Here is a 144,179-nt window from a genome sequence, read left to right on the forward strand (position 1 = left end):
GGCCAACCTCTGCTGCTTTCCCAGGAGGTAAGCAGGGAGTTGCATCAGAACTGCAGCAGCCAGAATTCGAATTGATATCCATATAGGAGCTGATGCCACAGGTGGAAACTTAACACTGGTTCCTGTTTTGCATTTTTGCATGTCTTTTTAAAAGACAGCTAGATGAGACAATGCAAGCTAGCTAAAGCCTTGACCACACCTTCAAGTGAGTGGCATGGGAATTGCCCAGCTATTTCCTAATTGGTTGAGAGACCCCCATAAGTTTTCACCCAGACTAGGACGAGTCAGGAAATGCTTAAGAACCCAAAACCCTTCTGAAAACCTTTGGAATCTCTCCCTCTCTCCTTTCAAGAGGCACCCGGTCTCCTGGATCCGTTGCAGGAGGTGTTTTCTCCTTCTTTCTTCTTTTCCCGTCTGTTCACATTGCAAATAAAACTCTTTCTACAACTGATTCCAGGCTTTTTTTTTTTCTATACTAAACTGAAGAGGGAAACCCACAGAGCTTTTCTGGTAACAAGCATCTCATATCTAACTCTACATTAAACCTATAAGAATATTTTGTTTGGGTTGAATATATATGTAAGCCAGCACTGGGGACATTAGCATCCCATATCTGAGCACCTGCCTGGAGGCCCAACCACACTCTGCATCCTGTTCACTCTCTGATATGTCTGTGAGACAGCAGATGATGGCCCAAGCATTTAGGTGTCTACCACCCAGGCAGAAAGGCTGCACAGTGCTCCAAGCTCTGGACTTGAGCCTGGCCTACTTCAGGCTATTGCAAGCATTTGAGGAGTGGACCAATGGGTGGAGAATTTGCTCCCCGTCTCTCTGCTTTTCAAATAAAAGAAATATCTTTTGAAAAATATATGATAGGACTTGTATTACATTTACAGATGAATTTGACAAAAGCTAGCCTTTTATATCATTAAAGCCTTTTCTAAAATCCACTTTTACCTGAGTACTTATAAATGTGATTAAAATTAAAATTTAGTGTTTACCTTCTAAAAAGGAAATAGGCCTGATAGAGATAAAGCAGATGCAAAAAGGACTATTTTGAGAGTATTTCAGATAACCATGGATGTTTTTCTTTGATAATTCACTAAAATTGTATAAGCATTAGTTTCTTAACTAATGCAATGAGAACTACAAATCTGTGTCAGCAAATTTTTTCACATTCAGCTATATTGAAATGTATTGATTTTGACTGCTGGGTGGTTCTTGGCTCATACATGATATTTTACTTTTGGGATTGGTAGCCAGAAAATATTGCCTCTCTGATTTATGCCAACCTTGTAAATGTTAGCACAATTCATCATGAATCATCAAAAATTGCAATTGTTGAAATTATCATTGAAGTCATCAGAAAACTGCTTAAGTATAGGGGACACTGCCAAGAGCATGCCAGCACATGTAAGTTTCCAAAAATTTTTCCTTTTGCTTGAACTCTATCATTGGTAATGAGAAGTATTTATAGTTTGGAAGCGACAGGTTTATTTAACTTATTTTCAAGAAAAATTCCTGTCAGATACTTTAGTACAAATAGCTATAGCTTGTCTGTCAATTAATCTTTCAAGTAAAACTAATGTTCTATGAAAAATGCTAGTAAATCATACATTAAGTATTTTTAATGTATTTTTATTTTTTAACACAGTTCAAAATAGGCATGTAGTAGTTAAAAATTTATAAAATGAACAACTTTCAGTGCTTCTACTGTCACCATTTTAAGTAGCAATTCTACAAAAGTTATGCGTAGCAGTGTGAATATAATGCCTGCTCATACAGCTTGGCATCATTACCTTGATTCAGGCTAAAGCAGCAGCAGTTTCACCTGCTCGTACGTCCGCATGACAACTGCAATTGTCGACATAGAGTGTGACAGCTATATGAGCTAACAGGTGGTCAGGGCCATCTCTCTATTGGAATGAGAAAAGGAACATCTCTTTAAAATTTATGAAATGATTGTTGCTGCCCAGAAGTTACTTTCAGGAAGATAAAATGCCTTCCCATCCTTTTGAGGAATGAAAGGAGCTACCAGTCACACCATTTGGATGGCTTTTTGAATTTCCCATCAGTTAAATTCTGCTTATCCCTTTAGGATTTCACTAGTTTCAGTTTCTCAGAGTTAAAACTTCTTGCCTAGCTTAACTATAATTTTTTTAAACTGTTATGCTTTAAATACTGGTTACTCCCATGGATTCATGGCAGTGTGCTCAATGCTAAAAATGAGGCTTCTTTCCAGGCTATTTTCATTATAACTGTAATCTCTTACTGACATTCAAGAGTAGATCAATCCAAGAATTGCTGCAGCTGGAGGATGTGGTACTGGGTCAGGTCCTGAATCATAGATGTGTATATTTGAGATTTGCAGTGGTGGCTAAAGCTTTTGCATGATGATCTGAGGCCTCACGGGACAATCTTCCCAAGCTTTTCTCTGTTTTCCTCAGGTCCTAAATTCTTCAGTTATTAGGATGGCTTTTGACATTGCAATGCAAATAAGACAAAAACATAACAGTCATTTCTGCATTTTCACTTTTGCTATAGAGCTGCAAAATAAAAAATATGGAAATGACAAGTGAGAAATCATGACCTATCTTGTCCATATTGACAACTGCAGGAAACAGCCCAATGGATCACCATTTTGCTGAATAAATCACTCTTTTTTCACGTTAGTACTTTGAGTACTTCATCTCTTAATAAATTTGTCCCTCTTTTCTTTTCAAGAAAATATAAAAACAGAATAGTGAACCCTCACAAGACGTTTAAAGCTAGATTTTCAACTAGGACATAAGCAAGTAAATCTGTGTAGAATGGCAATTAAATCTGTTTAGCAATGGCTTCTCTTAAACATAGTTTCATTGATGTTCTTTCCTTCATTAATTTCAGTAAAGGATGAAGAGGAGCATGTCTTAGCTAGCTCCATTTCCTTCAGGTGTCATTCAACACTTAACTTCTAAGGCTAAAAACCTCTGACTTCTTGCCAACAGGCACAGCAGCACTGAGCCTCTACAGAAAAATTCCCTTTCAATTAATAGAAGTTTACTGGAAATATTTGTATGTATCAGGTGTAACAGAAATTTGAAATTTCATATTTTTCTTATTTATATAGCAAAGGAAAAGCACAATTGTTCAAGAAAACATCCCATCAATGAAGTCATCTTTTAAAACATGTTTCTAGATTATATTGATTTCCTTTTCAATAGTCTCACCATCACAACAGTTTTTTTTTTTTTGATTCTTCCAAAGTAGCTAAAAAATCTTTTGTTTAGGTGCTGAATTTCTGCAGTCACAATTAGCCACAATCTGTAGCCGTATCCTACTTCTATCTCACGATCCTGGCTGTTTGTCTCATTGAGATACAACTCACACTCAAGAAGCTGTTACAGGATAACAGGTGTAATGAATTTGAGCAGATGAAGGAATTTTCTTAGAAGATTGCTTCTGTTTTTCTAGTAGCTTGTGCTGTACTGAACTATCTTCTAAAAATAAGGTTTGGCTTCCATTTAAAACACAAATCATAGATGACTTCATCTTCTAAGTCGGAGGACTGCCAACATTTGACTTCAAACTTACTATAAAGCTGCAGAAATCAACAGGATGGTGCTAGCAAAAGAAGAAACAAATAAAATCACGTTTTATAAATTACCATTTAGCAGCCTGTCTTCAACTGTAAACTCTTATCTTGGCTTCGTGTTCCTGCCTAGATTGAATTTAATATGCCTTTCTATTCATTCATTAGATTGTTCGTTTGTACAGTTGGATAAGGTACCACATATGACCTCTTTCTTAAGGTTCTATGCCAGGCACTGTGGCCTTAGGTAGCTTGTTCTCTCGAGTTTTTCCTTTCCCATTCCTTATTGCACCCAGCAATTTCAGAACCCATCACAGAACACTGGCATTGCTTGTTTGCTTCCCATTTTTAGTTGGATTTTTCTTGATGGGTGTCATTTCTCAAGACAGTACAGCACCAGGCACGGTAGGTGCTCAATAGATGTGTTATGTGTACATTTTTCTTTGACCTCTCCCTTGTCTCTATTTATAGACTTTTGTTTTTTTGTTCAGTGCAAGAATTTAATTATTCACTGTGTGTGTCAGTGCTGCCTGACCTTAATTGGGTAAGACATTGTCTATTTAATCAATCTTTTTCCATGTCCAGAACAGAATATTTCTTATGACCAAGCCACTAAACTCAAAATAAATTGTTCTGCAATTAAATTATTTTAAGCTCAAGGGCAGAAACTGTAGCGTTCCTTTCCTAATTTTCTAAGACCTTCTGATTTTCTCACAGAAACATATTCAATAAGTATTAAATTGTATAAAATGTGACTTCAAAGGAACATTGCCTAACTGTACCAGTTGGAGAGCTAATGGTCTGATAGCTTTAAAGAGGAATTCTAAAATACAAAAATGGCATTTAGGCAGGATTTGTCACCAGCTAAATCTGAATTTGAATACTGGTTCAGACACTGACTTTTTGGTGCCTGGTTTCAGTCTCTCTCTCTATATATATGCATATCAATTGCAGAACTATATGTATATGTATATTTATATATACACACATATACACATATATATTTATATGTATAAAGAGAGATGGAAAGATAAAGGGAGAGAGGAGAGAGAGAGAGCGCAATGGTTAATGAGCAATATTTGATAAGGTTAATATAATAAAATCTATTTCATTTGGTTCTAATGAAGGATAAATAGGATTTTATAAATTTTGGCCACATGGTACTATGGGTTACAACAGTTGTTTCAATATTTTTACTTCTGATCAGAGTATAGTCAATGTTAAGATAAAACTACACTGTACCTTCATTTTTTTTCTACACACACAAAAATATGTTTTTAATATGTGAAAGCCTCTGATTCTTTATAATTCTGGGACAATAGGAGTACATGCAGTATATAAAGGAACTTCTGGCTGCTGCTTCCAGACAGACAAGTTTAGAAGCAGACCCAGAGTGTCAGCATGATGCAGCTCTGCCTATTGTTTGCTTACAACTCGCTGAACATGAAGAAAATTATTTCCACAATAATTTGTTGGAAGTACTGTTTAAATTAAGGATGGTTGATCATTATAAACTAAAATTCTGGATATATGACTTTTAAAAAATATATTTTTATTGGAAAGGCATATTTACAAAGAGCAGGAGAGACAGAGCAAGATCTTGCAAATGACTGCAATGGCTAGAGCGGAGCGGAGCTGATCCAAAGCTAGGAGCCAGCAGCTTTTTCTGGGTCTTTCATGTGGGTACAAGCACCCAAGATTTTGGGCTTTTCTCCACTGCTTTGGCACAAGTAGAAAGCTGCATGGGAAGCAGAGCATCCAGCTCAAGAACTGGCACCCGTATGGGATACTGGTGCTTGCCTGGGGGAGGGTTAGCTTTGAGTCATCATGCCTTGCCCTGGATACAGCATTTTATTTTCTAGGAAATGATTACATGCTTCTCAAAGCACAATGCTTAAACTAGAGAATGAGGTCTTTTCATAGCTTAAAAAAAAAACAAAGATTATTTGAACAGCAGAGTAACACACAGATAGACATATCTTCCACTCACTGGTTCACTCTCCAAATGACCACAACGTTCCAACTTGGATGAAACCAGGAGCCAAGAGCTTCTTTCAGGTTTCTCACATAGGTGTAAGAACCCAAGCACTTGGGTCTCCCTTTGCTGTTTCCCCAAATACATCATCAGGGAGATGGAATAGAAATGAAACAGACAAGATTGGAACTGGCCCCATGTAGGATGCCTGCTTGTAGATGGTGGTTTAACTTGCTGTGCCACAGTGTCAGCCCTGAGAATAAGGTCTTTTATTTTTAAAAGCATGTTATTTGAAGTGAAGACTACAGTTTGAAATGAGTTACCACAAAATCTGGTTTTTGAACCAAATTCAAATTCAAAATAATTTAGCAAATTAAGGCTAATATTAGTGTTCAGGTTTCTATGACATTCTTTAATTTAGAGTTACTTTAAAAATGTAGGTGGAAGAATTGATAAAGTTGTCCTATTTTATTTCTTACATGATAACTACAAATTAAAAAATCATTGAATATTTGAAGCTGGGTTAACTTCTGAATGAAATTTGAAAATGAAAGCTAGAAAACTACACATATAAACATACACAGACACCTGCCTACCTATGTTGGGAAAGGACAGATTTATTCATCTCAATCAAATACACAATCTACAATCACAGTCTTCCGTGGGAGTCAAGGCAGCACACAGGGACAACTGCAACTGACAGACTGTCTAAATGTCTCTGTATGAGATAAGGCCTGGGATTTCATCTCAGAAAGCCAAAGCCAAGTGTTCATCATCACTTTTACTAATATTTGCTATCAGGAACTTTACTTCACCTCCTCTGGGAGGAGTAAGAAGGTGAACAGAGGCTAGAACTGTTCTTTCTTTTATTTTTTTAAAAGATTTATTTATTTATTATTGGAAAATCAGATATACAGAGAGAAAAAGAGACAGAAAGATCTTTCATCTGTTGATTTACTCCCCAAGTTGTGGCAAAGGTCAGAGCTGAGCCGATCCAAAGCCAGGAGCCAAGAGCTTCTTCTGGATCTCGCTCCTGGGTGCAGGGTCCCAAGATTTTGGACCATCCTCCACTGCTTTCTCAGGCCACAAGCAGGGAGCTGGATGGGAAGTGGGGCCATCAAGATACGAATTGGCACCCGTATGGGATCCTGGCGCATACAAAGGGAGGGCTTTAACCACTTAGCTGTCGTGCTGGGCCCAAGGCTAGAACTGTTCATTCTACACTTTCCCCCCTGAAAAAATGGAATTGGGTTAGAAATTTCCTCTGTGAAAACATAAGAGTGCATGCATGTGCTATGTGTGTGTGTGTGTGAGAGAGAGAGATATATTATTTTCTTTCTACATATATGTATATTTACTACATTAGCATATATATGTATATACAGGCAAACACACATGGATACCTTACAAGGTTCATGAAAAAAATCAAAAAATAAGTTTATTTTGGCATAGAACATTGATTTAGAGAGAGGGAGAAATACCTTTCACTCACTGATTAACTGTTTCAATGTTCGGCAGCAGGTACGGTTGGGCCATGTGGAAGCCAGGAGCCAGGCATTCCAACCAGGTTTCCTGGATAGGTGGAAGGGATCTACATACTTAAACCATCACCTGCTGCTTTCCATTCCACGCATTAGAAGGAAGCTAGATTAAAAAGCAAAGTATCCAGGACTTGAAGTGGAAACACCCAAATGGAACCTGGGCATTCCAGCAGCAATTCCCACTGCACCAAAAATTCACTCCCCTGTTAGTAACTTTAGAGTATAAATAATTCATGTGTACTACTAATGGTGTTTGAACTAAGCCCTTACTGAGTGATACCTACACTTATAACTGTTATATCATTTCCTCTTGGAGTATTTTTAAAGTAAGCTACAGTAACATAAAAATAGCTTACATGTAAGTTGCTGTTTTATTAACCTTATTAAACGTACAGTTACACACTTTTTCCCATTTGCATTCTCTGCTGACAAATACAGGTCACCATAGATTTTTCTAGACAAAGTAACTGTGATTTGAATTTAATAAGACTATTGAACAGACAAAAAAGTTATTTCTATTTCACCCAGTCAAATATAAGTATACTATTTAACATCATTGGCTGTTGTTTTCACTTTCAATCTCTTTTTAAATTCTAGCTAAATTAATTTTGCATTTTGTAATAAAAATAAGACTTTTGTGTAAAATATAAACTTGAACAAGTTGTTTATTTCTCTTTGTGTTTGAACCATTCTTAATTTTAATAAATTTGTTAGCTTGTGCTTTCCTTTCCGTAAACAATTGCAGTTATTTTATAAATACTATCCTTATGTGTTACTTTAGTTAAAAGTTAGAACAGTTTTGTTATAATGTTAATTCATTATTCTTATTGCTAAGGATGATTTTCTTTCATATGAAAAAAATGAATTATATTGAAGCAATAGCAGCTTTGTTTTCATTGGACCATAAAAGAAATACATGGCTTTTCTCAAAACAGCCCTTTGATCTTTTTCAATTTTATTTAAGCAAATAAATGAAAAAGAATGTCCTTATTGTCTCAAATGTTATTGTGTCGGGGTGTGTGTGTGTGTAGGGGTCTCTTTCATTTTTCCCTTTCAGTGCCCTAGGTCGTTGGAGCTCCTCATTGTGTTCCTGCTTGCTCCCAGCTCGCCCTGCTGTTTCTGTTCTGAGGAGGAGTGCCCCCACGTCTCCATGACAACAGTGCGTCCCCTGGGAAGCTGCTCACAGCTACAGACCTTCTGAGAGGCTGGTGGGGAGCCATTTCTAAGCAAATTCTCATCTCATTCCCTCTGCCATTGCGTTTTGCCAAATCGTGTCTCTGTTTAACTGTATTGCTACATAATGGTGCCACCCAAATGTCACACATCCAAAAATGATATTTAATAAACAAAAGGGTCATACCATGAGAATTTTTCTAGCAGTTGGCCTATGGTTTTGTATGGCTTACCCGTTTTATATGAACTTTTACTTTGTACTTCTGCAGTTACTTGAAATAATTAAAATATTCACGATCATTACAAGCCAGACACTCCCTTACATTTGTGATACAGTATTTGTAAGAAGAAAGTTTCCTCCTTGCTTGTGCCTAAACAAACTGACTAGTGAAATTTAAAAATTATGAAATTTAAAAATATTTTGATATTAGGCAACATAGATATGCACAATACATATAAAATCCCAAATTTACCAGGTTATAACTGCTACAAAAATCAGCATTTTTTTAAACACATGGTTGTTGTTTTTAAAACTCTATTCTTGATAGGCTTGTCAATACTCTTGAGGAACAGTGGTTTTTCTACTTACTACCTGATGAATTATTTATTTAGTGGAAGTTTGTGATTATATAGTAAATTGAAAGTATGTCATTGCAAAAATGAAAAGAAAGAGGGGAAGAGTGGGAATGATAGAGGGAAGAAGGGTGGATGCTTTAAAACAGCACATGTGACATACATGAAATTTGTTCCCTTTATGTAAGTAAAAGGAGTAATAGTAATAAAGGAATTTTCAGATGTGCTGTGACTGTTCCTGGGATAGACAGTGAGCAGCTGCAATTACCTTCTCGTACTTCTCTCTACTCTCCTGCAGGCTCCTCTAGCTTCGTGGCTTCAGCCAGCATCCTGAATCAGATGAATAACCATTTGCTTCAAGGATGTCTTGGGCCCTGCCTCAGCCTGGATGAAGACTTAACCAAGACTGAGTTTAGACAAGCTAATACTGCGTTTCCCAGAATTCTGTAACACTGGCTTGGGTTTGTCCAGCACACCTAATATGAATGGCAGCCATGTTGTTTAGTGTTTGCTTTCTGCACCAGGCTTGGGGCCCTAGACAATGTGCTAAGTTGCCCCAGCTGCTCTTTACCTTGTAGCACATGGTAGGGCTGGGGAACTTTCAGTTCTTTAACTCCTGCCATGGCTTCTGCTTCAAGTTCTGGGTCAAAGCAGTATTGTTGCAATCCTAGAAAATTGATGGCAATTTCTCTGTATGGATTTCAGTTCTTTGCATTGTGATATTAAATTAGGACTGACTGTCTTGGCATCAAAAAATGGAATAAATGTAAAATTTGATCCATTTGAAAATAAGGACAACGATGGTCCAAAACACATGCTTTTGTACACCACACATACTCACATGCAGTACATGTGAGGTGTCTCCTTCCCACCTCAGCTTGGTTAATTAAATGTAGACAATGAGTGATGGGAATTTAGATAAAGGTTGCTTTGTCTCACTGTTTTAAACATAGCTGTACTTGCATCTAGGTATACGTTGCTTAGCTTAGCCTCGTGTAACACAAGACATTGTCAATTTGCTTTGCCAAGGATGGCAGCCAAACTCACACTTGCCTGCAATGACACGCACTCCAAAATTGTTCTTGTTTTCAGCAAGTCCCCAACTATTCCATTATTGTAACTCAGCTAAAATTATTTTAGAGATAATCTACTGAAATAATAGGGAAGGTATTTTGTTTCATTTTCAAAGGCAAAGGAAAGCTTTGCTAGATATCACCCTGGCCAACAATTATTTTGCTTTTAGAGTCTGGAATATGTTGCTCCATTCTCTTCTAACCTGTAGCATTTCTAGTTCTAATTCTCTTTTTTAAATTAAATAAGTGAAATTTTCTTTTCATCTTACGAATACCAACATTGGAAATAAAAAATAATTGCAATTTCTGGAATGTTCAAACTAGGATACACAGCACATTATCTAATTTAATCCTATTAAAATATTGTTCTTGTTTTGTTGATGAGAAAATCAAATTTATAGAGTAGCTAGTTTAAGTAATCATGTTACTGGGAATTTGAAACCTTTATTTCTTTGAATCCGTATATTGTTTTTTCACTAACTCTTGTGGATTGTAAAACAAGTAAAGATATCAAATGGGACTGTGGTGCTTGTTGATCACTATAGTCAGTGGTGCATTAAGTTTGTGATTGTGGAGTGGATTGTATAAAAACTAATGAAAGAAAGGAAGATGATGGGGAAGGAGAGAAAAATGATTGTCATAATTACATTTACGGTTTGGGCCTTGGGGTTGGGGCAAATGCAGCTCCCTGCAGAATGGTGGAGTGGGGGGTGCCCCAGCCAGGCTGGAGCCAATGCTGGGGACAGGGCCAAAGCCACTGCCGAAAGACAGTGACTGAGTCTTAGGCTTTGGGCAGCCAATGCACCAAGTGGTGCCAAGCTCTGCCTGCTGGTGCCTGGCAGCAAACTCTGAGGTTTTTAGGATATGTAATTGATGCCTAGGGACACCCATGAATAAAGCCAGTGTTATTGTATGTGAGGGAGGAATTATCAGTGACTCCCAGTAACGGGGTCCCAGAACTTTCCGGCAAGCGTGGGGACTGAGACTTGATTGTTTAGAGGGGAGTGTCTATAAGATCTATTTGGGCCAGACTGATTCACCAGCCCAATTAAGAATCTTGAGATGGGCTCTTAGCATAGAGCATCACTGACTGCAACATACCAGTCCACACCAAAGCAATGGATGGGGGCCTGTCTGACAGGGCTAAGTACCAGTACCTGAATGGGTGGTAGAATAGTGGACTGGTCACACTTGGCAGGTTCAAGACACTAACCAGCATGTGAAAAAACTAGATCTGGGGGTACACTCTATGGGGAAAGTGTGGGCCCAACCCTGTGGAAAAACAAGTCCCATAGGTTAGCTCGCGTGTTGGGGTGGTGATGGACTGAGCTATGTGTGACGATGGAGCCTGCCATCACTTTTGGGTAAAGGAACTGATAGCAGTTTAGGCAGGTCAAGGCAGCAGCACCCGAAAGTGCATCCTAAAATAGAATGTGTGGTGGGCCATCTGCAACTGGAAGGGGGCAGATCGGGCAGGGCCAAGCAAACCTCAACTCACAAGAAAGAACAGAAATCAGGATGGAGCACATGTCATGCCGAACTAGGCTGTTACACCGACTGGTCTGCATGAGCCAGGGATACTAGGCCACAGCATCAAAGGCAAAGGCTGAGACAGGTGAGGGGCTAACCCAACTGGGTCAGAGCAACCACAGGCATATATGTAATCTAGGGCTGGCAATAGACTTGGTTGGGGAGCTGTGAGAGTACATCCTTGCTGGGTTGGGGTTTCCATGGGAGAGTGTGGGGGCCGGACAGGGGGCTGTGTTCTGGTCTGGATATGGCTGAAATCTCCCTTGGCACAAGTGTGGACTGGGGCTGGGTGCACCTAACCGGACTGAATGCCAGCACCATCTAGTGTTTTGGAGAACCTGGGTAGATGTAGGAAGGACTAGGCTGGGTCTCTGCCCCTACTGAGCCATGTGTGAGTAGTGTCTGGGTCTGGCACTAGGAGCTTGGGTGGGCTGAAACATCTTACAGTAAGAACTTGAATGAACTGAAGGTCAGCAATGAGGGCTGACCCATGGAACCACTAGTATGTGCAAGAACTTGCATAGGGAGAGGTTCTGATGGAGCAGCTTGGGAAACTCCTTTGTCGAGACACACTCCCTACAGGTGAGCACAAGAACCACAGCAAGGAACAACCCAGACCAGGCCAAAGAAAGATACCCACCAGCATACATATGGCATAGTTGTGACACAGACCAGTCTGAACCCATTCACATCACCCACTGGCGAATCTGAGCACCAGAATAGAGTGTGGGTCGGGCCAAGTTCAGTTGTGACACAAACCAGTGCACATTACAGAATGCTAAGGTGGGGTGAGCCATACCAGATGTAGCCACAGCACCCAAGCAGCACATGTCAGAATCAGGGAGGGAGGAAGCAAAGCCAGCAGGGGGAATGTGGGCTCCCCTGCTGGACAACCACTCCCCCTGCAGAGCGTGAATTGGAATGGGGTCAGACCAGACCAGGCAAGGATACAACACCTGTTGGCCTCATATGAGCTAGATCAGGGAAGGGCGAGGTTGGACTGACTGTTCTGACTGGTGCAAGCAAATATTAGAGTGGGTGAGGATTGATTGGGCTTTGTTGCAGCATCAGTTGGCAGGGGCTGGCACTAGGAGCTTGATCTGTCAAAGTAAACTCCAGAACCACCTGGAGAGTGTATAATCCGGCACTGGGAGTGGCCTAGTAGGGAAATGGTGGGCACCTCCCTCTTGGGTAACCACTCTCACTGGAGAGCACAAAAACCAAGACTAGGGCAGGGGTGGGTATGCAGAAAGGCACCCGCCAGTTTGTGTGTGGGCTGAATAGTAGGGTTGATTGGGTTGAGCTAGGCTTCAATGTCCATTGACATGTATGAGAGTTAAATGAGATGTGGGAGAGACTGAACAAGCCTGCAGTATATACTGGCAAGCATGGGAACCAGGGTAGGGGGCAGGCCTGGTGAGGGTTATGGGGAGTCGCCCCATATAGGCTGCAGCTCTGACTGGTTTACGTGAGGGCAGAGTATGAAGTGGACAGGAACAGGCTGGACTTCAACATCCGTTGGTTTGTGTGGAAGACAGGGCTGGAAACAGAACTGACCCAGCAATTGCAATGACCAGCATGTGCATAAGCTGATGGGGCTAAGGACTGTGCCAGACCCTGTACTGGTAAGCACACATAAGAATCAGGTCTGGGATCCCCTCAGACGAAGTTTCTTTGGAGATCCCTCCAACTGCAATGCTGACCTCTGAACTCCAACCATGAAGAGACTATGTCAGCCAGTGGATTCTGAAGAGGTTTCATTGTGCTTGGAATGGCGAGATTGGCAGCATTTCAGAACTGTTGAACTATCAAAACTGCTTGAGCAGGACCCTCTGAGCATACCTCACATCAGGGACCTGGGATGGGTGGGAGGCTGGGTGAGATTTCTCCCTTTATTTCTCCCCTGACTCCAGATACAGGGAAAAAATGATGATATTAGTGTGGAAACAATGGTATTACCCACTTAAAAAAAGAATTACGTTTATATGATATATTCTCTTTTTAATAGCAAACGGTAAATAAGAAAATTTCCTGGTCTACATAATTTCTCTGTATTTGCAATTAAATGACAGATGACCTCTATGTTTGGGACCATGGATAATATGGAATTAATCCTGTGTGTTTTCCATGTGGCTCTTTTAATCTCTCTCTTCTTTTTTTTAAGATTTATTTATTTTTATTGGAAAGGCAGATTTACAGATAGAAGAGATAGGGAGATAAAGATCTCTCATCCACTGTTCAATCCCCAAATGGCCACAGTGGTCAAAGCTGAGCTGATCCAAAGCCAGGAACCAGGAACTTCTTCTGGGTCTCCCACATGGGTGTCATGTTCTAGGACTTGGGTCATCCTTTTCAGTCTCCTGGGCCACAAGGAGGGGGTTAAATAGGAAGTGGAGCAGCAGGACAATGAACCAGCACCTGTAATGGATCCTGGATCATGCAAGGCAAGGATTTAGCCACTAGGCTACATCGACAGACCCCATCATTATTTCTATTTTAAGCTCTCTTTATTTATTTAATGGCATTAAACTTTCTTTAATTCTATATCATTTGTAGGTATATCTCCCCCTCTCCAGCTAATTTCATTCATTTTTAATTTTTAACTTTTATTTATTTATTGTTAATAACATTGTATTATGTGATACAGTTTTATAGGCACTGGGATTCCCCCCACCCCTCCCACAACCCTCCCCCCATGGTGAATTCCTCCACCTTGCTGCATAATCACAGTTGAAGTTCAGTTGGGATTCCTTCATTGCAAGCATATACAAACAAAATTTTATTTTGTTTTCTCATTTCCTTATCATTTTTCATAATATAAGTTCATACTTCTTGTACTTTGTGAAACTCTTGAGAGCTAGCTGGCTTGATGTGTGGGTTCTCAGCAAAAATATCTGTGTATTTCAAAGACCTCTAATCATTTACATCTAAGTGAAATTTTTGATTTGAAATGCTTTGTACTAAGCTGATAATAGGAATTTTGGCTTGAAATCAGGTGTGTGAGTGGTATCAGTATGAACTTTAAGCAAAGTTTTTCCACAAATCCCTCATAAAATTTTGTTGCTAGGTTTATTTTTTCTTACTTCTTAATTAAGGTGTAATCTTTTGCTCCTGAACTTCTGCAGCATCTTTAACCCATTCACAGGTTGGAACCTTTGTCCTCTTCCCCCTTGTGCAAACAAAGCAAGTCAGGTCACTGGAGTTAGCAGAAACCTAGGGAAAAACAGCCTCTGACTTCAGTGCTGGGTTACCTTTCCCCAACAGCCCCAGAAAATTCACTTGTATTCTTCTGAATTAAAATGACCTTTTAAAACATTTTTTCTCTTAGTTATTTTATGGTAGGATAGTTTTTGGCTGAAGGTTACATTGTCTGCTTAAGTTATAAGCAGGTTACTAGTGTAACTGAATTAAAATGTAGAATGTCTCCCCATTAAGACAGCGAAATGAAACCTGGCTGTGGAAAATATTTCTGATATTACACAACTGATTAGCCTATTTTTTCCCCGAGAGAAATAATGCAAGGTTTTTGATGTGATGTTTTTTGTTAGGTAATCCACATTACTTGTATACCACAGTGACAGGATATACAGTAATGATAAAGTTTTTTTTGGATCTTACTACCGATTTCTAAGACCAGTTATCTGGATATGGATGCTAATATAATTTATTGCACATTTCCAGTAGGAATAGAAAATTTTACTGGTATTTTAATTTCATGTGCAAATATTTTAGTGTGATTGTCCAAGAAGTAATAATAGTAGCATTGTATCTTAGTACTGAGAGTCACATTATCTTCTAGTCCTTGGTTATTCTGGCAGGAGGAGGAAGAGACTCAGGTCTGCAGCTTGGATGTTCTACAGCCTACCAGAAGAGATAAATGTGTGGAGGATTATTACAGCAATGTGATAATCATCATACATGAAGAAACCCATGAAGCATCTTGAGGGACCATGACATTGGAGTCAGTTTTAGGAAGGCGAGTTATTTTTTCTTCTTTTCAGATAAAAAGCAGAGCATCCCAAACACAGCTACCAAGTGCGAAAGGGGGAGAGCTATCTAAGCATTTGTGTAATCAGAGATTGTGTGAGTTGAGAAGTGGGAAGGTGTCAGTCATAAACTGATAATGATAGAAGATAGCAGTGGGTTTTATGAGGTGCAGATTTTCAGGCTACTTCTGATTCCATGATATGAAAGGGAAGTGAATTTTCTAGGCACAGGGCTGCTGGCATGTTTGGAAGCATTTAGGCTTGTGCCTTACTGTGTCAAACAACAGCATCCTGGAAGAAAAAAAATGTTTTGCAAAGAAGAGGCAAGACAAGAAGTAGCAAAAACAGAAGGAACTACCGGAGTCAGAAATTATACAAGGTTGAACATATCAAAGCATGAAATCCTTTATCTGAAATAGAATGCTCTAGGTATTATTATAAAAGCTTGAATTATTGCTGTTATTCATTAATAATAACAAAAACTGTACTCTAGACAATCTAAGATTTAAGTCCAAGTTCTTGAGACGTGGAAAATGATATTGAAAATGGAGTATACTTGTGATCTGAAACAACTTTACAAATGACTAGTGAATTATTGACTTTACTATATTCTATTATATATCAGATACTGTCTTTGAGGAATCTTTATTATTAGGGTTGGCATAGTGGTGTAAATCCTCTACCCGGAGCGCCAAGGTCCCGTATGGGTTCCAGTTCTGGTTTTGGCTGCACTACTTCCTATCCAGCTTCCTGCTTATGGCCTAGGAAAGCTGCCGAGGGTGGCCCTTTCACACACATGAGAAACAGGGAGAAGCTCCTGGCTTCCTGCTTCTGAAAACTTCAGATCAGGCTATTGCAGCCATTTAGGGAGTAAACCAGTGGATGGAAGTTTTCCTCTATCTGTGTAAAATCTGCCTTTCAAGTAAAAATCTTTTTTTTTTTAAATGTACCATTGTAAAGGAGAGATTATAACTACTTTTATTCAAAGCAATCCTTCCCATGTGATATAAAAGCTTTGAGCGTATTTTTTTCCTAATGAGACTGAAGATTGGCATTATGTTCTAACCTATTTAATGCTATCTGAGTACTTTTTAAAAGTATATTTACAATAGGCATACTGATCAATAAGTATTCCCCATGGATAGGAAACTATTTACTGTTAACAGGCAATTTGATTTTTGAAAGTAATATTTTGAAATTAAAGATATTCTTTACCTTTGAAACTCACATTCAGCATTTACTATCAGCAGAAGAGGAACTTGAGGGGCAAAATTTGATTTTCCTGAGTTGTGTGGCTAACGGGATGCCAAAATTGAAGCTAAAAGCCAAGTGTCAGAACTTTTGTTCCTTTTTAGCATTTTTTTCTTTGTACAAAAATGTTGAGTTTGACCTTTCTTATGATTATAACTGAATAGTTAGACATGAACAAATATGATTTTGCTCTTGTGAAATATCTTAGCTATTTGAAAATTAATAAAATGTATCCACACATATATTTAAAATACAGAATATTAATTTTATTTCCCCACAATGATTTTTCTTCATAAAAATAAACCATTTAATATCATTTATTAGTGAATTTTAGTTTCATTAATAACTTGTTCTTTTGTCTATCAATGTGACTGATTCTATCATTATATATATATATGTATGCACATACACACACATTTGTGGAAGTAGTTATTTTAAGAATCTTTTAAAGTACAAAATCAGGGCCCAGCACAATAGCCTAGCAGCTAAACTCTTGTCTTGCATCTGCCAGGATCCCATGTGGGTGCTGGTTTGTATCTTGGCAGCTCCATTTCTCACTCATTTCTCTGCTTGTGGCCTTGGGAAAGCAGCAGAGGATGGTCCAACACTGTGGGACCCTGCAACCATGTGGGAGACACAGATGCACCTGGCTCTTGGCTTTAGATTGGCTCAGTTCTGGCTGTCTGGCCACTTGGAGTGTGAAACAGCAGTTGAAAGATCTTTCTCTCTGTATTTCCTTCTCTCTGCATATTTGCTTATGCAATAAACAAATAAAATAAAATAAACTTTTAAAATTGCATAATCAACTGCTATTCTGAATAGTATTTTCTGAATATCCTATAGCTAGATAGCCATATTTTGAAAAGCATTTTCTCTTCAACTAAATACTCTTACAACTGTTTTGGTAGATTTTCATTTGGATCTATAATGGATACCAATTAATTAATTAACAATTTTACAATGGGATGTATATTCAAAAGCAATACTTCTCAATAGTATCAATGGAATCTTTTAATTGACGTGAGGCAAAAAAGTCACTGAATTCTGATTAGCCACCTTATATAATTTAGATCTAGGTTAACTTAAAATATTTATATTTATGACCAAGTTATATTTTATTATTTTTTTAAATTATTTTTTATTATTATTTTATGATACAGTTCCATAGGCTCTGGGATTTCCCATCCCTCTCCCCAAGTTCCACCCCCTCCACTGATTTTCCCTTTAGTATTATAATTGGTGGTCCTTCATGAGCAGTCATAAGTTCACCATGCTGCTCTATGTTATATTTTAAAATTTGCTTTATAATTTGGAGTTTTCACTGAGAAAAATGTATAAATTCAAGGCACTCTTAAGATAAAGTTAATTATAAATTTTCAATAATGGTACCATTAATAATTTATGTACAAATAAGGGTTCACAGGGTGAAATTAAGGGAAAAACATAACATTTGTTAGCTCTCAATAGTTCAGATGATGGCATCAGTTACATTGACGGTGATAACAGCTGGGCCTGGCACGGTGGCTCATGATTAAATCCTTGCCTTGCAACTGGCCAGGATCCCATGTGGGTGCCACTTCATGTCCTGGCTTCTCAACTTTCCATCTAGCTCCCTGCTTGTGGCCACAGAGAAAAGTAGAGGATGGCCCAAAGCTTTGGGACTCTGCACCATGTGGCTCCTGACTTGTGATCAGCTCTTGTCATTACAACCACTTGGGGACTGAACCAGCTGATGCAAGACCTTTCTCCTTGTCTCTCCTTCTCTCTCAAAATCTGCATTTCCAATGAAAAACACATCTTAAAATAATAAAACAAGAGCAATAATAGACAAAATAATTTGGATGACAGCCATTATAGGTACCTACCACTGTTACCTTCAAACCTGAAAACCATATTATATGGGCTTGATTTTTTGCACATGTGAAATTTCACAAAAACTACTTTTAATATACCTTATTGTATGGTACACTTGGTGGATCATGTAGTAAGTTGTCATAAAATTAGTGTGAACTTTTATGAATCAAAATCTCAGACCATGTACAGACTATATCTACACCTATATATATCTACAATAAAATATTACATATATTAAATTTCCAACACTAACAATAAAAAAACAGAGGCCAAGAGATGATATACAGTAAAAAATGAAATATTTATTCTTTTGGCTCAATAATGACGTAGCTTACCATTCTTGTTAATAGCAATTCCCTGCATGCAGCTCATCAGTACACTACAGTGATAGTTCTATTAAAGGAGTAACATGAAACTTTTGGTTTGTGCAAAAACCAAACATTTATATCATGTTAGGTAATTTGCACAACTTTGCCACTTTATTAATCTCTAAAAAGGACAGAGTCCATGTTATATCTGTAATAGCATTTGTGCCGTAGGAATTAAAAAAATAAGACTAGTCTGCATACAGAAATACTACAAAAGTTGAGTTAAAAAAGCAAACTTCTATGAATAAAGGGTTATAGTGAGACAACTGTAACCAGTAGAAAATGATCTACATTTTAATTTCTGACCAATGTATCTCCTATCGGAATGGTAGAAAATATATTATAACAAAGAAATCCACAAAACCCATTGTCTAACTTTTATTTTAGGAAATTATTCATTGAAACTTCTTATGGATTCAAACTTTTTGAATTGTGATTAAAAATAAAAAGCAAAAGCATAAAGTAAAATAAATTGCCATGTCATCAACTTGAAAATAATTTTCTTATGTACAAAATGCTGACAAATAAAATTGATTATATTTTTACATTATTTATATTTAAACAAGCACTGGAAATATTTGTAACAAGATATGAAGTATAAGTTTTAACAATAGGCAGAATGCAGTGTGTTTCCTTGTAATCAAGGAAGACACCTTATGACACTCAAGTTGAGTTAAAAATGCAAAATAAAGATTTTTAAAAATAACTTTAAATTATTCTGTTTGACATACAGAGAGACAGCTGATTGAAGTCTTTACATCACCAACCATTGACTTCCAATCAAGACTTGTGAAGAATGGATAGAGTAAAATAGAGCAGCATAGGCAATATTAACATGCATTAGTGATAGCTTTTAAACTCTTTAGGTTTAATGAATGGTACAGGATACATTCCTGTTAAAAGTTTGCAAACGACACATACACTGTGGTACATATTTGAATTTTAATAGAAGTTGTTTATCAGGCTATATATATGTGTATGTATATATATATATATATATATATTTGCCCAAACATGCACCACAGGAAAAAGTAACTATTTACAACAACAGAGGATATGTGATCGATATAAACCATCAGCTTTGATGAGAGCAGAAGGTGGCAAAACAATATTGCAGCCACAAAATGGAGCAACTCTTAAAGCAATATTAAATATACTTTTCTAGAACAGGTTTAATAGATTACATTTTTGGAACGCATTTAACAAAAATTAAATATAGAGCTCTGGAACTTAGAATAACATTTGCACTTGCTGAAACAGAATACTTTGCATAAAAATAATTCTTTAAATATTAGTGGAGAATTTACAGGCACATAACTCTTCAAATATTAAACAAACATAACAGATTAAAACACTTTGAAAATTAAAGCTGTCTAGAAAATGGAAGTATTTGAAACTGCTTATAAATTTGTTTTCTGATTTTGAAAAAGAATTTCATTTTCTAGGCAACATCTGATTATTTGAGACTCGTGGAGTGGGTTTCTTACATACTTTTCCTCAACATAAGCCTCATTTACAAAAATAGTGACATAGTATTATGAATAAACTATGAATTAGGAACCAGGGAAATCCGCTAGAACCTATTTTGTAAAAATATGGCAGATATGAGGTTAAAAATAGAGTAGATGCAACTACTGTACTAAAGGTGTTTGGTGTAATTATAATGATCACTCACACAACTATCCCTAAAGTCTAGGTTGCCAATGGGTTCTCCTCAGCAGTGTCAGCTGGTAAATGAAAACAGCAACCTCTCGTCAATGTTGATACCCTGTCGCACAGAGTTGCAGTGACAGAGAGGTCACTGTCTTGTATAGGCACTGACCTTGAATATTTGTTAAAACAGTCAGTTTGGCATGGACCTTCTCTGAGAGTCCAGTTGACACATGCACGTTACCTCATAGGCTGTAAACAATTGGTCACAAAGATGGAGGGTTCCCAATTTCTTTTTACTTTTGATTTTCCCTCACCTCTTTTCCTTTGCTTTCTTTTTCTGTTTTGTCTTTCTCAAACTTTTCTTTGTCTGGTTTTGTCACACTGTCATAGGAAGGAGGAGAGGTGGTTGAGGAACTCCCATCTGTTTTTTCTGGGGTGGTGTTGCCATTTAATTTGTCAATAATCATGTCTTCCTTCAGGGGTAGGTCAATCCTCCCTTTGATTGCTTCCTTGTTGTATTTGTTTGACATCCTTTTTAACCTTTGTTTTAAGAGATAGCATCTGTAATTTCGCTGAATTATAGCAGCAGACACCTCCTCCTGTTTGCGTTTCAAAGTGGTTGTGATGGGCTCATAAGAGACCTTGGAAGGATTTGAGGCCATGAACCGGTCCTCCATTTGTATTCTAAGGGCATCCATCTCTCCACTCTCACCTAAAACACGTTTTGTAAAAGCAAACAAAATGTCGAGGCAGTGGATCCGGTCGCCACTGACCATGGGCAGGTCCATGGCAATGAGCTGTACTTTGTTTGGTTTTGCTATGAGAAGAGGAGGGTCGAGGGCAGCGGCAAAATCAGAGAGCTTGGAGAACTCTATAAACTGGGTGGCATCTGGGTCAAACTTCTCCCAAACCTCATAGAACATCTCAAAGTCATCCTCACTCAGGGGCTCTGCACTTTCCTCGGTAGCAACACTGAAGTTCTCCAGGATGACAGCAATGTACATGTTCACCACCACCAGGAAGGATATGATGATGTAACTGACAAAAAAGAAAATCCCAACGGATGGGTTCCCGCAGTCTCCTTTAACAGAGCTTCCTGGATGAATTGTATCAGGGTCACAGTCGGGTGGTGCACTATTAAGGATAGGTGCTAGCAGTCCATCCCAGCCAGCAGAGGTGGTTATCTGGAACAGGCAGATCATGCTGTTGCCAAAAGTCTCAAAGTTGAACATGTCATCAATTCCAGCTTCCTTTTTAACATAGGCAAAGTTGGACATCCCGAAGATGGCATAGATGAACATGACCAGGAAGAGCAGGAGGCCGATGTTAAACAATGCAGGAAGGGACATCATCAAAGCAAAGAGCAGGGTACGGATCCCCTTTGCTCCTTTGATCAGACGTAGAATTCGGCCAATCCTGGCCAGTCGGATCACGCGGAACAGGGTAGGTGACACAAAATATTTTTCTATCAGCTCAGCGAGAAACATGCCTGTAGAAAAACACAAAACACAGCTGAAGCAGAATCTTTCAGTTGCATGGTCTATGAATATAATAGATACTGTATGTTAGCAAATCTGTGTGAGATATTTGGATCCACTCTAACATTAGCAACAAAGGCTATAAAGTTCTATTCAGTGATTCCATAATGCTATAAAATTTTCATAAAACCCAAGATAACCTCAGAAATTAACATGCATTTTGATATTATATATAATTAATTACTATGAGTAGTTATTTTCATAAACAAAATAGTAACAACTGCAAAGAAAGTTTATTTTTAAAATATTTGAATATGATTTGTACTTTGAATAATAACATAATATGGTTGGAGGAAAATGGAAGATATTTGATACAAAGATAATGTTGAAGTTTCTAAATCTGAAATTCCATCATAACTTATTTCTTTTCTCTGCTATTAAAACTTTTTTGTGTGCTATTAAATATTATTGCTTATTTCAAGATTTAACTCAGATCTTTGAAGCACAATTGATCAGCTCCTCTTCTGTGCCTCCTCCAGTACTAATGTTATTGGATGAAAACAAATTTTTAAAGCAGTCTACCTCATTCCTTAATCTGTGCTTTTGCTTATCACTGGGAGGTGTCTAATGATTTTTGTTTCCTGTTCTCATCATTTATTTCCCCAAATCCAGTATTACTAACCCAGTTTCTAATTCATTCACTTTGTAAATAAACCCAGAGCTGAATGTTTCATGTAAATATATGAGTGTTGAACTTTGGCCACACACTTAGAATTATTCCCATATCCAATTTCCATTGTAAACAGCTGGTAGGTATCAACGGATACATTTGCACACACATGCATATCTTTGGTAGAAGCATTCTTACCTACAATGGAAAGGATCACCACCACAAAATCAAAGATATTCCAGCCTATCGTGAAGTAGTAGTATCGCAGGGAGACGAGCTTCAGTACAAATTCCCCAGTGAACAGAACAATGAAGACAAGGTTGATTCGGGACAAAACCAGAGTCATGTATTTGCTCTGGTCGTCCGTTTCCACCATCATGGTGACCATGTTGAGGCAAATGAGGATCATGATGCTGATGTCAAAGACTTGTCTTGTGACAAAATCAAAGATCATCCCCTGAAATTTATTCTAGAAATGGAAAGAAAAGAGGTATTCATGATGTCATATAATGGTTCTGATCCAGAGCATTGCTCAATATTATTGTATGAAAATACAGCTTTGGAATATTCAAGATGAGTAGTTCTTACTGATGGCCGGGGAATGGGTTTCTGAGGTTTCTTGGAACCAAGTTTCTTCATTGCATTGTAATACTTTTTCTGTTCTTCTGTCATAAAGATGTCTTGGCCTCCAAAGTGAAAACATAGTATAAAACTGTTTACAATCCCAGCATGTGTTATGATAGCACTTTTAACAAAATGAGTCTTTAGGATTTTCTCAACTTTTAAATGTCATATAAACTTAATCTGCTTTTCCCACTTCTATGAAATTCTGAATACTTTAATATTATCCAAAATTCTTTAAGTATATAAAACTCTGGTTAGTGAAGAATCTGAATTTGTTTGTACTGTGTTTTTAATATATATTTTTTGAAGTAAAATATACCTTCTTAGCTCATTTAACTATTGACAGATTTAGTTCCTTCAATATTTCTGAGCATTTTCAATGTTACAGGTCATATTTATCATACATATGGTGCAGTGTCTTGCTGCTGACAGGGAAAGACACTGATAACACAGAAGGTATGTAATGATATGCTGGAATAAAATATGGGTTGCTGAAGCAACAATAAATTTAGACTTAGAGACAGGCTTTTCTCTAATGGTGCCTTTCAGCTAGGCATTAAAAAGTTCGTAAGCGTGTGTTAGGCAAAGCATACAGCAAAAGCAAATATCACATGTAAAGTTACTCAGATGTAAGCACAAAGCTTGTTCATCGAGGACAAAACGTTCATGCAGCTGAATGCCAGTGGCAATTTTTACAGGGTGAGTGGAGGTGGGGAAGCAGATATAGAGAATGGAAGTGGGTGAACATGCAGCTGGGAAATTGGTACTGAAAATTTCTGTAAGCCAGACTCAAATATTGAAGACATGGTGGGTGTTGTGATGCCATAGACATAGCTCAGGATCAGAAGGACATGACAGCATCTCTGCAGCGGATGAGCCTGGACAGAGCCACTAACTAGAGGCTGAAATCCACTGCAGCTGAACTGAGCACGAAGGCCAACTGAAGAGGACGGAAGCACAGTCTAAACCTGCTGTGCGTGACTGTCCTTTGGAACCTCAGAAGGCAGAAAGGTATAAGTTGAGGAATACTTATCTTCTTTTTCTGCTGATTGAAGTTATCTATGATGACACCAATGAATAGATTCAGAGTGAAGAATGACCCAAAGATGATAAAGATGACAAAGTATAAATACATATATAGATTTTCTTCATATGCAGGCTGAAGTTTAACCTAAGTAATATTAAATATCAATTTATTAACATTAAATATCATTCAAATATTTTAATTATTAAATAATAACTAATAATAAATAAAATTAGATGCCATTCCAAAACCACAATGAATATTTAAAATACATCAATAATATGGTGGGTACCATTATTTAAAATGGAACTAATTTGTCTTGCCTTAAAGTAGTTTTAACTACAAAGCAATTTTTTTCAAACTAGCATGCTCTAGTGTAATGAAGGTTTGCAACTAATATGACTGTTCTTGAATCTAGGTTCCTATGAGACTTACCTGTAATGTTTTATTTTGTGTAAATAATAATGACATAAACAGTTTTATTTGACCTTTTCTTAAAATTACTCTTCTTACAATTTTTTGTAATATTTTAAGTATGCTTTTGGAAACGATCTTAGAAATACATCTTCAACAGCATAACACTGACTTCTAAGTTCAGCATATACTGATGTATTCTACATAAAATATTTTAATTTCTATTTTCAAAACAATGTTTTCTTGAAACTCGTTTAGTTTTCTATATCATGACATACTTGCACATTGCTTTATGAACTCTGTTACCCACACTCCTCAGGGATGGGGAGACAAATCAATCCCCCACTGCCTACTTTTCTTACTCTGAATAGTCTCACTAACTGGACCAGTCTGATATCTCATGATTCATGCAGTTAGACTCATACTACATATTAGATATACATTAACCATTGCAACTAAAGCTTATTGGCGTGAAGATCGTCCCTATACGCAATGGCAAATGTTGTGATATCACCTAAAGAAAAAAATGTAATTTATAAATTTTTCAGTTATTATCAATGTTTTTCATCAAAAATTTAGTAGATATAAATATTAATTTAGTAATACTTACATCTCGGGAATCAACAGCTGCATACATAATATCCATCCAACCTTTAAAAGTGGCCTATAAACAACACAAATTTGAATTTTGCATAAAATCTACATCCAATAATATGGCATTACATTAACTTAAAATCTGACAGCATTATTATAAATAATTTTTGTACAAAATTATGAAATTTTCCATGAAGAGCCTGAAATAAAATTCATTAAAATTAAATTAAAATCAGGCCCGGCTCGGTGGCGCAAGTGGTTAAGTCCTAGCCATATGGGCGCCGGTTCTAATCCCAGCAGCCCCGCTTCCCTTCCAGCTCCCTGCCTGTGGCCCGGGAAAGCAGTCAAGGACAGCCCAAAGCTTTGGGAACCTGCACCCGCGTGGGAGACCCGGAAGAGGCTCCTGGCTTCGGATCGGCATAGTATCGACCCGTTGCGCTCACTTGGGGAGTGAATGATGGGACGGAAGATCTTCCTCTCTGTATCTCCTCTCTGTATATCCGCCTTTCCAATAAAAAATAATAAAAATAAATCTTTAAAATTAAATTAAAATAATCTATATTTACAGTTGAATTTTTTTTTCTTTCAGAAGATATTCTATTTTCTTTCTACACTAAAATTCAACAGGGGTCTTGAATCATGTAAATTTCACCTCAATCTGAAGTCCTTTTCATCCCAAACTGTAAACAGATGCAGTCCAATAGTGGTGTCCACACAAAAATATTAGAAGTGCTTTTTCAGTAGTTAATATAGTATCAAGCAAATGAAAATTACACTTCATACATTTTGAAATACATTTCCATAAGATTTGCATTTCTATACAGAATAGAATTATATTTCTTAGACTTTAGCACAAAGATTATCTAGCAAAGAATTCATATGTTAAATTCAGCACTGCAGTATAAACATTCTTAAGACTTCTTTGGCAACAACAGCCATGGTGAACTAAAAGTGATCATAGTGTTCAATAATATGACAAGAAAAAGGGAAAAGAAACATAAAACTACATTAAAACATGCTGAAGGCTTATCGCTGAAAAAATAAAAAAAATCACTGTCATCTCCTTTTCATATCAAGTCAAATTAAAACAGGTGTCATCAGTAACTAGCTTTTCTACTGTCAAACACTAATGATTCAAAGAACAGATAAATAATCTTACTGGAAACACTTTGAAAATGTAATCAAATCTGATACTCTAACCGCTTACCACTTGAAGCAACGCAAGATATCCAGCTCCAACATTATCAAAGTTGACTTTCACATTTTTCCAGCGAGCTTGACTGCCAAGAGCCTGACAATCACTCCAATTGTTGACTTCCCTAACACCAAACATTTTGCCCGTTGTCATGTTGACACAGTGATAGTACTTGCCGGCAAACAAATTCACACCCATGATACTAAAAATCAGCCAAAAGATGAGACAAACCAGGAGCACGTTCATGATAGAGGGGATTGCTCCCACCAGAGCGTTCACCACCACCTAGGAAAGGAATGAGGACCAGGCAGCTTAGGAATGTTTACCAGGGAAATCATTTCTTCATTGATTCATTAGGTATTTTTTTAAATTTTCATTTCATTTCATTTTATATCATAGTTTCATAGGCTCTGGGATTCTCCCAACCCCTCCCCATGCCATCACCCCATGGTGGATTCCTCCACCTAGTTGCAGTATTACAGTTCAAATCCAGTCATAAATCCTTCATTGCAAGCATGTACCATGCACAGAGTCCAGCATCTCATTGTCCAGATAAGTTGTACAGTTTCTTGGAGAGACCATATCTGGTTTGAAAGCAGAGCTGGCAGAATATCATCCCATCCAATGAAAAGCCACAACATAACATCAACAACAGTTTACAACATTATGGGTTTAATTGACATGGTATTGAGTGACCAATATGTTAGAAAATTCAAATTCTTAACCACATCCTGTGACTACTTAATTGACATTTCAATTTTAGTTTATATACAAAACCGGCTGCTATGTACCTTAAAATGGCTCTAGGGTACTATTCAGCTGTCTTGTGTCCATTTTCATTTTTATATTTAGTAGTTTATAGTATAGAAGCATAATTTTAACTGAACTTGGTGAATTTTAGGATATAAATGGGCTTATCACTCTAACAAGGCATATGTCCACAATTGAGGCACAGGACAGTTTTAGGATGGGTGTGCAGAGAAATCTTCACAACCTTAGTGAGGAAAAGGGAACCCTCCTCCACTGTTGGTGGAACACAGGCTGGTACAGCCTTTATGGAAATCAGTATAGAGAACACTCAAACAACTGAAAATCTGCATACCATATGATGCAGCAATTGCACTTCTAGGAATATATCCAAAACACCTGTTGTAGCAAAATCAATACTTGCAAAAACTTGGAAGCAACCGAAATGCCCATCAACAAAAGACTGGATAAGAAAGCTACTCCATGGAATACTACACAGCTATTAAAAAAAGGAAATGCAGTTTTTTTTTTTTCCAAATGGGCCCAATTGGAAACTATTATGCTAATGGAAATGAGTCAATCCCAAAAGGTTAGATACCACATGTTTGCTTTAATTTAAGATGAAATGATGTCAATCCAAAAAAAAGTACCTGTAAATTGTAATACTATTTCAACCTCAAACAGCCTGTATCACATACAATAAGACATTCTAATGTAACCAATGAACCAACAATCAATGTGAGTCAGACTGCTTATGATCTACATCAAAGAACTGTAAAACCTAATATACTTTAAATACCCTATGTTATTCCATAATGGGGTGGGAGAGCAGAAAAATCTTCTACCTCCTTAGAATGTGTATGGAAGACGTTAAGTGTAACCCATCAAGAATATAACAGGTGACTTATAGATAACAGACTCAAATCAGCATTAGAAATTAGCAAAACTATAAGACATACAGGGAGACTCCCGAATCCTCACCTAGGACTATCAGTATGGGCACCAAGGGATATATCCCAACTGCCAAGGAGACCACTGGGAATTGGACTGCCTTTGTGGGCCAAAAACTCTGAGGTCATCCACTCCCTTTCAGATGGAAAGATGCCCAGATCCTTCCTCACAGGATCTAAGGTCACAGGAACAACAGCCAGGAGTTCCTGAGTGGTTCGCAGAAACAGAACAGTAAACTTCCATCGGTACTCGGGAGGGGAGCTTTCTCTGGTCCTTACTTAGCTCCAGCTTTGGATCCCCACCCTCTCTTGCAATGACCATTTAGGTCGCTCCAAAACACCGCGCCCCCCTCAAATTATTAGATTAGATAGACAGAGATCAATAAGGAAAGCTTAGAACCAGACAGGAAATGGTCAGCTTGGACTCACATATATCTTACTAGGTAGGACACAAAGATTCATTAGGTATTAAAATGTATTTGAAAGAGCTAAATAAAAATCTAGATGAACTTCTAAGTTGTGTCTTCTAATGTTTTCTAGTATATATTTCATCAGAAAAAGAAAGAATAACACAACTAAAGATCCAGGGAGCTAAAAAAAAGAAAGCAAAATATAACAAGGTGTGAAAACAAACAAAACCTGATACAGTAAGATGAAGTCAGAAAATATTTGTGTTGCAGGAAAGATAAAAAAGAAGATGCATTGAAATCAAAAGAAGAATTAATCACCATTCACTATTACATACATTAAAAATATTTAACATTTATTTGAAAGATGAGTTATGAAGAGAGGAGACACACACAGAAAAATCTTCCATCTGCTGGTTTCCCCTCCAAATGGCTGAACATGACCTGACCAGCCACGCCAAGGCCAGGAACCAGGGACTTCCCCTGAATTTCGCATGAGGTGGCAGAAGTCCTAAAAATTGAGCTATTCTCTGCCATTAATGTGTCAGGCACATTAAGAGGAAACTGAGTTGGAAGTGGAGAATCCTGTACATGAACAGGGATTATCAGAGATGGTTGCTTAACCCCTCATGCCACAAACCTTGGAGAAGCAAAACATATTGGTTTTCAAGAGTGTTGACAAGTGGATCGTGACTTGAAAAGTGGGCAGGCCCTTTACCAATGTGTAGAGTATTAAAAATATCTTAAATCTACGGCCGCAGATAAAGTTAACATTTTGTGATGAATAAGAATATGATTAGGAATTCACAAAGACCCCTCCTTTTTTTTGTCCTAGATAGGGAAACTGCAATCTAACAAGGCAACATTCAATTAAGAAAAGAGGTGAGAATGATGTTTGAACATGAGAAGTTTGAGTAGAAGTGCATTGCTGTTACTGTGTTATCTTTTAAATGTTCACTTTGTGACACATGCTACTTTACAAAACAAGGCAATCCAATCTTGATGAACAACTTTAATCACCATTCATCTCATTAAATTCCAAAGATGTTGAGGTATTCTGAAATATCTAAGGATGTCAACAGTAATATTGAATCTAATCTACTTGACATTTGACTATTTTGTTGAACATTTATATTAAATAAAACTACTGAGTTATTTTTAAAAATACTTTCTACATTTGTTGAGAAAGCAAGAAGTTTTAAACTGAAATCAAACCTGAATTTCAAAATTACAAAAATTCTGTTATTGCATTCTATTTCCTTGAAATTATATACATCATGTTTACCAGTTTTGTCCCTACTAAAATGTGTGTAAAATGAACTCCATGCCTCCATGAATTATTTTATCCTCATATCAGATGACATAACACTTTTGTCATATTTCACAGCTGACATGTTAATTTTCTCATGTGACTGAATTGAAAATACTTAACAATATTTTTCAGATTGGAACAAATTTGTAAGTTTTAAGTTTTTATTTTTAAAAACTGCACTCTGAAGCAAGTGGTTCAGTGGTTCAATTGGCTAATCCTCCACCTCCAAGTGCTGGCATCCCACATAGGCACTTGTCCTCGCTGCTCCATTCCCATCCAGTTCCCTACTTGTGGCCTTGGAAGTAGCAGAGGATGGCCCAATGCCTTGGCTCTTTGCACCCACGTGGGAGTCCAGAAAGAAGCATCTGGCTCTTGGCTTTGGCTGAGCTCTGGCCATTGTAACCATTTGGCGTGCGGACTAGCAGATGGAAGATCTTTTTTTTTTTTTTTTTTTTTTTTGTCTCTTCTCTCTGTAAATCTGCCTTTCCAGTAAAAATAAATAAATCCTTAGAAAAAAATTGCTCTCTGCAGACAAAAAAACTGTTAATGTGAAAAAAAAAAATGTGAAGCCATGAAAACAGATGAGTGCAGCGCCCAGCAGTGTGGCCTAGCAGCTAAAATCTTTGTCTTGAAGGTGCCAGGATCCCATATGGGTGCCGCTTCTAATACCGGCAACTCCACTTCCCATCCAGCTCCCTGCTTGTGGCCTGGGAAAGCAGTCGAGGACAGCCCAATACTTTGGGATTCTGCACCTGTGTGGGAGACCTGGAGGAAACTCCTGGCTCCTGGCTCCGGATTGGTGCAGCATCGTCCTTTGCGCTCACTTGGGGAGTGAATCATTGGATGGAAGATCTTCCTCTCTGTTTCTCCTCCTTTTTGTATAACTGATTTTGTAATAAAAATAAATAATAAATCTTAAAAAAAAGAAAACAGGTGAATGCTGACTAGCATCCATCATGGTACAAGATTGGTTTGAAAAAAATAGTATTATTTGATAGTTTGTATAATTATCATCTTGGGTTATTACTATTGGCTGTGATTAAATGCAGTTACAACATAAAGACCAAGTAATTCTTAACTTACAATGTTTCTGGGAAAGCTGATGGATTCTTTCATTTTCACTGATGAGTCAATTTTGTAGCCAGTATTGAAGCTTATTGCCCCCAAATAAGTCACCTCTGATATAAAAGCCCCATGGAATAGACTAAATTCAATATCCATGTCCATTTTCAAGCCAGATTAAACAAAGCTGGGCATTGTGCTAAGCACTATTGAGAAGGGTGTGGAACTGGCTGTGTATCTATATAACTGTTACTTCATGTTTACACATATAATATAGTTACTACGTAAGAGCTCTGGAAAGGAAAATCTAAGTGCTATGAAAAATTCAACCTCAGAATATTCCTTTAAAAAGAGCTATAAAACAAACCCCAGGAGTGGCCCTAAATACATGGAAAATTATCCTAAGACTACTCCAGTTGCTTACAATGTACAGATGTTGTTAGATACTTCAGTTTAACACTGTTTTCCCAATAGGGAAACACACAAGAAGTGAAACGCCAAACAGTTGTGTGTACTAATTGAAGAAGTAAAGCACACAAACAACTGTGTGTTTTTATTCATTAATCAGTAGTTTTACACTAAATATATTTTTAATATTTAATTTGAGAGGAAGAGAGAAAGCACTTGCACACTCTGCTTCATTTCCCAAATCTGAAGCAGATTGGATTGGGCTGAGGCTGAAACTAGAAACAGGAAATCCAATCCAGGTTTCCATGGGGGTTTCAAGGACAGAATTACATGAACCATCACCACTGGCACCCAGATCCTGCATTAGCAGACAGCTGAAGACAGCAGTCAGAGCTAACTGTGGAACTGACACCATCTGATGTGACTTAACCCTGTCTTGATTAGAAGGCTAAATGCCTAACCTCTTTGAGGAATCAAACTATCTATAGAGAAGATGAAGAATTTCTTCCTGGGATGAATGTGAGAAGTTCATAGTCACTTCAAAGAGTGGCAAGAATGGAGAAAAACAAAACACGAGCCAGCCCATGGTTTTGTGGTTGTTGTGGCAACAATCCCACAGTGCGATCAGAACACCTGAATTCTAGTGGTAGCTCTGCTGTAATTTCTAAGGGCATTCTGAAACAAATTCCAACTTCTTCTGGAGGCCAGGCTTAGTAACATCCAAATGTCTGCTCTCAGATTCTATAATTCTATAAGACAGAAGAGTATAGCACTCCTCAATTTGTAAATCGTTCTCTGTAGGCAATTTTGGCATAAGTCATTACAGAGCTTCTATTCTTACCCTCATGCCTTCAAATCGGGATAAGGCTCTGAGAGGTCTTAAAGCTCTTAGCGTTCGTAGTGATTTGATGGCACCAAGTTCTGAATAGCCAAGAGCAGTGGCTACCAAACTCACCAATGAAACCTATAAAAGATTAAAAAAAAATCATTAGTGCAACAGGAAATAAGCTGTTGCTAAAGACAGGAAGTAGCATCTATTATTTAAAGTGAAATCAGTAAATGTTTGCAGATAGCTTGGCAACCTTTATCTTCCAACTAGTGGAATTGTTTTTTATTGTTAACTTCATTTCATATTCTTTCCTTACCAGTGAAACTGGAATGAATCCTACCTGTATCTATAAATTTGTAAACCCTTTCAAATATTTCACATCATGAACAACATTTCAACCTATGTCTATACTATGGTTCAAAAGACAGGTCTTCATCAATCTCTATTGAATACTATTGGTCAGAATTGATGTTTTATCCTGAATTCAGGTAGCATATTGGATATGCATTTTGGAGGTATTTACCCTTTAACAGAGCTAATTGGTTAGATATTTTTCCTTTCAAGCCAAAAAGACTTTTTTAACTGGTTGGGATGAAACATTCACTTCTTCACTTAACACTATCTGGGGATACTTCAGTCAAAACACATTGGTTAAAATAAATAAAGGAAAGATTTTATTTGGAAATATTCAAATTATTTAAGATTTATATTACAGTAACTTACATTCAGAGGGATTGTACATCATTCTGACATTTATATAAATGCTAAATTTACTGAATTATATGAAAGATGGCAGAACAGATCTTTTTGCAGAGGACAGACCTCATTTAATTTAGTTTTCTTTTAAAATTTATTTTTGATTATGTTTATATTGTTTATCATGATGGAAAAGAACAAGGGACAGGAAAAAGTGGGTGTGATTGTTGTTTCCAAATTTTCTGTTTCTTCTTCCGGTTTCTGGGGAAAGGAGAAGATAAGGGGAGAAGCCATACCCAGCCTCCCAGCCATCCCAGTAGCCGGGGATGGAGATCTGCCACCCAATATCAACCCAGGGTACTTCTGTGGCTCATGCTCCAAGTGTTCTGCCTAGGCAGTTTTGGTAGTAGTGAAATGTTGATCTCGATGATCCAAGAATGAAGAAACCATTCCAATGTCCATTGACGGACATAGTCGACTTAGAGTCTGCATTTGCCCAGATTTTGCTGTCATTGTTTGGCTGGAGCAGTTGTCTTCTGCTATGGTACTAGATGTCCTCTGTAGGCTCCAATGGGCTCCCATATCCTCCATGTGCATCACTGTCGGCCATCCACTGCTCAGTCTCTTCTACTGAGGAGGAACAGTTCTCATAGGTGGGCCAACGACCCGGACCTTAACTTTCTTTCAATACAATAACCTACCTATATATGTAAGTCCTGAGAAGCAGGAATTGTTAGTATTGAGTTGTTATTGATGAAAAAATTGAGTTCCTTTCTGTCTCTCTCTCTCTCACTCTCTCCTTCTCACACACATACACATGCAGACACGTGCACAGAGAGAATGGCTAACAAAAATGGAGCTATCCACATGAGCTCCAGTGATTTGATCTTAAAAAAGCAGTATCATAAGCTTTGCTTCCACTATAAATATTTTTTCCTTCATCTAAACTGAAGAAATGCCCTCCCAGTCAAGACTTGCAAGGAAGAAAATTAGTGCTTTCCCTAATGCATAGAATAAGATTTACTTATTATATCAATGGGATGGCTTATAAGCATTATAGATTAATTTTTTGTGTGTGAAAGAGGATTTGCAAGTGATTTGTTGAAAATGAATCCACCAAACAACTTCATGAAGTAAAATGAAATCATTGGTCTTCCCAAGAACATAAGGTTTCGAAGGTGACACCAAAATTGGAACCTAAGTTACAAAGTGAAATGGAGTTCTGCACCCTCATTGTTTAAATTAGGATGTTTCACAGAGTTGAATCAAATAATACATGACTTGAGAGTTGAAACTTGATTTCTGGCAGGATAATTTATGGAACTATTCGTTTCTGTCTTGGCTTTGCTGCTATAGAAGCCTGGAAAGATTGAAAATGTCATTAGAGAACACAGGCTTCCATCTTTCAGGCTCCTTTGCTTCAGGAGGCACTAAGCATTCCTTGATACTTCTGGAATTACTCTCTGAAGACTTTTCCTTTCTCATTGAAATCCTTAAAGTCTAAAGTCTCTTAAAGGCAAGTGGATGAAATTTCCCATGCCTCTTAAGAAAACTGTTTTGAAAGGACATGAAAGATAATATCTATAACCAGTGCTTGAAGGACAGAAAGCTGGGGGTTTCAAGGCTGAGAGATCTGATTGCATAAAACCACCCTTCACAGGGGTAAAAATGGGTTTTATAGAAAGGTTGACCAACAGTGAACCTGCACTACTCATGAGCTTCATGGCACAGAGACTCAAACGGCTGCTGTGTCCATGACAGGATCAAAGGCCTGCGTGTGCCTTGGATTTTCTTCAAGTTCTGAAGTAGAGTTGATCAAAAACTGCCTGACATTGTGATGATTGAAAAAGCTCAACTGGAAACTGCAAAATATTTGATTTGTTAGAAAAACAAAGATGTTTGGAATTTTGAGAGTAGTAATGACAGATTGTTTTTATCATATAAGTTCAAATGATTATTTTTTTCCATAAAACCACCATTCTAACCAATCATACAAATATGTGCCTAGTTTACATTTGACTTGAGTCAAAATATCATTTTGTATAGTATACAAATTCATTCCCCTGGGTTAATGAATCTGAAAAACTTAATTTGATCTTTAAGGTGATTAAAAAATGAATATCTGTTATGAAAAGGGTAGCTCCATGCAAGAAGCTTAACATTTTGTAGCATATTTAAAGTTTGAAGATAAACACTAAATTAAATCCCACATTAAATTCCACAATGTGATATTTAGCACATTGGAAAGAAGAAAAATCAAACTTAGTGTTTTCTAAATCAGAATATTTGGCAGAAAATATTGGAAACTTACCTCTTAAGCAAAATTACATTTCAGATAGCAAAGAAATTCAATATGAAAGAAAAAAATAAAAGATAAAGAGACATAACTCCCAAACGACAAAGCTGCAAAAAGACAACACACACACACACACACACACACACACACACACACACTCCTGTTTGAAAAGCAGTCAGACAAGACTGGCTCTCCTATCTGCTGGTTGACTCTCAAAGCTCCTGTGACAGCTAGGGCTGGGCTGGAGCTGAAGTTAGGGTCCAAGCTCCTCTATGGCAGGTAGGGACCAGTGACTTGGACCATCACCTGATGCCCCTTGAGTCTGCCTTAGCAGGAAGCCGGAGTCAGAAACAAGAGCTGGGAGTTGAACTAAGCACCATAAAATGGGAGGCAGACTTTTAAACTGTTAGACTAAATATCCATCTCCAAGAATTTTTTAAAATAATATTGAAGTAGGAGGGTCTTCATAGGCATGAGAAAACCAAGAATGAAGAAAACCAACTGATAAATCTGATGAAATGGGCATAAACAGCTTCTACATGTCAAAACAAACAAACAAACAAACAATCCTAAAGGCCTAAGAAATATATATTGTATCTCCTGTGACAAAATATTAGATTTTATTAATACAGAAAAAATTTTTACAAAACATTAGGTAGAAGAAAATTAACTAAGCAGCCCAATATACTAATTGTAAACAATTGAAATCTGTATATAGGAAACCTGGGAACTTTTTGAGTCCCTTCACTCATCCTTCTGCAATTTTGTAAAAGAGCTGAATAATATTCATATTCCCAGCTTATAGTTTACTTCACAGAGAAAAATCTGTATTGGCTACAGAGGGCAGAACTTAAAAACAAACAACCCATTTGTGGTTGGTGTTTCTGTCAGACCACAAAAGCCTCATCAATATATCAAGCAACTGAGGTTTTCCTATTAATGATACCAAAAGTTAAACAGCATGTGGATTAACAGTAGATGTTTGGGCAAAGATATCTGGAACACTGGATTTCTGGTTGAACAGCTCTCCACTATCACTTGACATTAGCTTTTCTTTTTCCTGTGTGGTAGGCAATGCCTAGAGAAGACACATACATGGAAGTCATGGCAGACGTGGCAAAAGATTGTTGCTGAAGAGGATTCTTGTATGGGGATACTTGAGCTTGAGGTGAAAGAATTTGGCACACAGGAGGAATGAAGTAAAGGATTCCAGCAGAAGTAATGAAGGGCTCCTAGGCAAAATCAGTCAGACATGAGGTTCATACTTTTAGAAGGGGATTTTGTAGCCCAGTTGGCCTCTTTGCCTTGGACATCTTTTTTTTTTTTCTTTTTAGGCTCTCAGTTTATCAATCTTAGACTTTGTGCGTATGATTTTAAAACACATGATGCTTATAATATATGTAAAAGCCAACATGTGGACACCGAGGTGTTGCTCATGCAAGTAAAAGATCCAGGAATTCACCTCTGGGAAATCTGGTGGGTGCCTCACCGGCCAGTATTGTATAGCCCATGAAATTCATGGGCCCCATTAGGAATTTCAATTAAACATTCCAAACACATTTTTAAAAATTAATTTGTTTTAAAATGAGGGCTTTGGGTCAGTTTGAGCTAAGTTTACCTCCTTTGGAATTAATTCAGAGGTTAATTCAAGATGAAGAAACACTATATATTATGTGTGCTCAAAAAGAAGCCACAGCATCTTTGTTAATGGATTCATCATCTTTAATCAAGCACACTCCTGAAAAAAGTATGTTAGGTACTGATTTGATTGATATTGAGCATGATTACTTCTGTTTATGGGTTTGGTAATTATGAGTATAGTTTCAGTTTTGATTTCTTTGAAATTAATATAATGAGTGCATATCATATTGTTACTTGACAGCTAAGTGATTATTCTATGCCTTGATTTCCTCATAGAAAATATTGAAATAATAATACTACATGCCTCACAGTTTGCAGTAGGTATTACATTGAATAAAACACATCGAAGTCCTAGAACAGTTTATAGCTTGATAGGGGATATATAACACATCAAATTCTAAAGCAGACTAAGGCTTGAAAAAAGATACGTGTTGTTGGTATCACAAATGATAACCCTGATTTGCCTATGTTTTCCCTTTTAGAATCCTGCTAGTAAGTTATGTTTCACTGGAAGGCTTTAAGAAAGGTTAGTGGCCACGCAGATGTTCTGATAGGAGCGTTTCAATGAGGTTATGACTGGACATAATTACTGGGTGCTGTGGTCATGAAAGGAAACAAATCAGACTTACAACTCATCTATTAGTTGGTAAGATGGAGAATTTGCTGACTGACTGGTTATAAGAAGAGAAAGAGGTTGAAGATGACATCAGTTTGGATTTATAGTTATGATCATCAGACTAAGAGTGGAATGAAAATGAGGGCATGTAAAATTAGAAACTAAGATTCCATGTGCCAAAAATCCATCTTTGAAAGAATGTTACACAGTAATAATTTACAGCAGAAATAGTTATAATATTTGTAAGCCTCATATGAGAAATTTCTTCTTCTTAATACTAAAAATGAGTTCAGTTCTTTAAAATTTTGAGCAGAATGAATTATTTCTGAAGGATGATATTTATGTAAGAATCTACAAGAACCTCTGAGGTTCTTGCTTTCATTAAAAATATTTATAGATTGTATATTATTGTAACAGCAGTACCTGCAATACAGTTTCAACACACAATAGTAATATTTTTTGTGTTGTATATGAAGGTGGTATCTTCTTGGCCTTCAGATAGGGAGGAAAGAATTATACAGAATCAGAAAAGGTAGTCCATTCAGTTTAGTATTCTGACAGGGCATAGGTTAAGCTATATTCCTTGATGTGAGCATAAACTGTTACCATTTGCTGTCTCCATTTCTTTATCGCCCTTCTAGCCTAAGTCTGTTCCATTAGCACTGGACCACCATCATCTCCATGAGACATCTCTTATGCACAACACCCATGACTTCTATTTTACCAAACCCAAGTGTTAATTTTCTGTGCTTATGTGTTTTGATCTTCCTGAAATCTTTGTCAAAATTCATTATTCATCATTTTGTTAAGAAACACCAATCTTATCTGTACTTCACTAATGCCATGTATTTTCTGTTTAACTCCCTTTTCCTTTTAACTACCACTTACTAGTTTAATGCACTTTCTCTCTTTTGCCCAACTTCCAAATATTGAAATATCCCCATATTTTTGTTCTGGATTCCACTGTGAATTCTCATTTTCTGTCTAGGTTAGCTAAAATATGTTCATAGCTTCAACTGCTATCTCTACCTTAATGGTCCAGCATCTCTACCTCTCCCTCAAGCTTTAACCATGTATAAAATTCAGTATCGCCACCTGAAGTCTAACAAGCATTGCAAATCTACTGCATTTCTCTTGTAACCAGCCTGTGCCTATCTTGCTATTGTCCAATACCACCGATTATTTTTTACTTTTAGAAACAAATTTGACCAAATAAAACTTTTTTTACAGATACATTTTTCAAGGAATTAATTTTTTCAAAATTTACATTTTAAAAGAATATGTCATTTTTATTTATTTATTTTTTTACATTTCAGTAGCTAATTAAGTTTTGTTACGGAAATACATTATATGGGTCTGAGATCCTTTAGAGTATATTCACTCATACTTTCAAAAATTGCTTTAACTTTATGTTTATCTGGTTTGGTAGATTAAGTGGTCTGAGAACAAGACGTTTCTAATATTATACTAATTCATGTGGTTTAGCTAGGAAATTGACCCATTGTAGATAAAATAACTTCCACAGAGGTAGACTGCTTTAAATAATCAGGTCCAATCTGCTAATTTTGGCTCATTCACTGGGAAAATTTTTGAGGTGCTACTCTTTTATTCATTTGCTTAAACATTATTCAATAGATACTTACATGTTTATGTTAGGTCTCTGAGGACACAAACATGAAAAGGCCTTTTACTCTTAAGAAATTTGTGCACATAATCATGTTTCCCATATGTGAAAATTATATGGAAATTCATGAGTTACAGTGTAGTAAATATATGTCAAAATATTCTTAATAAGATTTGTTACTTTTAAGTGTATTTCATACATGTTGAAGTGCTTTTGAACAAAAAAGACTTGTTGACTGCATTTGATGTGTCATAATTTCTGGAAAAATGGAGCTTTTAAGGCTTAATACAATGCCCTCCTATCTTCCAAGTATGTATATAAGAGAATATTTCAAAAGTGAGCAGAAAAGCAAAATTAGAAAATAAGTTCACTGGGATGGGCGTTGTGTACAGAGAGGTAAGCTGCTCTTTGCACCAACAGCATTCCTATAGAACAGCTGGCTCAGGTTCTGGCTCTGCTGTTTCTGATTCAGCTTGCAGCTGATAATCCTGGGAAAACAGCAGCATTCCTCGTGCTTGGATTCCTACTGCACTCGTGGGATGTTGAGTGGGGTTCGGGACTCCTGGTATAAGTCTGGCCTAACCCTTGCTGATGCAGCCATTTACAGAACGAATGAGCAGATGAAGACCTAACTCTCCATCTCTCCCTTTCTCTGTCTATCTTTCACATAAACAATGTTTTGAAAAAGATATTCTTCAGTACACAAAAGTTGTGAAATCCATGCATACATTTTCCTTGTGGTGTACATTTTCCATGTATGAACTTTCTGAAGATTTCATGAGCATCTGCATGTATGTAGAGGGTGGTGGTGGTTACGGTGGGGGATGGAATTCTATTGAATACACCCAGAAAATGGAATTTAAAAATAAGCTAATTTGTCTGTAAACCTTTTTTCCAAACCTATGTATCAGGGTTGCCTAGTATGCATTTTCTATGAACTTTTTTGAAGATCCTCATATATTTGCCCAATAAACCCAATTTATTGATACTGGATACTTTAGACAACTAATATATGCATGGGTGTAGCAGAACTGAATCGAGAATCAGAAAGTTTGAGCATTGGTGTAAGTTATAATTGACGATTTTTACCATCTCACAATACTGTTTTAAACTGGGTTTTCCATTTCCTAATGTCTAGAAGTACAATCTGGATACTGCCTATGACCCAATTCCACTGCAGAATGAAAGAAATTAAATTTCCTTTTGTGGGTAGTTTTTCAGGAGATAATTAAGAATCTTTCTATTACTCTGGGGAGGTCAGTCATGGAAACTGGAGGTCATTTATGATCCTTTAAAAGCAACTAGAAACAAATTTTTTAGCAACTCAAAGGGTTAAATATATTTTGGTTATCTAATTATAAACAAGTGCAGGGAGGAAGACAGGAGCAGAATTGGGAAAGATCCAAACTAGCCACAATGACTAAAAAAAAGAATGATTGCAGATATTGAAACATTATTGGTTTATATTGGCAAATGCGTGAGCTAAAAAAACATAGCACTTTATAGTTGGTAAGAAGCTGTTGAAGATAGTGCCTAAAGCACTTTGTTTCTTTTCTTTCTTTCTTTCTTTCTTCCTTCCTTCCTTCCTTCCTTCCTTCCTTTCTTTCTTTCTTTGCCTGTGAATCCTTGTGTAACAGACTCTCAAAGACTACAAAGAACCAGTTAACTGTCATGTTTTACCAATGCCTCTCCATCATTTATAATTTAAAAAGTATGACACCATTGAGTTTCATAATTCACAATATTCCCAGGACTACTCGACCTGACTAATCAAATTGAGACCTACAGCTTTACATGTAGGATATCAGATTAGCTACAGAATTATCTAACTTCTGATTTAACATGCTTTTTGTTATCTCTGTGAATATGTGGATGATGAATACAGCCATTAGGTTAAATTAACATTATCCAGTCATATGTACGCTATAAGAGCTTCAAATGTAATTTGCATAATTTGTAGTCCCAATTTTGTCTTGATTTATCTTTTGAAGTTTGCTTTAATTAACAGCTTATGAAATGATGTTTAGCTATTCCTTACTTTGAGATCCTTAGTTTTCAGAATAGCTTAGAAAAGCTCACACCCATGTCCACAGTTTTAGGTGACTTCTACTACTTTCCTTTGGTTTAAAATTTTTAATTAAGCTTTTGTTTTACTATTGTTGTTTATTCGAATGATAGAGAGATGAAGAGAGAAATCTTCCATCACTGGTTCATTCTCTAACTACAGGGCATTGCTGGACCTGGGGTAAGCCAAAGCTTAGAACATGGACTTCAGTTTGCCTTTCCTATATGATGGCAGGGATGCAAGGACTTCAGCCTTCAACCGCTACAATTTGGAGTGCACAGTAGCAGGAAGTTCAAATTTGAAGTAGAGCAAGGATGCAAAGCTAGGCACTCTCATGGATGTGGGCATCCTAAGCAGTGTCTTGTTTATTAAGGATTTATTTTATTTATTTGAAAGGCGGAGAAAGAGAAAGAGGGAGAGATAGGGACATTCTCCATCTGGTGGTTTACTCCCTAATAGCTGCAAAAGTCAGAGCTGCATCACACTGAAGCCATGAGCTAGGAGCTTTCCCTGCATATCCCAACAGGTTACAGGAGCCCAGGGACATTGGCCATCATCTGTGGCTTTCACCGTACATCAGTAGGGATTTGGATCAGAAGGGGGAGCATTTGGGACTCGAACCGTCACCCATATGGGATGCCAGGTTGCAGGCAGCAGTTCAACACAGTTGTGTCACAACACTGTCCCATAAGCAGTGTCAACTCCTGAGTTAAATGACCACCTTTATTGTATTTTTTTTAAAGAATAACTGCTTAATTATGTGAACATTAATAAAAGGTTTTAATTACAGAAGTCAAGGTTTTAATTACAGAAAATAGATGAAAGGTCAGTCTTGTCTCTTAAAAACAGTTTCTTAAAAATTATTGAAGATACTTACATCAACTATCAAGAAATCTAGCCAGCACCAGGCATTAGTGAAATATGTTTGAAATCCATAAGCCACCCATTTGAGAAGCATTTCCAAAATGAATATATAAGTGAAGACCTTGTCAGCATATTCTAGCATGGTTTTGATAGTTTTTCGCTGTTCAATGTATATATCTTCAAAAGCCTGTAAATCAAGAAAAATTGTTTTTACCGGAATGGCTTCTCTCCCTTGAACATTTGAAGAGATAGTACTGTAAAGGAAGTAAGTGACTTGGCAAATATTGGGTAATATCCACTAAGCATCAAACAACAGAAAATATCTAAACTGAAACAAACTGAAGGCATGCTGATGGGAAAATGGGAATGTCTTTATTGTTCAGTAAGTTCTGTCCTCTAATTCTCACTGCTAGTCTCTATCTCAATTACTGTTGCAAAGGCACAATTTTAGTAAAATATTATCAACTGAGAAAGTAATTAGACATTCACTGACTGAGGGAGAGAATTGGACTATTCTGTTATTACTTTGTATGACTTCCTGAATTGCTTGGCTTATTTAGAAAGAGTAGTTGATTATACATAAAAAAGGATACACTTTAAATCTATAAATATTGATATATTAGGGAACACTGGCTAATGTTTGACAGGAAAGGTAATGTAGTTACAGAACGTCTCTGGGTTTCTTAGCAAGGAAAACATCTGTTAGATAAACACCAAATGAGAGAACCCATCTGTCAGTCTCATGGTTCTGATTTGTTCTGAACAGGATTTTGCAAAGTTCATCCCTGGGTACAGGGATGCAGATATGCCTCCTGTTTTGATTTCCAAACTTGGCTTATGCTGTTGGGGCTTTTGTAGACTGAGATATTTCACTAGAAACTGGTTCTTGCTAACGCACATTCTACTCACCAAAGCACCACTACTGAGAAGGATCATGAAGACAATGAATGTCTCAAACCAGTTGTGTTCAACAATACTGTAGCAAGTTTTGCGAAGATTCCACCAGATCTTCCCCTTCCCTTCTTCTGTACTTACTTGACAGAATGGAAATTTTTTAATACATCCTAAAAGACAAGATTAAATATGAACAAGCAGAAAAAAAGATCTTTAAACAAGTGAAAGAAAAGTTAAACTTCCTTGCTCCCTCTTGTGTCCAGTCTTAGTTCATCACTTTATAGACTATTTCATTCTCTAGTTATCTTCAGCCTCCATCCTGTACAATGAACACTTCTGACTTATATATTCCTCAAGCTACTCAGAACTAAAGGAACTTTAGTTTAATCTGGTTTGCTTTGGTAAAAATGAATTCATTCTTCAATACCAATCAAGATCTCTTTGTCTCAAAAATCCTTACAGAAACAGGTTCCAAGCATCTCTCTTAGGTAGGAAACAAAATACTTGCTCCAAATTGCTTTTTTCATACTTTCATTTCATCCTTCAGTGTTTTGCTAAATTGTTTTCATGACAGAAAAATCCTGTTGTCTTTTCAGGTATCAGCCACTTTCAATTTTTCCAAGCTACTTTATTTAGAGTGTTGGTGTTCCTCTTACTCATAGAAATGACTCACTGGTCATTATCTCTTATTTCTTTGACCACCAAATCTTAACTTTCATATTATTTCTAACTTCAATCCACTCTTTCAATCACATTGAATCTATAAATCCTTCATGGTTTGTGGGCAAAACACTGCACTTGCTGATGTGAGAACAGTTTTTGCTTTCTCTGCCAAGGCTCTACAATGTGGCTACGTCTCAAATCAGCTCAGGCCACAGTGAAAAGTGTTAACAGTTGAAACTGTGTGGAATGGGATATATTGATTGCAGCACCTATAAATCATATCACACCATCAAAATGAAGAAATTTAGTTGTCAATGAATGTCATGAAATTCCAGAGGCTATTTATCTCACAGGATCAGATTTCTCACATTCTGGAGAGGGAGTGAAAAGGACACGGTACATTATATTATTCCTCCAGGCATAGTCAATGTTTCAGTATAATCCAGTAACATATATAAACTCTTTGGAATCAAAGCAGAAAAGCAAGGTAAATAAATATTCTTTTACCATTCCTTCTAACTTTCCTTCAAATGAGTTATGGGGGTACTTTAGCTATTTGTGAAAAAATGTATACAATGAAAAAATAACTGCATAGATTTCAACTTTTTCACAACAAAACAGAAGTATCTTTTCAATGTTTCTTCTCATGGACTTTCTGAAGTACCCTTGTACGTTCAGGTGTGAGAACAGTGAGTGCTGTGTTGAACCATATCTGAGCTAGTTTACCTTCAGTGAAACAAGCTTCTGGTTTAAGGTCTTCCTCAGGTTCCATTTCAGCTTGTTCACCTTCTCGGGGTGGAGCAACATCAACTGTGCTTCCTTCAGATGAGCTGGTTGCATTTAGTTTCTGAAAACAAAATCCCATTTCAAATATATAATTTTCCTTTCCTTTTATTCAATTAAGTGAAAACATTCTGTCATACTGTGAAAAAGTGATAGTGATTACATTTGACTCTATTGATGTTACTGATAATTAGGTACTATTAAGTTAATATAGTTAAAGTCCTGCTATTTACCACAATGTAATTGCTAATTCAATTTAGATAAAAAAGTTAGCATTTAAGATCGGTGATTTAGAAAGGATGGATTATACTGATTAACTGATGAAGTAATACTGATTAACTTGTAATACATATAAATATATGAAAATATTTAATATATTAAGATTTAAGCCAAACCAAAAAATAGTTTTGTAAGTTTGGTATGCTGACACCTCCTAATGATTAAATTAATTAAGATGCATAGAATCAATGTCATTTTCTCCTATCCAGATGGAAATTTTCAGAGGGCAAAGAACATAATTACCAGTTGTTTCTAAGTACTGTCCATGTTTCTGTAATTTTAGAAAGGAAGAGCAGCAAATTAACATTAGTCACAGTCACTATATTTCAACTTTGAGCTATATTTTTATCTGGCTTATGTAATTTTCTTCTGACTTTACTAAAAAAAATGATGGATCTCTTTCTCTTTCCTGAACTGCATAAATGAATTCAACACTTGCCAAAGAATTGTAAATGAAATGGAAATTTCTTCAAATGGCATTGTCCAGAATCTGATAGACTCTCGACGGAAACGCATTCTGAGTTCACCATGTGATCAGGCAGTGGATATGTTTCCCTTTAAATAAATCATTGCCACATGCCACGTGGCTAACTGAACTACTCTAAAGTTGCAAGAGCAAATATCTAGCAAGTTGTATGCAATTATTTGGGGAGACATTATGAATGTTCTATGTTTATGAAAACTAATGTGAAGACATAACATACAGCAAAACCTCAGTAACATAAAGCTTTTAAGATGAAAGAACAGTACATGGAAATGTTAATGGCTTCAGAGTCCCTATTATCTTTAATAGCTAAGTTTTAAGGCCACACTCTCCTAGCCTTTGAAAGAGTTAAACTATTATTAAAAGCAACTCATAAATGATTTAGTAACTGTAGATCACTTTTTGGGAAATTTGACTCAAGATTCCTAACTTACAGAAATCATAATGCAAATGTACTTTAATATTGTAGAATGTGAACATGGTCAAAGGTAGTATCCAGGTTGTGCTTTCTGTGGCAATATATGGAAGGGAACATTAGGCAGGTTCAACTAAATATGTCATTTAAAACTACTCTGATGAAAATAATCTTTATAATATAGTACTTCCTAGACTGCAGAATGCAAAAAAAAAAAAAAAAAAAAGAAAAAAGAAAAGAAAAGAAAAAGAAAAAGAGAGAGAGAACTAGGTTACCATTTTTGGAAGATGGTCCTTAGGATCATAATGATATGAGATCTTTTGTAATTAAAATTTGCTATATTTAGGAGAAGTAAAGATATATTCTGTTAACTAAAGATTTCCATTTTTGACAACCATAGAATTCTTATTCTAAGAAAGGCCAGGAAAGTTTTACTATGTAGATCTGTATTAGCCTTTGAAAATATTGATATGGCCATTGAGCCAACTGGTTAATATGCCTACATTCCACACGAGAGTACCTAAATTCCATTTCCAGTTCTGGCTCCTGATCAGCTTTCTCCTAATGCAGATCCTGGGTGGTAGCTGTAGTGGCTGAAGTAATTGTAAGAGAACTGGACCAAGCTTTCCTCTCTAGCTTTCTGGATTTTCTGGATTTTGGGGAGGGTTTCAATAAATGGGAATTCTCTGCATCTGTCCTTCCAAATTAATCAATTTGAGCAGAAATTGTGGTACAGCAAGCTGCTGCTCTGGCACTGGCATCAAATATTGTGATCTAGCTTCCTGCTAATGCTCCCAGGAAGGCAACTGAAAATGAGCATAGTTCTTGGGCCTCAGCAAATTCAGATGGAGTTCTGGTACCTTGTGTTAGATTGGCCCAACTATAGCTGCCATGGCAATTTGGGTAGGGAACCAGCATATGGATGAACTCTCTCTGTCTGTCTTCTTTATTCTGTCCATTTGCCTTTTTAAAAATTAAATGAATCTTTTGTGTTAAAAAAAAACTAGCTAGTTGAAGTACATGAAATCTGTTAATTTTATATTAATGCAAATATGAAGTATAAATAAAATTTAATTAACTTAGAGCCCTCTCTCCTTCCATTTTCTTTCAAAAATAATCTAAAAGGAAAAAAAATACAAAGCAATTGCTTTGTTTCCATGGTTAACACCTTCTTTCCAATTTCACTGTGGTTTATGGATTGAGCACCATGGTTTTTAATGAGTGACAGTGATAATATCCACTGAAGAAACAACATCTGTGAGAAACCAAATTATTTTTGAGATAAATTATAAACAGCTTAATGTCTCTTCTTTTTGGTTAATTAAGCTCAATAATTGTTTCTGCACCTGGTCATGATCCACCTTCCCCATGAAGTATTGTTCCTTGCTTCACTACTTAATGTTACATTTTACACAACATTCAATCAACTATACTTGCTTCCTTTGACCAAATATTCCCATAAATACATGTATTTATGTACATACATACACATATGTAGCAATTACACACAGAAACACACACACATATGTAGCAAAAGATCTAGTATATCACAAAGTATAGACTATACTGTAATTGTGATATTGGTTCATGAAAAATGAATACATGAATGTCTGCAGGTATACTTTTCTCATGTGGAGAATTATGTTTGGACAACTTCTCATCTTCATATTTATATAAAACAAAATCTTGGCCTTGAAAGTAGTCTATATAATTATTCTAGAAAATACATTTTCTAGTGAATAATGATGTAATGACAAAACATATCTAAAATGTTTCTCTAAAGTACTGTCAGATGTTTAATAATGACATAAGAGAAAAGTAAATAAGTACATTTGTCTAAGCACATATGCATATTTTGCTAATTTGAAAACTTCAGAAAATATACTCATCCTTTACTTCTTATTTTACCATTGTTAATATAATTGTGAAAAGTTTAATTTTTCTGTCTTATATTCTATAGGTGTCTTACATTATACAAATACTTATTTGAAACAACTCTTGACAGCACAATTACAGCTACTGATGAATTATAACTAGTAGTGAATGTCAGTTGAATCAACTGATTACCAAATAAAAATCTCTGGATGTTATATTTATCATTGGTGCTATACTCAGATTAAAAGCATTTTTGAATGCAGTTAGCATGCTCACATATTAATGATCTCAATATTTTAAGTAATCTCATAAATTATGCATTTATTCATCTTAAGATAGAGAGGAACAATGTTAGTGCACCTCTGTCTGACAGTATGAAACATAGCATATCTTAGGAAAGAAGACAGGAAAAACCCTGTCCCCATTATGCTTTTGTCCCAGAAGCAGAACCAACTGACATGAAGAATTGCTTTGGTTTTATCCAGGAATCTTTCTGAGGGTAGGGATGAGATTTTAATTTTGGCTCTGAAGAGCTCCTCAAAAAATGTTCTGAAGAGGACTGTGGGCATTGACTTCAAGCCCATGACCTTCACGAACCAAAGCTCAGATGGTGGTGGGCTAATGTTCATTCACTTTATTTCCCTTTCTGTGAAAGCTGACACAACATCAACTCTCCCAATTTAAATAATCAGGCCTAGTCATAGCTTATTCTTAATAGTATTGTCAATACATTATATAGTCAAATACACAGGCTCCATCTGTATCATATGAAAGCATAGTGCTCACTATATGTTATTCTGCAAAGCAAAGCATAATGTATCAACTTCACAAAATTTCAAAAGTTGTGACTTATCTACATTAGTAAATTAAAGCTTGAATTAAATTCTTAGTAATTTATATCAACTTACCAATTATGATATTTTGTGTGATACCCTTTAGTCACTGGATGCACAAGGAAGCACACTGCAGTATTTTTAAAAAATAATTTTCATGCTAGAAAACTAACCATATTAAATTCTATGCATTTATATAATGTGAAGTCAATGAAGCATTTTGTAACTAATTTCAGTACTTTGGTATTTCTTACTCAGGCAGAGCATAGTCTGTACTATATATTATCATAGCCATTTCAAAATGACGTACAAATTTATTGTAAAGCAAATAACTGATTGAAAAGCAAGTGATTGAGGAAAAATGCAAAGAGCAACTTACTTTATATTGCCATAGCTGTGATACTACAATGATATAAAAAAGAAATCTGGAATGAAATTTATCATATCAAGGAATTTAATGACCATACTAAATTAAGACCCATTAAATAATTAAAATTCTTACTTGTTCTGCAGTAACTCAAAAATACATTTGGAAATATAGATGCAACAATACAAAGCTTCCATATAAAGCCACATAACATAGTACAAGTTCAAGCTTGTTTTCTTGTACTAATGTCTCCCTACTTCTTTAACATGGCACTTAAAGTTTAGATTTCTCCATCCCTTGTAGAAAATATTCAGTCTACAAAAGGATGATGAGTTATGCTCTACAAATGCACGCTGGAAAGCAGGTTTTATGATGCAACATTCTCCAGGCCTATTTCAGCCACAGAAAACATGCCTGGCTGGAGCAGAAGCCCGGCGCAATGCTGTGGAAGCTGCACAGCCATCCAAGAACCATGTTTTAAGACATGGTCCCTGAACAAGGAGTTACCAAGAGGCATAGCTATAAAACCATTTAGCGGAATGGGTTGGTTCATATCAGAAACGACAAAATTCACACCGAAATTGGCCATGAGACCATTCCCCATCCCACAATATCATGACCTTATGGAGAAATTCCCCCTCATGATGAATATTGCTCTTGATTTTTATCAAAGTAAATAATGAAATTTAAGTTCCAAAGATAGAAGAGAATGTTAGCAACTGGCCTACTTCCACTGAAATGCGCTCACATTTCATGTGTTTTTAGTTAGCTGTCAAATGTTTGACTCTCACAAACTGCTGTATGATCAAAGAGGCAAAATAAAAGATTCAGCCATTACAGATTGCCTTCAAAATCTAACAATTTCTCTCATAAATTCTGGATTTTTGCCTTGTTGATAAAAAACATTTTTGATCAGCCATCCTATCAGGGCCTTAGTCTGATTTTTTGGATATGCATATTCATATCTTGACTCACAGTATTTCAGCTGCAGAACAGGCAGTCACACAGTGAGGCCGTTTGGTTATTTGTACAAGGCAGAGCGAGCGAGGCTAAAATCTGAAGCTCTCTTTTATTCTGACCATTTCTTAATCAAAAATATAAACAACCAATATTTGGTTGTGCCTTGACATATATTGAGTGTGAAACACTCCTAGTGATCCCCTAATTTTAAAATAACTTCAGTAAAAACATGATAGGTATGAGAAAACTTAATACATGGTAGTTGAAGAGTATCAAGAAGGGAAATACAAAGGCCATTTATAAGGGATGTAAAAATTTCCATTCTACGACATTTGAGGAATTTCCTATAACTCAGTTTTGCAACTTGGGAGCATCACAGAGAAATGGAAAGCCAGAGTGACTCTCCATTCCTCTCCAAATTCTAAAATGAGAGCACAGTGTTTTTCCTAGAAGGACACATGCTCAAGAAAGAATGAAGTCAAGTATCTACTTTTAAAGATTCCAGAAGGACTTTACTAAGCTACCTTGTGGTTAACATGATATGCGTAATTTGCCAGTACCAAGTAGTTCTATTCTGCTTGTGAAGACAAAAATAAATCAGGCTTTCTTCAATGAACAATATGTTTCATATTTCATCAGGGATTGTATTGTCCCATCTTTCATTAATAATCCTATTTTTAAAAGTTGATAAATTGTATATTTTACTATCAATTATATTTTTAAAAGAACAGAATAAAAACTAAACATACAGGCAAAACTAAATTCTATCTAGATATTCTTTTTTTTTTACCAATATCCTTAAAAACTGCTGATTTGTATGTACATTTTACTTTTTCATCATCCTTTCTCTTCCAGAACACAAGCATTAGCAGAAATATCAATAAACAATGACATCAACAGGAGGTAGTTGAGTCGAACAATAAAGACTCAGCTAATCTATAAACCTACAGTCAACTTGGGAGATAACTTTTCCTCTTCATAAAACTATAAGTAATAAATAACCAAAAGCGGTCCATTTCCCAAGTCTCTTGTCTGTTTAGCTATGGGTGGAACATTTAGGGAGCAACTAATGTTGATCAGGGAAACTCTAAACCAAAGGTGAATAAAGTGGACCAATTATTAGTGATCAACATGCAATGAACTTTTCATCCGTATCATGTACCCTCCCCCTTTTTAACTTTATAATCATCACTATGATTTTGCAAATCATTGCCTTAACAAGCTTCCTAAGCTATACAACTATACAAGATCACAAGATATGTGCAGCAAATGCATATGCAGACTATGGCCCTTCATCTCCAAAAACTGATAATCACCCTGCACTTTTTATTTTCTTTACAGAGCTCTTCCCTAGAAACATACAATCTTCTCCATCTAGAACACATGGATTAGAGATATGGTGATTATATTCAAGGATTCAAATATGACAATCTGAAAATGGCCATAATATCAGATAAAAAATCCTGTGAGGCTTATTTTGATAATATAATTTACTTATAAGGGCTGAATCATCAACAAGAAATTTGTGGTCTTATTTTGAATAAAACAAAAGCAGAGAAATAAGAAAAATGCATGCTCTCTTAATTCCTTGATTAAATTAATCTTAAAATCTATTATGTTTTAAAATACATATTATAAATCCTGTAGAGCATGCAGTTACTGTTTTTAAACACCTGAAAGACTAAAGTAGGAAACTCATTAGCAGAATTAAATATGTGGCACTGCCCATCTTGCCTGGCCATGCTGTGATGTGTCACGATTCAGCAGAGAGCAGCTGGGCCAGTCTAGCACTTCCTTGCCATGGCAGGGGAAGGATCAGAGCTGAATAGCATGCAGGCCAGTCAAAATTCATTTAGAAAGTGATTGCACATGTAAAACTTGCTTGGGTAACCTGGGTAAAAGTGGTGGCACAAGCTTCTGGCTGGGTAAAAAACACCAGAGCTGCGTTCTTGATGACTCCAGCTTGGTCTTACTCCTGTGAGAAGAATGGTAAGCAGTGAAGGTGGGTTATCGCTAGATTGTGTTTGGAATTCAGCTTCACATATGAATGTTAAAGCACTTACTTTATATCTTTCACTTGGAAAGAGACGTCGGTAATTGTTTAAATGATAAAAATCAATAGTTACACAAAAGTTTGAAGAAATCATGATTACAAGAACTTTAAAAGTATGAAAATAAAAGTACATTTGGAGTTTCCTAAATCCTCTCTATAACAACAGAACATGACACTTTCTGCTTTTGTTAAATCCTTTTTTTAAATCTGGTTTTGAGCATATATGGGGTTTCCTAGTACTAACTTTATCAACTCAGTCTTATAAAATATATCATCATGCTTAATATTATTGCAGAAGATAATCTGGAGGATAGAATAATTTTACATATCAAACAACAAGGTTGAATATTAGATGTAGAAGTTAAGACTCCTGCATCCTGTATGCGAGTGTCAAGGTTTAAATCCTGATTCTGCTTCTGAGTCCAGCTCCTTGCCAGCATGCACCGCGGAGGCAGTGGTGATGATTCCAGTTGTTGAGTATCTGACAATGACTTGAGAGACCTGGATTGAGTTTTTTCTCCCAGCTTTGACCTGGCCCAGCCTATATCTCATCAAGCCAAAATTATAACATTACAGCCATTGAAAAGATATGACAATTTTGTAGTATTCTTCTGAGCAGCCATTTGTGATACTTCTCTAAGTATTGTGGAAACAAATATTTTCACTGAAATAAAGTAAAGTAACTCTCTGTAAAACTAATGCTATTACTCTTACAAAGTTCTCTACTTCTCTGGCTTTTTCACCATTTCCAGATTTTAGTTATACATGCTATTTTGTCTCAAGACTTATTTTTATTTTATAATTACTTCAATATTGAGCTCTCCCCCTACCCCAAGGAATCAGGTATGCATTATCAAAGCCATTTTTAAAACCTTGACTTGTTATTCAGCTTCTGATTCCCAATATTGTCACTTATAATTCAGTATATTCCAATTAAACTATCCCCACATAAATCTGCTATTATTTTTGAATATATTATTTCAGACAGCAGCATTTTTTTTTCTGATTTCTCAGACACTTTACCAGGTTTATCATATTTTCCATTAGTCTCAGTTCCTATTACATAGTGCTTTGGCCCCAAATTTTACACATAATTGTTATCAAATGATAATTATCATAATTATCGCTGTGTTCTCTGTCTCTTCCCTGAAAATGTTTTGCTCTTTGATATTAAGTAAATGTCCCTAAAGCATCATGTTCATTGTTTTTCCCTGATTTAAGCACACACAATAGCTCCTTACGGACGATGCCATTAACTGCAAACTGACTGGTTCAATGTTTCAACCTTGTGGCAGGTGTTTAGCAAGGCTGTAAGAATGCTGCTTTCATATCAACATGCCGCATTTGAATATCATGGCTCCACTATCCACATTGATACACACTCTTGGAAGTAGTGATGACAGCTCAAGTTGTTGGATCCCTTCCATGAATATGAGACCCATGTTATGGTCCATGTTCCTGGCCTTGGATTGGCCTGGCCTCAACTGCTTTCAGGATTTGAGGAGTGAACCAATGGATGAAAGATCTTGGTCTGTCAGTCTCTCTGCTTTTAAAATAAATAAACTTTATAACCTGAAGCTATCATACACACCCAAATATATTCTCCATTATCTTTTAAACCATTATTCTCAATCTACTGATTGTTCCACTTCCTTGAATACTAACTTCACTTTCAATTCTGATTTTCCTTTATTAGTTTTCAGCTTTTGACTTTCGGTTCATCTGTATTACATCCAAATTTTGAGATGTATTTCAGCTTTATCTGGAAACTTTAGCAAACAATCTTCCTGATTTCAACAGCTACACATTTATCTGCTTTACTGTAGAATTAAGCTTTGGAAAGACATCAATGATGTCTTTCTCTAATGTGTGAGGTTTCCCTGAATTGTAGTCACTGTGCAGTGTTCTTTTGAATTCTGCTTTTCTGCTTGTATCCATCAGAGTTCTAATTCACTTAATAAGCTCAATAAAAGCTTGGTAGATAAGTAAATCACTGTCAAGCGATGGAAAATAGGACTGATTTCTCAGTTTATACAAATGAACAAAATGATAGAATTGAACTCACTATGCACCTTTAGAGTGGGAATCAGAATAAATGTTATCACTTCATTTGGTATAGCTCTTTACCTTCTTAAAATACTTTCAAATTTATTATTTGAGTATCTTTCAGCTGCTCAAATGTTCCTGAGAAAAATTAGGAAGATGAAAATTGTAGCATCGTCATCTACTTATTCTTAAAAGGCTTTCAGGTCAAATTCTGATGATAGATTCAACAACCACCACAACAACAAAACGGGCATAGGGTGTAAGACCATGCCAGCTACAATACCAGGATTCCATATGGGATGCAATTCAAGTGTCAGTTCCTTGGCTTCCATTCAGATCTCTAATATGTGCCTAGGAGGGCAGCAAAGGATGGCTCCTGCACCCATATGGGAGACTCAGAAGAAGGTACTGGTTCCTGGCTTTGGAACAACCCCACCCCGGTCATTATGATCATCTGGGAAGTGAACGAGCTGATAGATTTTCTCACTCTCCTTCTGCATCTGTAATTAACTTACAATGAATAAATAAATATAACTAAATAAATATAATTAACCTACAATTAAGTTTTTAAAGTACCAAAACTATGTTCACAAAATCAGACATAATTGGTCTGATTCCCAATGTGTCATTATTATAACCTGAAGTTAAAACATGTCTTTTCATAATCTCATCTCTGCTAGACCTATTTTCTGCTGGTGTATTAGAAGTCCATAAAAAAATAATAGTAAAATATTTTAACCTTATTCTCACAATACATAAATGAAGAATTAGTGTCATCAAGCTACTATCAAAGATACTATGAATTCTTATTAAATACGAATAATTTCCTTTCTTCCTATTACTTTAAAAAGTCACAATTTCTGAGAGTATAGATTTTGTATCTACAATTTAATCATGATAATTTTCAAAGTAGTTTTTCAAAATAGTTCTGAGTATTTCCAAGTTCATGTGGAAGATTCAAAAGATTTAGTCAGTTTTAATGGGAAAATTACAGTCAATCCTACTTGGGTCTTCCTAATATTAATAATACTTCCAAACATTAATTGTACAATCATAATGAATAAATTTGTTAAACATGAAAATATATACATAGTTTTCACATTAAGTCATTGCAAAATTTAATATAGAATAAGGAGACAATACTTCCTTAATTATCAAAATTGACTTCCATGATTTCTCTACAAAACATTATATGCTATAGAGTAAAATACATTTAATAATACCTCTTCTTTGGGAAACTAATTTTTAAATGATTACAAATGATAGGAAAACAAATATGCTGTTAAGGATGATTATTCCCTTTGGCCAGATGAAATTCTATAACTAGACCACCCAGTTTTTCAGGATTTTCCAACATTACTACATGGCTTATCAAATCACTTTATTAGAAAGCACATGAATGCAATAAAACACTATTAAGCCATAGTGTGTACTTCCTACAGGAAATGCAACAGAAACTTAAATTTGTCTTACCTCTTTGCTTTCTTCTAGTTCTGACTCACTGCTGAATTCTTCAGTGTTTAGGTTTTCAAAGTCAGATTCTCCAACAGCAATTGGCACTGTTACAGTGAGGCTGGGGTTGTTTATGAATGACATGTAATCATTTTCATCAATTACATATTTTTCAACACTACTTCCAGTACCTACACCACTAGTGGTTCCATTTCCATCTTTAAGATAATTAAGCTCTTTGCTTATTTCAATTCCAGTATTATTAGACATGCAGCTGTCTATTTTGTTGCCTTCGTGGACTTCGAGAACCTTTGACTTTCTAAAAAAGGCTTTTCGAAAACATTCCCGTATCTTATTTTTCACATAATCGATTCCCTTTTGCATTCTTCCTACTGCAATCTGGAGATTGTTCATTTCGTTATCATCATCTGTAGCAGCAAGGTTGTCTGAGCTAAATGAACTCAACAGTAAGGCCAGAAAGAGGTTCAAAACCTAAAAACAAGCAAATATATCAGTGTTGAAGTATCTATAAAAATAATAGCACACACACAGGCTTTGCAGATCTTAGCTAAACTTATTTCAACAAAGGCTCCTTGCATGGTGACTATATTATAAACATCATGTTTAAAGTACACACTGCTTAAAGAAGTAGATAATCTTTTAATTGTTTATTGTAGGACAAAAGAGCAAAAACAAGTAATTTTTATTTTTTATTGAAAATGTAAGTGGAAATTTATGTTTCTAAGAGTTAAATTGTGTCTATTCAGCCTTGTGAGGGAAGCCAAAACCCTCCCATTATGCGTTTTGCCACTTAGGGGAAAAAGGGTTATTTTCATCTTTCTTATGGTTCATCAACTAGTTTGTGTAGTGAATGTCTAATATCATGTATGTAAATAATGAATTTACTTACCTAAAAACCCACAGATAAGTGCAAAAGCAATTGCACTTGAAATACAAACTCTCCTGTGTAATAGTAGAAATTCCTAAATAGAAATTATGTAAGGCTTAACACATTTCCCATCAAATATACTTTGAATTTTATGTGTTCAAATAGCTCAACAGATGGAGCAAAATGTAAAATTATATCAAGGTTTAGACTAGATCAATATAATGTAAATTAAAATTTTTTTTGTGGAAAAACTGTGAGGTAATCTTAAATCTCAGTCTATCAGTGGAATACATGGAGAAATTATAAAGCAATGTAATACTAATCCACTATTTCTGGTGGAGAAATGAACCATATTCATAGAAATTATTTCAGCTTGAGATGTGGTGATTGAATTTCAGTTTAGCTACATGGAAGGAAGACAAATATAAAGCCAGGACCCAAATTTGTTCCTCATTTTTGTATTAGAGTTTGTTTAGCCTCTAGATTTCCATAATTTACTTTTCTGAGAAAATAATTACATGTTTACAGGACTTGCACAGCAGTCATTTGTGCAATTACTTTTAAAATGTTCTTTTGAGAGGGAAGGCCTGGTAAGATTGCACAGAGAACACTTGCCTATGCCTGATTGAGAACTTTATGCCTTAATACAAATAAATATACCAATCATGCTTTTACATTAATAATTTTATGTCATAGCTAAATCTCAGTTTTTTATATCTGGTTGATTGGTGATATCCTTATGAATAATGTACATTTTAATACTTTATTTGTTTTAGTAAAGCAAACAGAGAAGAGAATATTGTTTCCTTTTAGGATTCACATAATGTTAGTCCATGATTAATGGAATGCTCTGTTTCATTGAAACTTAGTTCCAAAATTGGACATGCCTGAGAAAGCAAACACTATTAACTACACACATGTAAAGGGTAATTTCAACCAATAGCTGTATTTTCAGAATCAATAGAGATCATTGCTTTATCAAATCAATGATAGGGTAAAATTAGTCTTGCTGATAAAATATATCTTCTTTGATGAAGAAGAAATACAAGAACTAGAGGAAAATCCATGCTCATGCTTTACAGGTTTTCATAGATATATCTTACATAAATCTTACAACATTCAATTACATACAATGTCAGCGAAGTCAGCAACTTGATCAAGCTCAGAGGCCAGTTAGATGATTTCACTCTGAGAAATTTACTACAAAATCAGATATGAAGTTCACTGCTGAGGAAATTTTTTTTCCTGTCTACTATTATTCTCATTTGTTAGCATTTAAAATGCATACATACCACCAGGTTTCCAATGACCATGACCAGCATAAAAACAATAAGGCACATGGTTTGACCGGCGACCTCCATGCAATCCCACATGGTCTCTATCCACTCTCCACACAGTACGCGGAACACGATCAGAAAGGAGTGAAAGAAGTCATGCATGTGCCAGCGGGGAAGTTCACAATCACTGGAGATCTTGCAGACACATTCTTTGTAGCTCTTACCAAAGAGCTGCATGCCGACCACGGCAAAAATGAAGACAATGATGGCCAACACCAGGGTGAGATTTCCCAGAGCCCCCACGGAATTGCCAATGATCTTAATCAGCATATTTAGTGTGGGCCAGGACTTTGCCAACTTGAAAACTCGAAGCTATAATCAAGTGAAAAGACATTCTTAGAACTGATCACAACATGATTTTGGAAGTTAGACATTGTTAGTACCCCATATTGTAAACCTACAGCTGATGTATGTGAAAAACCAAAACATACTAAACTACCTCAATTTCAAACCCAGAAATAGTGTTAATAACACTGGATTATTAAATTAAATCATAATATCCTTTAAATACAAAATTAAAAAATCAAACATGTCTATAAAGCAAGAAATAAAACATTTTGATGAATAAAAAGATACGGTCATGTAAACAAGTTAATATTCTCAGTGGAGGATTTTTTAAATTCGGGAACTGTGTCTTCAGACTATTTTAAAGACTAATGAAAATTATTAAAAGAATGAATTACAAATTGTAATGGGATATTATAAAATAAATGAATTTGACAAAAACACAAATGCTTTCCACCAATTTGAAAACATTTGCTTAGCTTCCACTGAAATTGTTTTTCAAAAAATGTTGTGTTGTATTTAAAACAGACATTTGTTATAATATTGTTTAAAATGCAAGTGGTATCGTTCACCAGCAAATTGCTATATAACAAGACCTATTAGTACAAGCAATGCCGCAACTAATTGGAACCTGTGTCTTTTATTTGCATTTACATGTAGGTAATAATGTAAAAACTTCAAGAGTTTAATCTACAATTTCAGAAAATGCTTGCATGTTTTGAAATATGCTCTTGGTATCTAATCATTATAAAATGCCAAAACTATTTTTCATTATTTTTAGAAAATATCTGTTTTCTTAGAATTGGATCACCAGCCGATGTAAATTTAAAATATTATCAAAGCTATTGTAAGTCCTAAACCTGCAAATTGGTTTCATTTTGAAATAGGATATAAACATAGTCTATGAAAATACCAGTCTGAAGGATCGCAGTACAGACAATCCATCCACATTTGCCAGACCAAGTTCCATTAAACTTAGACTGACAATGATTCCATCGAAGATATTCCAGCCCTCTTGAAAATAGTAATAGGGATCCATGGCAATGATCTTGAGAACCATTTCTGCTGTGAAAATCCCAGTGAAGACCTACAATAACAGAGAGATCTGCACTTCAGGAGCATGATGACTACAATGTTGCAAGAATTTACAAAGAGCAGTTTTAAGTAACATTTAAATCAATTCAAGACTGGCATGTTTCCCCAAGGGAATATTTTAAATGCATTTATCTTATTTAACCAACATTCAGGATTTCTAGGAAGAATACTGATTTTTAAAGCATTTTACAGCCTGCATTTTAAATCTAATATTGAATAACAAGGATTGTTTTATTGCCCTTCCACTACATCAGGGTTCTACCATAAGCAGAATCAAATGCATTTTGGATATATGATTTGATCCAGAATGAATCTCCCTGTTACTAGAAATTTATAAAACTTACTTATTTTGTTCTTGAATTTGTGAGTTTTCTGTTAAAGCATGTCAGTCACAAATATTCCTGAAACAAGAGTGCATCTGATGCTGCTTCTCAATAATGAAATTTGAACGAGCACTCAGATTTGTGGTTAATGCATTAATAAAACACGGAACTGTAAGCTTAATTGAAATCATCAGGAGAGTATTTTCAGCATGCACATACCCATAATTAATATTAATAAAGTATTTGAGTGGCAAACAATGAGACATACTCAAAATTCACTTTTCAACTTGAAACCATTTGCTAAGACATACAATAAATAGGAGAGTTTAAAAATTGTGTTAAAAAGGTCTTTTAAAACAGTTCATTTAGTTTTTAAAGGCAGTAGCTGCAGTTTGTGACTCTAAAGCCAAGCCTGTGATTTATCAAGTTTGTGGCCTTAATCTTGAAGAAACTCTGTCAAAATAATAGTTAAAAGTTAGTAGATTTTCTTTAATTAAAAGAAACCTGCATCCCCTTTATTAATGCATAAAATAAGATAATGTCTTATATTCCTAACCATTGAAATAACCCAGAAAAATTAGCTTGTTTTATTCATACATGAGGTAATATTGAATATATATTTTAAATAATCCTAGAAGATAAAAACCCAGAAATATGATAGCTTGCACACTGAAAAACATTTTTTAATCTGATAGAATAAGTCACCATAGGACTTTTTTTAACTAGTAAATTTCTCTGATGAGTGCAAAGTAAGTTGTAGCTTAGGCAAATTTAATTTGTTACATAAAACCTTCAGAGATTACTATTATTCGAAATAGGTACCCTGAGATAGAAAAATATTAGCAAAAGTAAGCTAGAAACATCCATGTAAATGATCTACAAATACCTCCTCCTACAGATAATCATAAGGTGATGTTTTCAAATCTTTTGAAAAGAATCAATCTCAAGTATTTAACAATCTAGGCCACCCAAATGGGAGACCTGGATTGCATTCCAGCTCCTAGGTTTGGTCCCAGTGATCACTGGTTGCTATGGGCATTTGGGGAGTGAATCCCAGTGAACAGGAAGACTCTGTCTTTCTCTCAAATAAATAAAATAATTCCATAAATCCGCAGAACATTTTAGAGAAACTCGCAGAAATCCAAAGACTCTTGACACATTTCATGAAACAAACCAATAGGAAATGTTGTAATTTTATATACTACAGAAGTAGAATACAAGAGATGAAAATTACACAGTATTTACATTATTTTGTGTCCACTTCAAACACATCCCCTGTAAATGAATATGTAATCATGAATGTATCAATTGACTAATCTGTAGAAATTCTGCTTATTTTATGGTTGATATGGATTTTCAATAGGATATGAAAGATTGCTTTGTAAGTGCTGCAATGCTTTACTAACACCATGCTGTTATTAATTATAATACGGAGTTTTCAGCCAATAGTTACAATTTAGGTATTCTATACCTATGGGTATGTTATCTGGGGTCTCCATCTTGATGAGCTGTGTTTCCTCCATGGTAACCTTAACCTAACTCTGGTTGCTATCAAAGTCATAGGTCTGAGAACTGTACCAGGTCTAGTAAAGTCATTGTTTATGTATTTGTTGAGCAAATACAATAAAGGATGTGAATGCCTTCTTCAGGAACAAATAGTTAACAGAACAATTTGGTGCTTATATCAAGTATTTTCCACTCAACATTTCCATAGTTTATTTAGGCTCTCACATCCTGTACTACCATTCTCAACTGCTTCAACACTGAAGTTTAAAAGACACAATTGCCTGCTGCATCCTGACAAATTTCCAAAATCTTCCTTCACCTGTTTAATTTCCCTAACCTCAATATCCTGGGAAAAATACAAGAGCTAGAGCAAAATATATCCCATCACTTTCAAAGAAAGGTGCAAGAGGTTAATTGCATATTATTAAAGGAGGGAAACCGTTTATTGAGAACAAACTAGATGCTGGCAAAGGGCCATGTGTTTTTGCATGATCTCATCTGACCTTCAAGACCATTCTGGGAGATGGGTATTACTACATCCACTAAAACAGCATAAAAACATTTGGATTGTTTGCTGCGTTTTCCCAGAAATCAGCATTATTAGTAAGTATTGACATCTAATGTCAAGCCTGGTTTGACTTGTGTGGAAAGCCCTTGTACTATCACAAAAACGTGCTACCCAAAGCAGCCCTTTGGCAGTGGAAGTAATCAGTGGTGATTTATTGAGCGACTACTATGAAAACAAAATTAGAGATGAAGCAGAAAAGTGAAGCACGTTCTCTGCTATCAAGGGTATTAAGATGAATTTAAAAAGTAAGACTCCTACAATAAGAAAACACTGAATATTCAACTATTATTCAAAGACACATTACGGAATTAAAACGACACTATTCAATACTGGCTGGGTTTCACATTGTAAGAGATGCAACCAGAGTTGCACTTGAAGAATATGAAGAACAATGATGAACATTCTAAGCCAGAACATTCCAGATGGAAATGAAAAGAGTAAGTAGATAGTTTTCTATACATAAATACACCAAAAACTCTGTGGTATGGTGACAAGACTGTTTTGAAATCGTTGATAATGATCAGTGAGGAAGTATTGGACAGTAAAATGGATAGGAGAAATGGGTAGGATGGGTTATCTTTAAAACTAGGTAAAGGAAATGGGTAGGATGAGTTATCTTTAAAACCAGGTGAAAGAGGAGTCACAAATGTAGACATTAAGTATTTTAGTCAACTGAAAACACACATGAGAGTAGGATGCAGGAAATATCATTTTAATAATAGTTTCAGATAGAAAAAAGGTACATTGAGAGAGTGAATAAAGCGTGTTCATACTTGAGAATAAGAGAAAGATAAATAAAAATGACTGTAATATAAATCGATAATATTTTCATCTTTGAATCCAGAAGGTTAGCGCAAAAGGCAACATAAAAGGATGAAGTGAGATTACTAGGTCCTTCCCTAAACCGGAAGAAAGATGAGCTCCCAGGTGTACAGTCTATACTTAAAATAATTTTTGAGCAATGATCTGTAACAGTTGCAGTTTCAGTGCTGGGACACAAACTGACAGCACTATAGTATAAATTTCCTAGAATTGTTGAGTATATGCTATTCAGTGAAAAAGCGACCTCAAAGAAATTCAAAGAGGCAGTCTATGGAAAACCAATCAGAGAGGGGGGAAAAAAAGCTAGCATAACAATTGTCAAAGCTGAAGGCTGTGTGGGATTGTTCCACTAAGTCGACTATTGCAGATAAGTTGAGGTCACTTATTTGGATACATATTTAAGCAACTCTCCTCCAAGCATTCCTCCTAACCAAACAATTTACTCTGACACCTACACAACATCTCAGTATCTTACTGTTTTCATATGATCCCTGTTCCTGGCAAGACTGACTGAGCCAGAGGTGAATATCTACTCACACTATGCCAGACCAAGTCCTATTGTTGAATCCGAATGAGACTCAGTAGATCTAACTTTCTGGCTCTTTGTTTTACTCTTCCTTCTTTTTTAATGTAAGTGCTATAATATTTAAAATCAGTGTCTGGTGACAAAGGTACCATGAATATTTGGTCTATGTCTAAGCCTGTGATTAAAACCTGTTTTTCAAGAACAGCTGTAGTACCACTCTTTTTTAACTTAAAAAAAATTAATAAGGTTGAAAACTATTAGGTAGAATCAAAAGGAAAGCAACTATCAGTACTATGTGTGAGGAATTTCATTCATAACTAGTAAGGTAGCTAATCCACTGATTAGAAAGAGGATTAAAGAAACTATATAACTCAGAGAAAGCTATACGGTTATTGAGAACTTTAGGACCTTGATCTTTTAGAGGTTTCCTCTTCGTAACCACAATTGAGAACACGAACTTGGGACGGTGAAGTCGGCATGTTTTCACATGTGTATGCCCTTGTCTCCTTATCTGTATGGCTCCAGTGTTACTGTTGTCATGGTAACCAATACCTCTCCACCCCATGCCCCTTTTGGTTCTGGGTCATATTATCTGTAAGGCCATATAAGCAGTTGGAGCGGGGTGAACAGGGGTGCATGGTTACAGGCAGATCCTGGTGGATGTGGCTCCTTGTGGTTGGAGTGTATGTTGGGTGAGTGGCTGTATGTGGCTTTGCGGATGAGTGTAGATGTCACTGTGTAAAGATGTCACTTTGTAGCCTGACTGTTGCCATGGATACAAAGACAGTGGTTGTTCCTGTGCAGTTCTCACTGCATCATGGTTAAGGAAGTAATAAACCCACAAATGGATCCGAGCTGTACTCTGAGCTGTACTCTGAGCTGTTGAATTCTGGATCTCCTTGTTGGAACCCTGAACTCTGGGCATACTAAACTGATATGAAAATAAGTTTCCTTATTTGACATAAGAAGTATATTTCTAAAAACAAATTTTATAATCACAACTTTAACAAATACCTGAGCCTAGAATTCCCGATGAAGATTTTAAAAAAAAGTTTTATTTATCTTTATTGGAAAGTCAGATATACAAAGAGGAGGAGAGACTGAGAGGAAGATTTTCCGTCCGATGATTCACTCCCCAAGTGGCCACAAGGGCTGGAGCTGAGCCAATCCAAAGCCAGGAGCCAGAATCCTCTGCCAGGCCTCTCACATGGGTGCAGGAAACCAAGGCTTTGGGCCATCCTTGACTGCTTCTCCAGGCCACAAGCAGAGAGAAGGATGGGCAGGGCTGCTAGGATTAGAACTGGCGCCCATATGGGACCCCGGTGTGTGCAAGACGAGGACTTCAGCCACTCAGCTATTGCGCCAGACCCATGGAATGCTGCTTTAAATATATATATATATATATTTTCTGTGACTAAAGAGGATATACGTTTTTAGTTTCACTCAGCAAACAAAGTTTTCTTTGGTCTATCTTTTCCCATCCCTGCCAAAGGAGATAATTGTCCAATGAACTTACCTGGTTGCCTACAGACAACACACTGCTGAACTGATCAGTCATGGGGTAATGTTCCATGGCCATGAAGAGGGTATTTAAGACGATGCATATAGTAATGGCAAGATCAATAAAGGGATCCATAACAACTAAATTCACAAGACGCTTTACTTTTAACCATGCCTCACAGCAGTCCCAGATCAAGAACACGTTGGCAAATCTATACCAGCATGGTGGACATTTTTGTCTGGATTCTTCAAGTTCTAATAGGACAACAAAATGAGAAAATAATAAATAATATCAAAAGGAATTACTGCTTATGGGTTGCATATTATTTGATAAAATTCATCCTTCATCCTGGGAAAAGAAATCTATATTTATTTAGCCTGATAAACTTGAGAAGAAAACTCCATTAAATATTTTCATAAAGTGCTCATTAAAATTAGGCAGATAAACCTTATCAAGTAGCTACAGAAAGACATTTTGAACTTAATATTTTGTTTCAAAATAACTAGGTAATATTTTAGTAAAATATTATATTCTCTTTATCAGAACGCTACATTTAAACATGATTTAAAAAAAATCTTAAGTTTATTGAACAGGAATTATTTTTAGATACCTTTGAGAGAATACTGTCTAAAGCTATAATGTTCATTGAAGTGTGACTCATATTTTCCTTTGATAGTCTCTACGTCAACATTGATCTGCAACACAATGAGAATGTGGCATGGCTTTCTTTTTATAAATTCGTACTTGTCTACTTCTGTTATCTACAAATTTTCCCTTGAATTTTAACCTCATATATAAATAATTTACTGTTAAATGTAATTGGTGAATCTTATTACAACCATTTTATGACTGTACATCTAATGCACCAGTAAGAAAATACAAGATGTAATGAATATTTTCTACAGAAGATGTCCTAGAATTTACTTTCTACTTGACTTGCATTATTACAGGACTGATGTAATATTCAACCTGCAATCAGGCAGGACTGGTCTATGATATGAACATAGTAATATAGTTGTTGCCTAGTCCTGTATGCTAGAATCAACAAACATTTGTGTCAGCCGTCCTTTGGAGGAATGTAATGGTAATTTTCTATGTCGAAGATGGGGCAGAGACCTTTTTCTTGGGTAGCTCCTGAAGTGATGTGCTGGTTTTGATTTGTCCGAATCACTCATTCATATTCCCTTCCAACCCCATCATTACCTCTTACCTGGAGAGCCAAATAAAACCCTTTGAAAAAGACACTTCCTTGAGTTTCCACAGAAGATGCTATTTTATTTACATAGTGGGAAAGATGCTACAATTTTTTTATGAATCCCTGGATGCTTTTAAATTTTGTGAAAATAGTGAAATACATGCTGTGTGCAAAAATTTATGAAGTCCATGTATTTGCGAGTGTTTTCAGAAAGTTTATGGGAAACGAGTATTATAAAAAAAGTAAAATTTTTGCACAATAATTAACATATTTTAATCCCATTTCCCTCATTTTATATAGGGTTCTTGTATGATAAGCAGGAAAATATTATTCAAGAGATATGATACAGACTCAAGTCAAAAGGGAATACTTGATATTAATTTCAGTAATGTGATTACAATGTACTTAAATGATCACTTATACTTATATGTTAATCATATAGTTTTGATTCTGATAGATGTAAAACACTCTACACAAAGAAGGAGCAGTTGTGCAGGGCAGGTAATCCATAGAATACTATGCTATAGCTTACACCTTACCTTCCATGGTGTTAGTCAGGATGCTGGCAATGCTCATGGCTCTTTGCCTTCCAGAGGAATCTTCTAGCATTTCCATTGAAATCTGATAAGAACTTAGCCTTCTTTTCCTTACATCAGTTTCAGTGGTGGTACCCTGCAAACCAAATACTGATGGCTCAAACCACCCTTTTCAAAGAATTATATAATATCACACATCACTTCTTTGGAAAAACCATGCTGCATGCAATTTTTCCGGGTAACAATTCACATGTGATAAAAAAGTATTTACTGTTGTTATAAACTTAAAGGAAATGATTATGGGTCTTACCCTGTAATACAAATGTACTGGTTGGATACAGTCATACAATGCATTTATGTTATAGAAATCTTTTAACTAAATTGTCAGAATTTTCAGGAAGGTTTTAGATGCATGCTAAAGTCATTTTATTAAATCAAATATAAATTACATTTTCAGCTTATATCCATGATTAATAATCAGAAAATCTTCCCCCCAAATAAATGCAATTATATAGTTTCAAGGATGAAGTATTTTCTTTGAAGCTATATTTACAACACTGACATATATGGGCCAATGTTTCCATGCACAAACACAGATGTACAATGAAATGTGTGTGCTTTCCTGATATATCTTCAATTATTCTTTTATTAATTCTACTAGAAATCAACACATTATATTCTTGAGTCATTTTATAATACTGACAACTGTAATAGAATCAACTATAATGCTGATAAGTGTTTGAAAATTGTCCATTATCAATATGATGGTCACTATGATAGTTGATTTTAAGAATATTAAATTCCAGACTACAAATAGATAACTACATACTTCTAAGTGAATATATCTATAACAAATATTTGGTTGTCAGAAGGCTCATGGTTTTGTTTGCACCTCTTGTGATTTTGCAGATATCTGTTTCATCCCAGACTCTCAAATTGGACCCTTTTAACTTGAAGCGTTTGAAAGCTTCTAGTGCCACAAAATTCGGTGGGGGAGGGGGGGTCCCAAGAATCTATTATTTATTATTTAGTTGGTCATGTCTTATTTTTAAGGACTTTTATATTAGGGAAGAAAAATAGTACAAGAGACTAAACTACCCAGGTTTTGATGAATTCAAATTGGTACAGAATGTCAGTGGTAGCTAGCTTATCTATTATCACCTCTGGCTGAAGTGGTCCAGTAGGTGACGTTAGAGTAGATGGTCCACCCACCAAGGAAACCACACCATTGCAATCCACAGTGCTGTGCATCTTCCCATTTGCTGGAAGCCCTGGCACCATCCTGGATGACATACTGGCCTGACTAACGTTACTGTTGCGTCGCTCTCCATGTCTGTGTGGCACAAACAGTGAGTCTCTCCTGCTCTCGCTGTCTTCAAAGGTGCTGTGCTCATCATCAGCAAAGTCATTCTCAGATCCCACATCCTTTGCTCGGCCTCTGAAGCTGAAAATGCTTGTTTTGCTGTTGCGTCTTGGGGAAAACAAGGACCCACGGATACTCAACAGCGACTGAGGAGAAAGCAAGGAAGAAAAGAACTGGGTGGAGGAGTGAAGGGGTGCACAATTATTTAATCAACTCTTAATATCACAGAAATGGTTTCCTTTGAGGTTAAGATCATCCGACTGGTAAATGTAGGTACTCAAGTTTTTAGAGAAAAAAATGTATCTTGACATTTTTATTCAAGACTGCAAGTTAAAGAGAATTCTGACAGTCTCCTGATACGCAATTTATTCAGTGTCTGAACACTTCATTTAATCTTGCGAAACAAGATCAACTTTCCTTTCAACCTGTTTGTCTCCATCAGTATAGAAATAAAAGTCATGAATCTTACCTTTGATTCCACCTTCCACATTTTCTAGCATTTTCTCAAGTGGCAACCAAAGATGCACTTTGAGACTACATATCACAGCAAACACAGGGGAGATTTCTAAACTATGCCATCAATTTCTATGCTTGTTTAAAATATGATGTAAGCTTATTCTACCTGTGGTGTAGCACTCAAAAGCATCCCTCTTCAGTCTATAGGATGTTGGTTTACTTCTTTGATCATTAACTGACTCATTAACAATACATTTGCCCTTGTTCCCTCTCCTTGGTCTTTCATTCACTTTCCTACCCCAAATGGCCAAAATAATAAAAACACGTGCAGACACGCTCACACGCACACACATGCACGCACGCACACACATACTCCTCCACCCTTTCTTTTTCTAAGTTTCAGTATAAGTTGACCAAGTAATTTTAGTGGAAAAACATGACAACATGGAACAGCAGACTCTTTCAAATTTATTGTTGATCCCTCGGCCTCATTAGGTTATAGTGACTTTCTCAGGCCCTCCCCCCGCCCACGTTTTTGCATTTTTAAAAATTTTGAGCTTTAGGGTACAATTCCATAGGGTCTGGGATTTTCCCACCCTCACCTAAATTCTCACCCCTCGACTGATTTTCCCCATATTATTACCATAGTTTAGTTCTTCATAAGCAGTCATAAGTCTGCCAGAATGTTACTTTTATGACTCTTTCCAGCATGGCACCAGAATAACAATTTTCATTACCCTCTGTCATGGTGACAGTTTTGAAGGATATTGCTCCCCAAATAGGGCAACAAGAGTATGCATTTGGGCAGAAGTCAAAAGGATGTTTTATTTATAACCATGTCCCATAGCAGAGTGCCTGGGTTTCATACTTCACTCTACCTCCTGATTCCAGCTTCTTGCTAAAGTTGATTATGGGAGGCAGTGGTTATGACTTAAGTAATTGGGTTCCTGATTTGCATATGGGAGCTTTGTTTGGATTCCAAATTCTATTTTCAATTTCAGATCACTCAAACCTGTATGTATGGTTCTGGGGAATGAATAAGTAGATAGAAGTGCTTTCTCTCTCTCTCTCGTACACACACACGGAGACACACACACACAAATAAATAAATATAGAATAAATAAAGAAAACCATTTAAAAAAGAAATAAAGACATGGGCCTGGCAGCGTGGCCTAGCGGCTAAACTTCTCACCTTGAACGACCGGGATCCCATATGGGTGTCGGTTCTAATCCCAGCAGCTTCACTTCCCATCCAGCTCCCTGCTTGTGGCCTGGGAAAGCAGTCGAGGATGGCCCAAAGCCTTCGGACCCTGCACCCATGTGGGAGACCTGGAAGAAGTTCCTGGTTCCTGGCTTCGGATCAGTACACACCTGGCCATTGCTCTCACTTGGGGAGTGAATCATTGGAGGGAAGATCTTCCTCTCTATCTCTCCCTCTCTGTACATCTGACTTTGTAATAAAAAATGAATAAATCTTAAAAAAAAAAAAAGAAATACAGACCATTCCTTTGGATTTCATCAGGCTCTCCAGAAGGACACTGGCTGTTCAGGCCAGGTTATCTGACCTGAAGCTGTGTCTATGATGACACCTGCAGTAGTTTGTCTATACTTTGTCTGTTACAGTGTTGTTTACCCGACAGTGTTTACACTGATTTTCCCAACAAAGTGATAAAAAGATTAGATCCTATGAAAATATTAATTTACTCTTTCTAAAAGTAATGCTAATGATTTTGACCTCTTCAAACTCCGTTTAAATTCTCATACAAAGTTTGTCACATTTAGAGCTTTTTTTCTAAAGAAAAATGATTCGCTTTTATGAGAAAGATTTACGGAAAGAAGGAGAGACAGAAAGATCTTCTGTCCACTGTTTTACTCTTGAAGTGGCCATAATGGCTGGAGCTGAGCCAATCTGAAGCCAGGAACCAGTAAATTCCTCTGGATCTCCCACACGGGTACAGGGTCCCAAGGCTTTGGACCATCCTCCATTGCTTTCCCAGGCCACAGGCAGAGAGCAGGATGGAAAGTGAAGCAGCCAGGACACGAACCAGCACCCTTATGTGATCCCAGTGCTTGCAGACAGGTTATTAGCCAATTGAACCATTGTGACGGAGCTAATATTTTGAAACTTCAGTGTTTTTCTATGAATCACTTTATGTGTTGAAGATACACATTTCAGTGGTTTCTTTTTTGAAAGTATGATTCAGCTGCTAGTTGTCATGTTTTGAATGTGTGTCCCAAACCTCTTGTGCTGGAACTTTAAATCCCCAAAGTGGCAGTGCAGGGATCTGAGGCCTTACTGGGAGCTGTTTGCCTCACAGTCAGGACTCTTGTGATTGGATCAATGTTTACCTTGTTGGAGTGGTTGAGCTTTTACTGAGGATGGGACCAGAACTCTCTGCTGCTTGCTCCCCCTTGGCCTTGAATGTTCTGCCACACAAGGCACTCACCAGAAGTCAAGCAGATGCCAGCATCATGCCCTTTCACTCCTCAATCTCCAGGCAAGGGTTTGGATATATTTTTCTGACAGACTCCAGAAGTCTTATGTTAACGACATTGAGAAGGTGGGAAAAAAAATCTGATTACTCTGTTTAGACATGAGGCCTTTGGGGAATGAATAGGTTGGATTAGGTCACTAAAGTGGAATGCCAATGACTGAATCTTGGTGGTTTTATCAGGGGAGAGATAGGGAAAGACATGCGTGTACTTTCTTTCTTGCCATGTGACGGATACTGCTGCTCCAGGGCACTAGCAGCAAGAAAATGATTACCATGAATCAAACAGAGAGGCATCTCCCATTGGAGATTGTGAATCTCCAGGGTTATGAACCAAAATAAATATCTTTGCTGAAAAAAGTCTCAGTTACTCTGGTAAGACAATAGAACACTAAGTCAGGGAAAGAAAGGATCCAGTAATCTGAATTGTCAATATATCTTTCAGGTGATTATGATGGACGTTGACCTCATTCCACACTCAGAGAGACTGAAACTTGTTTTTTTTTTATGACCATCCCTAGAATGGTTTGAGATAGTCATCTTATTGTGCCTATATTCTTGAACTATCTTTAGGAATAATAAATCACCCCGGGTGATATTGGTTGGAAGTATGATGTTTGGATTTGCATCCAGAAGGTATTTGGTATATGCCTTTAATTTTCATGTTTTTATGCCAAGGTATTGCACAGGCATTCCAGATCTTTGAGTTTGTTTGAAACTTCTATTCATTCTCTGGAAAATATAATAAAGAGTGTGAACACAGCTCTCAAAGCAACAGAGACCAAAAAAGAAGATAACAAAAATAGCATTCTGAGAAAATAAATCAAAAATAACACACTAGAAGATGCTGCAGAGGGAAGGGAATACCCACAGCAGTAGCTAGCCTGCTTTCAGGGAAAACAAAATTCTATGTTTTAAAACTGCAAGGTTTTATCTTTTTTTACTCCAATCATGCTAAAATATAAATCCCACTTTTTTGAGTAAAAAAGAAAATCCATTATAAGAAGAAACATATGGACTTTGTCTCCACTAATTATCAGTACTGAAAAGGGAAACCAGAAAAATATTATGTCTGGATGACACAGTTCTGCCTGTTGCTGGTCACAGACCCAGAGTGGGTAAGGAATGTCAAGATGGAAGAAGATACAGGGATATCATGTTGTCCCAGTACAAACAATAAAGTGAGTATTTGTTGGAGATGGGTGCTCCAATAGCATTTAAAGTTAGATATGTGTATATTCTCAACATCTCCTACAATTACACTTGGCCATAAATTTTTTTATTCAAAATAAATTGCTTCTATCCAAACAACCTAGACAAAATCTTAGGAGACATTCAATTTTCATTATAGACTTGCTCCTACTTTTCCATTTAGAACTATGAATGTGTATTATTTATTTAAATAATGAAAAATACAATAAAGAAACATTTAACATTTATGTTAGTAGAAAACAGTGTATCCATAATTTATGGCCTCTGTGCCTTGGCATTTTCAGAAAATGTTCTTGTTTGAGCTGTATGCCCTATCCATTCTATGCTTCCTATTCCCACCTTATCTAATTCATTTTCTCTTAAAGATAATTCTTTTCTGTTTCAGAACAAGAACTGGTGTATTTCCATTTATGGGCTGTTTTAATGTCCTCTGTGTATTATTATTAGGATATGTAAATTCAATGCTAATAATTTTTAAAACATGTTTTAAATGAGTGACCTTACCTGTATCTCACCTGTCTAGCTATCTCTCAATTTACAAATGAAAATAACAGAAAGCCTGTATTCTACACACACACACACACACACACACACACACACACACACATACATATGGATTCTGTGTTTAGTATTAAAGCTTTGGATGTCATCTGCCTTGCTCTGGTGCCTCTCTGGCTCTCCGAGCCCCAGCATCTCCCACTCCTGGTGCTACTTCAGTATTTCTTCCATGCAGCCACATCAGACCTGGCATTTTCCTTTCCTCAGTTGGAGTACTTTTCCCTAAAATAGCTTCTTCCTTTGTCTCCTGGGAATCTCTGCCCAAATTTCTAATAAACAGTTAGCTCTTTAACTGTTAATAATGTTACCTCTAATTATAACACTTGTCCCATTTTTTTTCTTTGTTTTTATCCAAAGAACTGATTGCCCAACATAGCCTATGCTAACTTCTTTTTGTTTAGTATCTGCTCCTTGTTTTCTCATGAAGTCGGTGAAGTGGGTCTTTTCTGTTCATTGGGAACTAGTAAGCATCTGTTGAAGGACTGAAGGATCTAACCTATGGGTTCTTATTTGAGAACAATGATGATAAATAGAAGAAATGATACTATTTTCGGTAAACATGCAAATATATTAATTAAATGTTTTTTATGCTTATGCATTTGTAAATTAACTGTTAAATATTTTGGTTTTTTTCATTTGGGTTTCATTCAACAATTTTCAGAGTTGTTTTGTGCATAGGTCTCTATATACGGCTTTTAAAAAATATTTATTTATTTTAATTGCAAAGTCAGATATACAGAGAGGAGGAGAAACAGAGAGGAGGATCTTCTGTCTGATGATTCATTCACCAAGTGGCCACAACAGTTGGAGCTGAGCCAATCCGAAGCTAGGAACCAGGATCCTCTTTTAGGTCTCCCACATGGGTACAGGTTCCCAAGGCTTTGGGCCATCCTCAACTGCTTCCCAGGCCACAAGCAGGGAGCTGGATGGGAAGTGGAGGTGCCGAGATTAGATCTGGCGCCCATATGGGATCCTGGCATTCAGGGCTAGGAGTTTAGCTGCTAGGCCACCGTGCCGGGGCCAATACCCCCAGATTTAAGTTAGGGTTATACTCTATTTATATTATGTGCAAATACAATTGCAGTATATAAGATAGTAGTAGTTCAATCTGTATATGTATATTTTGTTCTAATATGAGGATGCATTATATATTATTAATATGGTTCCTTAAAGATTCCTATTTTTATTCCTTCAATATAAATTATAAGGTACTACTTAGAGTATAGGAATATTAAGGTTAATAATATTAAGGTTGATTATATTAAGGAATATAATGATTAAGGTGCATCTTCCCTTTCCTCAGAACCAAGAGCTTAATGCTGTACTATGCCAAATTTTGTGTTCCTCAATGATGCTTTTTTAGAAAAAAAATTTTTTCTTCATAAAAAAAACATATTCCTTGGTTGATTTACAGTTTCTTAAAATTAATTCTACAAGGTATTCCTTGGAGCATTAATATTTAGGATAAAAATTTGGCTCAGATTAACATAATTAGAAGATTTTATGTATTTCAAAAGATATGGAATTATAAGGAAACCAAGTGAATGTTCAAAGCCAAAACTGCACTTACCAAATATTTTGCATCTATTTACTCGTTATGTTATACAACCAAAAACTTGATTAGCACAAAGACTTAAAACTATTCCAATCTGACTTGAAACTATGCCAAAAATCTAGATAACTGGCATTACATCAGACATAAAAATTGTTTTCAATATTGTCTTGTAAATAATATTTAACCCATGATTTCAATGACCCCTTGCCAACGTATTGGAGATTCACTCCAGTACATTTCTTATATCCCCTGTTAAAGGCAAAAATTCCAAAAGGCATATGTTATAACCCAACATCAGCCGAGAAAAGCAGAAGTTGCATCTATAGGCGTGCCTGAGGTCCCAAAATGTAACACTGTCCCATTGAAAATTTTGATAGGTGTTACCCTCAAATTTAAAAGTTATTGTTGTTTAATGAAAAATTCTTTTAAAGGTGATTGTGAAAGTTCAAAAAAAAAAAACTATACTAAATGTTTCCAGTTCCCTATATGATTATATATTATTAAAAAACACATCAGAACAAAAATTTAGTAATTAAAAAAAATAGCAATAACAAGAATGGCCGCAACTCTTAATATAAAGTCATACCTGATGGGGTGAGCAGAATTTCTTGTCACCAGTCAGCCGGTTCCCGTCCATGGAGAAAAGGAAGCTTCTTCTTTTGACACTATCTTCAGATTCAGATTTGGGAAACCTGTCGCCTTCTCCTTTGCTGTTCCCTTCCAAGTGATCCCTCTGTCTTCGTTTCTTCCTGCGGTTCCTCCACTCCTTAGCACTTTTGGAGCTTAACTTCGATGCTTCGGAGGAGCTTTCCAAGAGCTCTCCCAGCCCGCCGATTCCACTGAAATCTCTTGAAGCTGCAGAGGCCGCGGCTACTGCCTGTTTTAACAAAGCCAGTCACTCTTTTAACATACAACCTAGAAATCCATGACTACGCTGCATTGCTGCCATTTTAGACCATGGACTAAATGTAAAGACAATATCTTTTAGCCTCTTATTCTGTTTTATCACAACAGTTTACTTAATACATTTTAAATACTACGAAGTAACATATGAGGCTACGAATTCAAGCAAGGAAAGTCTGATTTAGTGTGTATCCTACATTCTTTCACTTCTGGGAAAAATACCAAAAAACTTTAGCTGGGCATAAACTTCAGTTCAAGAGACAACTGCTCTCACAATTGTTTTGTTCCTCCTGGGTACAATTGTGAATAACTGAGTTAAATAATTTTCCTCTAAATTCAGGACCAAAAATTTTGTTTCTCTCTTGCAAACTCCAAATATTTCAGGAAGCAGTGGAATGTGCTGACTGGTTTATTCTCCTTCACCTATCAAATGTATTACAGAGCACTTGTAGTTTGCAAATTTTTATGCTTATTAAGTAGTTAGAAATAACAGTTTATTTATGTAACAACGTAAGTAACTGAAATAATCACTCAAGGTAGTGTGAACTTATGATTTTCTTTATATGTTTCAGTGCTAATTATTTTTAAGCCTGCTGGATTTCTATACCTATTATTGAAAACAAGGCCAAGTAGAAATCTGGCAAATGTTTTCTATTTTCATATGGCTGGACAGCATTTTGGGGATGTAACTTATTTAGACATGTTTCATACGTTAACTAGGATGTGAAGCAACAATATGGTACATATCAAAGCCAAGTTTTCATTAAATATTTTCCTATTTTTAAATATGATAAAAGGGGAAACAGCTAAGTTACAATGTTATTAATTATATTTTTATTTATGTGATCACTAAATATAAACAACTTTGTTGTGTGCTGTTGGTTTTAATCTTTCTTACTGAATACAAGCTAGAAACATTTTTCAGTGTTTCCTTGTGCGTTGCCTAGGATGTCACTTGAAAGAAATAGGACACTGTAAATATTTGGTGAAGCAACACTTTAAAAGGACACCTTTCTGTCAGTTTTCTAAGACAGTAGAGAGGCAAGAACTACAACATGTAGCCCAACTTTCTAAAATCTCAGAAAAAAACTATGTGTCAGAATATTCTATGCAACATTTTAAGAGTGGATGAAAATAGGGCTTATTTAGGAAGCCATGAAAAAACTTTGTATTGTTTCTCACATTCTGAGAAGATGGAAATTCTTAGCAGATTCCATTTTTAAACCTCATCTCAATTAAAATAAAAATTTTCAAAAAATTTTAAACTAAATGTGCAGAGCTGGAAAATCTCTAGTATTAACATGGCCTCAGTAAGATACCTACAATCAAAACATAGTATTGGATTCACGTTAGTTAGGGAATGCAAAAAAACTATAATATTGATCTTTGAATTGGGCAATACATTTTTTACAGAAACACACAGGTAAGGTTTGGTACATGTGATGTAGCTTTAGAAATAGGCTTCCTTTTTCACTGTATTTATTCATTTCACATACTTGTGTATTATCTATATTTGATATTCATGAAGGAGGCTATGTATACTCTTTGTTGAATGAATGAATGTACAAGTACCCCATTTATGGAGATATAATCCTTAATTCTTATTTGAATATGCACAGACAGTATTGCAAAACACAGAGTGCAAATCACTGACTGACTTGTTTGTCTCTAGAAACAATGAAAGTGATGGTAATATTCTCTTTCCATAATTCCCAAACTCTTGTTCATTTAAATCACTTCCACAATTTGTTTTGCGTAAGACATGATTTCCCTATCCTGTGTAATAGTACAAGTAAGTCAGAAAAACAATCATTTCTGAAGCAATGAAGGGAACCTCTGACACACCACATTTTCTGTGTCACTCATCAACTCAAATCCGTCATTTGTTCCATTTCCAGTGATTTGCCACTACCCTCACAGGCAGATGTTTCCTGTCATATCTCAGGTCTGCATACCTGTTTATAACCAGCTCTGTGACACTGTCAATATCCTTGCTTACTTTGGGTAATAGAGCAATTTGCTGAATTCTGCTGGTAACCAACAACAATTTTGTACTTTATATTTGCACAATGAGTAACTTTCCATGTGGCAATACATTGACTATGGAACTCGCTATCTCTGTGATTTTAATAATATAATTCTTACAATTTATGTATTTGAGATATAAAAGCATTAATTATTTTTCTTTTCTTTCTCATAGGCAAAAGTTTATCTCACAGAATCTGAGATAGAATGGTAGTCATCACAAGCTTTAGAGAATTAGGAGGGAGGGAAGAATGGAGAAAGTTAGTCAATGGATATAGATCTACAATTTGAATGGAAAAATGGTGAGATTATTTGAGCTGTATATATGATTTTTCATACCTATCCAATGACTAGTACTAGGAGGACCTTAAAAAATAATAAATAAGGCATGGCATGATAACTCTGTGGCTGAAGTCCTTGCCTTGCATGTGCCAGGATCCCATATGGATGCTGATTAATACCCCAGGTGCTCTGCTTCCCATCCAGCTCCCTGCTTGTGGCCTGTTTAAGTAGTTGAGGGTGGCTCAAAACCTTGGGACCTTGCACCCATGTGGGAGACCTGGAGGAAGCTCCTGGCTCCTGATGTTGGAACAGCTCAACTCCAGCCATGATGGCCACTTGGTGAGTGAATGGAATATCTTTCTCTCCATCTCTCTATAATTATGACGTTCCAATAAAGAATAAACAAATCTTTAGAAAAAGAAAATAAATAAGAATGTAATGGATACTTAGTTTCATAAAAATCACTGGCTAGTTGGTAATTTTGAAATCACATGAAGTTGGAAAAACTAAAGTTATACTGTAACAAAGCAATATTACAGGTCTGTTATCTATCTATCTATCTATCTATCTATCTATCTATCTATCATCTATTATCATTTTCTCTCTGCCTTTCTCTGTTTCTCTTCCCATCTCTCTTTCTTCCCTTTTTGCTTCAATGTTGACTATATATCCGGTTGGCAACAGGCGAATAAAATCTGTTTGGTACCATACTCTCCCAATCAACAATATAAAGTATTTCCTTGGACAAATACTAATCTTTCACATATGAAGTTAATGCTGATCAAATCATGATAACTTATCCATGAATACTGACTAGAGCAGATGTTTTTTCTAGCTGACCTAATCATAGAGTAAATTATCAGATTTTAAAGTTTTTTTTAATTAGACACAGTAAACTTAATTTCAGAAAGCTTGTAATCTTTTAATTGCTGCCATGCCATTTTTTACTTTAGGGATTAGATGAAAATAAACCGAATCTTACACTATACTATCTGTTATGCAGCCTTACTTCATTAAATTCTAAAATAATACTTGAATAATCTGAAACTTTAAAATATAATTCAATTTGTAAATAGTATTTATACAGTATTTATTTAACACTTATAAGAATACCCTTTCATTATAAAATTTATCTTGCAAAAGTGCTTCAATTGTAGTGATATGAAATAAAACTCTGAAATAACAGAAATTAACCAGAACTTTCAGACAGAAACAAGGATCTGTTTATAAGACTTCCAAGCATCACAAGCATCACTAAAAATTTGTTTTTAGTTTTTCTGATAAAACCAACAAATCATAATATTACAACTTGACGTGCAATGGTAAGATGAGAAAAGCAAAGCCAGCATATTCAGCAAATTCTGTCTGTAGTTGAGCTTAGCAACTGTGTATCTTCCTACTATTAGCCTATTTTTCTTAAAAAAAAAAATCAGAATATTAAAGACTTAAGATCCAAACTTACAAATTCAGAATATATTACTTTTATTAAAATAGGCCAAAATGCTTTCAATAAAGTCAATATTGTTAAATATTTCAAAAAAACTCTTATACTTTTGTTTCTGGTCAAGGTACATTAGCAGGGATTAGTGCTTGCTTGCTTTCTTCTGAACAACTAAACAGAGAATTCATGAAACATTGCCATTTAAGGCATGGGGCATGTGGTCAGGAACTCTTCAGACACATGAATTAGACTAGAATGAAAGCAGGGTTCCTGGTTTTCTTAGTTTGAAGCCTTACAATTCCTAACTGAGTAACAGAGAAAGTATATTTCTATAGATTCCAATATCGGAAGAGGAGAAGCTAACAGAATAGGGAACTTCAAGTGGCAGAGCAGAGAGCTGATCCAGGATAATGCTGCAGATTCCCACTGAGATTCCCCATGGTGGGTGTTGGGGAACTACCAGGGGTGGAGGGCTGGAGGGCCTATCACCAAACACCCAGAATGTGACAGATGGTACTTCTTCCTCCCAGCTTTGTTAGCATGTGTTTTATTTTTAAATGAAGGTATTTGAGTAGAAGTTTTGGATGAATCCTTATTTTCTGAGTGGGGAAATCTAAACCCTACACTAAACGATACTCTGATCCTACCTACAAAGTCTTAAACATTTAGAAAAAGCAAAAGTATGAAACTGCTTCTAAATGAGGTAGCATTACTATGTGAATTTAAAAGCATCTAACATCCAACAAAGTGAAATTGAAAGTGTCTTGATTTCAACTTAAGGTTGTCAGGAAAGTAAAAATAATACATTATATGATCCATGATAAAGAGCAAAATTAGTAAAGATCACAAACTTGAACACATAGCAAAAATCACTCTAAGGTCAATAAACTTAGTTTATAATTTATATAAACTACAAATGATTTAGAATTGCCAAAATATCTGAGTAGAGAAGCGAAGTTGAAGAGCATCTACTTTCTGACTTCAAGAATGATAATAGGTCTTTAGTAATGAAGACACTTGTAGTATTGGCATAAAGAGACATGTTAAGCGAATAGAATTGAACTCAGGCACTGGATTTCTGAGAAAGGGTTGTAGGGAAAGGGTTAGTGCAGAAAAGATATTTTGCTCAACAAATAGTACCAGAATAATCAATACCTGTATTAAAAAACAATCTCTACACATAATATGCTTCTTACACAAAATTGCACTTTAAATGATCAATTGACCTCAATGTCACACATGAAGCTATAGCTCTTTTGAGCAGGGGAGCTGGGGGAGAAAGCAGAAATAAATACCTGGTGTTGGTTTGGCAAAAAAATTACTTAAATGTGACACCAAAATCACAACTTTTAAAAGCCCCAAATTACTTGATAAACTATAATTTACGAAAATTAAACATTTTTGCTTTCAGAACTATTCTCAGAGAAATGAAAAAACTAGTAATATACTGAGAGATATTTCCATAAACAGGATTTTTTTAAAAAAAATTCAACACCATGTCTATATTTCTGCCTCAAGACAGGAATGCCCCATTCACCTTATTCCCTATTCAGATACCCTGTTAATATTAACAAAAATCTAAATTTGGTATCTACTGTCAGACGCCTTTCTGCATTTTTCTCCCACAGAATAGTTAAGTGAAGATATGTATAAAGTTTTCTTCACATTTGAGCTTAACTAATTTCAGAATAAAATCTCAAAAGTCGAATTAAGGTGGAACACCAATAGTAGAAAATTAAAATTGCCATTCAAAATTAAACTAAAAATGAAATTCCTCCTAATTTTGCATTGTCTGATAATTCCATTTTCCCTGATTACCTGCAGCCTCTTCATGTACTGATGGAAGAGCTACTGGAATGTAGGCAGACTTGGTTTATAATGAACCTTCCTCTGTACAGTTAGTTATGTATCTCTACCTGTCAGTGTTTATGTATTTATGAAATTTAATTTCCATGAGGTCAGTACCTATTCACCTATTGCTAATGTCTTCTCTATGTGCTGGTTAATTTCCTCACAGTGTGCAATATGTCCTGAAAAGCCAGGTCATGGAAATAAATTAGATTAAAAAAATGATGCATGAACTTCAAACACTTTTGCACTAAAATAAACGTATCTTTTATTCTCATTCTCCCATGAACTTCAGAAACAATTTCAGGCTTGAGTAATTATTATATTCCTCATGGGAATTTCATATACAAAATGAGGTCCCAGGTGCAAGTTAAACTTTATGGTATGATAATATTCCTACTTAAGAAATAAAAATACAATCATAAAGCTGTGCTGCCTATTGCAGAGTACCTGAGCTTCCTCCTGTTGTTTTTTAAGCTGTTCGAGCATCTGCTGAAACTCAGCTTCTTTCTGTTCAGCCTCTTCCAGGGTGGCCTGATTCTGTTCCTCATAGGCCATGGCCACCACAGCCAGGATCAGATTAACCAAGTAAAAAGAGCCCAAGAAAATGACCAGCACAAAAAATATCATGTATGTTTTTCCAGCAGCACGTAAGGTCTAGGGAGAAAGTGGATAACTTCATTAGTATTTTGGCACAGTGTCCTCAAGTAAAGATCTATTACCATAGCCAGCAAACCATAAATTTTTTTAGTATTCAATTTTGACCAAAATCAATTTTGTGTTGATGTTAAAAATGCATAAGTACACAAGTAGGAACAAAATGATGTCATCTTAAGCTTTATTGTAATGTTATTTGATATAGAAATAATATTAGTGTTTACTGAATATAAACTTGTGGTCAATAAAGTGTTTTATTAGGGCTTATAAAGCAAGACAATATTACAAGCAATAAAATTATGTTGTTAGTGGGGCTTGCTTGTCTTTCATTTGAAATTAATTCTTTTTTTCTTTTCACATGTTGTTTATAATGTCTATAAGCAAACTGCAAAGTCCCTGAAGTTGTGAGCATTCCTTGAATCCTCCATAGGCCCTGGCACTTACATGTCTTTCATGTAAAAGATGCTCTCTTGTATGTGTATGTGCATACACATCAATAGGAGGCTTCAAGAAGATAATGGTAATTTTGCATTCTCTTATAATTCCACTTTTCCATAGTTATTTGAAGCCTCTTCATGTACTGATGAAATAAGCTACTGAAATTCAATACACAACTGCTTTATAATGAACCCTCCTCTATTCTACAGTGTTACAAGTATCTGTACTTGTCCCTGCATGTGTACTTATCAAATTTAGACCCTGTGCCTGTTAATTTGGACCTTACCAACTGATAAAGGTTTTCCCAGTAATCCTGAGTCATGAGTCGAAACAGAGACAAGAAAGCCCAGCTGAAGGTGTCAAAGCTTGTGTAGCCGTAGTTGGGGTTTTGACCAGCTTTCACGCAGATATATCCTTCTGGGCACTGGCTGGAAGAGATGGGAAAAAAGCTAGGGTCAACACAGAAGTTACAGAAATTTCCACTGGATTTTGACTTGTAGGAATGCTGAAACCCAAGTTTATAACAAATTTTCTTGTTTTCATTTTTGAAAACACTTTAAATGATTGCTCAGAGTGGAAATTAAATGCTATTTAGCGATGAGCAGAGAAGATTAGGATGCCAGTATCCTGCATCCTGGCTGTATCTCCTACACCCTGGCTGTATTCCCTGCATCCTGCACTGGGAATGTGTAGGTTCCACACCTGGCTCTGCCTGCTGACCACAGTGCAGACCCAGGAAACTTTGGTAAAGATCCAAGTCTCTGGGTTCCTGCTATACACTTCTGAAATCAGGAAAAATGTCCATTAATTTGCCTGGTGTTTATTTTCATCAACATTCTTACATTTCAATACCACACAAATTTTTAGAATGACTTAGAATATATTTAAGTTCTATAGCCAAAGACTCACTCTTGCTATACCATTGATTTAAAAAAAATTGTACCTCTCTTTTTTTTTATATAAATGACCATACCATTGGGATGACTAATATATTATATATTATATACTATATATCATATGCTATATATTATATACTATATGTTATATATATTATAAATTGCACTGAGGAATGTGATCAAAATGACTATGAACTAGACCTGGCCACACTCAGGCATGCCTCCTGTCTTGCTTGCACACAGGGATCTACGTTATTTTATGAACTTTACAAAGCAGTTCACCAGGTGGGCTTCCACTTGGAAGATGATGTTGTGAACTGGATCTTTTTTAGAAATAAGATACATCCCAGTTATAGTTTGAATATTTTCCAACCTCAATGAGTCCCATTCTGTCAGTACACACCAATACCAGTACAAATAAGACCATTTTGTTTCCTTCATTGTATTTCTACCACAGCTTTGATAGGTTAACAGAAAATGCAGATTATCGATTTTCACAATTTAGAGCATTAATTTAGATTATTTCTTACTTGATTGATTTCGGAGCAATGGAATGATTTATTCAAAGTGATAATTTTCTTGAATGAGTTTAGGGTCAGTTGCAATCTGGTAAGACTGATAAAGCATGGTCCCAGTTAGGCAACACCACTGTTTAATTTCAATGTGTAAAGCTACACTTACATATTTTGCACTACATATTTTTTTAACTTGCAAATTGTACTACATTTTTTTTCCAAAAATGTGTATCTTACCCAGCATCAGAGCCATTTCCACAGAGTAAAGGATCATTCTGTCCTTCCAAAACATAAAAGTGACCTGTTGATGTAAAAAGAGACTATTAAGCTTCATGTTAATCCAATTCACATTAGGTATGAGTAAGTTTGATCTCCAATGTTTTCCGAAGAAAAATCAGTAAACTGTATTTACGAAGTTGGCCTCACACCCAGACCCTCAACTATTTATAGCTGAAATCTCATTCAGAACACTAAGATCAACATAATACGCCAATAGTTCTTACTGTCATCTCCTATGTAATCCTTCCAGTCAAATGTGTTCATTGTTACATTAACAAATGTTCCATTTGAATCCATTGTGCTGTTCAAGTAGGAAGTGGTGTTGGTTTCAAAGGCAGAATTGCTTGGGGGCCACTGCAAACACTTGTTCCTCAGGTTGCCCATGAACAGCTGCAGCCCTATTAGAGCAAACACGCTCAGACAGAACACGGTCAGGATCATGACGTCAGAGAGCTTCTTCACCGACTGGATCAGGGCCCCCACTATGGTCTTTAATCCTGAGGAGAGAGAACTGTGGGTCAGTTGAGGAAGAGTGCCATAGCTTACGAGTCACACACAGTCTGAGGCTCCCCCAAATGCTCGCCTGACTCCAGAGATACTAAACGCGTTATAGTTGCTAGCTTTACAGATGGCCAGGCAGCCTGGGAAATACAGGGAGAAGAGATTAATATTTGAACCATGTGCTTCCTGTAGGTTCAACATGAAAGTTTAGTTAGTCAGGAAGTTTTGTTTTCATGGCTTATGTACTACCATGAACAGGTTCAGACAAATTTGCAGTTATTTTTTATCTCAGTTTTTGTTCACGAGGCTGCTTCTTTCCAACCTATTCTTTTCACTAGTCTCTAGGTCATAGTGACTTAGAGGAGAAAATTTTAATGTAATAAAAATGCCACACCAAATGCATGCTGGTCAACAATATTTTCTCCCTTAAAAGAAAGGGATTCATGTTTAAAAGCAGTCTAGGATAAATTCCAATAGCAAAGTCATGGCAACAAAGCTCTATCCGAAGATAAAATTGAAAAAAAAAAAAGCTTTTTTATGTCATAAATGCAATGGAAATGGAACAGAAAGAAACAGAACAGAACAGCACAACTAGTATTTCTCATAGGTGTTTCATGCAATTTTCTGTTAAACTCAAAGGCTGACTTTATAAATAAATGTAAGTTTTAGGTTTCAGGAACTGAACTGGCCCTGGACCATCATTTGACATTGTTGACTGTAATGAACACCAGTAACAAGCCACAAGGCCAATGCTTTCAGTCTCAACATCTCTGCAGTTCAAGTCTGTTGGAAGTCAGCCTCTGTGTTTAACCTAGCTCTCACCTGGAATGACTGAAATTGTTTTCAGTGCTCGGAGAACTCTGAATGTTCTCAACGCTGAGACATTGCCCAGGTCCACAAACTCTGTCACATATCTGTAATAGGGGATTCACACACAAACACAATAACACACAAGAAAAGTTGGAGAGAGAAGGGGCCTACCGCCTTACACCAATGTCTTCTTACCTGGGATTACAGAAATAGTTTTCAGAGCTCTCAAGACTCTGAAAGTTCGAAGAGCTGAAACATTGCCTAGGCTTACAAATTCTGTTACATACCTGCAGAATTAAATCAGAGTTACTGATAGCTTCCACAATGCTTTTAGTAAATAAAGAATTTATGCTGGATTTGGCACATAGAGCCCCTTGTGTTTCGCAAACGGATTGCTTTGGGTCTCAGGGCACCATATGCTGTCAGTTGCTTTTAACGAATACAAATTTGTTGCTTTCCTTTAGTGCAATTTACACTAAGATGTGCATACCTATTTGGAAAACTAATCAAAGAATACTATTTCCAATTTTAGTCAATAAGTGACTTCATTTTGATGATGAGAGAAAGGCTATCAGATAGGAAGGTAATCCCATTTCTTGGTCATTTATCGGACATGTTTATCTTGTATTTGTATTGTCAAAATGTGTGCAGCCTATGATTTGACTAACAACAGGAAACTTAATTTCTTCTGCATTTAAAACATGTCACAGTCATCTGGTTCATGCAAAGACTGTTCTCACTTCTTGAGTTTATCAAATTTTCAAAATTACTCACGCCATCACAATGACACTGAAATCCAGCCAGTTCCATGGATCACGAAGGAATGTAAAATCTTCTAAACAAAAACCTCTTGCTAAGATTTTTATAAGGGACTCAAAGGTGTAGATCCCAGTGAATGTGTACCTAGGAGAAGGATACATCCCAGAATCAATGAGTTCACTGACATTTGAAATGGGTATTTCCAAGCACAACAAACCCTATTCTTTTGTGTTTTTTTTAACACATTAACTATTTCTGCTTACTAGAAAGTTTATCAGCTAAGTTAGTCTTATAAATCCAAATTAATTAATGTGGAAATATATCCTTTAAGAATCTGATCTTGTTGAAGTACTACTAGTTTTTAAATAATTGTCTTCATCTACAAGATGCATGTATTTTATAGGTAATATTAGTTTCAAGAATCCCACAAAAATTATTCCAACCTTGATATTGTAGAATGTCAGTGTCTAATAGAAATATAATTTAAGCCAGGCCCAGCACGGTGGCCTGGTGGCTAAAGTCGACTTGCATGGGCCAGAATCCCACATGGCCACAGGTTCTAATCCCTGCGTGTCCACTTCCCATCCAGATCCCTGCTTATGGCCTGGGGAGGCCGTCAAGGATGGCCCAAAGGTTTGGGACCCTGCACCCATGTGGGAGACCTAAAAGAAGGTCCTGGCTTCAGACTGGCACAGTCCAGCCATTGTGGCCACTTGGGAAGTGAATCATTGGGTCAAAGATCTTCCTCTCTGTCTCTCCTCTCTGTTTATCTGACTTTCCAATAAAAAAATAAATATTTAAAATATGAAATATGAAAATACGAAAGGACAAGGGAACTTAATTTAAAACAATGTGTCAAGAACATTATCATTTCGACAATTAAAATGAACCAAAATTCACATTTCATAATACATTTGTGCATTGTAAGTCCTTCATTGTATCATGTGTTCTAAATGTAACAAAGCTTGAATTTATTTCTTTGTAATGAAATATTCACCCAAGTTTTTAACCACCAAATTTATTTAAAAGTTAATTTACATATTTAATGTAAAAACATACTGTATTTTTATTCTTAATATTCACTTATAGAGTTATAAAGCTAATTCTCTCCCTACTACTCTCTCCCTTTCTGTCTCTCCTCCATTTCTTTTTACTATCTCTAATACATGTTTTATTTCCCTTGTATTTTATGTGCTGGTTTACACAATTACTAAAATTGAAGGATAAATGAAATACCTGAATCATTTTTATAATTTATTCCCTATGCAATTGGACCACATTAGAAATTTGAAGGTTAACCTCCAAAATGGTTAGAAGGCGTTTTAATGTAGGATATTCCTACCCTATTTTCTTTGGATGTTGACAATATAACTTATTTCTATTTCTTCCAAAAATAGTTGAGAGTACTTGTTTTTAACACTGTGTTCTCTAAAAGTATCTATTTTTTGGAGTTCTTTACCCAAAGCACAAAAAGCTTATTTATTTTCCAGCCTACCAGTAGTTTATCTGTGAAAAATGTTAGGGTAGTTATTTTTGAACCACTTTGTATAAAAATTTATCTCATGTGAGACTGCCTCAAAGAAAACAGAGGAAATTTTCTTAGGTATTTTCTTTCTTGTTTTTCTATTCCAACAACTCAATTGATTTCATATGGAATAATAATAATCAGCATCTTATGAAGTAGCTATGTAATAGGAAGAGACATACTTTCCAATGCTAGGTTTAAGCTCATTGATGATTAAATTTGGATATTTTGCATTATACATTGTTGCCATAACATTTCCTTTCAAAGGCCTTAGAGCCACCTAACTGGTATGTTCTGTTCATTGTATCAGCAGTTAATGCCTTATGTTCTCTATGCCTAGAGAATTCTTTGCTTTCTCTAGAGTTACAGAAACAAGATTTGTGTCTTCTATTCCTGTTCTGGACAATCTGTGTAGGCTCTATCGGGAGTGTACAGAATTGTTGGTAGCTGTCCAGGGAGGAGAGGCCTAAAGCTTAACAGATTGGACAGGTCAATGGGAACTGGGCAGCTTAATCTTCCTTGGCTGTGTCCCATGAGGCTCCTGATTATGCTGTCACTTCTATCCATGTCACAGTTTTCTTCCTATAATTATGATGTCTGTGGAAGTGCATAGCCTTACATAATACTCCTGTTACAATATGATCTGTTACTCAGGGCATTCTATGCATATTGTATATTTGTACAGAGGTTTTTCTTTTGCTGCTGATAATGGCTTGTATTTTCATTTTTTTTAGCTGAATTTTTTTCTCTCTGTATAGGATTCCAGCTTTTTGGGCAGTATTCACTACTATTTTGCTGTTGTCTGGTTGTTTTGTCAAGTTACCAGAGAACATGGATCATGAAAACCTGTGCAGAAACCTCCAACTGGAAGATCCAGGTTGAAGACTTTTGTAAAGCTAAGGACATTTTCATAATGTGTTTCTTTCAAAAGAGAGACTTACATTTTCAATTACTCCCTTTGCCTATCTTTTAATTACTTTATGCAAATAAGCGAAAATCATACATGTCTAAGCACTTCAATTATTTATGCTAAGAAAAACTCATAAAAATAGTTTTATATAGGTTTGTCAATTTTGTTAACTTAAAAATTAAAAACAGAATCTGAGCATTCAGCAAAATGGCCTTCCTCAACATATAAATGCATTCCATGCTCCAAGAATTTCCAGGGAACATTTTTTAGCAACTGTTTTTTAAATTTTTAAATGTATTAAATCACTGAAAGGTTAGAATGTTGCAATATATTCTCCTTGGAATGTTCCAACATACAAATAATAAGTTGAAGTGTGTGTTTTAATATTTTCTACTTTTAAGAAAATACTAGATTTTTTAACTTCACCAACTATGTGACCCTAGTGTCATGTTCTACACAAATACAACTTAAATATCTTCTGATTCTTTACAAAGTATGTATATTTGACTCAACTGACTGACAAGTAAAAGAATAATGTTGTGATGGAGAAATTGTGTATTTTTCTTGAAAATTTTCCCAGATAATTTGGAATGAAGGGCATTTGTTTCTCACATTTAAGTTAAAACTCCAGCAACATAAAGGAAAAAAAAAAAGAGAGAGAGAGAAAGTTTCTTCTTTAAGTACAAATGTGGACTGTATTAATGCCCCCAAAAGTATGTTTGACGTTATTTCCTGTATTAAAATACTCAGTTATTTAGTCTGACACTGCTAGGGACACAATGGCTGTGATTTTGAAGTATAAATGGCACATGTGATTTAATTGAGCGGTTACAATTATTATTGGGATTGTTACCATTTGTTTTACTGTGCTGATAATAGAGTTCATGAATTTTGGATGTTCTGCCTTTAATCAAGTCTTCCTCTTAAGCAGTTTATTTATTTTTATTAAGAATTATTTATTTTTATTACAAAATTAGATATACAGAGAGGAGGACTGACAAAGAGAAAGATCTTCTGTCCAATGATTCATTCCTCAAGCTGCTGCAATGGCTAGAGCTGAGCCAATCCAAAGCCTGGAGCCCAGGAGCTTCTTCTGGGTCTCCCAAGCGGGTCTCACATGCGGGTGCAGATCCCAAGACTTTAGGCCATCCTTGACTGCTTTGCCAGGCCACAAGCAAGGAGCTGGATGGGAAGTGGGACCACCAGGATTAGAACAGGCGGACCCTGGTGCAAACAAAGCAAGGACTTTAGCCAGTAGGCTACTGTGCCAGGCCCAGCAGTTTATTTTTTAAGCATGGTTTTACAGAAGATGTCTTATTTTTTTTTCAGGACACATTTGTTATGGCTAAATTACCTACATGCATAAATATAACTTAGATATCTAAAACATATCTCATTTCAGTACCTAAATATAAAAATACACAATCAAGATGCCAACTAGAATAATATAGAGCTAAGCATCTAAATGCATTTTGCCAGAATGTGATAACAGCATACTAAAGTAGAAAAAGTTTAATTCATCAAATACTCAAATGATCATTATATTTTATATAAAATACTTATTTTTTATTACCTTATCTCTTAGAATAAATGATTAAGTTGCTTAATCATAAGTGATTAAGTAGCAAGTACATGGTTATAATCCAGTTTGAACAGATAGCATCATAAATTTGTTGGAACAAATACTTACCTCAGAGATAAAAATGCCAGTTCCCCAATTTCCTTAGTCTTTTTATGTGTAATGGAATGTACTTCTTAGAAAGAAGTATTTAGTCTGATTTTAAAATGAGGAAACCGTAAGTCATAATCAGAAGAAAATGACAGAGAATTCATCCTGAGCAGTTATTCCTACTTACTCTACATTCTTTGTCCAGTCGGGAGGGTTACTCAAAGTCATAAATACGCAGTTGGTCAAAATAGTGCACATGATAAGCATGCTGAATAAAGTAAATAAGAGTCAAGGAATAAATGTCGGTATGATTTTGTGGCCATTTGCAAATGAACCAATCATAAACTCAACCATAAGTTGACTGTAAAAATTAACCTTATTTATTCTAAAACAATGATAGTCATGGAAACTTACAAGCTTTTCGTACCGTTCTGGTGTACTCTTCTTTCATTTCAAAATATACACTCACAAAATCTAATGTAACAGCATGAGGTCTGCATTTGACGGGAATGGGAATTGTTCTGCATTCTAAGCAGCTGTGCAAAAATTTTAATAGAAGCAAACTCACCATGCTTTAACCATCTCATATGACACACATATGGACGATATATTTCAGATATAATTTAAAACATGACAGAAAAGGTTAGCAGATACAGCATAAACTATCTGAGATTGTTTAGCCCGTTGTACACAAAGACTACATTGGTTCAGATTGAGAAGTAGCTCATGCCTTTATAATTTACAACATAATGAAAGAAGACAGAATTTTCTTCTGACTAGATCATAATACTTTCTGACTTTTTATTTCACTTTAGGCAAATGAGCCTCCTGTATCTAGTACCCATCATGTCTGAACAGGTGAGAACCATTGTGAAGCCCTGCTGAGAGTTAGCTGCAATGATTTCTCTCAGCATTTCATCCAGATTTCATTATAAAAATAAATTCTGGTTATTTTGAGGTAGGAATTTTATTTTAAAATATGCATGGGGTGAACACTGTAGCACAGGTTACTAAGCTGCTACTTGTGACACTCATAATCCACCAGAGTGCCTGGTTTGAGCCGTGAGTACTCTGCTTCTGATTAAACTTCCTACTATTGCAGCAGATCATAGTTCAAGTACCAAGTACTAACTTTCTGCTATCCACGTGGGAGACTTAGATTCTCACTCCAGGTTTCAGCCTGGCCCAGCCCCAGCTGCTGAGTCCTTAGAGTAAATGAATTAGTGGATGGAGGGTCTCCTTCTGTTACTTTCCCATTCTCTCTCTCCTTATTTCTCATACCTACCCTCCCCCCTCCATCTTTTTCTCTGTAGCTCCAAGATTAACTTTCCATAACTTTACTTTTCAAATAAATCAATCCTGAAGAAAGCATGATTTCAAACTTCAAGCCACAGAATATGAGAATTAAAATGCACATCAAAATGTCAATTCAATTTACTCTATCTTTAGAATAACCCCTGTTTGGGTTAATAAATAAGACAGCTTTTGCCTGCTGATATAAAATGACCATCTCTGAGTCCTGGCCCACCTTTCTGTTATATTAATTCTTGAGAATTTTCTTGAAACCCATCTAATTGTGAATTTTCACATGAGCTTTTTGGTTATTTTTGCAAATAGTTTTATATTCAATGACTTTTGGATAAATAATGCCAGCCAGCTACATAGGCAGATAGAAGGAGTTTGATAAATATTTGATGAAGAAGAAAAGGTGAAGGAGGGAGAAGAATATAGAAAAAAAAGTAAAATATAAGCAAAGATAGGTTCAGCTGCTGACAATGCAGAACCAATGAAGGCAAAAGAAGCAGATCATTTGATCATTCAGATTATAATACTAATCACCAGAGATTGTCATCCTTCAGTGATGGTTATGCATGATCCTCTGGAGGTTAATGGGGATCAAATTGGTTCTTGTTCCTACTATAGAGTGTATTTCATTTACATATCATTACCATGGTTGTACATTTACTTTTAGAACAAAAAGTCATTGAGCATAATCTTGTCATAGATAGCAGAAAGCCAATGAGAACAAGCAAATTTAACACATAATGTTACTACTAAGCTAAATAAAATTTGGATATTAAGGATATTTTTCAGATAAAGATACAAGAAAAATACTTTTTAAAATTCCAGAAAGAAAAATTTTCAAATCAATCATTAAAGTAACATTTAGGTAATTCACATGAAAAGGATATGAATGTACCAAAATCTTAATAGCAATTTTCCTAACAGGATTTAGTGGAGTTAAAATATACAAGGCAGAGGTGGCACTGAATCGAAAAATTGCCTTTCCTTTATTCAATACTATAAAAGTCTGAAAAAGAAAATAAGATAAAGAAATTAGTAAATTGGATATGCAATTTATTTGAAGGTCTTGCATGCATAAACATTTTTTATTGATTTGTTTAAATGTATTTGTATTAACCGTTCATATGATTTGGCCCTGTGAAGCAACTATAAGGATATAATTTACTATTATCTCTTCTGTCTTTAAAGCTCCAACTTGCTCATATAATCAGGTAGTCCTACACAAAAATGTTTGACCAATTTACAAAATACAGATTAAAATTTTAATTTTACCACCCATCTCTTAATCTATATAACTTTTGAGATCACTCTGTATATATTTCTATTAAATAGTCTCCCATAAATATTTTTTGTATATCAAATCTTTCAATGCCAAAGTTTATGGTAGTGCCTTCAGAGCTCTACTGTAGTTTTCCCAAGGTAAAAATGTTGAAACGGGTTGAATTATCTAGTTTTGTTGATTCTTTGACTCTGCTGTGAAGGGCTCAGCTTCTGTTTATAGAAAAAAGGACAGTACCATTGAATTCTAGACTGGAATACTTGCAAGGCAATTCACACCTAAAATGATACGCTCTGAATTCTGTGATCTTGCAATCATTAACTTAGCATTTAAATTCTGCTACCCAGTGATTACCCACAAAGCTAAGGGTAACTTTTTTTATATTCTTAAGATTTTATAACTGATATATAAAATGTGTGCATGTTCAAGGGGTATTGTATGAGGTTTTGATACATGTCTACACGTGTAATGGTCAAATCAAGGTAAATATATCTTTCCTTTCAAATATTTTTCATTATAATAAATACATTAAAAAGCCTTCCTTCCAGTTTTTAAACGATATTCTCAAAATATTATGGCTGTTTTGTAGTCCCTCCTTGTGCAAACAGCCCTAGAAGTTCTCTTCCTTATAGAGCTATAGCAGAGTCCATTCATTGCAATGTCTCCATCACCCCTTCACACCACGCTCCTTTGTCTCTGATAATCACTACCTGTCTCTCATTTTTTCTGCCTCTCTTTAAAAAGAGAGAACCTAATAGCCCAGAAAAAAGTGAGATCATGTGCTAGTTTTTCTGTATCGGTCTTATTTTAATTTGCATAATTACTTCTGGTTTCATCCATGTATGCAAAGGAAATGAAATCATTCTGTTGAGGAGGCAGTTGTGTTCCCTCATTTATTACAGCACTATCCACAATAACCTAGAAATAGCAACAACGTGTCCATCAACTGACGAATGGATAAAGAAAATACAAGTACATAGCAGAATATTATTCACCTATAAAAGGAGTGGAATCCTGTTATTTGTGACAATACAAAACAAACAGAATTATGTTTTATTTTATCCCAGGAGAGCCATTTCTGTCCCTATGATTTCAAATCACTTGTCAGCTTCATTCAAATTTCCTCTCTGACTCTGGGAGTGAGTGTCATGGAATCCAAAAGACGAAGCATCTGAGAGGTCATCTGGTACAAATCCCCTCCCATTTGAAGAAAACAGCTCCATAAAACTCCTAATAAGGTCTTACAATGTTCATGCTATGGTATCAGACATCCCTACACTGGTCTGAGAAGTGGAATGCTTGGCAGGGGCGGGGGGGCAGGCATTTTAATTTTATTAAAACATACTGAGCATGCATTGCCTAGTTGTTTAAACTGCTGATAAATTAGTTCTCATAACAAGACAATGGAATCAGAATTTCTGGGATGTAGACACAAACTTGAATATATAGTTTCAAATATTCTCAGGTAATTCTAACATACAAAAACTGACAATGTTTATGCCCGGGCAATGTTCTGAGCTGTCAAAATACATTCTTGATCAGTTTTCCAGGTAAATCCCACAGCCTTCCAATCACTCCTTAATTGCTTCCCTTTACCAGTAAGTCTTGGTACCTTAATTTGTGCTATTTTACATTTTGTTTGTAATTACAGTCGTGTCGCAGTTTACACATAGCATTCATCCCAATGAGAACTAGGTTGGAAATTGTTCTAAACCATGGAGCATAAAGAGCCTGTAAATTGCCATTTCTCCATTTTTTCACAGTGTTTAATAGTGTGGTTTGCAAATAATACTTTGCTTTCATGAAATATGGGTTTACCTTTAAAGCACCATTTACCTTTGAAACACCTATTCTATGTACCCATTTACCTAATCGTATGTTTTCCCCCTTCAAATAAGGGCTATATCCCATACATTCATGTTCACTGACAATCAACTCTATTTAAATAGGCAAATATTTATATTGCGGGCATAAAAGACAGGGAAAACAATTCCTCTGTACTTGCCTCAATGTGTTTAAGACCATAAAACACATTATTACTTGACTAATCATTTTCTGTAAATGGTGCTGTATAAATTGGAATTATCTGCTTGGAACATTGGACCTTGGGAAGTCTGTCTTACCTACATAGAAACATTAAGAAATTGCCGTGAACTCACAGGACTAGATCATTTGGTATTATAATTAAGCAATCAAGATCCATGGGGGTATTTGACAATAGCAGGAACATGTCAAAGTTCAACATAATGTAAGGCGCATTTACTGATGCTTTTTGGAGAGAATTTTTCAGAAGAAACAATTTCTATTGGTGACATTAGGAGGGGATTTTATTTTGAAGAAAGCCCAAACAGAAGGAACAGGGATGAACAATCCCTTTTTAACACACAGGTACCCTTTGCTCCTCCTGCCAGGGCAGCTTTTGTACAGCTTGTGAAATTAAAGCTGACACATCAGGGCATCTTCCTTGAATTCAGTGGTACAGAGCAGGCTTTCAGAACACAATCCCAGGATATGTCTAGAGAACAACAGCTGACACAAAGAAAGCCTCTGAATTCTGAGAGCTGAAGAATAAAATACTAGTGTCCTATGTTTTGAAAGAATGACAAGGAAGATGTCTAAATATTATTTGAGAAAATGAACATATTTGGGAGGTATAAATAGTGCAAGTCTAAACTCAGTTTTTCAAGTAATTATATATTTGTTTCAATGTCCTCTTTCTATTATTTTGTTTCATCTCCACCTTTAAGGGTTTTTTTTTTAATTTTACTTCTTTTTACTATTATCATTATCATGATAGAGTTCCATAGGCCCTGGAATTTCCCTTATTCCCTCCCCTATTCCCTCCTTCAAGTAATTATAAAAAAATGAATAAACATGAATAAAAAAATAGCTGGAAGTATACCAAATTGGTTATTTTATTCCTTGGAATGTTCCTTGCGTTTATCTAGTAAATGCATATCTCACAAGTTCATTTCCATTTGAAGCAAAAATAAGTCTTATATCTCCATGATATTTAAAAGGGTCTAATTATAAAGGATCTAATCTAGTTTTGATCACTGTCTTTTATTACATGAATACATATTGAATAGTTTCACTTTGGTTAAAAGTTCTGATGCTAAATCTCATCGGTCTGGGCTCATATTCTGGATCTACTATTTGTGCAGCATACTATTACACAAATTGCTTGGGTCCTCTGCAGTTACCGCTCCCAATGGTTAACCACCTGAGGCCAAAAACAGTTTCTGCCTTATGATTCCACAAAATATTAAATTAAGGAGTAAAGCCCTCAAGCAGTGTCAGACACCAAAGGAGCACAACAATGCTAGCTATGACTGCCACTGTCATTATTCTTAATATATTGCCCCATCAGCTTAAACCCCATTAAAATGCATTGTGATCATGCTCATTTGATTAAATTAGATGTTTAAAATGCATCTTTACTTAATGGCAACAAAAAACTGCATAATGCTTTGTAGTTAAAATGCCTTCAATAAGTGTGCTGTAAGAAATAATTTTAAATTCTGGAATCTATTCCATTAACTTCTTCACTAATTCCTTGCATTCCAATAATTACACACTAGCTTTTTCCTTAATAGCTCCTCGATATTCATCTTCATAGATGATTTATAAAGGAAAGCAGTGCAGTCAATATTAAAAAGGCTGGCTGGTTCACAGACACTACAAATAAATCAGGGGCTAAGCCTGGCTTTCAGCCATGGAGACAATAAAAGCAGACTGTGTTGGCACACAGAGAACAATTCTGTTTCCTAGTGGCAAACTCACATTAACCAAACTCAAAAACATGGCACATAAAATCAAAATGCCACTCCATTTAGAGTGAGAAATATTACTTTCACGTGGACCAATATAATTACAATGGTTTAACAAGAACTTTTTTTTTCCTTTAAGCAGATCAATTGGAATACAAATCTTACTGATCATGAAGCCTAAACCTGCTGACTGAATCAAATGAAGCAGAAGGTTAAGTAAGAGCTGCTGGCCAGTCCAGTGTAGTTCTCTCACTTAGGAAGTAGCCTGACATTGGGAAGAGGATGCTTTCAGTGCTTACCCATGATATCTATCTTTCTTGGAAAATACTAATTTTTTTCCATCCTCCTTTTTGCTTCCTTAACCATAGCAAGCTCATCAGTTTCTTTCCACAGAAACATTTTTCTTCAAATATCCATTATTTCTTATGATATCAGAGTAAATAAGGCAACTATCTCTAGAATAGTTTTGCAATTATTTGAAAAATACTTCCAACTATTTAGAACAATAGTTTATAGAAGAGCATTCGTTGCCAATCTCTCAGGAGATGTCTCACTACCACCAATCTGTATAATAATATTGTAACTAAATTTAAATTTTTCTAATAGTAAAACATTCAAACAATTTTAGCAACATGTCAATATGTGCTAAGTGCCACTTTTCATGAAAGTGGTTAAAAAGAAAAAGAACCTGTTCAATGATTTCAATTTTGTTTGATTTCAAGTGAAACATTTTAGAGCTTTCTGTTCCGTGCCATTTATGAATTAGAGGGCTGGCTATCACCTGAAAGTTTGCAAAAGCACAGCATCTCTGCCACCAGACTATGGAGTCAGAACCTGCTTATGGGGAAGATCTTAGGAGACACTGCAGTACGCAGGAGAAGCTCTCTTACAGCAGCTGGTCTCCTCCCATCTGGATCACTGTGTTGTTCATTAGCATCATTGATCTGATAGAGTTGAACTGAAAACTGATCATCCCATATAGTTTCTTTGGCCTTTGCATCTATAAATGTAAGTTGCCGTTGTCCCATGTCAAGATATCAAATTAGTAAGAGTAGAGTGTACCATTCATTTTAAAAAATACATCTTATAAAATACTACCTCACTGGCATAACTATAGAAATGAGTTCTGACAAAACTATGGTGCTATTTTCACATAAGGAAGACAAAGATATAAATTGATTCAATTCAAGTACAGGTGGGGAAAAGATGACAGTTCCCCCAATCTGTGGCTTTCTAATCTTGACCTTTGTTTCCTCAGACTCAAGTGTTTTAAAAAGCAGCTGTTTCAGAATCTAACTTGTCATAAACTACGTAGTTAGGAGAAGTTTCTCATATTTTACGACAGTAGACAAGCAAACAAAAACATTTCTGAGTGACTATGCATCTCCAAATATCTTCTGCCTGAGGAGATTTGATTTTCCCCTTGGCAATATAAATTATTTTGAAGATATTTCAAGTAAAACAAGAGCTAAAAAATTAAGAAGTGTAACATCTGCCCCATAATTTATTTTAGGCATAGAAATAACTCTATTGTCTATTGGGTACTTAAATAAGTTGGCAATAAACAGGTACTCAGCTTTGCTGATCTCAAATTTAGTTCCGATAGTCTCGATTACTGTGAAATTGCAAAACTTGTTTATCTACTCAGAACCTCAATGCAGACAAAGTTTCATTTTTATATACCTATCCTTTATCTTAAAAGCAAGTAGACAGAATTTTTGACAGGAAGAAAAATGGGGCACAGTGGATGCATGAGTTGCAAAAGCATATATTAACTTCAAATTGTTATATAAAGAGTTATTAGCATTAGGAAATCAACACTCACTTTTTTATTAACGTAGTAGGAATCCAGGTCCTCCAGAGGCTCCGACACCATGTCTGGAGGAATGTCTCCATAGATAAATGGAAGGTTCTTTCCAGCTTCCAAGTCACTATTTGGCTTTGGTTTGTTCTCATCATCATTGTCTTGTTCTTTCCTGGGCTTCTTGGCTTTCTCTTCTGCAGCACGCTTTTCGATAGCAGCAAGAGATTCTCTTGTAAAAAGACGGAAGCTTTCAGGTCCTGGGGGTACCAGCAGTGCCTGCGCCATCTTTTCATCCTGCACATTTAATTACGTTTAGCTTCTTGCATAAGAATTGCCTACAAAAAAAATTTTTTTTAAATGAGAACTAGATAGAAAGGAATTAAGAAAATCAATTGTGCTGATACAGTGGCATACAAGCTAATCCTCCAACTGCATCACTGCTACCTCATCTGGGTGCTGGTCCACGTTCCTGATGCTGCACTTCTGATCCAGACCCCTGCTTGTGGCCTGGGAAAGCAGTAGATGGCTCAAAGCTTTGTGTCCCTGCACCTTGCATGGGAGACCTGGAATACATTTCTGCCTCCTGGGTTCAAATCAGCTCAGATTCAGTTTTTGGCAGCTTTGGGGAGTGAATCCATGAATGCATGACCTTTTCTCCCTATCTCTATCTTTTTTTCTATAAAATCTGACCTTCAGATAAAAAAATAAATCTTTAAAAAAAATACAAATTCAACCAAAATGTTATTTTTAACAGATATTTATTTATTTGAAACTCAGAGCTATAGAGAGGAACAGAGAAAGTTTTTCATCTGCTGGTTTTCTCCCCACATTGCAGCAACAGCAAGGCTGGTCCATGGAGAATTCAAGAGCCAGGAATTTCATCCAGGTATCCCATGTGAATGATAGACCCCCTGACAGTTAGGCCACCTTTTGCTGCTTTCCTCAGGTCATTTGTGAATACGAATGGAAAGTGGAGCAGTTAGGACTGAGCTGGTGCCCATACAGGATGCTAGATTTGCAGGTGTCACATTGCCGCACGGTGGCCCCCACAAAATATTATTTATCTTTTTAAAAATGATTTTTTTTTATTGGAAAGGCAGATTTTACAGCGAAGGAGAGACACACAGAGAGAGATCTTCCATTCACTAGCTCACTCCCCACATGGTCTCAGTGGACAAAGCTAAGCTAATCTGAAGCCAGAAGTAAGAGCTTCATTCGGGTCTCCAATATACATGTAGGGGCACAAGAACTTCCTCTGCTGCTTTCCCAGGCCACTAGCGGGGAGTCAGATCAGCATGGAGCAGCCTGAACTACAACCAGTGCCTATATGTGATGCCAACGCTCCTGGCAGAGAATTAGCCTGATATGCCACCATGCCGTGATTCCTTTCCTTTTTTTTTTTTTTTTTTTAGTTTTGCCAAGCAAAGCAACTTTCTTGGAGGTTTTGATCTTTGATCTTGGAGGTTTGGGCTTGGTCAGGCCCAACACATAGTATGGTTATTTCTTCTTTCTGTTTACTACTGCCCTTCAATTTTTGCAAGACAATTTTTGTCTTCTTTCTAAATCTTCCGGTTTCTGCAGTGATGAAAAGTCCTGCTTGAGGTATGACTTCCTGTATTTTAAACCCTGGCTCTGCCACTTATGGAGTATGTGATTGAGGAGAACATAAACCCTCAAATAGAATATAATCCCTGGTTGTTTCATTCTCATCTATGAGCTTCAGATAATGAAGGACTAACCTTCTCGTGTTGTGTAACAAGTAAGTGGGTTAATACGAAATGTCAAGAATAGCTTCTGGAAATAGTACAGATAACACCCATTATCATAACAGCTGCCTTCAGTCCCTTCAAGTTTCCTCCTCTGTTGCAGTCTCCAGCACTCTTAGAACTTCAACTCTATAGAAGGAGTTCAGGTGCTGGATTGGCTAGAACCACAACTGATCCCAGAGATCCAGGACAGCACAAGAGTGTGCACATCGACTCTCACCTGCCCGTAACCTGGCGGGAATAGAAAATGAGACAGGGTAGCATCATGAAGTGGCCTGACTCAATTTTCCAAAACGAATCTGTACGACACATGGAGACCATTTTTTAAAATACAGGAATTCAGCAACATGGATTTTTCAAATATAGCTAATAATGCTTTTATTTGTGCATTATGCCAAAATTTCCTCCCCATCACAACCACTTTCCCCCTGCCCCTGCACGGCCTTGTAATGCTTGGCAGTTTTGTATTGATATGCCGAGTTTAAAGGAGATGAAAAACTACTAATTTCCAAAATTTGCTTCAATGGAAAGATAGTGATTTTAGAAATAGGTCAGCCTTTGAATTTATATTTGTAATATAACTTTGTCATTATAATTTTTGCTACAATAAAGGTATATTCTCAATAAGTTTTAAATTATCTGGCCTATCAACACATTACATTATTTTTCTTCTTCTGAAAAAGATTTGTGGAGTTCTTTACCTCTAGAACATAATATTTGGAAATAATTCTCTTTCACTCAAAATTCACTTAACCATTTGTTTCATGTCTACTAAATTCATGGTAGGCAGTACATATTAGTACACATGTTCTTAACCAATTTATGCTCATTTTTTGGCCACATAAGCAGTCCAATTCTAACCTATGTGGAATAGTCATACCTTTCATGCTCTGAATTCAGGATACAGTTGAGAATTTTCTGCAAGTTTAAATATCCAGAGATGAGTCACTCCGTCATCTCACTTCGCCTATCATGAATTCAATGGCAATGTTTCTTCCCAAGTGCCAAGTGAAAATCAAACAGCCTGACAAACAGGTTTAAAGGAAATTCTGTGAAACATGGGTACTTGCTTAAAGAGAAGAGTTGCTTCTGTGGGGACCATTTAGTTGTACAGACTTATATTTCTTTATTCATGTTGAGATGATAGTGGTCTTGTATTAGAACTGAAGACCTAAGTTAGAACTGGGTCCACTCTGACAGTTTTCCTTGCTTTTTCATCTGCCTCAATCCTAGTTTCATCCAAATGCCTTGTCATATAGATGACAATACTTTGCCATGGAGAAATAATCAGTCATAAATAAAATCCAATTTTTAGGTTTACAAAATAAAATCAGAATATCTAACAGGGACCTACCTAAATAATCTATGTAGGTCATACTAATTTCTCTCTGAAATGAAATGGAACAAGGTGCTATGTCTAAATAATGAGCACTTATCTATAATTGTGGCTTATGTCCAGCTACTCCACTTCCAATCCAGCTCTGCGCTAATTACCTACGAAAAGCACCACGAAGTGGCCCGAGTGCTTGTGCCCCTAACAAATGTGAGACCAGATCAATCTCCTGGTTCCTGGCTTGTGCACGGCCCAGAGCTGGTGGCTACAGCCACCTGGGGAGTGAATCAGCAGATGGAAGATCTCCCTGTCTAACTCGCCTGCGCTCTCTCTCTCTTTCTGTCTTTCTCTTATTCTGAGTTTCAAAATAAATTGATGAATCTTTGAGAAAAACATCCCCACACTCTTGTTTAAATACCTAGATGGGTTGATTCCAGACTCTCAGTTTCCCACTGTGAGGATAATGAAGGCTTACCCAATAGTTGAATGGGCCAGAACACTGCAGAATGTAGTGAGTAGAGTCTCCTGCAACCTCAATAACTTGTTTGCAAACTTCTCAGAGATGGCTGATGGTTCTCTTTTCATTTTTCCACACTTTCTGATTCTTGGTGAGCTTATTATATAGAGCTCTTACATAATTTTATGTTCATATTAGAGCTGACTTTAATAATTAATTCTCACTGGTGCCTTGGTGTGGAATATATATTATTAATGGATATATGTGCATTAAAATTTATTGAAATACATCGAAGTTAGTTTGCCGAATTTTATCTAGACCTACCTTTGCAAGGGCAGAAAAGATAAGAAAAAATACCTCGGATTATCTCTTTGATTCAGCAACAAAGAGCTGATGTGTATGTATGGACATGAGCAGAAAAAGTGCATCCCATTGTCAATGAATTTTACAAAAAAATGTGTTTCAGTCTTCCTTATTGTAGGAAACGTGTCACTAATCTTGTGACTTGTAAGGGACCTCAGGATCATTGTGCAGGAAATATTGACTGCAGGATTTCTGTGTATGAACCAGCCAACCAGGCCCTGTCTTCAAGAAGTTGGCAATGTAATCACAAAGACATATATTTGCATAAGCCAGTGTAATGTAATTGTATAAAGTTGATTACTGTCTGAAGTTCATCAAGTGGAACAAGTTATTCTGCCTTGGACATGCAGGAGTGGTATGGTAGGAATATTTCCTCAAGCTGGAAATACTGGTATAGTTTGTGTAGAGTAGGTGTGATTTGAAAAGAGTTATTGACCACAATTGACCACAATTGTTGAGGCAAGACTATTAGGAATACCTACCAATAGAGACACATTTGTGTGTATGGACACCCAGGCAAGGAACAACATGAAGAGTTTGGGTGGAGTTGAACACAGTAAGCAGTTCATCATAGATACATATTAAGCTGAACGAAACAACAATGATTTGAGGTAACCCTGGGCAGTCAGGCACGATAGATCACCAATTGCCTGGTGATACTAAAGGACAAGCCAGGCATGAGGAGTGAGTTGATTCATTTGTAGGTTAGAAGGATGGTGGTAGTATGAATTGTGGCCAGACTGAAAATGACTCTAGAGGAATATTTTCAAACATCTTGGTTTCAGGATTCCTATATATTCTTAAATGACTGATAAACACAAAATGTATTTAATTATGAGGAATTTATCTATACATATTTAGCATATTGAAATTAAAATACAAAGTGTAAACATGTTTATTAACTATCACAGTAATACGCATATTTACATAAATACCACATCTTTTTAAAATGTGTTACTTAAAAGGACACTGCAAGGGCATCATATTAATTTCTCTATTCAGTCTTGTATTTTGTGTTCTTTATTTAATGTATATTCAATTATTTAAAAAGTAAAGGGACCCGAGATAGGTAGAAAAAAATCTCCCATCAATGGTTCACTCCCAAATTCACGCAGTACTAGGTGCTGGGCCAAGCCAAAGCCAGGGTCAGGGACCTGAATGTGAGTCTTGCATGTTGGTAAAAAGTACCCAAGTAATTTAGCCATCCATTGTCTGCTGCCTATCAGAGAACACATTAGTCAGAAACTGAAATTGGAAACAGAGCCAGGACTCAAACCCAGCCTTTGCGATATTGAACAGGTATCTCAAATGGCATCTTTCTCTGATATGTTCTTTTGATTAATATATATATGAAAAAATCATACATACATGTAGTTTGCAAACCTATCAGTTGGGTTTCTAGCTACTTTAAAATATTTTGCAAATGGGAGCCTTTCAGATTAATTTTGGTGTGGAATCTGAAACCATAGAAATGAATTTTTTAATTAATCTAGCCCTTTGATTGGATCTTTTAACCAATCATGTATAATTTTGACCCATCACACATGGAATATTTAGAAAATATCAATGTATTGTTTTACATATCTTCCAAATTTTGAGAAATTTTGTTATAAAACACATAAAAACCACATTTGCTAATATTACCAGTAGTGTCATGTAAAAAGTTATACTGTACTGGAAAACTGTCAAGCTCCCAGTGGCAGCTAGGAGTTTTCCAAAATTCCGATTTCCACTTGAAGGCACCAGCTTTAACTGTGACAACAAATGCTGTCATTTACTTTTTCCTGCAGTGACACTTTTTTCCTTTGTTCAAATTTGAAAAAGAAGGAAACTGCCAAATACCCACCTCAATAACAAGTTCCCTGTTACTTGTTTAAGTGAAAACGGTGTTTCATGGGAAAAACAAAGTGATTTATTTGGCTCCAACTACTTTTGCTTCATGATGTAGCACAATATCTCCTGTATTCTTTCCATTTCACTAGAGAGAATATTAAAAATGCCTGTTCTTTAGGGTTGCATTTAACACAAATAACTGTTTTTTTTTTTAAGATTTATTTATATTTATTGGAAAAGCAGATATACAAGAAAGGAGGAGAGGCAGAAAGGAAGATCTTCCATCTGTTGATTTATTCCCTAAGTGGCTACAATGGCCAGAGCTGAGCTGATCCAAAGCCAGGAGACAGGAGCCTCTTCCAGATCTCCCACGTGGGTGCAGGGTCCCAAGGCTTTGGGCTATCCTCAATTGTCTTCCCAAGCCACAAGCAGGGAGCTAGGTTGGAAGTGGGACCACTGAGGTTAGAACTGGAGCTCATATGGGATCCTGGCATGTGCAAGGTGAGGATTTTAGCCAATAGGCTACAGCACTGGGTCCCACACTGTTTTTCTTACAGAGAATGTGAAGAAAGGACAACCCTCCTTTTGAAGCTATGGCCTTGATTCCTACTGCAGCAGTAGTATTTTCATTGTCATGACTTTTTCACTATAGCAATTGACAAAACACACGAAGTATCTTAACCGCCTAACTTTCCTCTAAAATGTGTTAGATACTCCTTTTTATCGAAAATCTACACTTCAAGATGTGCTTGGAAGGAAGCAATGATTGAAAGGAGAAATCTGACTACATCCTAAAATGCATGAACTTGGCAGCTGGAATAGGATTCAAATTCTGGCTCTGTTGCATTCTAGCAGGGTTTTACTATTATTATTATTTTAATCCTTTATAATCTTCCAGTTTTGTATGGAAATAATCATAGTAATCACAGTAATGACAGTACAAAGTTCACAGAATTACTGACAAATTTAAATGAGGAAATGTACCTAAGCCGTCACACAGTACATGGAAGACAGCCGTAAAGCAAAACTATGGCCAGAAGCAAGCATGTAAGCCAGAAAGAGAAAATCAATAGGATCATATAACTGACTTGATGTTTCAGAGTTCTCGCTTCAGCCGCAAGTTGACAACTACATGCGTAAGTGGAAAAAAAAGTCCCATAATGAAGAAAAGTCCCATTGAATGTCCCATTGAGCTTTCCAGTATGAGATGTCATGGACACCTGGGCATGAGAGGCTGGTGTTTTGGTGTAGTGGATTAAGTCGCTGTCTCCACTGCCAGCTTCCCATTGTGTACCTGGGAAGACATTCAAAGATGAACCAAGTGCTTGGGACCCTGCTACCATGTGAGAGACCCAGAAGCAGCTTCTAACTTCAGGCTTTGGCTTAGTTTTGCCCCAGCTACTGTGGCCATTTGGGGAGTGAGCAGTGGATGGAAAATCTCTGTGTCTCTCCCTCTTTCTCTGTGTACCACCTCCTTTCAAATAAATTATGTCTACTCACACGCATACACAAACACGTGTTTGAAACCCAGAAAGGCTAAATGTAACAGGGAAATGTTCATGAAGAACTTGCTGGCTTAGGCTGAAGCTAGGAATATGCATGATATTTTCCGACTGGAGGCAATGGAAAACTGAAGCAGCAGGACTCATGTGACTACTGACTTCTCAGGCAGAGCATGGAAAATATTAAGCAGTAAGTCAAAAACGATTACCTCAATGCCCAAGGATGAATTTCCAAAAGCTAGTTAAAAGATGCATAGTGGATTTGACAATTAGTTCCACTCTTTGCGATAAAATAAAACTAGGAAAAGTGGCGCAGAAGCCAAGTAATCTCCACTGAGAAAGGTTGCTTGAGGGAAAGCATTTTCCACATACTCAGTGCTTCACTATTTTTACATATTACACTTGACATCTTTGGCTTGCATCTTACAATCTTAAAATTTTTGTTTAAGATTTGAGTTGTGTACAAATAACCAAGAAAACTAGATTTGTATGGTTCAATTCTTCTATCCAGGCTCCCATGTCATAAGTGTAAGATCATAGCTATTTAAGATGATGGAAGTGTATGAAGCCAACTGATACCATGACTTCCAAATTAATATTTATTAATAAATCAGAATCTCAGGAATTGTGTAGTTGACATTTTTAAGATGCCGTGACATTACCGTAGAAAATGTTCCCTTTAGTCTCATGACCCATGGATTCTAATCTTGCCTAATTCTAGAACAGCAGAGAGTTTGGCAACTTATGCTGATCTATAACCTGCTAATATTAATGTTCTCACATTATTCCATCACCTCTCTCCCTGCCCTGCTTAAGAAGTTTTATAATTATGTTGCAGATAAAATCGGTGTGTTCTCATCTGCTCCCATGGAACCAAATTACATCATAGGGTATAAATTTGCCACTTTTGAGGTTGGAAATGTTTTTGTGTCATACAACTTGAGATAATGGGAAAAAATTCACAATTCACTTCCATGTCCTTGATGATGAGAGTGAACTGCTCGGAAAGACTGGGCTCATTACCAAGGAGAAAACTGTTTTCTTAGCATCAACCAAAGAGAAAGTTACAGGAGGGAACAATCTGAAAGATAAGATGGACCAACTATTTTCCTGGTGGAAAGCACTATCTTTTTTCCAAAAACACTTTCATTTTACACTAATGACTGTTAGGTATTTATCATATTTTCTCAGTTGGCATATGTGATCAACAACATAATATTTTTCCAAAATCATACATATAACATTCAGTATATTATAATGAAAACCAAAACAGACATTCAACACACCCAAGAGCAGTGTCAAACATTCTTTTTCATATCTAAAAAACTTTTGAAATGATACCTGATTATTGTGCTTTGTTAATCAGTTTTTTTTGGATTAAATACTATTAGTAGATGAACTTTCACTTGATGATTACTATGTCTCAGATATCATCAAGTAATTCATGCATAGTTGCTCAGTTAATCATGACATCCCATGGGGCTGTTACCTATTATCACTCCTATTTTACTTTTCAGGAAACTTGTGTGGTAGGTTAGATAACTTGTATAAGTTGCAAAAGTAGTAAGCCATAGAGACAAGAATTAAATCTTGATATTCCAAGTGGAAAAATCGCCTTCATCCCTAAGCCCATGAAATCAGGAGATTCTTAGCTCGTGTTTGCTGTAGTAGTAGAAATAGGTAAGTCAGGTACTTTATTGGGAAGTTATACTGCATGAAGCCCTATCTTATAAATGTAGTGAAAGAATTCTCACCTTAGTTTTAATCTCAAAGATAAAGTAAGTGAACTAGTAACAAGCATAAAACTTAGACCTGATATGTATGTTTCTAAAGTCCTTTGAAATCATTTAAACATAAATTAAAGGCCTACTTAATGTATCACTTGCTCTCAGTGTGTGTCAACTAACTCAGCATTACTATTGGTCAAAAGAAACCTATCAAGACAGTAATTTATAGCAAACATATAATTTTATTCACTATTGATCCCTTTCCATTTGCTAACAAGATTGCCAAGACATGGATATTATTTAATGATTTTCATTTGTTGAAGAAGAATTTCTTTATCTCTTTTTCTACCTGGACTTACTCATGCCTTGGGGCAGGGACAGGGGCAGGGTTGGGGGGGTGTGGAGAAGCTGACTTAGAGAAAGTAAAAGCTCAGCTCTGTCTCCCAAATAGTTATCATGGAAATGATAATTAGCTTTAAGGGACTGATTATTTTCTGTAACTTTCTCCTTATTAGATAACTTGTAAGATCTAAGAAATAACTGCCAACTAATAACAACAATTAAGCCAATAGTGAACTAGGTAGAGCAGCATCGTTGGTTTTATTAACTCCTAAATTTGCTACATGTTTGCAAACTAAAGTAAATCATTTCAGACATGATCGAATCCTGGCCTGTGAAAGGTGAAGGAAAGTCTCTCAAGTACCTTTTGCAGTAGGTTTCTTTACTTCTTTGGAGGATACAAAGAGACATCATCTGTCCTCTGGACTCACCTACACTGGGAGATGCTTACAAGGCACCAATTCACCAACTCACAAACAGAATGGATGCATTTCTGAGTGTGAAAGTGACAGGCAGGGTAGTGGATCTCAAACTCGCATTTCCCCTGGGCCCTTGATGGATCGCTCAGCCTCTGGATTCACACAGCCTCTTCACTGTTTGTTATGTTCAATTAACATTCTTCTTGACCATTATGATTTTAGACAGTTTTTCTAGTTAGTTGCAGCTGATAAAACCAGATAAATAAGTACTCTGAATTCATTTCAAAACCTCGGCAAGTGCTGCAAGCCAGCTCACAACCAAATAATAATCACATATCAGAGTGCCCTTTACCCCTTTGAAATAGGTGAGCTATGCATCCAATTACCAGATAAATAAAATAAAATGCAAAGTAAATACAGTCCTGGGTAATTTACTAAATACACAGGATGAATGCGGATCCTTTTTTAAAAGGCGAGTTAATCCCTTTTTCTGACATAAATAGCTTTTGGCGCCATTCCACTCCCAGAGGTCATCTCTGCTGCCTGTCATTTATGTGTTTGCCTCTTTGGAGTAATAAACTGCCAAGAGGGGGAAGGGGCAGGACTAAACACCCAGCCTGCGTTTTTGTCCTGACACAGCTGTCCTTGTTAATAGAGATTTCAGTTTACTTTCCACAGACATGGATTTGTAACCCAAAAGCAGTTTATGTACCTTAGTCACAGCACCTTCTTCCGGAAAAGCGTCAGCCCCCTTCTTAAGAATTCTCTCATTAGTCTTTATAATAACCCTAGAAGAAGCGGGGTAGGTTCTTCTCAGTAAACCACTCTGATACAAATCCTTGATGGAACTCTCATGACTGAGCAGCTCTGCTGTGACTTGGCTTCAGCTCTCTGGTTCCATGATCTGTGCAAAAAGAAAAAAAAATAGCTAAAGTTGGCCCAATAACTTCTGATTCGGATTCAGTGGGAGCTTGGGCTCTCTCTATTCTGGGTTTTAGGACATTGTTTACTTGCAACCTTAGATCAAGAAATCAGAGTGAGTGTGAACAGGGCACTTAATCCTTGTAAGAACTATGCCCCGGTATGTGTAGCAAGGCTGGATCTCGGGTTCAGGAACCACTGCGGGGTCCCAGGGTAAAAATCGGGGCTACACTACCCTGTTTAGCAGCCTTGATTCTTTTACTTTCTGAAAACCTACTGGCACTCCAAAACAGACTAAAATTCTGGACCTCCGAGTTATTTACTGCCTCTCCCCTCCTTTATTCTTTCCCTTTGCTTCTATTCCTCAAATAACTCACAGACCAAAGGAAGTGGATCGGTGGAGAATGTGGTTTCTGTCACTGTGTGAGTCTTTATTCTAGTCCCGTTTCCACCGAAAGCCCAGATTGATGGGCTTATCAACAGAAAGAAAAATGCATCTTATTCAGTGGTTTCTAAGAGAACATATTAGACAAACTGAGGTGAAAAGTTAGCAAGATAAAGCAGAATATAATATTACCTACTACAACAATCTATAACAGCTATAAGAATAGTGATGGCTTAACATAATTCAGGCAAAATATTATTTTACCGTAAAGGATATAGAACTCTAAAATTAGTAATGGGTATTTAAATCACTTACTGAAGTCCAATGAAACAAAGCTTAGAAGCCAAACTGGTTGTTGCTTTCTACCAGTAAGTCTCCATTTTTTCATTTTTTTATGATAAAAACAATTAAGTCTGATTTTTTGTATTTTATTCATAATCTACTAAACCACATATTATTATGCCCTTATTCAAGTCTGTCAGTGGCTCTCAGTGACTTAGACTCACATTAGCAATGTCAGTATTTTCCTGATCTGCCTCCTTCTCTCTCTTAGTCCTTACACCTTGGTAACATATATGACTCTGGCATTCAGAAGCTGTTGACATTGAACATGGCATTTAAACAATCCATTTTTTGCTTCCTCTGTATTTTTAAATATATATTTATTTTTATTTGAAAGGTAGATTTACAGAGAAAAGGAGAAAGAAAGAGAGAAAGACATTGAATCCCATGGTCAGAGCTGGCCAGAGATGAACTATTCTGAAGCTAAGAGCCAGGAACTTTCTCTAGGTCCCATGTGAATGCAGGACCCATCCTCCACTGCTTTTCCAGGCCATAAACAGGGAGCTGGAATAGAAGTAGGGCAGCCAGGATATGAACTGGTGCCCATATGGGATGTTGGTGCTTGCTTACAGAGGATTAACCCACTGTGCCAGCATGCAAGCCCCTGTTTGTTTCCTATATACTAATGAAGATCACACCCAAAGCAATAAGGGGTTTTGGGAAATTAAATTGTATTTTACATATATGTATGTGTCCATGAATACATATACTTAAGACAATGCTTCAAAACGTTTCTGGAAATGTGAAATTAAAGATATTATTCACTGTGGTGCAAACAATTTTGAAACAAATGTTCAAGATTTCTGAAATCCCTAACATATATATGCTTTCAAAATTATTTGCACCAAAATAGATTTATGTTGGCCTTTACTTCCATGAGATTTTTAAAATGCTCTTGTATATACAAACATACGTCATGCTACTTATAGCATGTATAAAATAGTTTTTCCAGAAAAGTTTGATATTTGTAAAATGACCATTAATACTAACATTTATCAGACAGACCTGTGCATCAGAAGGTGAGGTGGAGAGGGTTGGATGAGGAAGAAAGGATAGGAAATAAAAGAGGGGGAGGAGGATAGAGTTTGAGAAAACATACCAGAAGTTCCTGATTTGCTGAGTTCTCGCTTTTCTCCCTGAACTTGTGATAAATCATTGATTTGCAATCAATCAAATGAGTCAAGTGAATGAGTTATCATTCTGTACTCAGAACTTATTGGAAATAGCAGTGATTTCTGTACACTGCCTTGAACTTCAATTAAAGCCTCTATGTCTTTGTTTGTTTGTTTTTCATTGTAAGAGATCCATCTCACTCATTTTTAAAAGCAGGTAAAGGCTTAGAGGGTAACATAATGTATAACTGAACTTTGAAAAAGCATGTTTGAACCACAGCACTTGGGCCATTTGTTGTGTTCAAGATGGAGGTTTCTGAATTCAGTTTCAGAACATCCTAAAAATCTGAGGTCTGGGGCAGTTCAGGAATCGACATTTTAACATGCTTCCCAGGCTGTTAAGTGCAGCTAGTCTAGGGAGTATAATTTGAGAAAGGATGCCCTGAAGGAGTGGAGCCCAGTTTGTTTTTTTTTTTTTAAGAGCACAATTGTAATGTGGGTGCTTTGGACCAGATCAGAACATAGCTCTCACATACCCAGAAGCTGAGGGGAAAATACAGGCACACGGCAATCATATGGCGTTTATTCTGTTGCAGGAAAAAAAAAAGAACCAAACATTTTTTAAAGACTGTGTGAAAAAGAAAAGCTTTCTCCAAAAACTAAACTGAAGGGAAGAAAGGTTGGTTAGAACACGGCAACCCAGAGAGCATTCCCAACAGATCTTTTAATGTCTTCTTTTAAAGACCATGCAAGATTGTAGCAGGTAATTTTTCCACCAATGGAAAAGATCAGTAAAACTCAACGAATTCCTTTAGAAGGTGATGGTATACAATGATATAGAAATGTTGATTTCAGATGACTTAACATAAGTACTGAATTTGGAGATTCTCAAAATATGTTTTCTTTGAAATTATCTATTAATTTCAGCATTTAGGGGGAAATTCTTTCACAAAGGAGGAAGTAGATGCTCAAACAGCATGGTAGTGGTTTTACCGCCATAAAAACAGTGTAGCTAAGAAAGTATAAACAAAGTTGCTTTCATTTTATTATTCTTAATTTAAAAAGAGAGATTTACTTATTTTTATTGGAAAGGCAGATTTACAGGAGGAGAGACAGAGAGATGGATCTTCCATCCGCTGGCTCACTCCCCAAGTGACCACAGTGGCCAGAGCTGAGCTGATCCAAAGCTAGGAGCCAGGAGCTTCCTCTAGGTCTACCGCAGAGGTGCAGGGTCCCAAGGCTTTGGACCATCTTCTTCTGCTTTCCTAGGCCACAGGCAGGGGGCTGGATGGGAAGTGGAGCAGCGAACTGGCACCCATAAAGGATCACCCATAAAGGATCACCCATAAAGTGAAAACTTAGCCACTGAGTCATTGTGCTGGGTCCTATTCTTAAAATTTACATTTATAATTAAAATTTATTAGTTTTATTTTTTCTTTACTACTAATATAATTTAATGACACTATAAAGGGGAACAATCAAACTTTACAGATGAAAGTTTACTTTTCATATTCTCTTTAATCTTGGGTTATCTTTTTTTTTTTTAATGTAAAAGGCAAAATGGCAGAGAAAGACAGAGTTTTTTTTTTTTTTATCTTTTAGTACACTTTCTAAATGTCTGCAACAGCTGGGGCTGGATCAGTCCAAAGCCTGAAGTCAATAACTCCATCAGGATTCTTTCAAGTGGGTTGCAGGTGCCAGGTGCTTCAGTCATCATCTGCCAACCTCTCAGGCACATTAGATGGATGCTGCATCAGAAGCAGAGGCCAGTCTTGAACCCGCTCTAATATGAGAAGAGGAACTTAACCTTCTGGACTGCAATGCTTGCCCCATCCTGAGAATCTATATATCTTTTAAGATTTTCTAGTTTCTGTTACATGTTTTCTACTATAGTTCTGTCCATTGTTTTACATTATCTTGCCTCCGTGCTTTAATTATTTGGGATCCTTTCAGCTATTTTCTCAACACTTTCATTTTATCTGTCTCTAGACTGACAACATGATATACTCTTTTCCAGAACCATTTTTATCATGCCTCCTACTTTGCAACTCTGCTGCTCAGGATGTTGGGCAAGGATGCAAGCAGACCTCAAGCTCCTCACACACAGAGGAAACTGCAGGCTTCTCCAATGTGTGCCTGGCAGTGCTCCCCTGAGGAAGGAGCAGCTGCCCTTTGCAGGCAAGCCTGCTTGGTTCCTCATTTGGTTTTAATACTTGAAGTCCTTGCCAGAAGGTAATTTTAAGTGGCTAAATTATCAAAGCTTCACACCATATATTAAGGAACTCTGTTCATAAAGCAGCCCTACATCCATGGGTTGAGGCACTCAGGATACATGACCATGCACTGTCCTGATTAATGCAAGTCTGAGATTTCTTTCTGTCTTTTGCTAAAACAGTTGAGCTCAGGAAGCTCAGACTAAATGCGCATTCTAAAAGAGAAGGGAGGATCAGCTATATTTTCTCCATTTTCTGTTTTCAACTTCATATTTACAGGGATTTATCAAAAATAATAAACCACTTTACACCACATTTTATAAACAGGTGGTGTCTAGTAAGTAAAAATCAAACTCCTCTAAGTACTTTGTTTAATGACTTATTCATACTGTGTTTCTAGTTTTTTGTTTGTTTTTTTTTCCATTTATTTTAAATTTTATGACACAATTTCATAGGCTCTGGGATTTTCCCTTCTCCCTCCCCAAATTCCCTTCTGCTAACTGATTTCCCCCTTATAATTACAATAGTATAGTCCTTCATAATCAGTCATAAGTCCATCATTCTATTATTTAAGTATATCCTGACATTGCCAGTACAGACAATGGCAGACAGCTCAGCATCCCATTGCCAGGATATATTTAACAGTTTCACAGAGAATCCATCTTTGATTTGCAAGTAAAGATGCACACTGTACAATATCTTCACATCTGAATAAGAAAGTCTCTATTATGCAGTTACTATACATTCCGTTAAATGAAAAGCCACTAAACAAAGTCAACAACAGGAATACAGTTTAAAAAACTTACAACATCATGAAATTAAATAACATGCTACCGAATAAACAATTTGTCAATGAAGAAATAAAACAGAAACAAAAACTTTCTTGCAGAAAATGGTGCTACAGTATGATTTATGAGTCAACGAAGAATTTAATAGGAGAAAAAAAAATATTTTGAGGAAATGAAGGTAAAAACAAAAATATCAAAAACCCATAGGTTGCAGCAAAAACAGTATTGAAATGCATCAATTTTCTTTAAGATTATGCTTAATTTTATAATGAAAATATGTGGCAGCAACTGCATTTTGAAGCACAGTTTTCTGATTTTACAGATAAGAAAGCATTAGGGTTCAGAAGGAATAATTATCTTGTCTGAAGACACATGGCTAGTAAATGTTCTGATTTAATGTAATGATTTGTTTCTTTGGGAAGAGCAACCAAGCATCATTTTACCCACCTACTTCTCCAGCTTTATCTTACATCCTCTGCATGTATGTTGTTCCCTAGTCAAACTAATTTGCCATTCCCTGAAAGTCTCCAGTCTCTGGCATCTGGCATTCAAGTATGTTTCCTAAGCCTGAAATAAAATTCAGTCTGAGTCAAGGCCTGTTAAAATCCTTGGTATGCTCCAAGGCTCATCATATTCCAATTCCAGGTTTGAAGTGCTTCTTCTGAACGCTGTAACACAGACATATTGTCTTTAAATTTCATATAATCATTATAATACCCTGACTTCTGTTGTTATCGAGGGTGCCTTATTGTATCTGCATTTATTATTAAGTTACTTGAGGCTAAGGACTTATTGACTGCATCTCACATTAAGCAAGAGATTGTTAAATATCTACTGAGTATAGTTACCTCCCCAAATGCTCTATTTAATGTGGTATCCACTGACAGATTAGCAACTGAACACTAGAAATGTGTTTATTTGCCCAATTTATGAATAGCATTTTGAACACACTAGCTTAAATCAAATGTCTTATTCATAAAAATAAACTTACTTTTTTTGATGCTGATATCTCAAAAAATTAAAAACTCATGCTTTCTTTTATGTTTCTATTGGATATTTTTTGTTTCTTATATGCATTTGCATATCTGTATTGCCTCTCTTCAAATGATCAAATCCATGAACAAATGCTTTAATTCTCTACTTTAAGAATCTCTAAAAAGGGGACCAGGTGTCTCTGCATCTATAGTCTTTATTTCAAGTAGTCAGATGGTTCCTTTTGCCCTTGACTAAAATAGGATTTGGAGCCAGGAAAGAGCACAGTGAAAAAGCTAATTTGTCCTTAAGCAAATATTGTGTATGTGCACACACAGTGGACCAAAGCCCACATTAAACCTGAGTCTCAGAGAATTACAGGACAGTTTCTATTTTAAAGTAAATTGGCACCCTGGCAAGCAGAAAGCAAACTGTATTCTTGCTAATTCTTGATCCTCATTCCCACCTTCACATCAGCCCCAACATAGAGCCCTGTGAGTTGCCCTTAGCCACATTTCTCCTCCTGCTGACTGATACTCCGTGCTTCAGGCAGTTTCTTTCCAGGCAAACACAGACTGTTTACTGAGTGTAATCAAAATGACAGCACACTGTTTTCACAACTAAGTGCTGAGAGTCGATTGCCTTTTTCACTTGGCAACCTGAGAGAAATTTAGAACTAGGATCTCGAGGTACAACTTGTATGACTTTAAGATGTCAGTGTTACCTACTCCCCATGTTAGCTGAACTCCTTTGAGGTTTAAAATGCCTAGCCTGTGGCAGAGGGGATTTAATCATTACCTTCAGATCAGGCACATGGTCCACTCCACTGGAACACAGGATGATTTAGGAGGTTCTGAATTTTGGCGGTCATGTGATTTTCACTACTCAAAACCTAGCAACATGAGAAAACCTTCCCTAACAGCCATACTTTGTGAATATGTTGTTATAGAGCCGTAGTCATGTCATCCACAGACACAGAGTATAAAAATACAAGCTTCTGCACTGTCTTGTTTAGAAACAAGCTCTAATGAGGGAGGAATTAAAAGAAATGGAAACAAGGGAAGGATCAAGATTTGTGATTCAGGCATCTTATATTCTAGATTACTCTGCAATCACTTCCTGTGATACAGTTGTCAAGATCTCATGTGTAGAGTGTTCACCTCTATTTACAGAAAGAAGGGAGAAGAGGGAAAACAACCAGATGACTTTGAGTGCATTTTTTCTAGTCTTTAAACAACAGAGGTGGGCATTTGGATTAGCAGTTCAGATACTAGTGAAAGCAATCATGCCCCACATTGCAAGGCTAGGTTCATTCCTGGTTCCCGCTCATGACTCTCGTCTTTCTGTCAGTGTAGCTTCTGGGAGGCAGCAGTGACAGCTTAAGTGACGAGTTTCCTGCCATGCACATGGGAAACATGGTTGAGATCCCAGTTTCTGGATCCAGTCAGGTCTCTTGCCAGTATGGGTATACTAAGAGCAAATGATCTCGTAAGAAGCTTCCATCTCTCTCTCTTTCTTTCCTCAAAAAATATAGTGGAAAAAATCTAGTTCAGACTTTAAGAGTCTGTAGTAGGTGAGCTTCAAATCTTCTCTCTTCTTAGGGTAAAACAATATCCTATACTTTGAACAATGGATGTCAAATCCTGCACTCATCATTTGGTTGAAGTAGATGGGTTATAACTATTGGAAGCTATCTTCAATTTTAGAAAGCTTTGGTACAGAAGTCCTCTTTAGCTCAATTTTATACTGTCCTTTGAATAAGTAATATGAATATCTGGGACGGGACATAAGTTGAAGTTTGGTTGTTGAAAGGAACTGTTCATGAAATTCTTTCTAACTCTGAATATTCAACTCTGTGCATTTCATTTCTTTAAAATAATAAAATAAAAATCTGCTTATCTAGAAACTATAGAAAAGTTGCAGATAAAGAAACCCTATAAGGCCCTGCAGCGTAGCCTAGCAGATAAAGTCCTCGCCTTGAACACGCCAGGATCCCATATGGGTGCCGGTTCTAAACCTGGCAGCTCCACTTCCCATCCAGCTCCCTGCTTGTGGCCTGAGAAAGCAGTCGAGGACAGCCCAAAGCCTTGGGACCCTGCACCATGTGGGAGACCCGGAAGAGGTTGCTGGCTCCTGCCTTCGGATCAGCATAGCATCAGCCATTGTGGTCACTTGGGGAGTGAATCATCGGATGGAAGATCTTCCTCTCTGTCTCTCCTCCTCTTTGTATATCTGACTTTCCAATAAATAAATAAAATCTTTAAAAAAAAACCCTATAAACATTTAAGCCTATTTTTTTGTGTGTGTGATTGTTGGAGGATGTTTAGTCTTTTGGTTAAATCCTACTCCCCTCCAAAACATGTCTTTTAAATAAATATAATATGGAAAAAATAACTTATTTTCTTGGGTCTGAATTCAAGACTCAGATAAATATGTGTTCTTCTCCTAGCCGCTGAGTTTATCACTGTCACCAAAATAGAGCAACCCTGCATTCACCGCCCTGGTTTAGGTGTGGATGATGCCACTGACTGCAGTGAGGAGCACAGAGCAGGAGGTGTGTCTACTGGAAAAGGCAGGAGGGATGCTGTGCACTGCTCAATTCCTTTGAGGTAGAAGACAGCCACAAGGGTACAGGTAAGAGAAATTTGCCTGAGATGCAAAATTTTATTTTAAACAAGGAGCACAGCCACTAAACTGCCATTGGGAGCCAAGAAGACTGGTGGAGCCAGCCTGTCTGTTTCTTTCCTAGAACAGAAACTGGCCAGGGTAAGGCAGCACAGGAGGGAAAATCTAGGCCAAAGGGGAAGGAAAGATGCCAGGGAAGACTGATGTCCCACCACGTGTGGGGTGTCTGCTTGAACTGGCTTTTCAAGGACACAGATGACTCAGGACCCTGGCAAAATTGGATTCTGAAGTCAATCATTCTTCAAGCTCCCTCCCTTTTGAAAAATTAATAGACATTTTTTAGAGACAGTCTCAGTGCATGAAAAATTAATTAGAAGGTACAAAAAGTTCCCATAAAAAGTTTTCCTCTTTTCATGTGTTAAATATTTAGTTTTCATGTTTTTTATTTAGAAATAAATTGAGAAAATTGATGGCAGAAACATTATTATCCATAAAACCTCTCTAATTTAACTTTTCAGAAGAATATGGCTTGCTTAAAAAGTCCATATTATTTCTTAACTAAGTTGCTGTCATAGAATGTTGTCACCACTCATAAGGCATTTTTTTTTAAAGTATCTTCCGATGATTCAGGAAAATTTTAAGTTACTAAGCCTAAGAGATCGCTCACAATTGCTGTTTTGCTGGTGTTTCCTCTTTTGTGTTAATTTGCATCAAGATCTGCATCATGATTTGGATATGCTCTGCCACTTTTCATTTACTCCCAAGCTTTACGTTTCCTTTTCAAAGCACATTAAATGATTTTGAATAAGAAGCCAGAATGCTTTCCACCAAATAGTCATTATTTATTACAGGTCTCATTATGTTGGCAGAGGGGATGTTATATCAGTAATCTATGCTTTATTCTCCAAACTGAGTAGTTTTTTTTTCTTCAAAAAGCTTTCCTTTCCTGCTTTAGGGTTTCATTATTATTGTAATCATCATCATCATCTTACTGTTTTATTATTACAGTTTTTATTATAGATTATTCAAACACTGTATGCAAAAAGGTGTGGCATAATATTTTAAAGTAAATAAGCACTCTGTAACAGTGTTCTTCATACACCTGAGCTCAAATGTGCTATTCCTTCTCAACCAAAGAGTTGCCGTCCAGCTGTGTGTGTGTGTGTGTGTGTGTGTGTGTTGACCAAGCTGACAAAAGTTAAGCAGTGGTGAAGAAAGAAATGTTAAACATGAATATTAAATGCTGAGCCTTTAGAGGAAAGAGCTCAGGATATAATCTGCTCTAAAGGACAGTAGAAACTGTCTTGTTAACAGCTACCACAGTTCCCTCCTAATTGTGAAACTAACATGGAAAAGCAGTCGGGATGATAACTCAGGAAGTCTCCTTAAAGAGCTGAAAAAGCTGATTCACCTCAGGAACAAAATTCCTGTTAAGAAATACAATTAATTATTCATTCCACTTAGTTATTAGATTAATTCACTCCTTTTTCAGAAATATCATGTATTTAAAAAAACATTTGAAGTTCCTTTTTGTTTTACAAATTTTGTTGATTTATAGAATCTACCTTTCTTCTTAATCTGTCCAAATTGCAGCTTCAAAAAATTGCAAATCAATGTATTTTGTTTCAAGCTGGATGACTTGGATATTCATTAGACCTGGGCATTTCAATAGGTCCTTTCTTATCTGATTACTTAAGGCTTGCTTCTCAAGACAAAAATTTCTAAGGTGCAGAATAAATAAAGGTGCATTTGTGGTTCTAAAAATGGAAGCTGACTGACACGGGGTTCCAAGTGCACACATTACCCCTATGTTTAACTTGCAATATAGACCATAACAGTCAACATTCAAAAACTGAAGGATAAGAAAACTATTTATTTAGAAAATTGCTTGAAACATCAATAAATATGCCAAATTGGTCAACCATGGGGAAAGGGGACATAAATGTCTCCAGCTATTTTCTGGAGTATTTGTCATCTCAGTATGTCTAATATGCCAATTCATTAGAAGTTGAAATTGTTTCGAAAGTTTTGCACTTGCCTAGGGAAGAGTTCATTAGCTTCTCTTATTTCTATCTGCTTTCCTCCACCCAAGTAGTTATAAACCTGGATCCATATTTGAAGTATTCTGCAGATATTTGAAAAATGTTGCTTTAAAAGGGTAGGCCCAGCCTCAGAGGTGACTGAGGGTTGAGCCCAGCACTGCTCTTTTTTAAGCTCCCCAGGTTCGCAGCTGTGGCTTCTGTGAATGAGCTCATGTTTCAGTTCTTGGTGTGTTCTCTGACTTTGTATCTTTCCTTTCAGCTGTCTTTTTTTTCTCCTGTGTTTTTATAAGTGAAGTTTTACAAATATATTTTTTGTTTTCATTTTGTCAGTTTGATTTTTCTTTCTGATTTTCTACTTACTGGCCAAGAAACTCTCATTAACTGATACATGTATTTGATTCATATTTTCATTCAACATCACTAAGATTTCAATGAGGAAGAAAACAATATACTTTGGACTGTGTACTTATATAAAGATTGATAGCAGAACCTTCTGCCATTGGATAAAGTCAGTATTTGTAGAGCGTGTTTCAACTGTAATCATTATTGGCAAAGTTTAAAGATATGAGAGTTTAGAACTTTGAGAGCGTAAGTAGAGCTCAAGGACAAGTGAACATTCTGTTCTTCAATTTCACAGCTAAAAGACACATTTATCCTCAATTTTAAACCTTAAAAAAAAGTTCCACAGTTGTAAAACAGATCAAAAGTGAGAATTTTACACACAGCCCCAACAAGATGTCAAACACAAGCGAAGTATGGACTACAGGAAGCAGGAGGAAAAGGATCCACCATACTAATTTAAGGTCTGTGGTACGACTATCACCAAGAAAAGCAGAAACCTGAGAGGGGAGATTAATAAGGTGCAGAAATGGTGGGTAGCAGGCTGAGCCCAATCATAGATATGAAATCCGAGGCCAAGCAATTCCCTCTGTACAAGGATTATATTTCACTAAGAGGCAGAAGTACTGGCTAGACTGGCAAAAGGAGGAATAACAAAAACAAAACAGAAATGAAGTCATACGTTGGCCAGATCATGCCTATAGTTGTGTTTTCATGGATCTTTCTTGTATTTTAGACAATTTTGAAATAATTTTAAAAGAGGGAGATTTGTAATAATTTAAGTTTTAAAAATTCTTGAAGGTACTATTTTAAAAAATTTTTTTCTTTTATTTTTCATGATGCAGTTTCATAGGCTCAGGGATTTCATCTTCCACCCTCCCTGGGCCTCCTCCTCCCACTGATTTCTCCTGTATTATTATAATGGTGTAGTCCTTCAGCAACAGTCATAAGTTCACCATTCTGCTATTTAAATATACAGACATTGTACACATGGACAATGGCAGAAAATCCAGAATCTTTTTGTCAAGTTATATTGAACAGTTTCATAGGGAGTCCATCTTTGATTTGGGAGTAGAGAAGCATACTGCATTGTATTTCATTTCTCAGTATACTGGGGTCTCTTATGCAGCTTGCAGGAACTATTTGATATGACAATCTGTAGCGTCTCAGTCCTGGACAGAATTGTTTAACTCTTTTCTCACACCTGTTTTACCCATGCAGGAATTTAGAGTTGTATCCCCCAGAATATATTCATTAGTGTCACTTCACACTAACATGAGTTCCATGAAAACACTGGAGGCATCACTGGGGAGGTAGAATAAAAACAACTTGAAAAGAGAGAGAGAAAAAAAAGAAGAATGTCATCAGCAGAAACAAAAGTAAATAGAGAACGAACGGTGATTAGTTCTCACATACAGGCTTGTAATCACAAAGTGTGTTCAATTAAACTTAATGCAATATTGGTCGAGCTCATGTCTAGAACTAAAGTGTCACTACTTTGTAATTAGACGTGATATTTCATGAATTATCCCAGATAAATTCTTGAGAAAGGACAAAATGTTCTCTATAACCCAAATAAGAATAAAGTATATTGTCAGTACCAGGAGATAAAATTCCCCAAAGGGAGCTTCTTGGCAGAAAATGGCCACATTACTTAAAGAGTAACTTCTCATCTTTTAATTCAGCCATTGAATAAAACAATGTTAAGCCACTGTTTAATAATTTAGGGGCCATCATTTCTCCTTCTTAACTCCAGCTCAGAACTTAACCAAGTGAACAGCTCCCTCTATGCAGGCTCCAGAAGGAAAAAGGCCATTTTGACTCTTGAAAAATAACTCTAGACTTTCTTTTGAAACATTCCTCTGAACTAAATCATTGAAATTCACCCTCTCACATATGTTTATATGTGCTGTATTTTAATACCGTAAATATGCTTGAAAGTTATTTTATAGTTGTTCCTTATTCATACTTTGTGGGCAAAAGCTTCTTTGAAACTATTTCATGTTCATATTATTTCATGTTCTGGAAAGAAAGTGTTAAGGACACAAGGCAAACTTATCAATAAATGGGTTCCATTAAATAAAACATCCATGAAATAGTTATCAAAATATCCATCAGTTAAACCCAGTCAGGTACAATTTACAGGCTTTTAAAATTTTTCTTGTGTGGCCAGGCATTTCCCTGGGTGTAGATTCAAGGTCCATAAACTAGTGCCACTCAGGTAGCTTACAATCAGGTATACCTTTCCTCAGCAGGACAACAAGGTTGCATTCTTTGTTGTATTATTTAGTAATTGATGGTAAACACTATTTTGTTCTGTTTATACCTGTTAGGATCCTATGGACATATATTCAAATAATTGAAAAAAAAATCAGGTAAAATTGAGTTACAAAAGTAGGTTTCTAGTCAAAGAATAATGTGTACATTTACCCATGACTGGTATTTTCACTTTCAAATTTTATGATGAACTCAAACAAAAAGCTGCCTCAAGAAGTAGTAGTAGTAGTAATAGTAGTTCAAATGTCAGGTTGCACAATGAGTTGCCATAAAAATTGTTTATGGGACAAAATTCCAGTGAAAGTAAAGGTTTATTTGGAATTTAAATTAATCACAATTTAAAACTATGAAAGTACAGAAATGAAGTGTTAAAATTTTAAATCACATATTCAGAGCACATGGGTTATTAACTGAGTTTGGGGAAACTGGTAAAATATTTATTAATACTAAACCAAGAATGAATGATATATTTTTAGGAGACAAATGAAATATTAATTCTCAATCATCACTGGACTCATCATTTGTCTATATAAGAAAAGAAAAGGGGAATATTAGAGTCTTTCTTGTGAAGAAATTTCACTGTTTATCCCATGTCCATTCTTTAATGAATATAAATGTCTTTAAACACTTATACTTATGGATATGTTCAGATTACCTCAAGCCTAGACGTAAGGACTTGTAAATCTGGCAGTGACCTGAAGCCAAAGGAGACACTAGCAGCAAATTGCACACCAGCACTGGCTAACTGAGAAAGCTTTCCCTCCTATCTTCACGCCTCTCAAGCCCTCAGCCATCTCAGATCTGTCTAATCACAATTCCATGAAGTCATCTTGGCTGCCATGATGATGAAGCTGACAGCATAGTGACTGGAGTCATTTTAAAGAGGCCCAGGGTGGTTGAACGGAAGGATTAGGAAGCCTGGGGCGCTGAAAGGTCATCCCAGCTGCAGGACCCAAGATCTCAGTAGCACGCAGCTGTCAGGAACAGGGAACTGCACTTGGAGAAAACCTCTGGAGGAAAGCAGGGAGTTTGCAGTGTGTCAACAGTTTCATCAAGTACAATTAGCCTTTCCAGCTATCCTTCACTAACAGGGCTTAACCAGTAAAGTTTCTGACTTTATCACATAACCAAGAACCACCCCATAGAATTTGAAGTCTCTACCTTGGTGATCACAATAGAAATTACATAGCGCTTAAATGTGCTTTTCCACGAAACCCAGATACTCTGTGAATGTTCCCTGAAGCCTTTTGTGTATCAGGTAAATCCCATTAAGCCAAAATAAAGTAAAGCTCCTTGCTTCTCTTTTGTTAAAAATAGGAATCTGAAATAGAATCCATGATAATATATCATTGGGCAAAAATACTGTTTTCTAGATGGTGTTAGAGCTCTGCAAATATTGAACGAAAGGCCCAGGATATAAATGCTGATTGACATTATTAATGTTCACATCTTTGCTGGCATTTCAGCAAGGACACTCTTCTAGAATGAGAATTATTCACTTTACATCTTCAGAAATTTTTGGCAATCTCATTCTGTCTTTCCTGTTGTGGTGGCAAGTATTTTACAACTGGCAGTAAGACTAACAATGGTATTTGTTTCTGTAGTGGGTGTTTGGGGGACAGGGTTGTGGGGGAGAAAGAAAAGATAAGTAAATATATTCAGAATCTATGCTAATCACTGAATGGACATCATTTTATTTACAAAGTCCTGTGAAGTCAGTATTATGATTCATAGTTCAAAAATGGCATTATAGAGGTCCAGAAAGTTTAAGTCATCTGTCGAGTAACTGTGGGTCCCGGATTCCACCTGCCAAGCACATACTCTCAACCATTTCATATTGTTCTCTGCTGGTTTCCACTACTGAAAGGACATTTATAATATCCCTATTCACCTGCTTCCATTTCCCCATACTTAATGTATCATTAGTCACAATACACACTCCTATAAGAGTTGGACAAAAGCAATTAGATTATAGTTAACTTGAGAAATCAACTGGAGAAAACGCAAGGTAAATTAAAATCGTGGAATGAAAAGTATTCCTGTGTATCTTTGATTCCAATTCCTACTTTTTACAAAAAGGAAATCATCAACGATAGTTGCTGTCTAATGAAGTGATAAATCTCATTAGAAACAGAATTTTATCTAGATCTTAAGGCTTCAACCCAAGCTCAATCCACTTACTGCATGAAAAAAAAATTTTTCTTGTCCTTACGAACGATCCTATCTTTAGTCTTTTGAAAAGTGAGATATTCAGACTTACTTGAAATACCATCTAAAGCAAAAGAAGTGTGATTTCTAAACATTTTCAATGACAAATAGTGTGAGGAGCCCTGCATTTGTGTACCTTTAATGAACAATTAACTGATCATCTGATTATAACCACCATTACCCCTCCCTCTTATATCAACAGCTAAAACTAACATGCAGGGCCAAGATACAAACATTCATTCACAAATGTAAACCAGCTCAATCACCCAGCTCTGGTGTTCACACAGAACAAAGTTACTCAGATTCAGTCACCTGTAAGGAAGGAAGGCGTGTACAATGCTCTCGAGGCAACGAACATCCGTTTCTGGGAATCTTTTCAAAAGAAGCAGTTTCCTTTATATCCTATAGTAGACTTTCCTCTGAAGCAACCACTATTTTGAAATATTTTTAGGAACAGTGCAGCTATTCAATGTAATTTTTAATGTAAAATATCAATATTTTTATGACATTAAAATTAAACTTCACATGCATCCCACATTTGATTTTTGAAGCCCTTTTTTGGCTTGTCTTGATGGCCAAGACAATTGTTCATCTACACTGTGTTGAAAACAAAGGTCTTTAATATATACAGGGTACACATTAATTAGAGTGAATGTGATGCAGCATTTCTATTCAAATTCCTACAAGCGTTTATATCCGATCTTTGTCTTGATAAACTGCACTGCACAACCTGTTGTCTATGTGTATGTATATGTATAGAGAGAAAACTATGATTTTTTCAAACCTATCTTTTAATTAACATCTATAGATTTTCTGTCATTAATTTTTAATTCTAAGCATATGATTCCTAAGGGGAAAATTTATGTTTATGCCACAAAATATTTCAAAGGCAACTACAGAAAATCTAGATTGTAGAGAAAATGAATTATTAGGGTTATTTAGGATCGAGTGTCTTCTTGCTAATCAATCATTATAATAATGATAATAATCCATATTAAATCTATACATAGAAAAATAAACAGGAATCTATCAAGCAAATGGGACAATTCATTAAGAAGATGTAGCACATTAAATCAATATACTAAAAGGTAAAATTTTAATATGAAATGAATGTATTAAAAAGAAATACATTATAGAACATACAAGAATGATTTTATTACTAGAAAGTTAAATCTCTTCTAATGGTCAGTTTTGGTCATTTATTCCCCTCTATGAAAACAGATTTCAGAACAAAATAATGATGATAGCCACACGCCTCTATGTCATGACTCCCAGTATGCATGGCCTCTCCAAAGCTGTTGAAATAAAAGACCAAAGCACAAAAAAGATAGTTCCAATCTAACTATTTGTTTCTGCTCATTGGGAACATTGGACATTCGATTAGATGATGTAGAGACATGGAATTAACTAGGTTAGCTTTAATTGTAATAAAAGAAAAAATCATCTCTGAAAAGAATGGATGACAGCACCCGCATGTTTCACAAACACAAGACCATTAGTGCCTCCTCTGTACTCTAAGTCACCATTTCTAGACAGAGGCTCTATTTCGTTTGAAAGATAAAGAAAGAATAAACAGTTCACCCATCAAATGATACGTTTGGTTCCTGTAGCTTACATTTAAACAATAGGATAAAACAGTGGCATGAAGATGATTTTTAAATGACCCGGCAGCTAGAGTCTATGATACAGATAATGAAACGTTTTGTCAGCTTACCTGATAAAACCGAGCCTTTCTTACCGGCACAACAAAGCCCGGCTTCCAAGATGGTTCGAGTACAATGTGCCTTCCCCTGCAGCTGTCCAGATTTTGGCAAGAGAGGTTTACACATGAATCACATTTTTTTCTTGCTTTGTCTGTGGACAAGAAAACAAAGAGACCTTTCCAGAATCCTCTCTCTGCTTATGCCATCGCTTCCTGTTCTGAGATTCACTCTATGGTACCCAACATATATCAGAAAACAGCTTCCAGGAGGAGAAAAAGGAAAAAAAAAAAAAAAAAAGCTGGCGAAACTCAACGTGGTATCGCGCCACCTACTGGCAGACAGACAAAATGCAATCACAGGAAAAACACTTTCGTTACCCTGTGTCAGACAGAAGATGAACGTGTGGGGAAACAGCCTTGATTGTGGAAGTGCTGGAGACGACGGCGAGGTGCTGGGGGTATACGTTCCCGGGACATTAAAGAAAGGCAACGAATACACCACACAAGAGTGTGCACACAGGACCCTGCAGCACACGTAATCATTTGTATCTCAAGATGTGTTTTCCTTTTTTTACATTTTATACATTTGCGAAGTTGTGTCACCCCTAATAATACCAGAACTTTTCTTTTCGAACATTTGTTTTCTCGATTGTGGTGACACACTTGGATGTGGTGTTTTGTAGAATGTCTCTTGTGATTTGTTCTGTTTTTCTGAAAATGTTTTCTCACAATGGAATGAGTTATTTCTGAAATGACTAATCCTCCTCTTGGAGAACCATGTAATACTTGTTCAGTGCTAGTCATTCTGCGTGTCTTCCTGGTAAACATTTGAAATAAGGTATGGATGCAGAAAAGTAGTCTATACTGATGCTAAGATAATTTAGATCTTTAGATTATTTTGGGGGGTGTGTTTATCACATGTGGAAAAGTTGACAATCATTTTGCAGGGGATAATTTAAGTCAATAGTTGTATATTATGTCTGTAAGTCTTTAAAATACTTCAAAGAATGTATTGTTTGTAAGGATATCAAAGAATCAGAATCAATAAAATACAGGTAACAATATTTATGAATAGATATCTCAAAGAGTTGTTTTTATTTGAATTTTCATTTTGCCTTTAGAGAAAATAATTGTAGTTTTATTTGTTTATCAGTAATAAAATATGTTCAAGTTTACGAACCACCTATGTAAATGAATAATAACTCTGCCAAGGATTATATTAGCTTTGAAGACAAAGAGACAAATACGTCTGTCATTAAGGAGCTTGTAACAAAGACAAAATATTACTGATGTCGTATTTTCAAGTCATGTTTTTAAGAAGTATCATTAATTTAGTTTTTACTTACAACCTTCATTTTGAGAGCACAGAATAAATGTAATCCATTTCAAGTAAGCTGAATTGTTGGTGCCTTTTCCCACTGATCTTGGATTGGACACAAACCGACGCGCGATTCTCTTCTTCCATCAATCCTCATGGAGATGGGTCTAGTTCAGGATTATTTATATGTGGGGAGAAAGCGAAGCACACCTCTCGCTTGCTCTTTCCTAGCTGAGCATCCTCTGAGATGCAGAACCGCGTCTGATCGGGAGGGGCATTTTCATCACTCCACAACTTCCCAGGTTCCCGCATTCCCAGTTGGCCCCGGGTTGTCAATCCCTCTATCCCTGCGTGGTAGCATCCCTTCTTGATGACCATAGTTTGGTCAGCCATTCCTCTTGGGTAAAGTTCGATGTTGTCCTTAGTGGAGGAAGGAAGAAAAGAAAAGCATGCAGCATCTTCAGAGTTACTCTGCATTGTGGCTGGATGATGCCAAAACCCCTCCAGGCATCAGACACTCTGGGCAGTCTTCTCTGTGCTGCTGGCCCTACTGCTTCGAACATTAAAAAACTGTTGCTTTCAGGCTAGGAGGGCGCAAGCCCTGTGGCCCTGTTGCACTGGAGCCTTCCGACTTGGCATCTTCTCACCTATTCAGCTGAAACTGAGTGTGCCTCTGTTAATTGAGAGAGATTCCTCTGGAGGTAAACTCCCGAACTTTCACTCAAACATCCTTTTCAGCCATAAAAGTGTTATGGCTGGATCTCTGTTTTTAGAGTGCCAGGAGTGACCGGACCCACAAGTTTGTCTTTTGGATCTTTCTTCCTTATATGTGTCAGTCTACTAAGGCTGTGGGAATGAAGTGTCTACTGCAGGCTTTGACCAACAGCAAGTTACTGTCTCACAGTTCTGGAAGTGGAAATCCAGAAATCAAGAGTCTGGAAGGGCCGTGCTGCTCCTGAGATGGATAAGGGAAGGGTCCTTTCCTGTCTCTTGCCTGTGGCTGTACTTCTAATTTCTGCCTCTACCTTCACCTGGTGTTCCCCCTGTGTGCACGTCTGTGTCCACGTGTCTCTTTTTTATAAGAATGAGAGTCATTTTGAGTTGTGAGTCCTCCCTAACGACTGCACTTATACTCAATTAACCTCTGTGTAAAGATCCTATTTCTAAATAAGGGCATATTCTGAGTTTCTAAGGTTATAAACTCCAACATATTTGTATGCAATTCAACCTCTAACTTCTAAATTAAAAGCTTTTAAACATGAAGCATAAGAATTTGATGATTTCTTTGTTTCCAGTGTCAGTTCCACCTAGACAATAATCTAGCCTGGAATTTGGAAGAAGGAGTAGGGAAGTAGGAAGGGGAATTGGGAAAAGGATTTTTCAGAAAAATGAGAGAAACACATTAATACTAACTTGATCTTCAACTGTACTCCATGCACTTCAGTCTTCACCTGTAAAGGTGCTACTCATATTATTGCAGGCAAAAAAGATGAAGAAGAAGTAGCAAAGTTCAATTGTTTTGTCAATGTACCTCAAAACAAAACAAAACAAAAATGCCAGCAAATTACTCTCTACTGTTAAAGAAACTGATTTTATGTGTGCAGTATTTGTCAGTATAAATACAGAAACAAGAAAGTAAGAGTGACCATGTCCTTCATTATGGCTCTAACAGGGTGGTGGCTTTTGCACTTTGCTTCTGCAGATTGAGTGACAGGTAATTTTCAGGTCTTCAGTGAATAGATCCTGAAAAAAAAACGTAGGTGAAGCAGTCACTGCTTATACATCAGGCAGCTTGAAGCTCAGTGGCATCTGGACGCCCTTGATTGCTACAACCTGCATAAATCACAGAGCTTCAGAGAAGAGGAGCACGAACAGCTTCCCGTTAGGCCTTGAGCTGATTACTTCATCTTTTCAACCTCTGGATCCTCAAGGATCCCAGAAACTTTGTGGATAACAGCTATACCTCTGGGTCATTCGACTGGGTTTTATGAGCTTCTTAGGTAAAGAATGTTTTTTCATAGCATCTCTGAAACAAATTCCCAACTATTACGCTTAGTGAAATAAACCAATCACCAAAAGACAAATATCACATGTTTTCTCCATGGTTTATGGTACTTAATATACAGAGTATAAAATATATGTATATGAATGAAGCTCACATTTTGCTATTTGATGATTATTTACAGTTTTTGCCTATATTCGTGACGAACAGTGTTTTTTTTTTTGTATTTACTATATGCTGATTCCTTATCTAATGGTGAATTAAACTTATGATTATAAAACAAATTGGATGTATACCATTATAAAAACTAAAACAAATAAAAAATTAGAGGAAGGAGGAGGGAGTGGGGTCATGTGAGTGGGAGAAATGGTAAGATGGGAAATATATTTATGCCCCTAAATTTATACATGTGAAATTCATGTAATTGGCTCACCTTATTTAATTATTTTAAAGAAAGAAATCCTCTAACTCAAGCCTCTTGGCCCATATCCTAGACCATCTTATTTCCAAACTGTGTGTTTAGGAATACTCCTGTACTGCCAATTAGGCACCACTACTCACCCACCAGAATGGCTGAACTTCCAAAAGATGGTGACACTGTTGATGAGGTGGCCTGCAGCTACAAAAGCTCTCCCACACTGAATGTGAGACTGCACGTTAGCACAATCACTTTGAAAAACCATTTGATTTTTTTTTTTCAGCTAAAGCTACATATCCAATGAACCAGAACGTGTAACTCATAGTAATATACTTGGCAAAAATGGATGCATAGCCCACTAAAGAATTATTCAAAGCAACTCAACTGAGAAGGAATCCAACATCCATCAAAAGCATGAATTGTCAAAGTCATGGTGTATGCTTGATCCATAATTTCGCACAGAGAGGCAAATGAAGGAAAATGCATCTTCCCATAAAGAATTTGATACACTGCACAAGTATATGAAATACTAGAAAGAAGATAGACATGAAAACAAAGCATGAATCTATCAAATTTGAAACAGTTTAAACTGTTCTAACTTTAGCAAATGCTTAAGATTCATGGCTTCTCTCAACATATGAGAGAGTCTGGCAAAAATTGGTTGAGATAAAGGGCTGTTCTGTGGACTGGTGTGCTCCTGTTTCTGGGCTGGCTGACTAGGATGTGATGGTTACTCTGGAATTCACAGAGCCAAACATTAATGCTCTGCGTGCTCTCTTGTGTGCGAATTACACTTCAAGTTTTAAAATCCCCACATTGCAATCCTTTCAGAGTTGTTACTTCTGGGGAGGGCAAAGGAATGCAGAGTGAAATGCAAGAAATTATTAGGACTTATCCTGCATGATTTTGGCCTGATTAAACTCTGTGCAGCTATATATTTTCAGTATATATTTTAAAGTAATTTAAGATATTAAAATATATTAAATTCGTACCCTCACACATTTGTGCTTACTCACCCCTAGTTGTTCACTTTTTGATTTGAGTCTGGCATGGATTCCATCTACTATTTTAAATGAGTTCATCCTGACTCCTTTTTCTGCCAAAGACCTCTTTCGAACAGACCTTCCATATGTTGTCTTCAGCCTCCATGAAAATAATATTACTGCCATTGTGCCTGTATTTACTTTAAGTAAGCATGAATTAAATCACGCTACTCTATCTGTGGCTTTACATTTCAGATTGTATTCCACTTCAGATTGTAATCGCCTAGCAGTGAATACTGAGACTAATTCTCTTTTATCCAATTTCTACTAGTAAGTTATCGTAAATCATAACAAAGAATAAATGGTCTCCTTTTGAAAAAAGATAATGAATGCTTTCAGAATTGTTGTGTCTCTTAATAACATGTTTAAAATCTAGAAAGGGTAATATTTTATTCATGTTTCAGGTGGGAAATTTGGTGTAGAAAAATAAAAATCAGGGCAGGCATTTGGTACAGTGAAAGACACTACACAGGGCACCCACATCTCACATCAAGCATCTCACTTTGAGTCCTAGGCTCACTCCCGACTCCAGGATCCTGGCCATGCCCACCTGAAGGGCAGCAGAGGATGTCTCAAGTATTTGGGTTCATGCCCCCCAGGTGGGAAACCAAGGTGGTGTTCTAGGTGCCTGGCTTTTGTATCACCCAGTCCCAACTATTACAGGCACTAAGGGAGGGAACTAGTAAATGAGCTCTCTCTCCGTTCTCTCTCTCTCTCTCTCTCTCTCTCTCCTTTTGAATAAATAAATTTTTTTGCAGGCCTGGTGAGATAGATTAGTGGCTAAAGACTAGTGGTTTGCACATGGGATCCCATATGGGCACCAGTTCTGATTTTGGTGGTCCTATTTCCCATCCAACTCCCTGCTTGTGGGAGATGGCCTGAGAAAGCTTTGGAGGATGGCCCAAAGCATTGGGACGCTACACCTGCATGGGAGATCTGGAAGAGGCTCCAGGCTCCTAGCTTTGGATGGGCTCAGCTCCAGCTGCTGTGACCGCTTGGGGAGTGAATCAAAGGATGGACAATCTTTCTGTCTCTCTGTATATCTGACATTGCAATAAAATAAATAAATCTTTAAAAAAGTTTTGCATACAGAAAAGGCAGTACATACACAATAGAATACTACTCAATAATATTCAGTAATAAAAAATGAAATACTGATGTTGCAACAAAGTGGATGACCATAAAGATCATTCTGTTAAGTAAAATACATCAGAATAATACGAAAACAAATTTCAAACATTTTCTTTCACATGTGAGAGTTAATATATAATTAGTATTAAAAAAAAGTATGGATGTAATGTTACTTAGCATAGAGATGATTATAAATGTTGAATTCATTGAATTATATCATTTGAATGATAATATATTCTTCTTTTTCACTTTATAACCCTTGATATGAATCTGTCATATTATATTGATATCCTTGTTATCAAGAAAAAATAGCATGGAAATAGTATGAGTATAATATTTGCATTTGAAGTGAATATGGTAAAATATTGAAATAATTAAACCTAAAAATTAAATACTAAAGAAAACTAATAATAAAAAAGAGGCAAAATAGAATTATGTTAAAAATTACTGAAATTTTACAAATATCTCATTCAAATATTTGGTGTGGTTGACCAGTAATATCAAGATATTCTCTAGGCTTTTTCTTTAAAAGTAACAATACAGTAAATTATATTCAACTTTCAACTTGCTTCTGATACATATTATCTTCTGTGCTGTAACTGTGTAATTAGATCATTGTAATTTTGCAAAAGTATCTTGGTCCACTATCCCTTGCCAATTGCTGTTCCCTGTTTGAAATAAATTTCTTTTACTGCTATTCTCATGGTCATTTCCATCCAACATTTGGCTAACTACTGCATATTCTGGAATACTCAAGGTAATTATCTCGCTCTCCTGTTTTCTCTTCCCATCAATGACTTAGTCATTCTCTTCTGCAGTCCCTAAACAATATATTACAACTTTTTTCTTTTTTTCAGGTCACACTGAAAATGTTAGTGTTTATTTCTAGTCATCCTCAATATTCTCCTACACCGGACTAAGTGTTCCTTGAGGGAAACTTGACCTATTTTTGTTGCTTTTTTTCAGAATGTAGTGCAATGTATGGAACATAGTAATAGTGGTTCAATATCTGTGTATCTATCAGAGTAGGACAGAACAGTATTGCACTGTACACACTTTTATATGATTTACCTCTCCTATTTAGAAAGCAAGTTGTAAGGAAATGAATGTTAGCAAGGAGCAGACTTAGAAAAAGACTCTACTCTAAAATGGCATAGCTGCTCCACCTATCCAGCAGTGTGACAACCCCCGGTCACCTGTACCAAAGTGCAAAAGTTTTAACTGTTTCCAAAGTATTCATTACCTTTCAAAGATTTGCATGATTTTGGATGTGAAGAGGATCCATCCCTTCTGATAACTGGTATTCTTAGGTGATTATAAACACTCATGATTTACAACGGGGTTTCTTTTAAGAAGCTGTGTAGCTGATAAAGACGGAGACTGGGTGATGTACATCTCTGCTTCTGTCAGGAAGCATCTCTGGATAAGCTGTTTACTGGTGTGCGCACACGCACACCCTCCACTCAAGGGTTTCGTGACTAAGCAACCAGCCAGTTTTTTTTTCCTACACAAACTTCATTAGTGTGACACTTTCAGACTGTCAGATCAGCTAAGCTCAAGGCAAAAACACGCTATTGATTTTCCCATGAGTCCTTAGCACAGACTGCTAATTATAAGTAGGCATTTAAGACGGTTTGCTTATGTGGTCTCTCAGTCTGCATTCTACAATTTAGAGCATGCAAATAACTGTGTCCAGAATTATGAATAATTATGTCAACATGAGAAGAATTGAAACTTTAACATGCTCTTTGGTTTTTTTTCAAAGTATTCATTTGCATTATCTTTGCAGTTTCCATTGAATTTTTCCTACTTGCTTTGCATTATTTAGAAGGAAACAGTGAGAGAAGACAGCATGCTTAAACCATGTATCTTCTACATGTATCTTATAAGTTTTGGTATAGCAGTTTCGGAGCTCTATTTTATTTAGTATGGATTTTGCTTACTTTGATTTTTTTTCCTTCTCCCTACTTTGATTTTTTTAAAAGGCAAATGTCTAAATCTAAACCTTTTACAATTTTAAGATCTCTTTATTAATAAAAAACACAATTTTAAAAGATTCTTTTTAAATTTAATTAATTTAATTTTAAAAGATTTCAGATTGCTCCTGAAACCCCTCAAAACAAACAAGCAACAAACAAACAAACAAAAAATCTAGAATAGATAGACAGAGAACAGCAAGGAAAGCTTAGAATCAAACAGGAAACGGTCAGCATGGATTCACTTACACCTCACTAAGTGGAACTCAAAGATTAGATACTCCTCACTAGGGTACTGAAGATTTCTCTGCACACCCCTCCTAAACCTGTTCCCCACCTAAACTGTTGACATATGTCTTATTAGATGTATAAGCCAGTCTAGACTGCCTGAAAAACAGCCAGGTTTAGCAAAATTATGCTTCAATGCTAGAAAATGCTAAATATTATGATGAAAATAGACACGAGACAGCTGAATAGTAATCCAGAGCCATTTTAAGGTGTATAGAACCCGGTTATATATAAACTAAAATTGAAATGTCAATGAGGAAGCCACAGGGTGTGGTTGGGAACTTGCATTTTTTAAAACATATTGGTTACTCAATACTATGTCAATTAATTCCATAACATTATAAATTATTGCTGATGTTATGTTGGGGCTTTTAATTGATGGGGATGATACCTTGCCGGCTCTATCTTCAGACCAGAGATGGTCTCCCCAAGAAACCATTGAACTTATCTGGACAGTAAGATGCTGGACTCAATGCTTGGTATATGCTCGCAATGAAAGAATCTCAACTGTACTGTTAACTGTGGTGATGCAACAAAGTGGAGGAATCCACCATGGGGGGGAGGGTTTAGAGAAGGGTGGAGGGACTCCCAGTGCCTATAAAACTGTCACATAATGCAGTGTAATTAATTTAAAAAAAAGAGATCCTTTTTAAGTCAGAGTAATCATAGTAGAAAATAGCTGCTCTCATGAAGTTTCCTGAGGTGAATTGAGTGAAGCAGCTGTACTGTGGACAGGGAGGTGGGTAGTTGAGAAGAATGTGAGGATGAGGATATTTGAAACAGCAAGTGGCGACAGTGTCAAATCTGTATTCTAGAGAAAACCAAGAAGAAAGTCATGAAGAAGGATGTGGTAATGCTGTCATAAACCTGGGAGAAAAATGGTATCATGCCAAGTAGAAAGAAGATGTATCTAACTACATGGATTTAAAATATATTATAGAGTTTGTGCTGTGTAATCTACATAATCGTGAATGGAAAATAGTAGGTTGATAATAATTCCTGGATCTTGGCTTCAGCCTGATCGAGATCTGGCTCTTGTAACCATTAGAGACCTGAACCAGTGGATGAAAGAATTCTCATCTCTCTGTCTTTTCCAATCCCTTCATCTTTGTTTATTTGTTTCTTTTTTCTTTCTTTCAAAAATTTTGAAAAAAGATGTATGTAACAAACTACATCAATAATATATCACTTAATGGTGCAATATGTTAGAAATTGATCAGTACTACCTAAAGAAGGGGGAAGGGAGGGAAAAAAGAAAATTGTAATGTTCTTAGTATCATATCTACTTACATTCAAGGAGAAGAAAGCTGACCTTGTAACTGTTACTAAGAGACTATACTACTCTGACAATTTGGGAAGTAATGCTGGGTGGCGGGGGAACGGGAAGGAAGAGAGAGGAAGGGAAGGGGAGAACCCCTATAGCTACAAAACTGTATCATGGTAAATAATACATTTAAAAATTACACCTGCAAACAATATTGAATCTGTTAAGATAATTATCAGTTTTTAAAACAGTAAAAGACAGAAAAGAAATACATTCTTGAAAGTGACAGCCATCAAACATGGTTGAAAATATTTAAATGTTTGATGGAGTAGTGGATTGTAATTTTAAGCTGGATTACTGTACAGAAGGTCTTATAAATATTATATTATTTAAGCAGTGACTCATGTGTTTGATAAATCTTGTAAGACTCTTTAAAAATCTTTGAAGGGGAGTAACCAATCTTTGTGTCCCACCTAGTGAGGTATAAGTGAATCCACTCTGACCATTTCCTGTCTGATTCCAAGCTTTCCTTGTTGTTCTCTATCTATTCTAGAGTTTTGTTTGTTTGTTTTGAGGGGTTTCTGGAGCGATCCTGATGGTCATTGCAAAGGAGGGTGGGGACCCTAGGTTGGAACCAAGCAAGGACCAGAGAAAGCTTCTCTCCTGAGTCCCCAAGGAAGTTTACTGTTCTTTTGTTTCTGAGGACTGCTCAGGGCTCCTGGCTGTTGTTCTGATGCTCTTGGATCCTGCGAGGGCTTCATCCCATGTGGTAGATTCAAGCAAGAGTGGATGACCTCAGAGTTCTTGGCCTCTGAAGGCACTCCAACTCCCTGTGGTCTCCTTGGCAATTGGGATGTTGTCCTTGGTGCTTGTACTGATGGTCCTTGGTGAGGATCCGGTAGTCTCAACGATTGGGATACAAGCCTCCTCCTGTCCCCCTGCTCCACTCTGGGGTCCCCCCTGCTCTGTGGGGGGAAGGTTTGGGGAGGGGTGGGAGGAATCCCAGTACCTATAAAACTGTGTCACATAATGCAATGTAATAAATAATAAAAAAATATCTTTGAAGGGGCTGGGAATATTGGTACATGAAACTTCCCTTTTGGGCATCCCACTGAGTCATTCTCTTGGAGGTTTTGCTTCCCCTGAAGTTGCCGAAGGCTGCCCAGGAGAGAAGAACCCCAGGCCTTAGGTTCCTAGAAGACCTATTACTCTGAATTCGAATCATCTCTACAGAAATTTCTCCCCATTTTTCAAGCTTAAAGTTCTTTTTATTCTGTCAGTATACTTGACTCCTTGTCCCTTCACATTGGACTTTTATAAATGCATTATGTGCTACCCAGTTGCAATCGTTGGGACAACATCTGGATTGTTTTGATGTGTTTCATATGTTTTATTAGCCTGTTGCTAGTGTTCTTTCTCTTGCTTGCTGATTATCTGGGACCATGATTCTTTCCCTTGGAAGTAAAAACACACTATGCTTCAAGGTGGAGGTCTGCTTTCTGAGCAGCAATTTGATGCAATCAGAAACGTGATAGCAACATATATATATATATTTCATATATATATATATTTCATGCTCATTGCTTAACTATTGCTGCTTCTTTCTTACTTCTGGCTTCTGCTTTGGTTTGACTATTTTCACTTAGAATATTGTTCTTTTACTTTTCAAAAATTTATGATTGAAAAAGTTCATGTATTTCATATGTACAGTTTTAAGAGCTTAGTGATATGTTCTACCCTTTTCTTCTTTCCCCTTCCTCCCCTCTCCTGCCTTCATTTTCTTATTTTTAAATATTTTTTTACAATTATGTACTTTCAATTTTCTTTATAACCACAAGCGATCTTGGAGCGATCCTGATGGTCATTGCAAAGGAGGGTGGGGATCCTAAATAAATAAAAATCCACTAAATAAAAATTCAATAATTAGTAAGCAGCAAATGCACAGTTCCTCAGAAGTACAATTAAAACTCAAAATGTCAGTTTTGTTTGTAAAAATCACATTTTTGTACACTGTGTATTGGTTATCACAAAGCAAGGAGAATATACATTTGTACTTTAGGAACTGACTTATTTCACTAAACATAATGGTCTCCAGTTTAAACTATTACTATTAATTTTAATCCACTCTATAGTCACAGACTCAATTTGCAGTGAATCACAATATTCAGCAGGTAGAAAAGGAAGAAGACCATAGTTCCATTGCAGTATAAACACGGACTAACAATGCAAAATTACCAAAATATTCCTTGCCTTTTCTGATAACTGAGTATTAAAATCTTAGAGAGAACAATAGAATATTTACTTTTTCTTGTAGTAGACTGTATCTAGATTTTATAATCTTATGACTTTTTAAAATTTGAATTTTACTGTGTAAATATAGGGTCTGAGATTTCCCTACCCCTTCCCCAAATTTCCTTCCCCGACTGATTTTCCCCATATTATTACAATAGTATAGTCCTTCATATACAGCCATAAGTCCACCATTCTGTATTTAAGTGTGTCCTGACATTGATAGTACAGACAATGCCAGACAGTCCAGCATATTATTGTCAAGATATATCCAGAAAAAAAAATTCCACATGAAAAAAAAATGCTACTTTTACTTCCATCATTTAGAGACATAATTTGCCCCAAATTGGAAAAGTATCATCTTCCAGAAAAGCATTGCCTCCTGCCACCCAGAAAGACAGGTGGCACTGGTTTTGGTCCCCTTTGCTCTGTGCCATTGCACACCTGGACCCAATTGTTCAGCTTAAGCGGAACAGGTAGGATAAGGTCAGGCTGACATACAGGAAATAATTGGACTTAGCACAGTGGTTTTCTCCTGCACCAGGCAGCCTTGCTGAGTGAGTGGGTGTATGTGACTTGTGGGAACCTTGTGGGGGAGTCAAATTGGAGGGCAGATAACACAAACACAGACCTCAGATTCTGAAATAATTCATGACTTTAAGTAGAACCTGGCAGCCCACTCATCCAGCAGCTAAATGTTGGTTAACATTCAGACAGGTGCTCTGCATTAGCTGAGCAATTGTAAGCACTGGACAAATATTAGTTGTTGCTCATTTATCACTGTTTTATCAGTGTCAGTTTTCCAACCTTCAAGTAGATTCCATTAACAACATGTAGCCATTTATTTATTGATTCAGCTTTAAGAGCATGGCAGAGGATATGGCAGTTATGGCTAAAGAAAAATACTGGTCACTTGATCTGGGTAAGTTTGTAAATGTAAATAAAAGTTACAACCTGATTGGCTCTTTGTTTTGGGGATGTGTACTTCAAGGTAAGAACTACGTTGTTTGTGCTGTCTTAAAATGGCCCAAAGAGATATTCTGAATCTGTTTTATGTACACATTAAATCACTACAAGCTCATATACCAAGACCATAATCTGAGCCTTTAAATGCCAAAGCATAATTTGTGACAATAATTACAATGTTTAAAAAATATGCAAAAAGCAAAAAAAAAAAAAAAGCTTACCTGAGTGTGTAAACTTATCAATAGAAGTTGGAAAAGACCATGGGGTGGTAGGAAAAGAGTTAAAGGGAGGTTCAATAATGGATACCAAAACACAGACTAAAAGAAATGTGTCCTAGTGCCCCAAAGCACAGTGGAGTACTTTCAGTTCACAACAACTTCATATGTATTTATGAATAACCAGAGGAAATGTGCTCCAAGGCTCCAAATGTAGATACAGGATAAGGACATGTAAATGGCAACGATCGTGATATATCCCACGTTTGTTTCATTAATGCTTGTAAATATCCCACAGTAGCCTATAAATATGGGCACTATCATGACATGTTAATAGGAATCTATACAATTTTATAGGACATAAAAAGTATAAATTATAATTTAAAATTTTAAGTAAGAATAATGAAATTTGATTAAATATTTACTCAACATTTACTGAAAGTTTAAGGTGTTGCAGTCATTTTCCTAGAGGGCGAGACATAAGTATGCATTGAAATACACTGCCTGATCTCAGCAGCTGGCATTCTGGCAGAAGGCTGAAAAGGCAGTGTCAGCAGAGACACCTGTCTGAGGACAGCAGCACGTACAGGTTCTACGGCACATCTGCTGGGCCTGCTTTCCTTCTCTACATGTGAAATTCCAGCATCTTTGAAAATTATTGAAAAATATATCATTGAAAAATGTATTACTAATGGTCTGTTCTAGAAACAGTTTCAGAGAACATCACATAACTGTGTTGACAATTTTAAAGCACTGTGGATTGTACTTCACAGAACAAAAGGTGAATTAGGCAGTGAAAGTCTAGCAAAACTTGAAGACTCTAGGAGCTGGAGATACTTTGGCCCCGCCTGAGTCCCATTACTCCGTGGTGGTGTTTCAAATCTGTTTTCGCTGTCTTTGGCACCATTTTCTATTTTGCAAAATTAGACAGGCTTTCCTCACATGATGTACCACTGCAAGTCTGGCTTAGATCCATGAAGATCTCACAATAGTAAGAATGAGTATATTTTACTACCAAGTGCCCTAACAAAATTCCCAAGAAAAGCTGAGGTTGGCTCTGACTGGATCAGCTACAGAACACAGACCAAGACCTCACACCCCGGGTGAAGCTTCAGATGACCCAAACTGGATCACACACTTACTGTTAGTAAAGGACATGGACTCTGTCCACTCAACTCAGATGGACCCAAAGAAAAGGTGAGTGATAGCTATCTATGAGAAGTTGGGAGAGCTTTATCAAAAACAAAAAGCTTTCTGGGTAGCCCAGCTGCAAAAAAAATCCATGGGTTTCTTTTAAATTACATTTTCTAAGATAATTATGGATATTTGTGAGTTTTAAGTATTAAAAATTGTCTCATATTTAAAAAGTAACATCACTTCTTTCAAAATTATATGGCATGCGCTCAAATTCTGTTGTTCTAATAAGTTATTAAGCAAACATCCAATGTATGTTTGAAATAAACATCTTTGCTTCAGGGCATGGAAAGAGCTTGTATTTGGCTAAGTCTCTAGAAAAATGGGATTAATCAGACACATGGATAGACAGATGGATGGATAAGCAGATCAAATTTCACCCCCTTTAGGAGGATGTAGGGTTGTTTGAGTCATGGCATTTTATTGAGAGCTTGGTTTCTGGAACCTTTCTTGGAGTTTAGCATTCCATTTATTAATCCTTCGTCTCTTAGCCAAATTTTCCAAGTTAAATATCCAGATTCACTTACTCTATTTAATCCACACTGATTTCTATGAATTCTTTTTGGTATATGGTTTGATTATATATGGATTCAGTGATTCATTTACTTACCAATATTGCTATTATCTGCAGAGGTTTCTACCAGCAAACATTCCAATGATTTTTGTCCTTACTATGGATCTATTTCCATCTGAATAGTATCCTTGTAGATCAATTGGACTAATATTGTTCATATCATCACCAAAAAGAAGCATTATTTAAATGAAAACTGATAATTATTAACCATGCATCTTTTTAAGAATAATTTTTCTTGCTGATTCAGAATTTTTTTCTACAATTTCACACAAATTTAAAACTAGTAATTTTTAGAACAGAAGATTAAGAAAGCAAATTTATTTGTAAAATTAGTTTGCCAATTATTGTTAAGTTAATTTACCAATTATTTGTTAAGTTAGTTTACCAATTTTTCTAACTAAGGAATTAAAAGCCTGAAACATGGTGCAAAAGAAACAGTATAATCACAAACCTGATTACAAACACACCATCAAGTTCTTGATCATGTCTAGTGATCAAGATGTAGCAAACAAAATTTATTTGTAATCTTTTCACGATGGATTGATAACATTGAGATAAATTAATGATTTGGATTACGGCTAACCTCAGCTATACGAATATCTGACAGAATATTTCTATATATAATACACACATATATATGTGTATATATATGGTAGTTCAATATTCATGAAGAACTTTGAGCTTCATTTCCACTTTTGCATGGACATCATGTGTGGTGTGTGTGTGTGTGTGTGTGTGTGTTAGATTTTGAGGAAGAAAGCATTGAATAATTCCATTCTGTAGATCACAAGCTTGAGGAAAATTAATAGCATGACAAGTCAAGGCTGTCTGCCATGTCTCAGAAATCAAAAGCCCAGAATTTAAGTAACATATTATTTCTGAGGGGCAATCTTTGTGCCATTTTAAATATAGACATTAATTTCATGGGAGATTAAAAGCATTTTTCTAAAGGCTTAATTCACAGGGTGTGTCATGAGTTAGTGAAATCAAAGCCACAGATGGGTAAGGGCAAATAAATGAGATTCCCACTTAATAAGCTAAATTTGTAATTGTATACACAAATTTCAAGTGCTAGAACTAAAACTGCTCTATGAAAGCTATCACATGTCAGATAATGTTTTCCCAGAGCACTTGCAAATGAAAAGGTTTTTAAAACACAGTTCTATTCCATTTAGGGGTTTTACAGGGTTCAATCAATCGCATTAATAATCCACATCATTGGGAAAGAAAAGATGTTAAGCCAGTCTTAATTTATTATTTATTTATTCTTATCTGGAGCCTCAGTGGCTATAAAAATGACTGGTTTTCTTTTGCCTGCCAAGAAGCAGACATTTTAAGAACAGTGATGCAAAAACCAGGCAGAATCATTTGGCTTTAAGAGAATGGTAGCCACCCATGGCTGGCCTAAGCGAAAACAGAGTTTATTGGCTAATGAAATTTGAAGGCCTAGAGACTGGTATGATTTCAGGCAGGACTTGTGCAGCTATTCTGATGAAATCATCTGGATCCCACCGCTCTTGCAGCTGTTCCCTTCCCACTCATCACCGAGGGCTTTATTCACAGCAAAGCCCTTATCTCTTGTGCCAAGGTGGCCTCTAGAATCTCCATGTTTATTTTCTGATCATCCAAGGGCTGTCAAAAAGCAAGCCTGCCTCCCTTTGAATGAATAGTTCCCAAACTCTGTTGATAATGATTGGTGCAGTGGCTAAACTACTACTTTGGATTCTGCATCTCATATCAGAATACTTGGGTTTGTGTCTGGCTTAGTTCCTAATTTCAGCTTCCTGATGACATGCACCTTGAGAGATGATAGCTGATGGCTCAAATATCTGGGCTCCCTGCCACGCTGCTGGGAGACTCAGATTGTGTTCCTGGTTCCTGGCATCAGCCTAGCTCAGCATTCTGAGATTAGATGAATAAATGAGCTAGCTCACTCTCTCTCTCTCTCTCCCTCTCTCCCTCCCTCCCTCCCACCCTCCCACCCTCCCACCCCTTCTCTCTGCCTTTCAAATAAATAAAATAAAAACAATAATGGAAATAAAACTGCATAACCGTACAGCATACAAAATTTAAAGTGTTTTCACACTTATCACTTCATGTAAAATATTCTATTTCCTTACTTTAACTAAAATTTCTTTGCATAAATATCAAAGTGATATAAAGAGAGTCCAAAAGAATGACCTTTAAAGTGTTTTAATTTAAGATTTGGTATATCAGAACAGGCAGTTTTCTATTGAAGCCACAATTTTATTAAGTTTGGTCCACCTCATCCTACTTTTAATGTTGGATTTTTATGTCCAAAGCCAGAGGCTTATATTATACTCTATAAATCATTTTATCTCCTGGTAAGATTTAACTGTTTTCCTAAAATACTGAGATGTTTTGGGGGCTAGTTTATTCTGAATAAACTTCTCTCCTTACCCCTCTGTCCTACCCATACATCATGGCTTGGGGTTAAATTGAAACATCAGTAATTTTTTCATCCTTTGTCATAAATCTGTCTACTAGAGAGTTTCTTAAACAAACCAAAGTAAACAAAATAAACTTGTCAGAGAGTCACACTTGAATGTCATTACAATAGAATCCTTGGAGCTAGAATTTACGATCCAGTTCTAAGTTGAATATGATGAGTATGAGTTGAGAAACGACAAAGAAAATCATCTAAGTTCTTGACAGCTGGATGCAATGTGCCAGAGGAAGGGGAACAAACAAGGAAAGATGATCAAATGTAACCTAATTGATGTGATTGGGTTCTGTATATCTTTAGTCTAACAGCCAGAGATAGCACATGAAGAGACGAATGAATCCTGTTTTTAATCCTTGACTACCACCATCCAATGTACTGATACCACTCTTCAGAAATAAATTTCCCATCAGTTAGCAATGTCCCCAAATACGAAAGGCAAGTTCTATTCCTGTTCTTAAGCTGCTTGATGTTTCACATTGGTTTTCATGCTTGAATCCTTTCTCCATGTGGGTCTCCTCCCTGATGGCTTTGGTGACACTTTTTTTTCTCACTGATTCTTCTCTTTTTGTGGTTCTTTGTTTTCAGTAACTTTTTATCCAATTCTGAAACTAGGAGTTAGACTAAACTTATAAGAATGGTAAGTAAATACACTTTCCACAATACATTTCATGTAATTTCTAACAATGGCATTGAGATATAATTTATGTATCACTTTCCAACTCCCCACAACTTTTAGTCCTACACTTATACTCAGTTCTAGGCACACACTAGTCTGCTTTTTGTCTCTATTAATTTACCTATACTGAATGCTTCATACAAACGTTATCACAGATGATATGTTTTTTTCGCAAATAGCTTATATTTAGCATAATTTAAAAATCATCCATATTGCATCAGATTCCACATTGCTTTCACTTTAATCATAAAATAACACTTACTTATATGTATATGATATATTTTATTAATCTTTTCATCAGTTAATGGGTATTTACACTGTTTCTACTTTGGGGCCATTATTAATAATTTTGATACCAGAATTCAAGTGCATTTTTTGTGGATGCCTGTGTATGTGTTTTAAAGATTTACTTATGTGTTTAAAGAAAGTGAGAGACAAAAAGAGAGACATGGGGAATCTTCCATTTGCTGATTCGCTGCTTAAATGTATGGAACAACCAGGGTTGGGCCAGGTTAAAACTGGGATTTAGAAAATACATCCTGATCTCATGTGAGTGTGGGCGGAGGATTCCAAGCACTTGTACTTGTTGCTGGTATGTTTTCAGAATGTATGTGATTACACCATCCTAAGTGCAAGTGAGTAGTTGTCTGCAATGCTCTTTGTATGCTCTTTTTGATATTATTATTTTATTTTTCTTAACAATAATTGTACATGTGTATGGACTACAGTGCTATGTTTCAACACCTATAGGCAATGATTGCTGATGAGATCAAGGTAATCAACAAATCCTCCTTCTTTGATATTACTTTAGTTTGGAATATTTTTCCTCTAATTCACATGTTTTTCAGGTTCTTATAGATTATAGTCTTCATTTTGCTTTATAACAATAGGAACTTACTCATTCAATTTCTCTAATGATGTTGAACCTTCTTTTCTTGTACTTAATGGCAATTAAAAATATTTTCTTCATAGAAATTTCTATTGAAATCTTTTGATCTCTTTTAAATGGAATTATTTGAGTTTCTTTTCTTTTATAAAGGGTTTATTTGTTTATTTAGAGGAGTTACAAAGATATAAAATGATCTTCTATCTGTTGGTTCATTCCTCAGATGACCACAATGGCCAGCACGGGTTATGCCAAAGCCAGGAGCCAAGAACTTCATCTAGATCTCTCATGTGTGTATCAGTGACGCAACACTTGAGCCATCTTTTGCTTATTTTCCAAGATCATTTTCAGGATGTTGAATAGTAAGTGGAATGGCCAAGACACAAACCACAGCCCATAATGGGATGCTATTGTCACAGGAGGTGGTTTAACATGCTAAGCTGCAATGCTGGCTCTTGGCTTTCTATTTCTAAACTGTAAGAGACATTATATACTCCATCTACAAATTTCTTTTCAGACATATGATTTAAAAAGTGGGCTTGGATTCCAAATCTATGTATTCAACTTACATACAGAAAATAACAGAAAACATGCACATTTACACTTAACTAATATAGACTACCTTGTATTTATTCTCTAGATAGTGCAATATAACCATGGACACAGAAGTGCTTTTGTATTATGTGTCTTTGTAATTTAAAGTAAGCAAGAGGACATGTGCATGCCATATGATATGTAAATGCTATGCATTTTTATTTAAAGAACTTGAGCATTTGAGCATTTGTCAATTTTAGAATCCCTGAG

At 36.3% G+C, this 144,179-nt stretch overlaps 1 protein-coding gene across 15 annotated transcripts; it reads right to left on the reverse strand.

The window, feature by feature from the left end:
- Nucleotides 1-20,669: 20,669 nt before the first annotated feature.
- Nucleotides 20,670-97,340, reverse strand: SCN3A (sodium voltage-gated channel alpha subunit 3). Of its 15 annotated transcripts, none has more exons than XM_040972061.1 (27): nucleotides 97,025-97,303; nucleotides 91,038-91,156; nucleotides 89,033-89,122; nucleotides 84,757-84,885; nucleotides 83,995-84,086; nucleotides 82,896-83,168; nucleotides 82,630-82,693; nucleotides 81,268-81,409; nucleotides 80,337-80,543; nucleotides 79,857-79,863; nucleotides 73,974-74,260; nucleotides 66,913-67,260; nucleotides 65,755-65,887; nucleotides 64,036-64,274; nucleotides 58,593-58,766; nucleotides 57,350-57,706; nucleotides 55,190-55,660; nucleotides 44,348-44,468; nucleotides 42,974-43,128; nucleotides 42,078-42,251; nucleotides 32,275-32,397; nucleotides 26,560-26,832; nucleotides 25,369-25,422; nucleotides 24,354-24,491; nucleotides 23,285-23,389; nucleotides 22,895-23,165; nucleotides 20,670-22,037 (listed from the first exon to the last, which is right to left on the reverse strand). In XM_040972061.1, the coding sequence occupies exons 1-27, from the start codon at nucleotides 97,286-97,288 to the stop codon at nucleotides 20,842-20,844; spliced, it is 6,006 nt and encodes a 2,001-aa protein (XP_040827995.1). In that variant the 5' UTR covers nucleotides 97,289-97,303; the 3' UTR covers nucleotides 20,670-20,841. The 15 variants fall into 15 exon arrangements, with proteins under 15 accessions (XP_040827995.1, XP_040827984.1, XP_040827993.1 ...); XM_040972050.1 differs by lacking the exon at nucleotides 83,995-84,086 and adding an exon at nucleotides 84,178-84,269 and having other exon boundaries at nucleotides 97,025-97,288; XM_040972055.1 differs by having other exon boundaries at nucleotides 20,842-22,037; nucleotides 66,964-67,260; nucleotides 97,025-97,288.
- Nucleotides 97,341-144,179: the final 46,839 nt, after the last annotated feature.

The sequence above is a fragment of the Ochotona curzoniae genome, unplaced genomic scaffold (assembly GCF_017591425.1).
Source record: "Ochotona curzoniae isolate NIBS_2020 unplaced genomic scaffold, NIBS_Ocur_1.0 contig_2210, whole genome shotgun sequence".
NCBI lineage: Eukaryota > Metazoa > Chordata > Mammalia > Lagomorpha > Ochotonidae > Ochotona > Ochotona curzoniae.

Coding starts and splice junctions, on each gene's coding strand:
- SCN3A (XM_040972048.1), bottom strand. CDS start 97,288: ATGGCGCAGGCACTGCTGGTACCCCCAGGACCTGAAAGCTTCCGTCTT. Junction 26,833..32,274: donor CCCGATTTGAAGGCATGAGG/GTAAGAATAGAA, acceptor TTCCTTTCCTAG/GTGGTGGTGAACGCTCTGGT. Junction 24,492..25,368: donor CAGCTGTTGATTCCCGAGAT/GTAAGTATTACT, acceptor AATATTACTTAG/GTTAAACTTCAGCCTGCATA.